Source organism: Oncorhynchus masou, chromosome 21 (assembly GCF_036934945.1).
Source record: "Oncorhynchus masou masou isolate Uvic2021 chromosome 21, UVic_Omas_1.1, whole genome shotgun sequence".
Classification (NCBI taxonomy): domain Eukaryota; kingdom Metazoa; phylum Chordata; class Actinopteri; order Salmoniformes; family Salmonidae; genus Oncorhynchus; species Oncorhynchus masou.
Genome location: NC_088232.1, coordinates 8,786,741 through 8,930,919, shown reverse-complemented (window position 1 = coordinate 8,930,919; position 144,179 = coordinate 8,786,741). Strand labels below are relative to the sequence as shown.

The following is a 144,179-nucleotide window of genomic DNA, read 5'->3' as shown; positions in this document are numbered from 1 at the left end:
CTGGACCTACAGGCATTAAGGACTAAAACACACATGATCTGTATTGTCTCTGCAATGGCCATTCAGAGCCTTTTCTCTCTGAGCCTCAAAGCTGCAGTTTGGGATTAGTGCGTTCTTTATTTATTTGAGAGGGGTTACATTTCCCCAGACCCATCTCTCAGTGATATACAAAAACAAGTGGTGGAGCTACCATTTTGCTGTGTTTCGAATTCCAGACTATAACTTATTGAGTGTAGGGGGCTGTAGTTTCGTTTTTGGCAAAAAATGTACCCATTTGAAACTGCCTATTTCTCAGGCCCAGGAATTAGAATATGCATATAATTGTCAGATTAAAGTTTCCAAAACTGTCAAAATATTGTCTGTAAGTTTAACAGAACTGATATTGGAGGCGAAAACCTGAGGAAAATCCAACAAGGAAGTGTTGTTTTTCCTGAAAGCTCTCTGTTCCATTGGATGCCTTGCCTCCATTTTAAGGTATATCAACCAGATTCCTTTTCCTATGGCTTCCTCGAGGTGTGAACAGTCTTTAGACATAGTTTCAGGCTTTTATTTTGGAAAAATGAGCGAGAAAGAACCCATCGCGTCAGTGGATGGCTGGGTGCCAGCAGAGTTTTTCATGCGCAACAGCCATTTTCTCTCTCTCTCTCCTATGGAAGAAGCTACATTCAGGTTGACATATTATTGATTATATATTGTAAAAACAACCTAAGGATTGATTCTAAAAAACATTTGACATTTGACTTTCTACGCACTTTACGGATACTATTTGGAATTTTCGTCTGCAATGTCGTGACCGCTCGAGCATGTGGATTTCTGAACATAACGCGCCAAACAAATGGAGGTATTTTGGTTATAAAAATAATCTTTATGGAACAAAAGGAACATTTATTGTGTAACTGTCTTGTAAGTGCAAACATCCGAAGATCATCAAAGGTAAGCAATTTAATTTATTGCTTTTCTGACTTTCGTGACCAATCTACTTGGATGCTAGCTGTTTGTAATATTTTATCTACTGAGAGAGATGATCTTTCATAAACGCTTGGTATGCTTTCGCCGAAAAGCTTTATTGACATCTGACATACCAGGTGGATTAGCAACAAACTAAATTGTGTTTTGCTATATTGCACTTGTGATTTCATGAAAATGAAATATTTTTAGTAATTTAATTTGAATTTGGCGCTCTGCAATTCAGCGGATGTTGAAGTAAATGATCCCGCTAACGGGATGTGTGCGTCAAGATTAAGGAACACCAAGCCTCTCCATGTCGAGCTACGGGACGGGAGTCGTCGCCTAGAGCCTCTGAGTATCTTCCCATTCCCAGGAGCGATGTGACATCATGGGCCAGATCTGAGGATTAGAACCAGGCAAGGCCCAGGGGCGTTCTCTTCCCTACGCTTCCTAAATAACAGACGATACGCTCCTATTAGATAAGCAAATGTGTGCGGAGATACATAATACATGATCGCCCAGAGGACTACTGTATGTTTGGCTTGTTTTTGTCAAATAAAAGGAGGAGTGAAGTGGAAGAGGAGGAGAAGAGAATATCATGTTCTGTTATGCAACATTTGCTGCAATATGTGAAAGGAAACATGTAGGCAGGTTGAGAATCAACTGGATATGTGGAACTATGTATGGTGCTTAATGGCTCAAAGAATGCACAATCCACTGTATCTCTCTACTCTCACTTCTTAAATCCTGTGATGCAAATTGATGAACACAGAGGAGGTGTCTGTTGTTGACTGTTGTGAGTAGCTCTTCGAGACGGCAGTGCGAAGCTTCGCTTCTGATGCAGAAAATGTGGACTTGGGAGTCTTCTAGACTTTGACATGTGTTTCTGCCTGATATAGAGAGCAAAGCACATTTTCTCAAACAAAATGATCAGTGACCGCAGAGTCGCGGATGAGTAATGTGTATTTGTGAAAAGGAACCGAGCATCCCTTTAATGTGTGTCAGAACAAGATGGAGGCACTTTTTCTACAAACACGAGCGTCTATTACACGGCTTTTCTAATCCAAACATGCAAATCCATGTCCAAAATGTGCATTTTGTGTATAATCCCAACACAATTCCCATGGGATTAGGATTGAAGGGGGAAAATGACTGGTCAAATATATAAAGGATTGTATTATTGGTTAGGCTGTCCAGTACAAATTTGCCTCTAAAATCTGAATTGTAGTATACTGACGAAAAATAAACAAGAAAAAATAGTAGCTGAAGAAAACAGAAATTGAGAGCGTCCAGGTCTCTACTAGCTTCAGAGAGTGACTGCTCCTGGTGAAGGCATTGATTTCTCTGGCAGCCGAGTGGTAGGGATGATGGTGATAATGGAGTTGGTTTGCTGGAGTTGTCCTCTCCTCAGATGTTGTTCTCGTAAATCCTCAACTCCCTCTATACAGTGTAGAGAACAAGTATTTGATACACTGCCGATTTTGCAGGTTTTCCTACTTACAAAGCATGTAGAGGTCTGTAATTTTTATCATAGGTACACTTCAACTGTGAGAGACGGAAAATCACACGGTATGATTTTTAAGTAATTAATTTGCATTGAATTGCATAACATAAGTATTTGATCACCTACCAACCAGGAAGAATTCCGTCTCTCACAGACCTGTTAGTTTTTCTTTGAGAAGCCCCCCTGTTCTCCATTCATTACCTGTATTAACTGCACCTGTTTGAACTCCTGTATAAAAGACACCTGTCCACACATTCAATCAAACAGACTCCAACCTCTCCACAATGGCCAAGACTAGACAGCTGTGTAAGGACATCAGGGATAAATTGTAGACCTGCACAAAGCTGGGATGGGCTACAGGACATTTTTTTTTTCCCACCTTTATTTAACCAGGTAGGCTAGTTGAGAACAAGTTCTCATTTGCAACTGCGACCTGGCCAAGATAAAGCATAGCAGTGTGAACAGACAACACAGAGTTACACATGGAGTAAACAATAAATAAGTCAATAACACAGTAGAAAAAAAGAGTCTATATACATTGTGTGCAAAAGGCATGAGGAGGTAGGCAAATAATTACAATTTTGCAGATTAACACTGGAGTGATAAATGATCAGATGGTCATGTACAGGTAGAGATATTGGTGTGCAAAAGAGCAGAAAAGTAAACCGGTTCCGGGTTGGAGCGAGCGGTCGCATCTACACTTCGGTCCGCAGGTAGTATAACTTTTCATTACATTTCATTATAGTACAACGGTTTGATTTGTCTAATCTTAGCAATTTCTTCTTAGCTAGCTACATAGCCGTCTTTGTATCAAAGATAATTGCGTAATTATCGTATTTCGTCGTCCTAACGTAGTCTACACTGCTTTCTGCCCAGCAGCTAGCTAACGTCCACTAGCACAGCAGCTAGCTAACGTCCACTAGCACTGTAGAAACTATTACACTCAACGACTCGATTAGTGTAGTGTTAGCTAGCTACATAGTTGTCTTTGCTGTCTTCGTATCCAAGGTATTGTGTAGTTTAGAGTGTGTAGACTTAGAGTGATTATCTTAATTTACCGAGGTTAGCTAGCCAGCTATTTGTCGTCCTTCACGTAGGAGTCACTGCTATAGCTAGCTAGCCAACAGCTAGCCAACGTCTTCCGAATTGAACTTCAACAACCCGGTCAACATTCCGCCTCGCTCCACAGGTAGTATCACATTTTCATTTCACTTCACTACAGTACAACGGTTTGATTTGTTTGATCGTAGCTAGCTAGCTACATAGCCGTCTTTGTATCTAAGACAATTGTGTAGTCTGGAGCGATTTTCTAGGTTAGCTAGCCAGCTATTGTCGTTCTTCTAACGTAACGTTACGTAATCAACACTATTACACTATTACACTCGACGGAACGACTTGATTAGTGTAGTGTCAACAACGTAGCCACTGCCAGCTAGCCTACTCCAGCAGTACTGTATCATTTCAATCATTTTAGTCAATAAGATTCTTGCTACGTAAGCTTAACGTTCTGAACATTCGATAAGTGTAGTCCACTTGTCATTCCAATCTCCTTTGCATTAGCGTAGCCTCTTCTGTAGCCTGTCAACTATGTGTCTATCTATCCCTGTTCTCTCCTCTCTGCACAGACCATACAAACGCTCCACACCGCGTGGCCGCGGCCACCCTAGTCTGGTGGTCCCAGCGCGCACGACCCACGTGGAGTTCCAGGTCTCCGGTAGCCTCTGGAACTGCCGATCTGCGCCCAACAAGGCAGAGTTCATCTCAGCCTATGCCTCCCTCCAGTCCCTCGACTTCTTGGCACTGACGGAAACATGGATCACCACAGACAACACTGCTACTCCTACTGCTCTCTCTTCGTCCGCCCACGTGTTCTCGCACACCCCGAGAGCTTCTGGTCAGCGGGGTGGTGGCACCGGGATCCTCATCTCTCCCAAGTGGTCATTTCTCTCTCTCCCCTTACCCATCTGTCTATCGCCTCCTTTGAATTCCATGCTGTCACAGTTACCAGCCCTTTCAAGCTTAACATCCTTATCATTTATCGCCCTCCAGGTTCCCTCGGAGAGTTCATCAATGAGCTTGATGCCTTGATAAGCTCCTTTCCTGAGGATGGCTCACCTCTCACAGTCCTGGGCGACTTTAACCTCCCCACGTCTACCTTTGACTCATTCCTCTCTGCCTCCTTCTTTCCACTCCTCTCCTCTTTTGACCTCACCCTCTCACCTTCCCCCCTACTCACAAGGCAGGCAATACGCTCGACCTCATCTTTACTAGATGCTGTTCTTCCACTAACCTCATTGCAACTCCCCTCCAAGTCTCCGACCACTACCTTGTATCCTTTTCCCTCTCGCTCTCATCCAACACTTCCCACACTGCCCCTACTCGGATGGTATCGCGCCGTCCCAACCTTCGCTCTCTCTCCCCCGCTACTCTCTCCTCTTCCATCTCTTCCCTCTGCTCATACCTTCTCCAACCTATCTCCTGATTCTGCCTCCTCAACCCTCCTCTCTTCCCTTTCTGCATCCTTTGACTCTCTATGTCCCCTATCCTCCAGGCCGGCTCGGTCCTCCCCTCCCGCTCCGTGGCTCGACGACTCATTGCGAGCTCACAGAACAGTGCTCCGGGCAGCCGAGCGGAAATGGAGGAAAACTCGCCTCCCTGCGGACCTGGCATCCTTTCACTCCCTCCTCTCTACATTTTCCTCCTCTGTCTCTGCTGCTAAAGCCACTTTCTTCCACTCTGAATTCCAAGCATCTGCCTCTAACCCTAGGAAGCTCTTTGCCACCTTTTCCTCCCTCCTGAATCCTCCTCCCCCTCCCCCCCTCCTCCCTCTCTGCAGATGACTTCGTCAACCATTTTGAAAAGAAGGTCGACGACATCCGATCCTCGTTTGCTAAGTCAAACGACACCGCTGGTTCTGCTCACACTGCCCTACCCTGTGCTCTGACCTCTTTCTCCCCTCTCTCTCCAGATGAAATCTCGCTTCTTGTGACGGCCGGCCGCCCAACAACCTGCCCGCTTGACCCTATCCCCTCCTCTCTTCTCCAGACCATTTCCGGAGACCTTCTCCCTTACCTCACCTCGCTCATCAACTCATCCCTGACCGCTGGCTACGTCCCTTCTGTCTTCAAGAGAGCGAGAGTTGCACCCCTTCTGAAAAAACCTACACTCGATCCCTCCGATGTCAACAACTACAGACCAGTATCCCTTCTTTCTTTTCTCTCCAAAACTCTTGAACGTGCCGTCCTTGGCCAGCTCTCCCGCTATCTCTCTCAGAATGACCTTCTTGATCCTAATCAGTCAGGTTTCAAGACTAGTCATTCAACTGAGACTGCTCTTCTCTGTATCACGGAGGCGCTCCGCACTGCTAAAGCTAACTCTCTCTCCTCTGCTCTCATCCTTCTAGACCTATCGGCTGCCTTCGACACTGTGAACCATCAGATCCTCCTCTCCACCCTCTCCGAGTTGGGCATCTCCGGTGCGGCCCACGCTTGGATTGCGTCCTACCTGACAGGTTGCTCCTACCAGGTGGCGTGGCGAGAATCTGTCTCCTCGCCACGCGCTCTCACCATTGGTGTCCCCCAGGGCTCTGTTCTAGGCCCTCTCCTATTCTCGCTATACACCAAGTCACTTGGCTCTGTCATAACCTCACATGGTCTCTCCTATCATTGCTATGCAGACGACACACAATTAATCTTCTCCTTTCCCCCTTCTGATGACCAGGTGGCGAATCGCATCTCTGCATGTCTGGCAGACATATCAGTGTGGATGACGGATCACCACCTCAAGCTGAACCTCGGCAAGACGGAGCTGCTCTTCCTCCCGGGGAAGGACTGCCCGTTCCATGATCTCGCCATCACGGTTGACAACTCCATTGTTTCCTCCTCCCAGAGCGCTAAGAACCTTGGCGTGATCCTGGACAACACCCTGTCGTTCTCAACTAACATCAAGGCGGTGGCCCGTTCCTGTAGGTTCATGCTCTACAACATCCGCAGAGTACGCCCCTGCCTCACACAGGAAGCGGCGCAGGTCCTAATCCAGGCACTTGTCATCTCCCGTCTGGATTACTGCAACTCGCTGTTGGCTGGGCTCCCTGCCTGTGCCATTAAACCCCTACAACTCATCCAGAACGCCGCAGCCCGTCTGGTGTTCAACCTTCCCAAGTTCTCTCACGTCACCCCGCTCCTCCGCTCTCTCCACTGGCTTCCAGTTGAAGCTCGCATCCGCTACAAGACCATGGTGCTTGCCTACGGAGCTGTGAGGGGAACGGCACCGCAGTACCTCCAGGCTCTGATCAGGCCCTACACCCAAACAAGGGCACTGCGTTCATCCACCTCTGGCCTGCTCGCCTCCCTACCACTGAGGAAGTACAGTTCCCGCTCAGCCCAGTCAAAACTGTTCGCTGCTCTGGCCCCCCAATGGTGGAACAAACTCCCTCACGACGCCAGGACAGCGGAGTCAATCACCACCTTCCGGAGACACCTGAAACCCCACCTCTTCAAGGAATACCTAGGATAGGATAAAGCTATCCTTCTCACCCCCCCCCCCCCCCTTAAATGATTTAGATGCACTATTGTAAAGTGGCTGCTCCACTGATGTCAGAAGGTGAATTCACCAATTTGTAAGTCGCTCTGGATAAGAGCGTCTGCTAAATGACTTAAATGTAATGTAAATGTAATAAAAACAGTATGGGGATGAGGTATGTAAAATTGGGTGGGCTATTTACCGATAGACTATGTACAGCTGCAGCGATCGGTTAGCTGCTCAAATAGCAGATGTTTGAAGTTGGTGAGGGAGATAAAAGTCTCCAACTTCAGTGATTTTTGCAATTCGTTCCAGTCACAGGCAGCAGAGAACTGGAACGAAAGGTGGCCAAATGAGGTGTTGGCTTTAGGGATGATCAGTGAGATACACCTGCTGGAGCGCGTGCTACGGGTGGGTGTTGCCATTGTGACCAGTGAACTGAGATAAGGCGGAGCCTTAACGAGCATGGACTTGTAGATGACCTGGAACCAGTGGGTCTGGCGACGAATATGTAGCGAGGGCCAGCCGACTAGAGCATACAGGTCGCAGTGGTGGGTGATATAAGGTGCTTTAGTGACAAAACGGATGGCACTGTGATAAACTGCATCCAGTTTGCTGAGTAGAGTGTTGGAAGCTATTTTGGAGATGACGTCGCCGAAGTCGAGGATTGGTAGGATAGTCAGTTTTACTAGGGTAAGTTTGGCGGTGTGAATGAAGGAGGCTTTGTTGCGGAATAGAAAGCCGACTCTAGATTTGATTTTCGATTGGAGATGTTTGATATGAGTTTGGAAGGAGAGTTTACAGTCTAGCCAGACACCTAGGTACTTATAGATGTCCACATATTCAAGGTCGGAACCATCCAGGGTGGTGATACTAGTCAGGCGTGCGGGTGCAGGCAGCGAACGGTTGAAAAGCATGCATTTGGTTTTACTAGCGTTTAAGAGCAGTTGGAGGCCACGGAAGGACTGTTGTATGGCATTGAAGCTCGTTGGGAGGTTAGATAGCACAGTGTCCAAGGACGGGCCGGAAGTATATAGAATGGTGTCGTCTGCGTAGAGGTGGATCAGGGAATCGCCCGCAGCAAGAGCAACATCATTGATATATACAGAGAAAAGAGTCGGCCCGAGAATTGAACCCTGTGGCACCCCCATAGAGACTGCCAGAGGACCGGACAGCATGCCCTCCGATTTGACACACTGAACTCTGTCTGCAAAGTAGTTGGTGAACCAGGCAAGGCAGTCATCCGAAAAACCGAGGCTACTGAGTCTGCCGATAAGTATATGGTGATGGACAGAGTCGAAAGCCTTGGCAAGGTCGATGAAGACGGCTGCACAGTACTGTCTTTTATCGATGGCCATTATGATATTGTTTAGTACCTTAAGCGTGGCTGAGGTGCACCCGTGACCAGCTCGGAAACCAGATTGCACAGCGGAGAAGGTACGGTGTGATTCGAGATGGTCAGTGACCTGTTTGTTGACTTGGCTTTCGAAGACCTTAGATAGGCAGGGCAGGATGGATATAGGTCTATAACAGTTTGGGTCCAGGGTGTCTCCCCCTTTGAAGAGGGGGATGACTGCGGCAGCTTTCCAATCCTTGGGGATCTCAGACGATATGAAAGAGAGGTTGAACAGGCTGGTAATAGGGGTTGCGACAATGGCGGCGGATAGTTTCAGAAATAGAGGGTCCAGATTGTCAAGCCCAGCTGATTTGTATGGGTCCAGGTTTTGCAGCTCTTTCAGAACATCTGCTATCTGGATTTGGGTAAAGGAGAACCTGGAGAGGCTTGGGCGAGTAGCTGCGGGGGGGGGCTGTTGGCCGAGGTTGGAGTAGCCAGGTGGAAGGCATGGCCAGCCATTGAGAAATGCTTGTTGAAGTTTTCGATAATCATGGATTTATCGGTGGTGACCGTGTTACCTAGCCTCAGTGCAGTGGGCAGCTGGGAGGAGGTGTTCTTGTTCTCCATGGACTTCACAGTGTCCCAGAACTTTTTGGAGTTTTTGGAGTTGGAGCTACAGGATGCAAGGATGCAAACAATAGGCAAGCAGCTTGGTGAGAAGGCGCAATTATTAGAAAATGGAAGAAGTTCAAGATGGCGGTCAATCAGGGTCCTGTGTGGCTCAGTCGGTAGAGCATGGCGCTTGCAACGCCAAGCGTCGTGGGTTCGATTCCCGCTGGGGCCACCCATATGTAAAAGTAGTGGCCCCAGCCGACTTGTAAGTCGCTTTGGACAAAAGCGTCTGCTAAATGGGATATATAATCACCCTCGGTCTGGGGCTCCATGCAAGATCTCACCTCGTGGGGCATCAATGATCATGAGGAAGGTGAGGGATCAGCCCAGAACTACAAGACAGAACCTGGTCAATGACCAGAAGAGAGCTGGGACCACAGTCTCAAAGCAAACCATTAGTAACACAGTACACCGTCATGGATTAAAATCCTGCAGCACACGCAAGGTCCCCCTGCTCAAGCCTGCGCATGTCCAGGCCAGTCTGAAGTTTGCCCATGACCATCTGGATGATCCAGAGGAGGAATGGGAGAAGGTCATGTGGTCTGATGAGACAAAAATAGAGCTTTTTGGTCTAAACTCCACTCGCCGTGTTTGGAGGAAGAAGAAGGATGAGTACAACCCCAAGAACACCATCCCAACTGTGAAGCATGGAGGTGGAAACATCATTCTTTGGGGATGCTTTTCCGCAAGGGGGACAGGATGACTACACCGTATTGAGGGGAGGATGGATGGGGTCATGTATCGCGAGATCTTGGCCAACAACCTCCTTCCCCCAGTAAGAGAATTGAAGATGGGTCGTGGCTGGGTATTCCAGCATGACAACGACCCGAAACACACAGCCAGGACAACTAAGGAGTGGCCAGGACAACTAAGCATCTCAAGGTCCTAGAGTGGCTTAGCCAGTCTCCAGACCTGAACCCAATAGAAAATCTTTGGAGAGAGCTGATAGTCCGTATTGCCCAGCGACAGCTCCGAAAACCTGAAGGATCTGGAGAAGGTCTGTATGGAGGAGTGGGCCAAAATCCCTGCTGCATTGTGTGCAAACCTGGTCAAGAACTACAGGAGACGTATGATCTCTGTAATTGCAAACAAAGGTTTCTGTACCAAATATTAAGTTCTGCTTTTCTGATGTATCAAATACTTATGTCATGCAATAAAATGCAAATTAATTACTTAAAAATCATACAATGTGATTTTCTGGATTTTTGTTTTAGATTCCGTCTCTCACAGTTGAAGTGTACCTATGCTAAAAATTACAGACCTCTACATGCTTTGTAAGTAGGGAAACCTTTTGTTTGATTGCTAACAGTCAGCTCGTTAGCCAAGCGAGCCAAACAAATCAACTAAGTACGTACAATATTTACAGGAGCTCTCAGCCTATGCTGCCATTGCTGGGTCCTGTACTTTTTAACAATATCGACTTGTCTGCACTTGTATGCCGATGATACTGTTGTGTATGCTATTTCCCCACGGTTGACCAGGCTTTATCTGAACTACAGTCTGCCTTCAGTGCATTACAGAAACACTTTATTGACCTGAAATATTAATATTGAATGCAGGTAAAACTAAGTATATCTTGTTCTCTAGAGTGCAAAAAAAGTACTCTGAATATTAAGCATATGTACTTTGGATGGTGTCTATATTGATTGTGTCCCTGCTTACAAATATCTGTGCATCTCAATAGATGGAAAAGTTGTCTTTTAAAAATCATATCAATGAGTTAGTTATGAAGCTGATAATAAAAATGGTCTTCGATAGAAATAGGTCCTGCCTCTCGCTAAATAGTAGAAAGCAGATTAGTCAGTCGACGTTCCTATCGGTCCTAGACTATGGCGACATCGTCTGTATGAACGCAACTGACATTTTATTAAAGCCGTTAGATGCAGTTTATCATAGCGCAATTTTAGTACCAATCACTGCCTTCTTCCCAGAAAGTTGGTTGGCTCTCGTTTGATGTCACGTAGGTTGATACATCACTATGTTTTCATTTTTAAATCCCTTTTTTCTACTAGTCCCACTGTACCTAACATCATTACTAAACTTCAGACATACGATTTACCACACCTGGTCTCAGGGATGGTTAACTCTGGCAATTCCTTTGGTCTCTACTGGAATTTTCCAAGCTTGAAGACAGCTTTGCATACTCTTGGCATTATTTTAACCAGCTTCATGAGGGAGTCACCTGGAATGCATTTCAATTAACAAGTGTGCCTCGTTAATTTGTGGAAATTCTGTCCTTAATGCATTTGAGCCAATCAGTTGTGTTGTGACAAGGTAGGAGTGTGTCACGCCCTGACCATAGAGAGCCTTTTTATTCTCTATTTTGGTTAGGTCGGGGTGTGACTAGGGTGGGTAATCTAGGTTGTTTATTTCTATGGCCTGGTATGGTTCCCAATCAGAGGCAGCTGTTTAGCATTGTCTCTGATTGGGGATCATATTTAGGCAGCCATTTCCCCACTGTTTTTTTGTGGGATCTTGTTTATGTGTAGTTGCCTGTGAGCACTCCATAGCTTCACGTGTCGTTTGCTCTTTATTGTTTTTTGCGTTTCACAAATAAAAAGATGTGGAACCATATCACACTGCGCCTTGGTCCGAATGTTATTTCGACGATTTCGTCAGTCCAGAGCTTCCGACGACGGTCCCCAGTCCGGAGCTTCCGGTGATGGTCCCCAGTCCGGAGCTTCCGGCGACGGTCCGGAACCTCAGACAAGGCGTCCAATCCAGCTCCAGGGCAGGAGCCTTCCTCTGCGCCGGTGTCCAGTCCAGGCGTCCAGTCCCGCTCCAGGGCAGGAGCCCTCCTCTGCACCGGTGCCCAGTCTAGGCACGGCATCCAGTTCAGCTCCAATGCCAAAGTCTTCTTCTGTACCGATGCCCAGTCCAGGCACGGTGTCCAGTCCTGCTCTTTGGCCGGAGCCGCCTTCTGCGCCTGGGCCCAGTCCAGGCATGGCGTCCAGTCTCGCTCCATGGCTGGAGCCTTCCTCTGCATCGGTGCCCAGTCCAGGCACAGCGGCCAACTCGACTCCATGGCCGGGGCCTTCCTCGGCGCCGGTGCCCAGTCCGAGTGCGGCGTCCAACCCAGCTCCATGGTCGGGGCCCTCCTCTGTGCCGAGGCCCAGTGGAACAGGGTATGGCTGAACCCGTGGTCTGGGGCGGTGGCACCAAGGCTCGCACCAGAGCCCCCACCGAGGCTGGATCCGAGGGATGAGCGTGTTCTTCGTCCCGCACGAGAGCCGCCACTGACGCTAGATGCCCACCCAGACCCTCCCCTATAGAGTCAGGTTGTGCTGCCGGAGTCCACACCTTTGGGGGGGGGGGGTACTGTCATGCCCTGACCATATATACATTTTACGTTTGTTATCTTGTTATTAGTCCCACCCTTCAGCTCCATTCAACCTCTCCCGTCTATCTCATAACGCCATATATTTTTTAACTGTGCTGTAAGGCTTCACGAAAGTTCGGAAAATTTCTATTCTCATAGTTTTTACAGATTGTAAGAAACATTTTTGCTAAAATAATTATTATATTATTGATCGATTGACTATGACTTTTCAAATCACCCAGTATTGTGATCTGCAGCGTTAGCTCTAGGTAAATGTTACAAATCTTCAGACCAAAAACGAGCTACATATGGACAGTACCAAAATAAATGATCTTATGACTTATGACTCAGCCTCCTCGCAGCAAATCCTGCAGAGCTGGGAAGGTTTTATCTCCCACATACAGTTGAAGTCGGAAGTTTACATACACTTAGGTTGGAGTCATTAAAACTCGTTTTTCAACCACTCCACAAATTTCTTGTTAACAAACTATAGTTTTGGCAAGTCGGTTAGGGCATCTACTTTGTGCATGACACAAGTAGTTTTTCCAACAATTGTTTACAGACAGATTATTTCACTTATAATTCACTGTATCACAATTTCAGTGGGTCAGAAGTTTGCATACACTAAGTTGACTGTGCCTTTAAACAGCTTGGAAAATTCCAGAAAATTATTTCATGGCTTTAGAAGCTTCTGATAGGCTATTTGACATCATTTGAATCAATTAGAGGTGTACCTGTGGGTGGATTCCAAGGTCTATATTCAAACTTAGTGCCTCTTTGCTTGACATCATGGGAAAATCAAAAGAAATCTGCCAAGACATCAGAAAACAAATTGTAGACATCCACAAGTCTGGTTCATCCTTGGGAGCAATTTCCAAACGCCTGAAGGTACTACGTTCATCTGGACAAACAACAGTATGCAAGTATAAACACCATGGGACCACGCAGCCATTATACCGCCCAGGAAGGAGACGCGTTCCTAGACGCCTAGAGATGAGCGTACTTTGGTGCGAAAAGTGCAAATCAATCCCAGAACAACAGCAAAGGACCTCGTGAAGATGCTGGAGAAAACAGGTACAAAAGTATCTATATCCACAGTAAAACAAGTCCTTAATCAACATATCCTAAAAGGCCGCTTAGCATGGAAGAAGCCACTGCTCCAAAACCACCATAAAAAAGCCAGACTATGGTTTGCAACTGCACATGGGGACAAAGATTGTACTTTTTGGAGAAATGTCCTCTGGTCTGATGAAAAAAAAATATAACTGTTTGGCCATAATGACCATCGTTATGTTTGGAGGAAAATTGAGGGAGGCTTGCAAGCTGAAGAACACCATCCCAACCGTGAAGCATGGGGGTGGCAGCATCATGATGTAGGGGTGCTTTGCTGCAGGATGGACTGGTGCACTTCACAAACTAGATGGCATCATGAGGTGGGAAAATTATGTGGATATATTGAAGCAACAGCTCAAGACATCAGTAAGGATGTTAAAGCTTGGTCGATCTTCCAAATAGACAATGACTCCAAGCATACTTCCAAAGTTGTGGCAAAATGGTTTAAGGACATCAAAGTCAAGGTATTGGAGTGGCCATCACAAAGCCCTGACCTCAATCCCATAGAAAATGTGTGGGCAGAACTGAAGAAGCACGTGCGAGCAAGGACGCCTACAAACCTGACTGAGTTCCACTGAGTTCCACCAGCTCTGTCAGGAGGAATGGGCCAAAATCACCCAACGTTTTGTGGGAAGTTTGTGGAAGGCTACCCAAAACATTTGACCCAAGTTAAACATTTTAATGGCAATGCTACCAAATACTAATTGAGTGTATGTAAACTTCTGAACCCCTGCGAATGTGATGAAACAAATAAAAGCTGAAATAAATCATTCTCTACTATTATTCTGACATTTCACATTGTTAACATAAAGTGTTGATCCTAACTGACCTTAAACAGGGAATTTTTACTCGGATTAAATGTCAGGAATTGTGAAAAACGCGTTTAAATGTATTTGGCTAAGGTTTATGTAAACTTCCGACTTCAACTGTACAGTATATAACATTCTATTGTTTGCAAGAATTTTGTATAATAATTTAAATTGAAAAATGTGAAGTTTTGAATGCGGCGTCGTTTGCGTGTCAATTCATAAAACCATGTGCCATGGAATTGTTACATCCAAAATCTCTTCCCAACTATTTTTCAATTTATATGGCACAGCTGTCAATTTGTTTGTCCTCATCTACCCAATATTGAAAGCAGGGTTGATAATGGTTGCAATGGTGCAGTGGGATAGAGAGGTGCTAGCAATTCCAGGGTTGTGGGTTTGATTCTGGCATGGGCCACATACTGTATATTAAATATGTGTCATATAAACTGAAAGTCACTTTGGATGCTAAAGGACAATACATCATGTTATGTAGTGAGCTAGTTCCTATCCTATGCTCCCATCACTCTCATATTTAAATACATGTACCTGCAGTAGATCCAATGAATTCCATTGACACTCTATTATAATAGCGTCGTTATATCTACCTCCCTCATCCCATTACCTTTCACACCACACCCCTCTCTTTGTCTTTCTGATTCTTTGAGTATTTATAATTAATTGGGCTTACTCTCTCTCTCTCTCTCTCTCTCTCTCTCGCTCTCTCTCTCTATCCTTCTGCGTGGTTAACTCTTCCTGCCCTCACGCTTGATGGCTCACCTCCACTGACCTCGTTTCTTTCTGCAGAGCCGATGACAATGCACCTCAGAGAATGCCTCAAAAGACTAGGCACCACGCGGCTAAAGATGAACCATTGATTTGCTAATTAGGATCTATATTGTGGTTTAGAAGGCTGGACTCATTTGGTTTGCAGGTGGATAGTCTGAAAAGTTGAGGGTCTGATGGGTCCTGTCAAGTTTGCCAGAGGGGTATGTCACAAAACAAATTTTCAGAGTTTAATGAGGCTGTGCCGGCTTGTTTATGAAGCTAATGGATCCATTCCAATGTTCCATTGTGATCCACCTGGGACAACCAGACTGAACACTGCATTAACCATTGTTTCACAGCATTCAGTCTGGTTCAACCAGGATAAATGTTTCTGGCTAGTAGTTGGTCCACTGAATAGCAGTGATCTTCAACATACAACAACTTCTGAGTCAAAGGTATTCTAAGATCAGATTTCATTGTATGTTCAATTATTTCTCAGAGCCAACTGAACAGCAATGGCCTTCATCAAACAACAACTTCTGTTCTGAGTCAAACGGGCAGATCTAAAGGTTATGAGCTATACATTTATTTTCAGAGAGCATGTGTGGATATTTATAAGGGGACAGACATAGAAGAAGTCTGGTGGAAAGAAGTGCATTATTCCAGACACTGCCATGTCAAACACATATGTGTTTGCTTAAAGGCCCAATGCAGTCAAAATGTGGTTTCCCTGTGTTTTATATCATATTGTACAACGGTTTATGAAATCAACACTTTAAAAGTGTGCAAAAATTAGATCAGTGTTATTTCCTGATTGTTGCTGGTTGAAAATACTATCTATTCAGGACCTTCTAATCAGCAGGTTTGCATGGGCGGCAGTTTCGGCTTTTCATGGTGACATCACCATGCGGTAAATTTGTTAATAGACCAATAACAAAGAGAGTTCCAAACCTCTCTGCCTATAATAGCTAGTTTTCCCCTTCCCACTCAGACCACTCCCAGACAGTCTTAGCAAAATGTTTGCTTGAGAAATATTTTTTTGCAAAAAAACCCACAAAAAAAATCCCATTTTAATGGAAATGTATTACAGTAGGGTACTTAATGGATTTATTTGATATTGATATAAAAACGTCTGTATTGGGCCTTTAAAGCAAGCAAGCTGCAATCCCCATACAAAATGACCCTATGGACAGTGTTGTGTCTGACGCAAATATAAAATAATGCATAATGGATACCCTGACTGTCAATTCTCATAGCAGTTTGTTTAAAATGTTGAGAACGCGGTTCTGTACTATCATTTTTGGTGGGTAATTACAAGTAGAGCTCCAACCATGAAGATTTGTTACGAAAGTCTTCTTGCCCCACTCAAGGGAGGAGAGGGAATTTGTATTTGGCGCACAGCAGTCGTTCACACTAGCTGCAGGAGGAAAAACTTTGCACTTTTATTATTCCCCATAAACGCTTATGAAATTGCCTGAAATCCCCACCAAGTACAACTAGTTTAACACTAACACATTTGCATTGTGATGGGGGTGCAAAATGCACAGTGTGACATTGTGAGAATGTTTGGAATAGTTTGTGATTCAAAAACAAGATATCAGCCTTGGGGTAAGCATTGCTGGGACAATGGGGGCAATTTGTTATACTTTTAGCGAATACAACTTAATCACCCCTCCTACTGGTATTGAACCTTTGGGTTCAGATTCCATTGTTTTATAGGATTCAAGGTCTGTATCCCAATGGTACTTTTGATCAGAAGTAGAGCACTTTGTATGGAATAGGGTTGCATTTAGGACATAGTTGGGGAAAAAGCTTCTGGATATCAGAACAGCGATTACTCACCTCGAACTGAACAAAAAAAGTATCTTTAATGAGTCTGACGCGATGGATATAATGCTGCTCCCAGACAAGGCCCAAATCCCTGTCATTAGCATGAAGAAAAGAAGGAAATACAGGGGGCGGAGATCAGGGTAACTTGTGAGAATTGGTTGGCGAGTGAGTAACCCGCCTCTACCATCTGTTCTATTGGCCAAAACTCAATCACTGGAGAATAAACTGGAAGAGCTCCGTTCAAGACTAGCATACCAATGGGACATTAAAAACAGTTATATCTTATGCTTCACAGAGTTGTGGCTGAACGACAACACGGATAATGTACAGTTGTCTGGGTTTTCCGTGCATCAGCAGGACAGAACAGCTATGTCCGGTAAGACGAGGGGTGGGGTTTTGTCTATTTGTCAATAACAGCTGGTGCATGATGTCTAATATTAAGGTAGGCTCGAGGTATTGCTCGCCTGAGATGGTGTGGTCTACCAATTATCATAAGGTTCTCTATCTACCAATGTATATTTTTCATAGCCATCTATTTACCACCACAAACCAACGCTGGCACTCAGACCACACTCAACAAGCTGTATAAGGCCATAAGCAAACAAGAAAATGCTCAACCAGAAGTGGCGCTCCTAGTGACGGGGACTTTAATGCAGGCAAACTTAAATTCATTTTACCTCATTTCTACCAGCATGTCACGTTCAACCAGAGGGAAAAAACTCTAGACCACCTTTACTCCACACACAGAGATGCATACAAAAGCTTCTGACCATAATTATATCATCCTGATTTCTGCTTACAAGCAAAACCTAAAGCAGGATGTACCAGTGACTCACTCAATACGGAAGTGGTCAGATGACGTGAATGCTACGCTACAGGACTGTTTTGCTAGCACAGACGGGATTCATCCAATGACATTGAAGAGTTTACCAGCTCAGTCACCGGCTTCATCAATAAGTGCATCGACGACGTCGTCCTCACAGTGACCGTATGTACATATTCCAACCAGCCATGGATAACAGGCAACATCTGCACCGAGCTAAAGGCTAGAGCTGCCGCTTTCAAGGAGTGGGACACTAATTCGGATGCTTATAAGAAGACCCGCTATGCTGTCAGACAAACCATCAAACAGGCAAAGCGTCTATACAGGACGGAGATTGAATCCTACTACACCGGCTCTGATGCTTGTCGGATGTGTAGGGATTTAGTGTTACGGATTTAGTGTTGTACCTGGTAGGTTCCTTGATAATTTGTTTGAGGGCATCTAGCTTAGATTGTAGGACGGCCAGGATGTTAACTTCTTGAAACTCCCCATCCCGGATCCGGGATCGTGACTAAGCCTCAGGCTCATTAGCATAACGCAACGTTAACGATTTCTGAAAATCGCAAATAAAATTAAAATAATGCGTTTGCTCTCAAGCTTAGCCTTTTCTTAACAACACTGTCATCTCAGATTTTCAAAATATGCTTTTGAACCATAGAAATGGACTAATTTGTGTAAGAGTATGCAAAGCTAGCATAGCATTTTGTGTAGCATGTAGCACGCAACATTTTCACAAAAGCCAGATAACCAAATAAATAAAATCATTTACCTTTGAAGAGCTTCTGATGTTTTCAATGAGGAGACTCCCAGCCACATACCAGATGCGCAGTGTTTCCTGAAAGCGTCTGTGTGTAGGAGAAATCGTTCCGTTTTCTACATTGCGCCTGGCTACCGAAACGAACCGAAAATGCAGTCACCTACAACGTGAAACTTTTTCCGGATTAACCTCTTGAAACTCCCCATCCCGGATCCGGGATTGTGACTAAGCCTCAGGCTCATTAGCATAACGCAACGTTAACGATTTCTGAAAATCGCAAATAAAATTAAAATAATGCGTTTGCTCTCAAGCTTAGCCTTTTCTTAACAACACTGTCATCTCAGATTTTCAAAATATGCTTTTGAACCATAGAAATTGACTAATTTGTGTAAGAGTATGCAAAGCTAGCATAGCATTTTGTGTAGCATGTAGCACGCAACATTTTCACAAAAGCCAGATAACCAAATAAATAAAATCATTTACCTTTGAAGAGCTTCTGATGTTTTCAATGAGGAGACTCCCAGCCACATACCAAATGCGCAGTGTTTCCTGAAAGCGTCTGTGTGTAGGAGAAATCGTTCCATTTTCTACATTGCGCCTGGCTACCGAAACGAACCGAAAATGCAGTCACCTACAACGTGAAACTTTTTCCGGATTAACTACATAATATCGACCGAAACATGGCAAACGTTGTTTGGAATCAATCCTCAAGGTGTTTTTTCACATATCTCTTCATTGACATGCAGTTCGTGGAAGCTTGCTTCTCTCTCTGTGCCCCATGGAAAAATACTGGCAGGTGACTTTTGCGCACCAATTTTGGCGCAGGACACCGGGCGGACACGTGGTAAATGTGGTCTCTTATGGTCAATCTTCCAATGATCTGCCTACAAATATGTCACAATGCTGCAGACACCTTGGGGAAACGACAGAAAGGGCAGACTCATTCCTCTTGCGTTCACAGCCATATAAGGAGATCATGAAAGACAGAGCCTCAAAAATCCTTGTCATTTCCTGGATGCCAAGTCATCTTGGTTTTGCCTGAAGCTCACGTTAAAGGGCACGCACAGAGAAGATATTTGTATTTCTGGACACGTCAGAGTGTTTTCTTTCGAACAGTAGCAATTATATGCATAGTCGAGCATCTTTTTGTGACAAAATATCTTGTTTAAAACGGGAACGTTTTTCTTCCAAAAATGAAATAGCGCCACCATAAGTGTAAGAGGTTAACTACATAATATCGACCGAAACATGGCAAACGTTGTTTGGAATCAATCCTCAAGGTGTTTTTTCACATATCTCTTCATTGACATGCAGTTCGTGGAAGCTTGCTTCCTTCTCTGTGTCCCATGGAAAAATACTGGCAGGTGACTTTTGCGCACCAATTTCGGCGCAGGACACCGGGCGGACACGTGGTAAATGTGGTCTCTTATGGTCAATCTTCCAATGATCTGCCTACAAATACGTCACAATGCTGCAGACACCTTGGGGAAACGACAGAAAGGGTTGATTCATTCCTCTTGCGTTCACAGCCATATAAGGAGATCATGAAAGACAGAGCCTCAAAAATCCTTGTCATTTCCTGGATGCCATCTCATCTTGGTTTTGCCTGAAGCTCACGTTAAAGGGCACGCACAGAGAAGATATTTGTATTTCTGGACACGTCAGAGTGTTTTCTTTCGAACAGTAGCAATTATATGCATAGTCGAGCATCTTTTTGTGACAAAATATCTTGTTTAAAACGGGAACGTTTTTCATCCAAAAATGAAATAGCGCCACCATAGATGTAAGAGGTTAAGCAGGTCCCAGTTTAGGTCACCTAACAGTACGAACACTGAATTATGGATGGAGGGCGATGAATTCACATATGGTGTCCAGGGCACAGCTGGGGGCTGAAGGGGGTCTATAACAAGGGGCAACGGTGAGAGACTTGTTTCTGGAAAGGTGGATTTTTGGAAGTAGAAGCTCGAATTGTTTGGGCACAGACCTGGATAGTATGACAGAACTTTACAGGCTATCTCTGCTATCTCTGCATTAGATTGCATTAGTAGAATAGGAGTGTGGCAAAAGGCTAAAAGAACTGGTCATCTTGTGCGTTCGGAACAGAAAGTAAAAGGAGCAGGTTTCTGGGTGCGGAATAATAGATTCAAGGCTTAATGTACAGACAAGGGTATGGTAGCATGTGAGTACAGTGGGGATAAGCCAAGGCACTGAGTGACGATGAGAGAGGTTTTGTCTCTAGGGGTACCATTTAAGCCAGGTGCGGTCACCGCAAGTGTGGGGGGTGGTAAAAAAGGGCTAGCTTATCTATATTGAGCAGGGCTGGAGGCTCTACAGTGAAATAACTCAAAAGTTACTAACCAAAACAACAACAGACAAGACATATTGACATTAGGGAGAGGCATGTGTAGCCGAGTGATCATAGGGTCCAGTGAGTAGCTAGGCGAGTTGGAGGCACAGCGATTGAGACAGCTATCAGGCCAGGGTTAGCAGGCTAGCAGATGGGCCTCAGGGGGACGTCGCAACGGTAGAGCCGGTTGAAACCCCCTCGGATGGTTATGTCGGCAGACCAGTCGTAATGGATCGTCGAGGCTCCGTGTTGGCAGCAAAGGGTCCAGGCCAATTGGCTAAAGAGGTATTGAAGCCCAGGAATTATCTGATGGATCTCTTCGGCTAGCCGGGAGACGGGGCTAGCTCGTGGCTAGCTCCAGGCTAACTGGTGCCTGCTTCGGGACAGTTAGCTGGCTAGCTCCTGAAGGGTGTTCCGGTTCTAAAGTATAAAAAAATAGAAGATCCATACCACATTGGGTGAGGCAGGTTGCAGGAGAGTATGTGGAAATAGATGGAAATTGATGGATATCCTTAGATGGAAATTGAGATTAACAATATAAAAAATATATTTGAAATGTATACGAAGAAAAACGATATACAGAAGGGATGGGACAAGAAAATCAAAACAGACATCCCACTGCTATGCCATCTTGGAAGTCTATCATGGTTCAAACACACCAAGAAAGTCATGAAGAGGGCACGGCAATGCCTTTTCCCCCTCAGGAGATTGAAAAGATTTGTCAGATCTTCAAAACCTTCTACAGCTGTACCATCGAGAGCATCCTTGGGGCGGCAGGGTAGCCTAGTGGTTAGACCAGTAACCAAAAGGTTGCAAGTTCACATCCCCGAGCTGACATGGTACAAATCTGTCGTTCTGCCCCTGAACAGGCAGTTAACCCACTGTTCCTAAGCCGTCATTGAAAATAAGAATTTGTTCTCAACTGAGCTGCCTGGTATGACAACTGCTCAGCTTCTGACCGTAAGGCACTACAGAGGTTAGTCTGGAGAGCCCAGTACATCACTGGGGCCAAGCTTCCTGCCATCCAGGACCTATGTATACAGTGTCAGAGGAAGGCCCAAAATATTGTCAAAGACTCCAGAGGAAGGCCCAAAATATTGTCAAAGACTCCAGTCACCCAAGTCATATACTGTTCTGTCTGCTACCGCACGGCAAGTGGTACCGGAGCGCCAAGTCTAATTCCAAAAGGCTCCATAACAGCTTCTACCCCCAAACCATAATAGGACTGCTGAACAATTAATCAAATGGCTTCCCAGATTATTGGGTGGCCATTTGTTTTTACACTGCTGCTACTCGCTGTTTATTATCTATGCATAGTCACTTTACCCCTACCAACATGTACACATTACATCGACTAACCTGTACCCCAAGACATTGACTCAGCACCGGCACCCCCTGTTGTTATCATTGTTATTTTATTCTGTGTATTTAGTAAATATTTTCTTAACTATTTTCCTGAGAAAAAAAGAAGAGACCCACACACTGCTCTTGATGGTATCACTGCTCTTATATAAGCTTTACATATCGGCCTCAAGGCAAAAAGCTCTGATGAAGGCCTTGAGCCCGATACATAAAGCTGATTATTAATGAGCAGTGTGCGGGTTTCTCATTTTATTCAACTGTTACCTTACACCTGGAAAAAAGATAGCTCAGATGTGCGAGTGCCTTTTGAATTTTTAACTCTATTTTCCTAAAACTGCATTGTTGGTTAGGGGCTTGTAAGTAGGCATTTCACAGTATGGTCTACATCTGTGGCATTCGGTGCATTTGACAAATAAAATTTGAAAGTATTTTTTAAAATGTTTAGCTAGGAGACACAAATCACAGGGAAGAAGTGCATTGCTGAAGGCATAGTAAGAGCTATCTGGTCATTGTCATGGCCGTCGAAAGAAGTGGACCAAAGTGCAGCGTGGTGAGCGTACGTTCTCCCTTTCATTTAAAAATGTTGCCAACAAAACAACAAACGAAGAACCAACCGTGAAGCTTACAGGGCTATAGTGCCACTAACAAAAGTCACTACCCACTCTGAAAGGAGGGAAAAGGGGCCAAAATACCAAAATAGAGACATATTAGAGACATAAAAAGCTCTCTAAGGTCAGGGCGTGACAGTCATGGTCCGTGTCGAGTGCCAAGCTAGAAGGTAGGTACTACAACTTAAAGCATAAGTTAAAGTGGGATTTGAGCACCCTAACCACAACTCTTATCGAGTCCTTGTTTTAATCCCTGTGATATGTCTGCCAATAGCCAACTGTCAATCATCCTTTTCACAAAAGAATGTTGACAAAGAATGTAGGCTGAAACCCCAATGGAGATAACAAACATTACCTCCTCAAGCTGATCTTCACTCATCCATTTAATAGTCATGATTGGGATTGGGATTGGGATTGGGATTGGGATTGGGATTGGGATTGGGATTGGGATTGGGATTGGGAGAGAGAGAGAGAGAGAGAGGAGAGAGAGAGAGAGAGAGAGAGAGAGAGAGAGAGAGAGAGAGAGAGAGAGAGAGAGAGAGAGAGAGAGAGAGAGAGAGAGAGAGAGAGAGAGAGAGAGAGAGAGAGAGAGAGAGAGAGAGAGAGAGAGAGAGAGAGAGAGAGAGAGAGAGAGAGAGAGAGAGAGAGAGAGAGAGAGAGAGAGAGAGAGAGAGAGAGAGAGAGAGAGAGAGAGAGAGAGAGAGAGAGAGAGAGAGAGAGAGAGAGAGAGAGAGAGAGAGAGAGAGAGAGAGAGAGAGAGAGAGAGAGAGAGAGAGAGAGAGAGAGAGAGAGAGAGAGAGAGAGAGAGAGAGAGAGAGAGAGAGAGAGAGAGAGAGAGAGAGAGAGAGAGAGAGAGAGAGAGAGAGAGAATACCACCAATATTATCTTCCCCTGCTATTCATACTACAACTATTTTCACATTGCTAAAACACTGTACATAGCTGATAATACAGGGCGAACACTTGAGATATTTACTGTTAAATTATAATATTTTTTTGATTCATGTTGTATAATGAGGTATTGGTGAATGGACATAGGACAGGGATCAGCATGCACCAGATGACTGGTTCGCATCACACTTAAACGTGCACTTGAGGGTGTGTTAGTTTGTGGCCGACCTGCACACGGCATGGGGTTAACTTCTGGTATGTGGCTGTGACTGCACTGTGGAATAGTAGTCTGTGTTTGTGTTTTCCACTTTCATGCATGTTGACCTTATATATAAAGGGTATATAACATATTTTCCATATATTGCATCTTACAGTCATTTCATGAGTTCATGCAGACATTTGCAGCCTAATGTACCCATATAGCCTTAGTTTATGTTCAACAGGGAAAGTAATTGTTATGATCCTGAAACAAAGCAATTGAGCATTACCAACGAGTGAATCCTTTTAGGTATTTTATTCTTTCAGACTCCTAGTCGCTTTGCTTTCTAGTTGAACTTGTATGGGAATCAGCAAGGAAAGCAACGAAGGCGTGTGAGCCTCGTTACGTCACTGCTTCCTAAAACCGAGGCATCCCGGTAGAAACAGTGGGCTACACTGCTGTTAAACCGAGGTTGCAGCCGAAGTGCACGCAGATGAACGATTGTGGACTCCAAAGTGCCATACACGCTTGATGAAAATGTCGCTTTTACGGATTTCGGAGGAGTTGAAAAAGTAAATAATGTGGAATAACCGGTGTCGGATTGGTTCCTGTGTGTCACTTTATCGTTTTCTGCGACATGCTCGCAAACAAAATTTGTCCACATTTTCTGGGATTTATTTGAACACAACTTTGGAGAGGTAGCGTCATCCAGCTCGTCTGGTAAGTAATCTAGGAAATAGCATTGCTTTACACTGATAGAGTAACGATAATGTATTGCATAAAAAAAATGAAAATAGCAAGAGTCTTTCATAATGATCATCATCAACATTATTGACATGATAAACTTCCGAGGAGGCTTTAATAGTACATTTTACTGGTAGCCTATGCTTCACAATCTCCAAGATTCCACTCTCACTACACACACACACACATGCGCGCACACACACACACACACACACGCCCCCCCCCCCCCACACACACACGCGCGCGCGCACACTATAAAGTTATGGGTGAGCAGCAGCGTGTGCCGTCCAGAGCGCAGTGCTTTGGAGAGAAATAGCCTGAACAATAGTGAGAGAGCGCCATCAATCGCATATCGGTCACACTCCCATGCGCACGATTTCGGGAATAAGATATTATTGCACATTTATTACTACGAATATTCCAACGTGAAGATACTTTATACTTTTTGAATACCATGCGTGTAAATGTGCACTGCCTCTCGTTGCACACGTCGAAATTAAATTTGAGGTTTTAAATAGGAAAACACTTTTCCCCCAAAATAGCCCCATAATAAAACGTTGTAGGATATTTGAACCTCACTACTGTATAGGCCATTGTTTAGATTAATAGGGATACCTTTCACACAAACGGTATTTAGAAAAAAATCAAACTATTTCAATTTGCTTGGATTACCTCAAACATTATTGGCACCGTGCGTAAATGTGCCAAAACATTGTAAGCCTACATTGGAGGAATAAATTGTAATGTTCACTTTATGGATGCATGTAATATGCAATCATATAGGATAATAGTGCATAGGTATTGGCATGATTTTTCCCTATGAAATCATATTTTAAATGATTTGCCTATTAATATATCCAGCCTGCATCACATCCGGCAGTGATTGGGAGTCCCATAGGGTGGCGCACAATTGGCCCGGCGTCGTCCGGGTTTGACAAGGGTAGGCCGTCACTGTAAATAATAAATTGTACTTAAACTGACTTGCCTAATTAAATAAAGGTGACATAAAAATACATAATAATAGTAATTATAGCCTAGGAAGGAATAAATCATTGAAATTAGATTAGGAAATAGAGCCGATCAAAATTAACCGTTATCTCGGTTCTTAAAGCGGGGGAGCGAGCTGGTTGTTTTATCTTCATGCCAGCAAAGTAGATCCGGGAGTGCGCAACGCGGAGAGATACTGGGCGAATTCAGTATTGAAGAAAGGGAGCAACGAGAAGAAGTGGAAAGAGTCGCGGAGAGGGAAGTCCACGTAGTTACCATGCAGACATTCGTACCTTACAAACTACATGAAAAACCGCCAAATCCACGCCGTTAATGAGGCAATAGGTATGTAATGTGATGTGTTTGTTATAGCGCTTTCCCTGTGAATGAGCAAGTTGTTTTTGTGGTTTGTGAATCGGAGTTAATAAAAGTTGAGATAGTCCGACCGGACTAGTTCTCTGTCAGTGGCGCTCGAGCAGTGGACAGAAATCACAGAACCCTTTCCTTCCTCCAGTGAAGTTTAACGTTTTAAAGTGTTTAAGAAAGATATTAAATCGGCTACTATCGAAATGAGAGGCTTTTGAAGTTGGTCACTGTTTTACGCCTTTTGTTTATGTGTGGGAATTGTTTTACACATTGTGTTGTATTGGCGGTTCGGGCATTGTTGCCATTTCTTTAAACAATCCATACATCTGGCTCCCGCACGGCTGCGGTGTCTACGTGAAATGAATTGGAATGGGGACCGCTGGTGGATGTGTTGGACAATTAAACAACAGACGGCAAGCAATGATTTTCACGAAGCTGTTTAGTTTTTGTCTTTTGTCATCCTCCAAGAACATGAATTCAGCAAAAAAAGTTCATTATTCTATATAACATGGGAAAACATGTAAATATATATCTATTTTCTGTAATTCTTTGATTTGCCAGGAATAGCCTAGTTCAGCAGTCGAAAAATCCTGGATGTGTATACAGACTTAATAAAAACAACAACATTGTACATGTATTTATTTTACTTACGATTGCTTACTAACCTGATATTACCGTGCCATAAAGCCCTACACTCAAGACATGAATAGTTATCCTAATCCTCAGGGGGGGAAAATATATCCTCAATGCATACTTTTTTTGTTGTTGAAAGTTCTCATGCATGCATTATTCTACTAGCCCCATAAAATGTATAGATGTAGTCTATTGCCCACATACATTCAGCATGATCTAAGGCAGCTGGACAGCAGTGTCCGTCATTAGGCTGGGATGTGCTTTTCCGGATGGCAACCCTCTAAAAGCCCAAAGAGCAGCGCTGTGTTTATTATAGCACAGCCTACTAGACAGAAAGTAGAAAAGCTCAGGAACTAAGGCCCCAGAGTCAGTGTAGAAACAGCTTTTCGGGCTAGAATTCAGTTGTTTTGATCAAACACTATTTCCAGGCAGAATAATGTACTTGTAATATACATGTGAAATCCAATATGAGCACAAACCTGTATGCCTGAATGTCACTTCCTTTCGTGTTAGACCGTCTATTTTGAGTCAGTTTGCATATCTGGTTATGCGAGGACAGTACCACTTTTCCACCATTTCCAAACCTTTCTTCGTGTAATGTATCTGCTTGAGCTCTTTTTTTGTAATGACATGTAGATCAAAGCATTTCAAAGATGTGCAATTAAAGGCTGGTAGAAGGAATAGTGAAATCTGCTTATCATAGCTTTGAAGTCCGTTTTCGCTTGACCTGTAATGGAATAAGTGAGACTCGAATGCCTTACAGCTATTTGGTCATTACCAATGACCCCCGTCATCATTTCTACATAGAGGGTTGAATTAAATTAGTATATGTTCTAAAGTGAAGAGACTGGGCTTTGAAACAGTAAAACATATTTACGTAGTGTGTCTTTTCTATTAAACCTGTTGCTGAAATATTAAGAGGAATGCCGGCTAAGATAAATAAGTTATTTGGCCTATATCTTTTCTCCCTCTTCCCCTCTAACATAACACCCATTCATCAGCCTGACCATCATTTGTCATGCCATTTAAAGGAGTCCATTGAGGCTCACAGTAAAGAGAGGGATAAGGTTAGAGACCATTGTCGAGCAGATATTAACAGCAGCCGTTCACCGTGCCACTGTAAAACCACAGTTCTCTTAGGAAGGGTCAACATATAGCCCTTTTGCTTGTTAGCATAAAGACACATTTTATTATGCTCTTAAATTAAAGCACTCATCCAGCCCTATTGAGATTTTCTGAAAAATTAATTAAATGTTTAATTTAATGTTTATTTATTTTTAGCTTGATTCTAACCTTCTGTTTTGTGTGTCTCCAGGTGGTTTGGTAGAGAACACGGTACGAAAATGGGGAAATACTTGACTTCACTGCTCATGCTGCTCCTGCAGCTCCTCTGCGGCTGCACAGGGAACCAAAGGACGGAGAAGGCATTGGTCCTGCAGTTCACTCACTCTGTTTACAATGCCACCATATACGAGAACTCTGCTGCTAAGACCTACTTAGAGAGTCATGCGAAGATGGGCATCTACATCACAGACCCCACCTGGGAGATACGGTACAAAATAGTGTCAGGAGACAATGAGAACCTTTTCAAAGCAGAGGACTACGTCCTGGGAGACTTTAGTTTCCTGAGGATAAGGACCAAAGGAGGCAGCACTGCCATTCTGAACCGGGAGGTCAAAGACCACTACTTGCTCACTGTCAAAGCCGTGGAGAGGGGCACCAACGTGGAGGCTCGCACCCGAGTCAAGGTCCAGGTCCAGGACACCAACGATCTGAGGCCTCTGTTCTCTCCCACCTCCTACAGCGTCTCGCTGCTCGAGAACACGGCCATACGGACCAGTGTGGCCAAGGTCACAGCCACGGACGCCGACATTGGGACGAACGGGGAGTACTACTACAGCTTCCGGGAGTGGACAGATATGTTCGCCGTCCACCCCACTAGTGGGGTGGTGACGCTGACGGGCAAGCTGGATCACGCTGAAACCAAGCTGTATGACCTGGAGATCCTGGCTGTGGACCGAGGCATGAAGCTGTACGGCAGCAGCGGCTTCAGTAGCATGGCCAAGCTGACGGTGAGGGTGGAGCAGGCCAATGAGCACGCGCCTGTCATCACCGCCGTCACCCTGGCGCCGTCAGGCACTGACCGCGACCCTACCTATGCCATAGTGACCGTTGAGGACAACGACCAGGGACCAAATGGGGAGATTGCGTCATTGAGCGTGGTGGCGGGCGACCCCCTCCAGCAGTTTAAGGCCCTGAGAACTAGTCCCGGGAGCAAGGAGTACAAAATCAAAGCGGTCAAGGATGTAGACTGGGACACCCAGACTTTCGGATACAACCTCACGTTACAGGCCAAGGACAAAGGAAGCCCCCCACAGTTTTCTTCAGCGAAAGTGGTACATGTAACATCCCCACAGTTTAAAGTGGGCCCCCCTAAATTCGAACGTGCTGTTTATAGGGTCAATCTCAGTGAGTTTGCCCCTCTCCATACACCTGTTGCCATGGTAACTGCCTTGCCAAAGTATCCACAGTTGAAGTATGCTTTCAGATATAAGGCAGAGAAGAATCGTTTTGCTATTAATCCAGACACTGGCTTAATCACCACAACTGGACCCATCTATGCGGATTATGCCACACAATTTGAACTACAAGTTATTACCAGTGACAAAAAGGCAGTGACTAAGGTTATCATTGACATTATAGATGTTAACAATAATGCCCCTGAGTTCCAACGGACCTCGTACAAGGCCACTGTGGATGAGAATGTACCTGTAGGGACCAACGTGTTAGCAGTGAAAGCCACTGATCTGGACAGTGGCGAGAACGGATATGTGACCTACAGCATTGCCAACGTGAGCCCGCAGCCGTTTGTCATCGACTACTTCTCTGGTGTCATCAGCACCTCAGAGGAGCTGGATTATGAGCTGATGCCAAGGATTTACAATCTCAAAATTAGGGCTTCAGACTGGGGTACCCCTTTCCGACGGGAGGTGGAGACATCAGTTACTGTCACACTGAATAACCTGAATGACAATAAGCCTCTATTTGAAAACGTCGACTGTGAAGTCACGGTGCCTAGAGACCATGGCGTGGGAGAGCAGATAACGACGGTGTCTGCTATTGACGCAGACGAATTGCAGCTCGTGCGGTATGACATAAAAGCTGGGAATGATCTTGATCTCTTTGAGTTGAACTCCAACTCGGGTGTGCTTTCTTTGAAACGAAAACTGAGCGAGGGGGAGGCAGCTAAAGTGTCCTTCCATAGCTTACACATCAGAGCCAGTGATGGAGAGCATGAGACTGAACCAATGACTATGAACATCACTGTCATCACCGCTCGCAAGCCTGTCCAGCTGAAGTGCGTCGACACTGGGGTTGCTACCATGTTGGCAGAAAAGCTGCTTCATGGCACTAAGATCCAAGCCCCAACTGAGCCCGACGATAACTTCATGGACATCCATTCGGTTAATCGCTACTCCCCTCAGTTTGCAGAGTCCTTCCCCAGTGTCATTGAGGTCAAAGAGGACCTTCCGATTGGGGCTAGGGTAGTCCATCTAAGCGCCTCAGACACAGACAGTGGTTTTAATGGAAAACTGGTGTACGTTATTTCAGGAGGAGATACAGAGAGTCGTTTCATTGTAGATATGAACACCGGTTGGCTTTTGGTTCACACTCCACTGGACAGGGAAACGACGGACCACTACACACTGAACGTCACAGTCTACGATCTAGGAATACCCCAGAAGTCCTCCTCCCGTCTTTTAGACGTTAAGATCTTGGATGCTAACGATAACAGTCCGCAGTTCTTGCAAGACTCATATTGGTTGGAGATAAGTGAAAACACACCAGTGGGGACTGAAATCGTCCAGGTGGATTCCACCGATAAGGACCAGGGAGATAACGGAGTAATCAGGTATTCAATTGTGGCCAACACTGACCAGTTTGCCATTGACGAGCTGACTGGAGTAGTGACGGTGAAAAAGACGCTGGATCGTGAGGTGCACCCGGTTTACATTCTGAAGATTGCTGCACGTGACCAAGCCGTTAATGAACCTCAACTTGTGTCTACAGTGTTGCTAAAGGTCATTCTCGAGGACGTCAATGACAATCCTCCCAAATTCATCCCGTCAAATTACGGCGTGAAGGTGAGGGAGGACCTCCCGATCGGCACTGTGATTATGTGGCTGGAGGCTCACGACCCGGATGTCGGGCTGTTCAGTCAGGTACGGTACAGCCTCATCGATAACGGGGATGGCAACTTCGATGTGGACAAAGTCAGCGGCGCGGTGCGCATCCTGCAGAATCTGGATTACGAGAAAAAGCAGGTGTACAACCTCACGGCGAAAGCCAAGGACAAAGGGAAGCCCATTTCCTTATCGTCAACATGCTTTATTGAGGTGGATGTAGTGGACGTAAATGAGAATCTGTATCGCCCGTGGTTCCCCTCGTTTGTGGATAAGGGATTTATAAAAGAGGACGTCCTCATTGGGACATCAGTAATGAAAGTAACGGCTCAGGACGAAGACAAAGGAAGAGACGGAGAAATACACTATTCCATACGGGACGGTTCTGGCCTAGGGATATTCACCATTGATGAAGAGACTGGTGAGTTTCTCACTTTCTTTTCTTCTGTCATTAGCATATTGCCCCTATGTGGAGGCCCATTTTGTTTATAATTGATTATTTAAGGCACCAAATGGGCATGCATGAATTGTAAATGACTGGGATGCAAAATGGGGTACAATCCCCTGTATCTGTGCAGACTGTGCTCTTCTGCCCATGCCCCCCCCTGAAATATCAGCGGTGGGTGTAAATGGTGAATAGAGGTGAGGTTCGCTTCCTGGAGAACTGCTAAGCTTCCTGATTCCTTTCATTTTTCTGTCTGAGCAAAGAGAATTGATGTCAGGAACAGCTGGAGCAGCTGTCTCCTAGACCTGTTGTAGACATTCCAAACTAGTTGCCGTGGAATTAAGAGGGTTGCTTAGTGATTTTACCCACTGACTCCCACTTTCCCACACGAGCACTGTTGTGCTGAACACTGCATTTTGCTTCAATGTTGAAAACGAGTCATATGCAAATGTAATAATGCTTCATGCTGGCTCATCCCACATGAGATGGAAATTGTTTGCACAATGAAAGAGTTATTTTTCTGTGATTGTCATATCTGCTTTAGTATTGCAAATCTAAATGGTTGTGTTGCTGGCGATATGCACTTGCTGGCCTCTTTGTGGTCTTAAAAGGAAAGTAGTAATACTTTTTTTCAGCTGCTCACGGACATTAAAACACCTGTGCCAACGGTTTAAAAATAAACAGTCTGGAATTCAAACGGTTTTGCCACAAAAAGCTACTGGTCACCTCCGTTTTGGGTGCGTCAGACCTGACTTGCTGCCCTTCGTTTTAAACATAGGTACCATTCTCTGGGTGGCTTAGTGCCAGTTTAGGAATATACATATTTAATGTACAAATGAAACTTGATGCATAAAACATTAGGTTTTTAGCATATATGTAGTCTATCCCCTAAGTCTGGAAGTTCAATGCAAAGTCTCTGGAAATGTAATTTACAGATTTTAAAGTAGCTAAATGAGAAATTGACGAGAGAATGTTAATTTAGATTCAGGTGGAGGCATACACTTTATTAAGTGGAGTAAATTAGTTGGGCCTTCCATGAACCTGTGGGGAAATCACACTTTCTTTGCTGGTAAATTTAGCATGACGGGATGAGCTGGCATGAAGCATTGCTCCTTAAGGACCATCTGTCGGCTATTGTGCCTGTCCAGTCTTAGTGTGATTGTTCTCTCTGGGGTAGTTGTCAGATTGTTGCTTGTAGATATTTCTACCTCTTTTGTTCAAAGATACAGAGGGAAAATGTAAATAGAGAGAACTGGAGCGAGCCTTTGAATCTTGAAATGCAATTTGAAACTCATCTGAGATTGGTTTAAAAATGGCTTCGGTCCCACTCATCAAAGTTTTAGAAACTTTCTCACACACAATGCACTCTTTAGGGAATTGACATTAGAAACAAAGTTTTTATATTTAGGCAACAGAGATTTCTGCTCTGTGGTTTGTTAGTTGAGACTCGGCCCTTGGCTTGGGGCTGTGGATCTTGGGACGAATCTCTGAAGTGTTCTTGTTTCCGTAAGGGACACCCACTTCTTGTTTGATATCCCACTCCTGAATGTATTGGATGCAGTTCACCGGGAGCTCCTGACCTGCTCTTCCTCCCCTGCCCTCGACCTCCATGGCCTTCAGGGTGATTTATCAGGAGTGGCAATGATAGGATTGCCCTGCTATTCAGTCCCGTTGTTAGGGATCACAGCCAGTGCTGGTAGCAAACCAAATATGCCCAAGGCAACGGTGTGCCTCCTGAGAATTCATGCATTGACTGAAGGTGGTTTGTGGGGTTGGTCTGGTTCTGAGCAGGGGAAAGGGGGTGCAAGGTTACCACATGAGGATTATGCTCTACAAGAAATCGATGTCAAACACACCTAGCATCACTTTCAACGAGTCATGCAGCCACAGCTAGTGGTCTCCGACAAGTAGAAAAACAAAGGTTGAGAAGAGAAGAAAACAAATGGAAAAGTGATAAAACGAAAGGGTACATGCCAGAAACCACACACACACCTTAAGCTCTGGAAAGGTTTTTCTGAGGGGGCTAGTATGGGAAGGCTGGCTAACATCTGTGGCTGGTTAAGTTAAATGCCGTTTGGAATCTCATGTTCTCCGTATATGCATGCTTTATTCATCCCCTGTATCCTCTTGAAACCCCGGGTTTGAGAATGGAGGGGTAGTGATGAGGAATGTGCAAATGACAAGGTCTTCAGTGCCAATTTGACTCCCATACCTCTCGTCTTACCGCCAAGAAGATACCATTTTGGCTCTCAGTTTATCCCCTTAAGCCTAAATCTTGAACTTTATAGTTAGTTACCAGCTTAATTTAGTTCAGTGAACAGAGGCGGAAATTGATTTATGTAACTTCAGCTTTCAATATATATTTTTTAACCCATTTCAGGGTATTGTCTTTGCTAACAGCAGAAATTCAGCCATTTTTAGGCCAAGATAAGATTAGCAAAACCCAGAAAGTTTTTACTTCTAAGATAGGAATCAACATGTTTCCCCCTATCCAGTTCTTATTGTCCGACTGTAGATACCTATATCTGCCAAACGTCTGGCCCGGGCCCATCTGGATCTCTGGCCCTTGTATTTACGTCTGCACATCACACAAACATGTTTAGAGCTGGGGGCTATGTGGAGCCCTGGTGAGATGTTGTGTGCAGTCCAAGCTAATTCTGGCCTCGTGTGCTCAGACACTGCTGTTGGGGTTATCGAGCTAACGGGGGCCTGACACACTTAAGGCCAGCTAGGTATGCCGCTCTCCTGATTGATGTTTCCAGGGACAGGCATGGAATCTAGTTCCTTGATTTAATGAACATTCAGTTAGAAAAAGGAACAAACAGCTGGAGCTTGAGGTCATGATACAGAGATAAGAACAACAAGATGGACTCCTCTCACAAAGTAGGCTAGTTCAGGCTTCAAGTGAGAGGGTGGCTGTTGTGGTTGGGCGTAGAATTTAAGGGCTGGGAATTGCCAGGGACCTCAAAATAAGATATTATCACAATACTTAGGTGCCAATAAAGTGTTTATTGTATTTCTCATGATTCTACTGTATATATATTGTGAATCTATACTGTGATTATATTGCGATTCGATGTTCCAAACATATTGCTCACAATATGTCTGCTGCAGAGGGGCAAGAGAGAAAGCCATGAAGAAACAAGTTTTGATCAGTTATAGTGCTAAAAGTGCTAAAAACAAAATGGCTCCCTATTTAAAAAGATGGAGAACAAGCTATGAAGGAAAAATAATGGTGCAGGTATTTTGGTGCAGGTACAGCCACCTAGCTATATTGCGATATCGTTGATTATTTATATATATATATATAAAGATAATACACACCCCCTCATCACGGGTAGAAGTTGTTGTTGTGGGGTTGCCGAGGTGGTGAGTGGCATTCATTTTGGGACAAAGCCACTGGACATTCCCTTCTCTCTGTGCATCTAAATTGAGATCGACTCTTAATGGTCTTCACTCTGCAGTGCACTATAAATGCTTTCACCGACGTTCCTATTAATTTTTTTTTTAAAGACAGTAATGCAGCTGTTGTTGCTGAGGGAAGGGTGGATGATGTTTGTCGTGGGCTGTGAGGTGAGGTAAGCTATGGACCTAGACCCTATATGTCCCCTACTGGTACGTTGTTGTCGACGCAGACAGTTCTCCAAGTAGATCAATTAGACTTGGTGCTTGCCACCAAAGGATTGACTGCCGTTTTATGAGGTCAGGGTCGGGGTCCTCTGTGATCAATTAAGCGCGTCTTTCTGTTAGAACTCCTAATACCTTGTATTTCAGCCTTTGACGTAAAGAGCTCGTTCGACCAGACTCTCTCTCGTTGTGTTTCTTCTCCAGGGGTTGCTTGTTTTGATTCTGTTTTGACAAGCACTATCGAAGGCATGTCTTTTTTAGTTCGTTAGCCTACTTTGTGAACTGTGGTGAAAATTGTATTTGCACTGATTCACTTAACTGGAGGAAGAAGAGCATTGGAAAAAAAGAGGTGAAAATGCATATTGATAAGTCTCCAGGCTTAAAATGTACTAGTAGCAAAGGTGAACAAATGTGTAGGCCTTCATGCGGTGTGTTTGCATTTATGTAGGAAAAAGGGAAGGAGTCTCAAACAGCCCCAGTGAATCACCTCTTCCGTCCAGATGCTCGTTGGACAATGTATGCATTGCCCTTTGCTCATTGGATAATGTATGCGTTGCCCTTTCGCTTCAAGTTGGAGGCAGCCGGTGTGCTGAAAGAGCTCTTTGTGGAGGCAAATTAAATAGTTTGATGTTTAATGGCAAATCTCTGTGAGCTTGTGTTTTCCCCTCTTCAAATCGGGCCTTCTTCTCCAAATTGCCCCCCCATTGCCCTTTCTGTCGAGAGTAAGGTAGGGCCGACCCTCAGTGATGCCAGATAAGGGAAGTATGTGCCGAATGGTTTTGTCTTTTCATGTTTGGCTGCCTTCACTATCCCAGGGTGAGTGGGGTGGGGCGATAGTGGGAGGCGATAGCCATGTCTGCACAACCAACGCTTCATGGGAGATTGATTGAACCCAAGCACCCGTGCCCGGTCCCTTCTATTTTTTGTTGATTCTATACGCAGAAGCTCAACCAGAAGTGTGACTTCTTCAGCACACTGAAAAGAGCCACATGACTTGTAATGGTTTTTGCTTGAGCGCCCGTTGCTGGGGGGACGGGACCAGGAATGTGCAGCGGGCCGAAGTTGATTGTAGGATGCTAAATGAAAAGCACACTTTCCCCAGTTAAAGTTGGTTGCTTCTCTCATCCCGTTAAGTATTTGTTTTGGTTGAAAACCTGTAAAGGTGCCGCGTGCAGATGGCGTGCTCGATTGCGAATGAACTCTTGTCATGCTAATCTAGTCAAGAGACCAACGGCTAAAAAGGGTTGGTGACATTTTTCTTTTCTTTTTACGTAAACTACTGTACATTTTAAAGTAATGGTTGCACAGACATTCTGCAGACACATACAAGACTGCAGTAACTCCATGTTTTGTCACAAATTCAATTTTGGTGAAGTTTACTGGGATAATTAGAATGCTGAAACTTGGGCCAAGAAACCATTTTTGATGTTCAGTTCTCTATCTTGGCGTTGTGTTCCCATGTTACTTTGAAAAGACCTGCAGTTCCCTGTGGCGTGTTCAGCTGAATGTGAAGTCGTTGTTTTCCGATCATTGCCCCAATCAAAATGGAGTTTACCGCAGTGAAAGGGGGGTAACCGACAGAGGCTTAGCTGGCTGTTTATTTTCTCCAGATTATGCATTGGCTATCAATGCGTAACTGACTGAATGTCAAAGTGAAATGGTACTTGGCGTACCGAGTCTTGAGGTTTCATTTGTTGAAAGACAGCCACTTAAAATCAAACAGCGAGAGATGATGCTCCTTTCGAAATCCCCCCCGTCCATCATGTTTGCTATTAAGCTGCCAATGTAGAGACCAAAGACAGGAAACATCAGAATTACGGTAGCATGACCAGAGACAGCAGCTTAATGGCACCGGGTTCAAGTCCTGTGTTATACAGATGGAGACAGTGACGTATTTGGGCCTCGGTGCCATGTTTGCCTCTTAGGTTTGGAAAGCTTGGGATAGAAAATGCTGCCCAAACATGCATTTAAACTCCAATACTGTCCCAACATTCCTGTCATACCTCTCAACAACTGTAATGCCTCTTTATTTACTTATTTATTTATTTATATATATATATATATATGAGGTCGACCGATTTATGATTTTTCAATACCGATTATTGGAGGACCAAAAAAGCCGATTTTGGAAGAAAAACAATATATATATTGTATTTGGAATGATCACAATTACAACAATACTGAATTAACACTTATTTTAACGTAATATAATACATCAATAAAATATTATTTGTGTAGACGAAATAGCTCCGTTTTGTTCATCACATTTGGCTAAGAAAAAGACCGGAAAATGCAGTCACTTACAACGCCAAACTTTTTTTCCAGATTAGCTCCATAATATCGACAGAAACATGGCAAACGTTGTTTAGAATCAATCCTCAAGGTGTTTTTCACATATCTATTTGATAATCTATCAGTGGTGGCAGTTGGCTTCTCATCAGAAGCAAACGGAAAAATACTGCAGCTGGAGGTTACACAATAATTGCGATGGAGGACACCAAGCGACCACCTGGTAGATGTATTGTCTTATGGTCAATCTTCCAATGATATGCCTACAAATACGTCACAATGCTGTCGACACCTTGGGGAAGCGACAGAAAGCCTAAGCTCATTCGGGGCCCATTCACAGCCATATAAGGAGTCCTTGGCATGAGGCGGTTTCAAACAATTTGGCACTTCCTGATTGGATTTTTATCTGGGTTTTTTCTTTAACATCAGTTCTGTGGCACTCACAGACAATATCTTTGCAGTTTTGGAAACGTCAGAGTGTTTTCTTTCCAAAGCTGTCAATTATATGCATAGTCGAGCATCTTTTCGTGACAAAATATCTTGTTTAAAACGGGAACGTTTTTCATCCAAAATTAAATTAATTAAAATAGCGCCCCCTATATCCAAGAAGTTAACCTTTGACTATTGGATGTTCTTATAGGCACTTTAGTATTGCCAGTGTAACAGTATAGCTTCCGTCCCTCTCCTCGCTCCTCCCTGGGCTCGAACCAGCAACACAACGACAACAGCCACCACATCGAAGCAGCATTACCAATGCAGAGTAAGGGAAACAACCACCCCAAGGCCCAGAGCGAGTGAAGTTTGAAACGCTATTAGCGCGCGCTAACTAGCCAGCCATTTTACTTCGGTCACACCAGCCTCATCTCGGTAGTTGATAGGTTTGAAGTCATAAACAGGGCAATGCTTGATGCACAACGAAGAGCTGCTGGCAAAACGCACGAAAGTGATGTTTGAATGAATGTTTACGCACCTGCTTCTGCCTACCACCGCTCAGTCAGATACTTAGATACTTGCTTGTATGCTCAGTCAGATTATATGCAACACAGGACACGCTAGATAATATCTAGTAATATCATCAACCATGTGTAGTTAACTAGTGATTATGATTGATTGTTTTTTATAAGATAAGTTTAATGCTAGCTAGCAACTTACCTTGGCTTACTGCATTTGCTTAACAGGCAGTCTCCTTGTGGAGTGCAATGAGAGAGAGGCAGGTCGTTATTGCGTTGGACTAATTGTAAGGTTGCAAGATTGGATCCCCCGAGCTGACAAAGTGAAAGTCTTTCTGCCCCTGAACCGTTCCTAGGCCGTCATTGAAAATAATCTGTTCTTAACTGACTTGCCTAGTTAACAGGGCAGAACAACATATTTTTACCTTGTCAGCTCGGGGATTTGATCTAGCAACCTTTCGGTTACTGGCCCAACGCTCTTACCACGAGGCTACCTGTCGCCCCAAATAGGCAGTATATAGGGGGCGGCAGGTAGCCTAGTGGTTAGAGTGTTGGGTCAGTAATCGAAAGGTTGCAAGATCAAATACCACTCTAATCTCCAAAGACAATAATAATTGAATGAAAAAAAAAAATCAACCTTTGTAAATGTCAGGATGGCAGCCTCTTGGAAAATGAGAGCTGGCCTATATTTCAAAGCGCCTTATCTGTCTTCAAAAAAGACCTTTCCACAGGAACCATTTACTGCAGCGCATTGAGTACAGTCGGTGTCAGGGGGGCTTCATAAACATTTTGCAATAAGGGGAAGACAGACGGTGCATCGCGCCCGCTATTGTCAGAGGAACGAGGCTTGGCACCGGAGGGCCGGGAGGTAACAGGCCTTAAATTTATAACGTGATATTAAACCAGGTGCCCAGCTCACAGGCCCGCTCTGAGGCTTTCACAATAACATTGCACTCTGTGACAATGGAAACTGCCTGGGCATGTCCCAATAGGCTTCCTCAACTGGAATTAATGGGCTAAATTCTGCCTGGAAAAAAATAGAAAAATCCCATCAGGCATGTTCTCATTGCATCACTCCCCTTTTTGTTCATTAAAGACTCTCTCTCTTTCACTGTCTATCTTGCTACGTTCTCCCCTATCCCCCTCACTCCAGATGAATGCAGCCATTCTTTCATTTTTTCCCTTGGGCCAGATAATCTAGAATAGGGTTCTTATTTTATTACACAGTGTCATGAAGCTATAGTTTTGAATATCCATGCCACTGTAAAACATGAATGTGCCACTGGTCTGTTAGTGCAGTTTTAGTAAATGGTAGTTGTTTAGTGCTTTTGGTTAGTACCCTCTCCTTTTAAGACTATACGATTAGGTCAGTATGTAGAGTGAAGCACACTGCTCCACATTGTTACGTTGTCTGAAATGATTCGGTCTGTCTAAAGTTTTAAGGTAGCGTTTCCCTTAAGCCCAGCTGTTGATAGGGCTGGTTTTTGCCTCTGGTGGCAATAATCTTTTTTTTTTTTTGTAACACAATAAAATAACAATAATGAGGCTTTACACAAGGAGTACCGGTACCGAGTCAGTGTGCTGGGGTATGAAGTAGTTCAGGTGACTGAGGTAATAGGGACATGTAGGTAGGGGTGAAAGTGACTAGGCAATCAGGTTAGATAATAAGCAGAGGAGCAGCAGTGTGTGTTGGTGTGAAAGTGTGGCGTCAATATGCAGATGTGGTGTTTTGTGTTTGTAAGTGTGTGTGTGTGTCGGTGTCGTATGCATGAGTGTGTGTGTAGTCCAGTGAGTGTGCATAGAGTCAGTGCAAAAAAATGTAAAGGTCGGCGCTAATATTGCGGGTAGCCATTTGATTAATAACTATTCAGCAGTCTTATGGTTTGGTGGTAGAAGCTGTTGGTTTGGTGCTCCGGCACCTCTTGCCGTGCGGTAATCACACGGCAAGCAGAGAGACATGCGCTTTTTGTGTTGAGAGACTCCGTGTGAACTCCATCATGCATCTGTTTGGATGATTTGTTTTCCCGGATCTACACCGATGTACTGAATACCCCCTGAATGCTGGTCACTCTTCAAAGCGCCACCATATTTGGTCAATGACCCCGATATGGTCTTTGACACTTCAGTAGCCTGCTAAGTCCTCCTTTGCATGGTGATTCTAAGCCTTTAGCCGATGTGTTACCTTGTGTAACTCAAGCTGTCTGCAGTATTCAGAAATATCCACCATTCTATAAGGTAATAAAGACGATGAGTGCGACCGCGAGCCCTGTAGGCTATGTGGTCATCCCATGAGGTGGAGTTTTTTCCTCCTTTGGCTGCACTTCATAGCCTTATGAATTTTTCAAAAGTTTCAGGAATTAATACTTACAGTATGGGCTGAAAAATGTTGGAAGTGCAGGGCTTAGCTTCTGAGAACTCTTGGAACCAAAGAGATGATTTGATTTAAGTTGCAGGGGCATGGGAAGCTTAGCTCAGGACTCTTTTTCTAATACACCCAGGGCTCTACGTGCTGGAGGAATTTGAAGCATTTCGCCAGGGCCGGTGGAAAGAGGGGAGGGGGGGGACTGAGAAAGTTTATGTAGACATGTGAGGTAGGAGTCCTAAGAAGGCTGAGGAATGCGAGGGGAAAGGAGAGCAGAATTACCAAGAGGTAGTTCAAAGCAGACGTCTGACTTTTTCAAGTGCAGACCAAGGGAGTGCTGGCGTAAGCCGAACGAGCTGATCTCTCGGTCTTGAGAAGACACGTTTTTGTTCTCTCGTGGTCTCCGAAGCGCGTAAATTATTCCTGTACGGCCTCTTGTTGTGAAGGTCACCGGAAGACCATCTCGTCTCCTTTGTCGACAATAGCAAAACTGCGAAACTAGTTTTTCTCTGGGCTGTGTAAAGTTGACTGCAGCCTAATTCCTCATTACACGGTTTTCAATGCCAGAAAAATGTGATATTGACTCAGTTTCTGAAGTAGACATCGTGTTACCATATGAAAATAAGCACGGGGGATAAACAGGGTTTTGCAAATCCTAATCCTTTTTTGACACTGGTAATCTTTTTGGTGCTCTAATTTGTTTCAATTGCCAGCTTTTGATATCCATGACATGTGCAATCCCTCCATTTGTGGCGGCGCCATTGTAGTTACAAGGCCTTCTGGGGAAAAGAGTTTGTCTCTCCCCAATTTAGCCCCCCACCCACTAATTACCCCCTTTCATGACAGGGACCTTGGTCCTATACATGCCAGAAATACTGAGTATACCTCATCCTCTGAACTAAATAGGGAGCATCATAGTATAGTTCTGCAGTTACTACCCCCACTGTGTGGTACATTTTTGTTTTTTCCCCTGGATCAGCTGGCTTTATCCAATCTACTGACATTTTTTTCTGTCCTCAGACCTACAGACCTCCTCTGCCATTTTCCTCGGCGCCTCGAAGTGCAACCATGTTATCTCACCATTTTGTCAAAAACAACACTCAGCGGCTATGTGTTGTGCAGAGGACTTCTTTCAGCCTCCCTGCTGTAACTAGCTATTGAGTAAATGTCACGGTGGACCTGTTCCGGTAGACTGATTTTTTTAAATGAACACACTTTGCAGTTCTCACGCCTATATGAGATGGCAGAATTGTTGGAACAGCGTTAGCCGTTAGGCTACACAATAAAAAGAGCTAACTGCTAGGTGACTGTGGAAAGTGTTGCCGTAGGGTATGCAAGGAAGAGGGAAGGAAAGGAGAGAGAGAGTAAGTCTGTCTGGGTAGGTAGGTTGCCTAGGTTTTGTCAACTGTTTTTATTGCCTCAAGGGCATATTTTGCAACTTCCTCATTTGACTAGCCTAGAGTTATAGGTGCGATGGCTAAACACCTCAGATTCATCATTTATACGGTCCACTATGGTTTCAATAGATGCTTTGTCTTCTAGTAGGTTTATTTAAAGCCAGTCACACATTCATGTTTGAATAAAAAGTAGATGTCAACTGAAATGGTCATTGTTTTCAGCAATAGCTTAATTGAAATAGTTTTCTCTTTGAATTGAACTTCATATTCTTGGTGTCAGAGCCTCATCAAACTATAAAAAAAGATACAAGCCAGTCAACCAGTACACTGCTATTGTATGTGTTGGAATTACCTACCACAGTTTTTAAGGGTCAAGGCCCTCTCTGACTATGTATTCTTGTTGTTAGTCACAACTAGAATGAATGAATGACATTTTCTTTTCCTGTCAAATCATTTGGCAACCCATCCTTTCCGGGATTAATTGAAACCTAAACAAACATTACAATGATTCACTGTGATAACTCTTTCGGTGTTCTGTGCTTTACAATAATTCAGTGATAATTGCTGTAGCAGTGCAGAACTTCAGTAATATAAAGTCATCTTCTCTTGGCTGATGGCTTAAGGTAGTGGGCTGCTAAAAGCCTGACGCTCATGAGCGAATGGAATAAAATGGTATGGGTGTCATGGCTAAATCCTTCTGATTCATAATTTGTACACTGTAATTGTCCAGCCAACTATTGATTTGACATGTTTCGATAGACGCTTTGTCTCCTGGTAGGTTCATTTAAAGCCAGTCGCGCTTTCATTTTTGAATAAAAAGTAAATGTCGACTGAAATTGTCATTGTGTTCAGTTAGAGGTTCATCGAAATGGGTTCTCTTTAAATTGAACTATTCTAGGCGTCAGAGCCTCATCAAACTACATTTTTTTGTTGGACTTTCTTACTTCTGCCGGTCGACCATTACAATGCTATTGTACAAATTGTCCTTATCTACCACAGTTTGTTTATATTTCCTGTGAGGGGTGAGTTTGGGTCAAGGTCCTCTGTGACCATGTAGTCTTGTTAGCCACCTGTTGCAGTGCAGAACTGCACTAATATAAAGTATTCTTCTCCATGCCAATGGCTTTAGGGTTGGCAGCGGGCTGCTTAAAAGCCCGACACTCCTGAGCGAGTGGAATGGTTCTGTTATGCAGTGTCTCCCAGTCAAACGGATGAGCACTCAAGCATGGGCATCGTCTTGGCACGGGCACAACAAATGTCTCATCCCTCTCGCTCTCCCTGTTCTCTTTCACCTTCTATCACACATTCTCATCCTTACACGGAAAAGTACAACACACACACACACACACACACCCCTCTATCTTAGTCTCTCACTCCATTTTCTTTCACCCATTCAACCGCTCTCTCCATCTCATCCTCACTCCTTCTTTTCCCAGTCTCCACCCTCACTCTCTCTACCCGCCTCTCACACACTCTCTCATACTCTTTCCCGGTGCTCTCGCAGGACGCTAGCAGTCAGATTAGCACTCACGTTTCTTATTCGTGCTTCACATTTGCAAATCCCTGCACATCTGTTCTTCCCAGAAGCTATCTCAACGAGTGCAGTGAGTAGTCGACAGTGCTTCCGTGAGAAAAAAACCCACTTGCACATTTTGACTACTTTTCTGTTTGGCAATATATATATTTTTGTAATCTGTTTACTTCGTTATATAATCACTTTTTTTTCTCTTCTTGATTTCCACCTCACGATCGCCCTTTTGGGTGCATTTCACATTCGGTGCCAGCCGGCAAGCCTTGACAACCCTGTATGCCCATATGACATGGACCATATTACACCCTGCATGCCTTCAGAAAGTATTCATACCCCCTTTACTTAATCCTTTACTTAATTCATACCCCTTTTACTTAATTAATTGTTTTACAGCCTGAATTCAAAATGGATTAAAAATATTTTTTTCTCACCCATCTACACACAATACCCCATAATGACAAAGTGGAAACAGGTGTTTAGAAATGTTTGCAAATGTAGTAAAATAAAGAACAGACATATCTAATTTAAGTCCTCTGAGTCAATACTTTGTAGGAAGCACCTTTTGGCAGCGATTACAGCTGTGACTCTTTCTGGGTAAGTCTCTAACAGCTTTTGAACACGTGGATTGCGCAACATTTGTCCATTTATTCTTTAAACAATTCTTCAAGCTCTGTCAAGTTGGTTGTTGATCATTGCTAGACAACCATTTTCAGGTCTTCCCATAAATGTTTAAGTAGATTCAAGTCAAAACTGTAACTTGTCCACTCAGGGACATTCACTGTCTTCTTGGTAAGCAACTCCAGGTTATTGTCCTGTTGAAAGGGGGTATTTGTCTCCTATTGTCTGGTTGAACGCAGAATGAACCAGGTTTCCCTCAAGGATTTTGTCTGTGCTTAGCTCCACTCTGCACATTTTTTATTTTGTGAAAACGGTTACAAGCATATCCATTACGTTTGGGCGGTATCCATATTACTGGCTTCGTACACAAGGGGCGCCAAAAAACAGAAAAAATCCCATTAGGCATCTTTTACCAGAATGCTAACAAAGTTATCCAGCTAATAAAGTTATAGATATGTAGGTAAGACCTACCGAATGTAATTTTTGGTGAGTTTGGACATTTACAAGCGAATGTGAACGAGAGATATTATGCAAATGAATAAATGTTTGACGCATGCTTGTCTTGAATGCAGAGTCTGGGAGTCGCTAGGGCAACGGGCCTGCCTGCTCTGCTTGGATAAGATGGGGCAGGAGCAGATGGTCGAGAACGGAGAGAAGAAAAAATGCAAGGAAATCAAGCTGCAGTGGTAGCTGTACAGATAACTCATTCAAAGGATTTTGGCTTCTCAAACACGGCAGAAAGCTAACACAATATGATGCCCCGTGACCTTATTAATTCAGCCACTTACTTAGATAACTAGCAAGTTAAACTTAGAGATCGACCTGTTTCAGAATTGTTTTGTTTTGTAAATGCAGATCTAAAATGCTTCTTATTGTAATTTTTGCTCAGCATCAAACAAATATGCTTCAGTTGCACTTTTCCACTAGGAAGAGAATTCACGAATGAGCATTCTATCAAACGTCATCGCTCTGACTGACGTAACTACTTTTCTCTGATACTTTTCTCAGTGTAGCCAGCCTACTTTTCTCCGGTAAAATGCAATATTTAAGCAAAACATTAGGAAATGTAGCTGGTTACATTTTTTTCTATAATAGACATTAGAAATATGATGGCCATGCATTGTTTTTTTTGTTTGCAAAAAAAGACTGCTTTTTCATTGTTAGCTCATTTACTTGTTGCACTTTTGTTGTCATCTGATGACAATTAAGCTTTTTTTCTGCTGTGTTGCACTAATGTATTTTCTGTGAAGGAAAACTATAGCTGCACGTCGGTGATAACTCTTTTGAAGCAAAAAAAAAGTTACTTTCAATATAAAACGCGATCCCTGTCAATACACATCTGGTCTCAGCTGCTCCCACTTTCTCCCGTTGTGCTATTTACAAACAAACACGCGACTGGTTCAACTGCTCTGGGGAACAACGGTAAACACGATCTGCTTTATCTCCTAACCTATTGCACAAGTTGACTGCAGGTACTTACTTAAAAAGTAACTACAAATAATAAAATGTACGGTATACCGTCCAAGCCTAATACCATAACATGATGCAGCTACCACTGTTCTTGAAAATATGGATAGTGCAGTATTACTTTAGTGCCTTCTTGCAAACAGGATGCATGTTTTTCCTTATTTTCCCCTTGACAATTATGTTAGTATATTGGAGTAACCGCATTTTAGTATTTTGGTCATTTTGCAGATGCTCTTATCCAGAGTGACTTACTGTAGTGATTCCATTAATGTTTCTACAACTTTGTAACTACAGTTTTGTAACTACAATGTTGATCCATCCTCAGGTTTCTCCTATCACAGCCATTCAACTCTGTAACTGTTAAAGTCACCATTGGCCTCATGGTGAAATCCATGAGCGGTTTCCTTCCTCTCCGGCAACTGAGTTAGGAAGGATGTCTGTATATTTGTAGTGATTGGGAGTATTGTTACACCATCCAAAGTGTAATTAATAACTTCACAATGTTCAAAGGGATATTCAGCAATTGTCTTTTTTTTCTTTACCCATCTACCAATAGGTGCCTTCTTTTCGAAGGAATTGTAAAACTTACTTACTAACTCACTACATTTCAGCCTTAAATTTTGTAGAAATGTCAAAATACATAATTCCATTTTGACATGATGTGGTATTGTGTGTAGGTGACAAAAAAATTGAAATGTAATCCATTTTAAATTCAGGCTGTACCACAACAAAATGTGGAATAAGTTGAGGCGTGTGAGTATTTTCTGGGTCCGGTTATACCCCCACATGGCTGTAGGAAGTGTTATGGAGTGTTACAGTGCTATCCATTTCCCTCTTTGCCGCACTGCCTCCCTGCCTTATTACACGCCTCAAGCTAACCGCTATCCCTGGCTAGCAGTAATGATGAGTAATGACAAAAACCACCTCAGACTCAGACATAAGATACAGTAAATCTGAGGTGAATAAAAACTCTGAAATCCCTGAAAAGTGAAATGTCAGTGACAGGTGTTTTGGAGTTCTCTCTTTTTTCCCCCGGAATCTTTCTATTCCCCCCTGAGGCGAAATGTAGGCCTCTCTCTCGGTTACAGTCCTGCAGTGCAAGTGATTGAGTTACAGGGAGCAACAAAGGTTTTTGAAAGACAGGCCGTAGGAAAAGTAGGAGAGATGCCATGGAGCAGTGTCTTATCATTCTTCGGTATATGGCACACTAGGACAGTGTTATAGACTCTCTGCCATATCTAGTGCACAGCAGTGTGCGATTACCGCTTGCCTATACACGGGAACCAGGCCCACGCCCTGGCTTTATTATAACTTATTATCGTCGGCGGTGGGCCGGTCCAATGATCTCACTTTTTTTATTGCTTTCGATAGCAGGTCATTGTGACCATTTTTTTATGTTAATGTTTACTTAAATTGTGTGGAAAGAGATTTTCTAGAGATTGTCTGCTTAACAACTGAGTCATTTCCTATTGCTTTAGCCTTGACATGACACAACACAAGCCTGCCTCGTGATCAGATATATTTTTAAAGCCCCAAATAAAATGTGCATGAGAAACCACATTATAAACGTTGGGTAATCCTCGAGGGAAACGATTGTGCACCCATCCAGAGAAGGATTGCTGACTAGCCTGCTTTCTAGTGTGCCGTTTTGATGGTTCCATCACTGATCTCCTTTCAGTCATCGGGGGTGGGGGGGTATTGTTGTGAAATGTTAGTCCTAACAGGTCTTTTGAAAGCTCCTCTGTTTGCTCAGCTGAAAGCTATAGGCCCCTCATGGCATATGGCCTGCTGTAAAACACCAGGCCTGTCATGTAGAAACAGACATCAGGGGCTGATGTCAATACCAACCTTCAACCCTAACATATTCCCCACAATGCTGTGCACCGACACCTACCTATGATTAAAATAGGGAGAAAGAGAAACTCATTCAGTGCCATCTTTCCTTTCTCTTTTTTTCTTTGTTCTCTTTCAAGTGCTATCTACATACTGAAAAATACATTTTTCCTAAGCGTTTGTGTTTGATCCCCATAGCAGAGTGCGGAATGCTCTTTGAACTACATTTTGATTGCTGGCCTTATTGTTTTTATATGTATGGACTAAGACAATTTCCATCTAAAAAGCTGGGAGTGAAATGGTGGCTGACTAAATACTTTTTGACCCACAACTGCACTGTCCGATTTACAGTAGCTATTACTGCAAAAAAAATGCCATGCTATTGTTTGAGGAGAGCTCCTAACAAAAAACACTTTTTTCAACGCGATAGGTTTGATAAATTCACCTCTGAAGGTGAAATGTGTACTTACATTTTGAAATCATGCTCTGATTTATCATCCAAAGGGTCCCAGAGATAACATGAAGTGCCGCTTTGTTAAATCAAATCCTTTTTCAATACCCTAAAAAGGTCCATATAGCACGCAATCAATTTTGTATTTCCACTCGTTCAATTTGCAAAGAAAGGAATCAGTGAAAATCTCACCCTAAATGTTGTTTGAACAAATCAAGTCACATTAGTATCTATTCCTCGGAGGTCCTAGAAGGTAACAAGACTTCACTATTTCATTAGGGGTGTAGTATATCCTATAGGACACCATATTTGGTCAGAGAGCTACGCCTTCATGGCACGCCGACGACTCAGGCGGCCATCACTTGAATGGCTGTATCTTTCTCAAATAAGCACCAATCGGGGTCAATCAAAGCTAGCTAGATAGCCAATGAGCTGTGCTTTACGGGAGTATCCGGAAACCATGTATATGTCATGGTTTTGCAAATGTTTAACCTATAATATGGCTACTAATACTTGGAAAGCTGAATCAAAGTCCAAGTATACAGATTTGATGATATTCCTGCAGAAAAATGGAATATGAATGTGAATGTTTCCTTCACGATTTGCCCAAATGACTCTGGGGACTTCACACTAAAAGTCTTGTAGGTCAGTCATTCTTCAAGTTATCCATCTGAAATTTTGCACATACACCGCTGCCATCTTGTGGACACTATCGGAATTATAACCAGAGTGACAGCTATAACAGTGACCTTTCTCTTGCATTTCAAAGATGGTGGTAAAAAAACACTAGTTGGTTTTCTCTTTGTATTTTATTCTACCAGATCTATTGTGTTATATTCTCCTACATTCAATTCACATTTCCACAAACTTCAAAGTGTTTATTTTCAAATGGTACCAAGAATATGCATATCCTTGCTTCAGGGCCTGAGCTACAGGCAGTTCGATTTGGGTATGTCATTTAGGCGAAAATTGAAAAAAAGGAGGCTATCCCTTTGGTTTTCCATATAAAAAAATATATATATTTATGTATCTTTCATAATAAAAGAGCCCTAAGAACTAATGATTCTCTCGTTCTTTCTCCCAGGGGTCATCAGAACCCAGGAACTCCTGGACCACGAGACCACCCCGCACTACTGGCTGACTGTGTACGCCACGGACGGCGGCGTGGTGCCCCTCTCGGCCTTCGTGGAGGTCTACGTGGAGGTCCAGGACGTCAACGACAATGCGCCGCAGACATCTGAGCCCGTCTACTACCCATCGGTTGCGGAAAACTCACCCAAGGACGTGTCCATCATCCAGATCGAGGCGGTGGACCCGGACGCCCGGGCCGGCGACAAGCTCTCCTACAAGATCACCAGTGGCAACCCCCAGGGATTTTTCGCCATCAACTCCAAGATGGGTAAGACGAAGGCAAAGGCCGCCACTTTGCTGAATTGAACTTTATTGATTCCCAAGGTGGAATTGAATTCTCGCAGGCAAACGTGTAGTGCTACTATGCTTTAAATGAAGTGTATTGACAGCCAGTTAAGTTCATGCGTGTTATTAGTGTTATCCATTTGTGGTACAATGAAATGTATTGGAAATGGCCTTGTCTTTTGCTTCACATTTGCTTTGTCTATTCCAATGTGGAATAGACAAAGTGTGCTCTGTAATATGAACACGAAGCATGTACAACGCCTTGGATTTATCCTCCCACGTATAATGTGTGGCCAGCAATCAATTAACCATTGCCTAACAGATTGTAGGCAATAGGCTACATACCAACTGAGAGTCGAGTGTATGTAATGTCATGTCCAATTTAATCACTTGAAAGAATCCAACTCCTCTCACAAGGTCGTGAATATCGCTTCTCCATATAGAATAAATGCAGAAAGAATAGATGTTCAATTGCCCTTTGAGACTTTGATGGTACATGGGGCCAGTTGTAGGTTATCTAGGTGATATCAATATTTATGTTCTTGTTTTATAAGAAGCCTTCAGTATCTCCAGTATGCCCACGTAATTTTAGCATGGTCGATAAGAGTGCTGTCTACAGGGGTTTTCCCCACTAACCACAGAGCACAGTGTGTTCACATATGGTGTTCTAAAAATGGACGAATGTTGAATATTTCATCGTTATTCTTGAGGGGGTAAAGCCCACTGGTGCAGACAGTGATTTGACTTCAACATGAGGGGAAATAGTAGTAAAAGGAGTACACGTTGCAAACTGAAGCTTTTGAAATGGAAGCTGAAGTATTTGAATATGGATGTTGTAGTTTTTCTTTCTTCAGAGGACTTATTTTTGGTGGGGTTTTGAGGAATTATTCACACTTTATATTCAGTTGGACAGATACCATGTTATTATATATATATATATATATATATATGTGATTTATTAGTATAATATCATAGAGCTTGACTTTGTTCAGTTGGCTTTCATTACAATTCAGTCTGGACTTCAAATGCCTTATCTGCAGGTCCCATGCCCAGTTATGGAATTACAGTAGTTACCAAAGCAGCGGCTCAATATGAAAAGTCTGCTAGACTGAATCAAGTCAATCAGCAAAATTAGATTTGTATGTCCCCTTTTAATAATTAACACAGCATTGTTATTACAAACACGCTTGTTTACTTTGATTGCATTGTTCAACCTTGTATGTCTTTCAGTAGCTGCTAATTAACAAACTCCATTTAAATCCTTCCTCTGAGTTTTGCGTACTTGTCTCTTGTTGCTTTAAATGCAAGTACTCATTTAAACTGACATGAGGAATGGGCGGTAGAGCAGTCGTCTCTCCAATTTCCCCCATTGACTTGTGTGGTCCCATAATCCAAAAGGCGGTCCTCCCATCAACAAACTGTGGTTATTTTTGTTATAGCAGGGGCCAATGTAAATGTTCTTGACCAAATAAGGGTTCGTCATATAGCATGCTCTCTCTGGCTTTCCCGACTGATGGCAACTCTCCAAGGAGAGACAGATAATAAAGGGGAGAAAGAAAAATAACGTTTTTTCCTCCGTTTTTTTTCTTCTTTCTAATACATATTTGGCTGCATTTAGATCATTTAGGCATAGGTTTGATCATGAAGGTGGCAGTTGTGTGGGAGGTGGAAGGTTTGTGTGGGTGTGTGGGTGTGTGTGTGGGTTGACTGTAAGATTCCACTTAGACAGATAAGACATCCTGAACACAGTGGGCAAAGTGTATTTATCTTGCAACGGAGCAGGCATTCTTGAAGTGGAGCAGTGGAGCAGGCATTCTTGAAGTGATTTACAGTATAGACTAGTCGAGATGAGTTCGCCAGACTCATGCTGTCGAGATAATAGCCGTTGTTGGATTTTAGGACTTGGCCTTGATTTGAGTTTCTCCTATCTGTAGAATAGTATAGTATATAGGGCAGACCAGCCTAGACATGGATGCACACCGGTGATTAATCACATAAGATCTGATCAGCCAAAGAGGTTTAATTTCACCCAACGTTTTAACAGGATTGTCTGATTCTATTATACTGTGTTCCCTTAAGAGCTCCATTGGTCCATTGATCAATGGACAGATCCATATTTGACCCCGGCCATTGATTTGGACTGACATCCAATGATTTTCTTTTGACCTCTTGAGATAGAAAGCACGTCTCCGCTCAACTGTTGAAAACCCAAAGGTGTGTCTGAGAAAGTGAATTTGACGTGTCGGTTTGTCTATTTTCCGGTTAGCTGCTCAAGATCGGCCCCATAGTCGCTTCCACCGTAGTGTATTGTAGTTGGGTGTTTTTGCCTCCCATTCAAAGTCTGGATTGAAACTCCACGTTCTTTCTTCCTAATGCATCCGATATGAGTCACGGTCTTTCGACGCATTGTTCTTGGAAGTTCCAAAACTACCCTATTTAGCTACCACAGAGCAGATTTCAACTTGCTCTTTGAACCGAATGCTTCTACTTAGCCTACATATTACCAGCAAATATGTCCCCCCTTCCGGATTACGGGGTATTTATGAAACTCAAAGCTTTACGGGGCTACTGAGTCTACCTGTTTATGTTCCAAACACGCACCGCTGCTCCGGTTGCTTTGTCGGTCTTCTCAAATGGTTCACACGAAGGACGGTGGTGAGCGAGGGATGAAACCCATTCATGCATATCAAAGTTTTATACTTATTTATTTTTTTATCAGTGGAACACCAGGGCTCCTAGCGTCAGGTTCGACAAAGAGGTGGCTTGTACAAAGAGAAACTTTAACTAAATCGCTGCCCCCGTGTATGTGTTTGTGTAATTTCTCTGGAGGAGAAAGTGAGAGTGTGTGGGAGGGGGGGGGGGTTGAGTGCATCTCAACTGTCGCTGAATACATTAACTGTAATATTCAGAAGTGAATGGGACACATTTGTTCAAAGAAACTTAACTGAATCACTTCTACATGGAGAGAGAGAGAGCGAGAGAGAGCATCTCAGCTGTTGCTGAAACATCGTCACTGGATGTTCAGAAGCGAATGGGACACATTATCTTTTAATTTTCCATATCACTACCATTAAGATGGATGAACATTGGCTTCGTACCCGGTCGACATTATCAACTCAATATGGCATTCTCCCCACATATTACAGGAGAGCACGCTCTGTAGTTATATGTTCAAAAACAGCAATGGGAGCAAGGCCCTGTTTTGGCATATCTACAAAGCTCTAGAAAGGGGTGGGGGAAAAAATAAAGGAAAACAATTGTGTGTGTTGTATGTGTGGGTTTTGGCAAACGTTGCATACACACGCGTAGCTAGCTATCTTATTAGCTTTGAAGCTAACATTTCTTCCCTTCAGCCGTCTGCTTTAAAGTCTGACAGCTTCAAATGCAGAGAGATGAAGGCTTCTTCTCATGCCACTTTTGGGTCACCCTTTTCCCTATTTTGGTGAGCATTGCAGACACGTGTAGCTTAGCTAACTAGCTAGCTATCATTAAAGCTAGCATTTTCCTCCTGTAGCTTATTGCCCTACAGTCTGAGGGCTTCAAACGCAGATGAAGGCTTCATCTCCTGGCTGCTTTTGTGTCACCTTGCCCTCGTCCCTGTGCAGTCCCCGTATCGGCTGGCTAAATCCCTGGACGAAAGGCTTACTTTATTTCTGCAGAGTAAACAAGTCCGGCTGTTCCCTGTAACTCTAGGGGTTTCATTTAAGTGCAAGGCCAGCTCTCTCCTTCTCTCTTGCAAGACACCATGGCATTCCCATTCGGAGAAAGCTGACAATGGGAATTCATGGGTTTTGGTGTTTCGCTTGGTCTGGAATAAAAAGAGTTCCTCCCCGCTGTTTGAATGTTTTCTTTCCCCCAGTCTTTCGAAGACGCCAAGGAGAATTGGGTCACTTGAATAGTGTCTGCTTTGTGAGATTGACTCCTTGACCATCAATGTATGTATGCAGTCTGTGTTTGTAGCGTTGTATGTGCCTCCTCACATAACTCAGTGGTGTGTATCCAGAGCTGGTGTGAACGACTCTCCCCCTTTCTCCTTCACCTGATCTAGTGCTAACCCACCCTCTCGCTGTGTTGAAGCGGATCAGGTTTATCATGATACACATACCACAGGATTCCCTCCCTGCCTCCTCTCTCATTCATCCCTCCCCCTCTCTCTCTCTGTGGGTTCAGCGTCCTTTTCAAACACAGCTCCGGCCGGAAAACACATTTCTGTTTTTCCCCACCCTCGCTCGGCTTGACCCCCAGCGAGCTCTTATAGAAGTAGAGTTATCGAGTTACCCACCTTCTGCTCTGTACAAGCCTCCACTCTCACGTGCACTCTCCACTTTTTAAATCGCGACAAAGCTTTGGCCTCTCGTTAAAAAGCGACCTGGGGGGTAGTTCTCGGGCGGTCGTCAGGGAGAGGTGGACGTGAGCTGCCTACCTGCATAGAGGGAGACTAGGAAGATTGTTACTGTCAATGATACCTGGCGAAAGTGGGATTTAAATGACGAAGGCAGCCTGCTGCGACGGTTTGGACTGGGCTTTAAACAATGTCAGGAACTGGAGGTTGTGCTCAAACAGCCGTGACTTCTCGTCGGATATACACTTTGCACTCAGGAAACAGGGAGTGAGTGGGAGAGGTCAGCCAAAGGTCACAAGAATATCGCAGAGTCTGCGATAGCCTAATTCTAACCGGCTGGCAATCCTATGTAGTCCAAAGGTGATAGATCACGTGCTGATGATTATGATAAAGGTGATGATCATTGTGATCTGTAAAGAGCAAGAGCACCAATAGTCTCTGGTTCAGTATTTCAGTGTTTAACTACGATCCCTCTAGGACTCTCTTTTAGGATGATAGGTTCAAGGTTCCCTAGGATCAAACACTGTCCTTGCCCAAGAGACTATTGTATAGTCTGTTGTATGAAAGTTAGCCTTGGAGCGCAAACACACAAAACCTCCCCTTTCACAATGAGGCACTCAATGTTCTTCACTTGACAACAGTACAGCATAGCCCATTCACTTAGTTCTGCCTCCTCTTTTAGTCCTGACAATGGCATGTCCTGTGTGGGACAGAGTTGTGTGTGGACCACATTGTTTCCCCCGCATTTGGCGGCAGCAGGTGACCCAACGTATTGAAATGAATGGGAAAGATAAACCCAGGTGATTATTATTATTATGATTATTTAAAAAAAATGTTTTGGCCACCATTGAAAATGAGTGCTTAACGCCTCCTCCTAGCGAGTCCGGATCAGAGAGCCAGTCATTGTAGTAAATTGAAAAGGAATATCTCGGTATTGCGTTGGCAAGCATGGTTTCCTCTGACAGCTTTTATATGCATTTCTAATGCCGGTAGTTGTATGAAAAGCCGTTGGAACAGGAAAAACCCCCAAAAATAGCCGGTGGGGTCCGGGCTTCAAATCATCCACTCCGCGATATACTCATATCAGCTTTCAGCGGCGCCTTCTCTATTAGAAAAGGGGAGAGAAAAAACATCTGACAATGTGCACCCGCGTTTTATCAAAGCGCCCAGGCTGAGCGCGAGGGGAAGCCAGATAGGAAATGGATAATACCACCAACAACTTCCCGCCGTTTCCTGCTATTCGGGGTCCGAACAACGAGCACGAGACACCAAATGTTGTTAAAGGAGCGAGAAAGGAAAGGGATGGAGTATACTTTTCTCAGGGAAAACTAATCCACAGCTTCACACCTGAACCTTTTGTAGGGTGTTTTTCTGTCTCTCTGTGTGTGTGTGTGTGTGTGTGTGTGTGTGTCCGTCTGTCTCTCTGTTTGAGTGTGTGAGGGAGGCCTATAGCACTAGGCTTCGAGGTTCATTAAGTATGGACTTAGGACACCTGTTCCTCCCGGCTCGCCCCTTCCTAAGCTCCTAAGCACCTCCCTCACCTCTCTCTGGGAACAGCTGAATCTACATCCTGGCACACCGGCCAGACTGTCTGTCTTCAGCGCGTGACTGAGAACGGGAATGTACACAGGAGCCCATGTAAAAAAAAAAAAACATTAAAAAAAACATGGCTGTCGTCTGCCTGGGATTGGTGTTTTCTCACTCACACACAAGGTGTTTCCAGTCTTTCACTGTCTATTTAGCTCTACCTTTCTCTTCTTACCTCCCTCTCTCTGTTTCTCCCTCCCTCCTTCTAAATTGAAGCCAGACACATTACATTCAGGCATAATATAAGCAGTATAGCCAGTATGTAGACCCCAGCTGGTAATCAGCTCCACAGTATCCAATTACTCATCCTCGTCACCAACCCATACATCAATCACACACTCAAGCAGGCATCTGGAGAGAACACCCCCCCCCCAATAAAAAAACAGATAGGTGCTGCATTCCTATTGGGACACCGTTAGCACAATGTTTTGCAACGGGAGATGAAAATGTGTGCCGCTCCTTGGAGAAGTCCCTCACTGTTTTAGCCAGTTGTCTTTCGTTTGGTGTCCTGTGAATGCGACCCCCCCCCCCCGTCATATTTAACAATGGTAATCAGAATCAGTAACACCCAGGTGGCTCTGACACGCTTTCAATGTACCACGACCACAGATGACATTGACCTTATAAAAATTGGTCCCCGAAATTGCTTTCCTTCAGTGTCAATATTTATTTCTGTTCGTGGTCGTAAGCAACTGTACTTCCTTGTGCTTCTGCTTATCGTCAGTCCTGCACATCCTGTCGGGGGAAAATTCCCAAGCTTCCAATAGTCCTCAGCTTCCATCATATGAATATTAGTTTTGGAGATTATATATTTTCCCAGATCTCCTGTATCTGTCCTATTCGAGAACTGTCTACAGAGAGACGGTGAGCTCATAGTAGGGGTCCCTCTTTTTGTGTCCCTAATGGGAACCCATTCCCTACTTACTGCATTACTTTTGACCAGGGCCCACTGTCAAAAGAAGTGCACTATGTAGCGAATAGGTTTCCATTAGGGACGCATGCATTGTTTGCTTATATGCCCTCTTATGAATATCCATTAGATGAGTCCTATTAGCTACCTGGTAGGAGGGTAATGAGGTAGGGAGCATGGTCCTCTGAAGCATCCCTATCCTTCCTTGGGGTGTGTGTGTGTGTGTGTGTGTGTGTGTGTGTGTGTGTGTGTGTGTGTGTGTGTGTGTGTGTGTTTGTGTGTGTGCGCGTTTAAGGGAGCGAGGCAGGCATTTTAGTTTTGGAGTGATATAGCTGTCTCTCTCTCCTTCGCTAAATGCTAGCCATTTTCACAAAGACCCCCTCTTAGCAGCAGGTGTGGGAGGGTCATGGGAGGGTATTGTCTGAGTCCACTTACACTGTGTCTGTGTGTGTGCCTGTCAGTACGTCCCTGTCCGAGTGTGTGGCGGTTTCTATCTTGTTGTGTGAATCTGTGTCCTTGTCTGCATCCCTGTTTGTACGTGTGAAGTGGGCTCTTACGGGATGCAAGGGCCTTTTTGTAAGCTGTGTGAAGTGCGGCATTTCTCCCCTAGCTAAATGATACATCTGCGGAGGCCCATCAATGGTCCCCAGTCAATGGCTCTGTGTGGCAGCTCACCTTTTTAAAGGAACACCCAAACAACCCCTTCCCTTCTCTACTCTTAACTGTAAATCCTGCCTTATCTTAGAACCCCTCACACAAGTCGGCCATGCTTTGGGCTACTTCTTTTGGGATACTTTGCCGTGCGACACACACTTTGGGATAATGACGGCTTTCTTGGGCTGTGTGACAGAGAAACAAGTGCAGGAAACAAATTGCTGTTTTTTACCTCAATTTTGGGTTCTGGTTGTGTCTCCCCGGAGACTAGCTTGGAGCTAGTTGGTAGATTCTACAATGAAACACGAAGATGTTGAAATTATTGTCTTCGGCACTCGAAGCTAGGAGAGGTTAAATGTTTTCTCCTTATGAGAAAAACGAGTCGCCCTGGGCCGTTATATATATTTTTTTACCCTCAACACAACAGAAAAACAGCAATCCCGACCGAGATCAAATAATGAAATCTCTGGGAGATTTTTGCTATTTTTTCAACAATTACGGTAAATATCTCAAGGCGCTCATATAGCTTGTTCATAACCGGGGAGGGTTTAAACCACCCACTGCAGACACCAACAAGATTCCTACACGTCTGCAGTCGACAGCTAAATATATGTCACCCTGTTAGACTGCTAATCACTGAAGTAATACTTGGGTTGTGTCGTCCCAGCCCGGCATCGTCCCGGCCAGCTCCCCCGGCCTCCATTTTGGAGACGCGGTTGTGCTGAAGGACATGCTGAGGAGCGACCTCTCTTCTGCAACTGTTGTTTTTCCCCTCTTCTCAAAACAGCCTGGCTGTAATTACTGTCGGCCCCGGCTCAGCCCACTCCTGAGGAGGCTTGTGTGTGTGTTGGACCGCTATATTGTGGATTAGAACGGCAACCTTCTCTCTGCTGTCTAGTGTGTGTGAGTGTGTGTGTGTGTGTGTTTTGAGAACTGGTTTTTGGGTTTGGAACGGCAAGCTTCTCCCTGATGGCAGGCCTATATGTAGCCTGTTGGCAGGCCTATATGTAGCCTGATTGCAGGCCTATATGTAGCCTGCCAACAGCTGTACAGCTCCTCTAATCTTAACACAATTTAGTCATGTTGACTTCTGTCTGTACTCTGTATCTAGGACTAGTCCCTATAGCTATACACCGACTGTAAAAAAACTTTCCATGACATAGACTGACCATGTGAATCCAGGTGAAAGTTATGATCCCTTATTGAAGTCACCTGTTAAATCCACTTCAATCAGTGTAGATAGATTAACAAATGATTTTTAAACCCTGAGACAATTGAGACATGGATTGGGCAAGACAAAAGATGTAAGTGCCTTTGAACAAGGTATGGTAGTAGGTCGCAAGGCACACCAGTTTGTGTCAAGAACTGCTGGGGTTTTTCATGCTCAACATTTTCCTGTAGGTATCAAGAATGGTCCACCCCCCCAAAGGACATCCAGACAACTTGACACAACTGTGGGAAGCATTGGAGTCAACATGGGTTGGGCATTCCCTGTGGAAACGCTTTCTTATAGAGTCCACGCCCGACGATTTGAGGCTGTTCTGAGAAGAGAAGGGGGAGGGGGGGGGGGGTGCAACTCAATATTAGGAAGGTGTTCTTAATGTTTGGTAAACTGTGTATAGTACTTACTGGCGGCAGTGTATTTCCAATCCATAGGCAGAATTGATCTTCAGAGGCTGGAAGTCTGGAGCCGTGGCTCAGATAAAGATTGGAACGTACGCTAAGCTAAGAGTACCACTTCATAGTTGTTGACGCTTCTAACCCCACATCAAAGGACCGTTCCTGAGAGCTAGGAGACAGCTAAGATACTTTAAGAAAAAAATAAAGATGGCTCCAGCCATCCGGATCAATTTAGAGCAACCTTTCCTAAGAGTTGTACCTCAGTTAAATTTAGCTTCTCGCTAGGATGGATGTGCAGAGGAGTCAACCCCCGTCCCTTCAATTAAAGCTGTGGAGGATTTTCAGCCTGGCACACATGGCAGCTTGACAAAGGGGAACGTGTGTTTGTGTGTGTGAGAGCGCAACCCCCTCTCTTTGCCAGTCTTTGGGAAATGTGTGTGTGTGTGTGTGTATATGTGTGTATATATATATGTATATATATATATATATATATATATATATATATATATATATATATATATATATGTGTGTATCTATTTGTGTGTGAGAGCCACTCTCTCTTTCATTCTTTGGAAAATGGGGGTAATATGATCACTTTGTTTATGTCCATTGAGATGCCCTGCAAATTGTCCCGGTTTTCAGGACAGCCCCACCGATATGCCTTACCTTCTTTTACAAAGAGCCTTGTTCGCCAGTAAGCTGCAAGTCTCAACCCATAACACTACCCATGACCAAACTACCCAGCATTATTACAACAGTACAGTGTAGCCCATTGACTTAGCTCTTGCATTTGTCCTGACAGTGGCATGTTGTCAAGCGTCCTTCCTTTCTTAATCGCTCCCAATTTCCCGGACAAGCTTTTCCAACTTGTAACGCCTTCATTAGCTTTGTTCAATGTATTGCAAACAAAACAAAAACTAGCTTAGCACACAAGGGAAACATTGTCTTTCTCTAATGCTGATAGCACTTTGTTTTTTTTATTTATTTTAAATTCCAAATGAACATTGTTACTTTTTAGGGGAAGGTATGACACCCGGGGGAGCTCTGGCTCAGTTGAGTCCTTCATTTGCTGTGCAGGCCTATTTTGAGAGGTGCTGTAAGTTGTGGGCTTGCTATTCTGGTTTGCACCATATGTGCCATTGATGGGCTCGGGTTTCGGAAATCCTTTTTTTTTTTTTGCTATGATAATCAGGTCGACCAGCCGGCTCTGGTGCGGTCTGCTCTGGCACGTCTACTCTGCACTCATGTCTACTGCAAGGTTACAATTACGCCGGGAGTGAGAATACGCTGCTTATTATTTGAGGAGAAGAGACTGTTCGTATAATGTAGCCATATATTTAAAACAAAATTATCTCTCTTCTCCCTGTCCTTTGGTTGAATCTGATTCAAATCTCGAAAATCCTTCAAACCAAACCATGGGGATCTCATTCGAAACCCCTACACAGACGAGATGAGACTCTGGCGCTCGGGCTTGGGGCTGCAGTTGACTGTGTCTGCCTCTTGACTGCCCGCCTCTGTATTTGTTCAGCTTGCACTATAAGCCTCAGTTAGAGTTTTAGAGGCCACCGCTTGTTTCAGAGCCCGTCAGCGGACCTCCGCGATATTTCACTTGTGGCGGACGGGCGGACGGACGGACGGGGGCTGACAGTGGACCTGTCTGGGGTGCGTAAGTGACCGGGGGGGGGGGGGGGGCTTTCTAAGGGTCAGTATCTCAGCCCCTTCCTCCTCTCGCAGGTCATTTAGAAGAAGTGTTGGATGACATAACCAAGGGAACAAAGAATGGAGGGCTTGATTTTCCCCCACAAAAAAAACGTAAATCCGCTATTTACCCTGGCACTTTCATGCTTTGGTGTTTGTTTAGCTTTAGGAAGCACGTCATGCGTCTTGTAATGAAGTTTGTCTGCCATTACAAATATGCCTTTTTTTCTAAGTAGTAGCTGCCTTTTTCTCTGTGGTTTTGTGATTTCATTTTGATGAGGCATCAAAGTCAAGATTGCATCAAGTCAAGAAAATGGAATATCACATTGTCCTGTAGTAAGAAGATATAACATTGATGCAACATTGATACTTTGATCGGGGACATAGTACTAACAAACCTCTCTTTTCTCTCAACAGGTCTTGTTACAACTACCTCGAGGAAGCTGGATCGAGAACAGCAGGATGAGCACATTCTTGAGGTAAGCACCTTGTTTTGTCTGGTCTACCACTAACACAAAGGGGGAGGGAGAAAGAAGAGGGGGAATGAAAAAAACGGTCTACTTCCTTGTCTGTCCGTCTGTTTGAGCCCTCATGTTTGTTTGGAGAAGCATTAGCAACATTGCTAATCATCAGAAAGGCCCTCAAGGACGACCTCTTCAGCCGAAACGGCCTTTAGGCTTGGCTGTCTTCAACCTCCAACCAACGTGCTTTGGCCGAGCGCCAAGTGTTGCCAACCAAAACAAGCTGGGCCACAGAGACGCAGCGCATAGTTCCACACTAACCGGCGGAAGGGGGTTTGGGTTTTGGATCATGATTCCGCCGTTTGAGATTTCCAGGGGGGAATCAGGGTGACTGTGCCTTTGTTCTTCTCCAGTGTACCGTCACGGGTTCGAGGGGGGCAAGCCGGGGCAGGAAGCAAACCTTCAACGCCGGGTTGATGTTTAAACTTGTGGATGCTCACTTTTTCTCTCTCTATCGCTAGGTCTCTCTCTTTCTGTGTCTCCCTCTCTTTCTTCTCTAACCCCACCCTCCTTCCACCCCCCACTTCATTCCATTCCCTCTGCCCAACCTAACCGAACGTTTAACGCCAGCACATTTAATTTTGTGCCAAGATCGATTAACCAGATTGGGCGCTGCTTAATTATCGTTATAGGAGTTAATGCAATTTGCGGTTCATTGGATGCCAATTAATGCCGATGTGTGCCCGCATGCCAGCCACTCCCTGTGTTTTCATACTCAATTTACACAGTGGGACGCACTCATTTTATTCTGGGACTGGAGAGTAAAGATAGTGAGGGAGAGGAGGGGGAGAGATCTGTTCTCCCGAGGGAGACATTTTACTGCCTCCCACTTCTCCTTCTCTTCCTCCTCTCTCTTTCTGTCTCTCTCTTTCCCTCCCCCCTCTCTCTCTCATTCTCTCCAACCACATCTATGATGAATGAAATGGCCTGCTCTTAGATTTGAGTGCCGAGTTGCAGAGGCCTCAAGAGAGAGGAAAGCTTTCGACACCAAAAGCCATTTTTTAATTTGTTAAAGTGACCAGGCCAGGAGCCCTCTGTGCGAACGACTGAGCAGATTCCCAGGGCAGTCAGAGTCCAAAGCCACCCTTGAGGGTTAATCTCAGGGGCATTGGTTGGTGTGTGACAGTAGAATTAGAGATGAAGAGAGCTGATAGCCGCTGTGTTTTTCCAACAGGCTCCTGTTTTTACGAATACATAGCCAGAGCCCGTTTGTTATTACTACGCTGTTCATTTGTCCCGTTTGAAGAAATGCTCCAGCAGACGTTAAATAACCACATTAAATGTTAACAAGCTCAAAGCCCTCCTCCAGTTCTTTCATGTTGGGGCCAAATTAAAATGCACAGTGACATTCGTACACTTCTTTATACATACGTACGTACGTACATACATACATACATACATACATACATACATACATACATACATACATACATACATACATACATACATACATACATACATATATACATACATACATACATAATCAGTCAAAAGTTTGGACACACCTACTCATTCAAGGGTTTTTCTTTATTTAAAAAAAATATTTTCTACATTGTAGAATAATAGTGAAGACATCAAAACTATGAAATGACACATATGGAATCATGTAGTAACTTAAAGTGTTAAACAAAGCTAAATATATTTTAGTTTCTTCAATGTAGCCACCCTTTGCTTTGATGAAAGCTTTGCACTCTTGGAATTCTCTCAACCAGCTTCACCTGGAATGCTTTTTCAATAGTCCTGAAGGAGTTCCCACATATGCTGAGCACTTGCTGGCTGCTTTTCCTTCACTCTGCGTTACAACTCATCCCAGACCTACGGCTCCCGAGTGGCTCAGTGGTCTGAGACACTGCCTCTCAGTGCAAGAGGCGTCACTGCAGTACCTTGTTCGAATCCAGGCTGCATCACATCCGGTCGTAGTTGGGAGTCCCATAGGGCTACGCACAAGTTTTCCAAGTTTGGCTGGGGTAGGCTGTCATTGTAAATAAGAATTTGTACTTAACTGACTTGCCTAGTTATATTAAAAAAACATGTCAATTAAGTTGAGGTCAGGTGATTGTGGAGACCAGGTCATCTGATGCAGCACCCCATCACTCTCCTTCTTGATCAAATAGCTCTTACACAGCCTGGAGGTGTATTGGGTCATTATGCTGTTGAAAAATAAATGATAGACACACTAAGTGCAAACCAGATGGGATGGAGTATCACTGCAGCATGCTGTGGTATCCATGCTGGTGAAGTGTGCCTTGACTTCTAAATAAAGCACAGGAAAACACCACAGCAGCACCTCCTTCATGCTTCACGGTTGGAACTACACATGCAGAGCTCATATGTTCACCTACTCTGCGTCTCACAAAGACACGGCGGTTGGAAACAAACATCTCCAATTTGGTCTCATCAGACCAAAGGACAGATTTCCACTGGTTTAATGTCCATTGCTCGTGTATCTTGGCCCAAGCAATGCTTTTCTTCTTATTGGCGTCCTTTAGTAGTGGTTTATTTGCAGCAATTCAACCATGAAGGCCTGATTCACGCAGTCTCCTCTGAACAGTTGATGTTGAGATGTGTCTGTTACTTGAACTCTGAAGCATTTATTTGGGTTGCAATTTCTGAGACTGGTAACTCTAATGGGTCTTCCTTTCCTGTAGCGGTCCTCATGAGAACCAGTTTCATTATAGCGCTTGATGGGTTTTTGCGACTGCATTCGAAGAAACTTTCGAAGTTCTTGACATTTTCCAGATTGACTGACCTTCATGTCTGGACTGTAATTTTTCTTTGCTTATTTGAGCTGTTCTTGCCATAATATGGACTTTGTATTTTACCAAATAGGGCTATCTTCTGTATACCACCCCTACCTTGTCACAACACAACTGATTGGCTCAAACGCATTAAGACGGAAAGAAATTCCACAAATTAACTTTTAACAAGGCAAACCTATTAATTGAAATGCATTCCAGGTGACTACCTCATGAGCTCATTGGGAGGATGCCAAGAGTTTATAAAGCTGTCATCAAGGCAAAGGGTGGCTACTTTGAAGTATCTCAAATATAAAATATATTTAGATTTGTTTAACACTTTTTTGGTAACTACATGTTTCCATCTGTGTTATTTCATATGTTTGATGTCTTCACTGTAAAATGTAGAAAATAGTACAAATAAACACCCTTGAATGAGTTGGTGTGTCCAAACTTTTGACTGTGTGTGTGTGTGTGTGTGTGTGTGTATGTATATATACACACACACACTCACATACATACAGTGCCTTGCGAAAGTATTCGGCCCCCTTGAACTTTGCGACCTTTTGCCACATTTCCAGCTTCAAACATAAAGATATAAAACTGTATTTTTTTGTGAAGAATCAACAACAAGTGGGACACAATCATGAAGTGGAACGACATTTATTGGATATTTCAAACGTTTTTAACAAATCAAAAACTGAAAAATTAGGCGTGCAAAATTATTCAGCCCCTTTACTTTCAGTGCAGCAAACTCTCTCCAGAAGTTCAGTGAGGATCTCTGAATGATCCAATGTTGACCTAAATGACTAATGATGATAAATACAATCCACCTGTGTGTAATCAAGTCTCCGTATAAATGCACCTGCACTGTGATAGTCTCAGAGGTCCGTTAAAAGCGCAGAGAGCATCATGAAGAACAAGGTACACACCAGGCAGGTCCGAGATACTGTTGTGAAGAAGTTTAAAGCCGGATTTGGATACAAAAAGATTTCCCAAGCTTTAAACATCCCAAGGAGCACTGTGCAAGCGATAATATTGAAATGGAAGGAGTATCAGACCACTGCAAATCTACCAAGACCTGGCCGTCCCTCTAAACTTTCAGCTCATACAAGGAGAAGACTGATCAGAGATGCAGCCAAGAGGCCCATGATCACTCTGGATGAACTGCAGAGATCTACAGCTGAGGTGAGAGACTCTGTCCATAGGACAACAATCAGTCGTATATTGCACAAATCTGGCCTTTATGGAAGAGTGGCAAGAAGAAAGGCATTTCTTAAAGATATCCATAAAAAGTGTTTAAAGTTTGCCACAAGCAAACACACCAAACATGTGGAAGAAGGTGCTCTGGTCAGATGAAACCAAAATTGAACTTTTTGGCAACAATGCAAAACGTTATGTTTGGTGTAAAAGCAACACAGCTCATCACCCTGAACATACCATAACCACTGTCAAACATGGTGGTGGCAGCATCATGGTTTGGGCCTGCTTTTCTTCAGCGGGGACAGGGAAGATGGTTAAAATTGATGGGAAGATGGATGGAGCCAAATACAGGACCATTCTGGAAGAAAACCTGATGGAGTCTGCAAAAGACCTGAGACTGGGACGGAGATTTGTCTTCCAACAAGACAATGATCCAAAACATAAAGCAAAATCTACAATGGAATGGTTCAGAAATAAATATATCCAGGTGTTAGAATGGCCAAGTCAAAGTCCAGACCTGAATCCAATCGAGAATCTGTGGAAAGAACTGAAAACTGCTGTTCACAAATGCTCTCCATCCAACCTCACTGAGCTCGAGCTGTTTTGCAAGGAGGAATGGGAAAAAATTTCAGTCTCTCGATGTGCAAAACTGATAGAGACATACCCCAAGTGACTTACAGCTGTAATCGCAGCAAAAGGTGGCACTACAAAGTATTAACTTAAGGGGGCTGAATAATTTTGCACGCCCAATTTTTCAGTTTTTGATTTGTTAAAAAAGTTTGAAATATCCAATAAATGTCGTTCCACTTCATGATTGTGTCCCACTTGTTGTTGATTCTTCACAAAATAATACAGTTTAAATCTTTATGTTTGAAGCCTGAAATGTGGCAAAAGGTCGCAAAGTTCAAGGGGGCCGAATACTTTCGCAAGGCACTGTATATGTATGTGTGTGTGTGTCTATGTGTGTGTGTGTAATATATACATGTGTGTTATGTATGTATGTATGTATGTATGTATGTATGTGTATATATATATATATATTCAGGTGGTTGTGGAGAAAGGGGTTCAGACCAGGGTTTGAGGTCTTCGCACCTTCCCTCCGCCACCTTTGTCTTATAAGCTGATCTTAGGTCAGTTTTGCAAATGCCAGGCTCACCAAGATTAGCCTGGCATTTGCTCACTCAGAGACCTCCCCCACTGCCAGTGGCACTCACACGCATACACGCTGGCATGTGCACACATGCACAGATGCAAGCATGTACACACACCACCACCTACCAACCCCTCCCCATCATAAACTCCATCCCTTTCCCCATCCACCCAGTCCCCCCCCCCTCCCGGCTGACCCAAATTTAAGGAAAACTTTGACTGTACAGACGCAGTGAGCATAGCCTTGCTATTGTTACAACACTGTATATAGACATAATATGACATTTGCAATGTCTTTATTCTTTTGGAATGTCTCTGAGTGTAATCTTTTGTTTATTATCTACTTCACTTGCTTTGGCAATGTTAACATATGTTTCCCATGCCAATAAAGCCCTTGAATTGAGAGAGAGGGAGAGAGAGGGAGGGAGAGAGAGGAAACCACAAGGGAGACATGTTAGGACATGCTCGCCCAGCCTTGAAAGAGAGGCAAGTTTAATGTTCTGCTCATAGGCATATCTCTACACCAACTTCCCAAGTGTCTATAGTCTCAGCCACCTTCTTGATTAATGCCCTCTGAAGTGTCTAGGCACTAATGTTTCACGACGGCAGACTTGACAGTTGGCCGCCGTTTGACCAGGGGTTTGTTGCAGACGCGCAACAATACGCACCAAGTGTAAACATTTAATTCCAAAAAGCCTGAGAACCACTGTGACACGGCCTTCACGTTGTTGTGACTGTCTGTCGGACATGGTGAGAGACTGGCCTCTGGTAAAGGCTTTGTTTTGAAAGAGTAGGATGTGCTGATGAGCAACTGTCTAGCACAGCTCGGAAGCGCACTCATGTACACACTCACTCACTCACTCTGTCTGACTCTGTAAAAATCTGCCGTTCTGCCCCTGAGAAAGGCAGTTAACCCACTTGTTCCCCGTACAGTATTACAGAGTTCAGTTAGTTTTTGTAATTGATGCTCCTATCTTGTCTCTTCGGTCGCTCTGCAATAATTACCATTTAATTGCATCCCAAATGGCACCCTATTCCCTATTTAATGCACTACTTTTGACCAGAGGCCTGTGGGCCCTGGTCGAAAGAAGTGCACTATATCGTGAATCGGATATAATTTGGGATGCACACACACACACACACAGCCGAGTTCAGCTGTTCACATTAGCCCGGGTTCTCATCTTCAGCTTTTTTCAATCCACTGCTTTGATTTCACAGACGGAACTGTGGACAAAGTGTGTGTACCAATGACACTCTACTCCCTATATAGTGCACTGCTTTTGAACAGGACACCTAGGGCTCTGGTCAAAAGTAGTGCACCATGTCGATGTAGGGTGCCATTTGGGATGCATGAATATAATCTGAAAACGGGGCCAAATGAACTCATCTGCCCGTAATGGCAATGTTCATTACAGAATATGAGAATACGGGCCAACGCACCAGCAACACTGCTCCCGAGAGGCGCACGCCGCCCCAAACTCGAATGGTCCTTGTCGTCCCATTTAATTAATTTTGTTCGGGCAAATAACTCGGGCGGCCTTGGACCGACTAGGCGCAGGAAAACAAAAACACATTATGCCGCTAATTGTCGCTGCTAGTGCCAAATGGCGTGTGACCACAACCCCAAAGTGTTTTTGCTAAAGCGCTGAGCAGATGGTTTTAAATGACTATTGTTCAGCTCTTTATTTTTTATTTCTGACGCTTTAAGCTCAGAATTGCTCACATCTCTCCCGGCTGTGAGATAGACGATCCCCAGTTCAGTTTCCCAGTTACTCATGAGATTTAAGTGTTGTGTTTGTTTGGGTCATCTAAGCTTATTGCTGGCTGCGTACATTAAGCTGGCCGTGCATTTCATTTCAAAGACACCATTCAGCCATTAAGCCAGGCCTAATTAACAAAGTGTTAAAGCAGCTGAGTGTTCAAACTACCAAGTGTTAAAACTAATGTTAAAACCAACTTAAGTCTCTCAAGCAAACTATGGGCTGTAGGGTTTCATCATTATTTTTGAACTATTTTTAATCAAACCTCTCCAAATGGGTTAACACATCGTGCCATTGGTGTTTTTATTTTTTTAAACCCTGGTCCCAGATCAGTTTGTGCTATGTGTCAATGACCATGGGAATTGGCAAGACCGCACAAACTGATCTTGAAAATAAGAATTTGCTCTTAACTGACTTGCCTAGTCAAATAAAGGTAAACCCATTTAATGGAATATATTGTTTTTGGAGCACTAAGAAGACATTGGGGAAGGGGATACCTCTGAATAAGAGAGGTGCTGGGGGGCTGCCTTCATTGACATCCACGTCTTGGGCGCCCCGGGGAACAGTGGGTTAACTGCCTTGCTCAGGGGCACATTGCTCACCAAAGAAACGGGACCTGCTACATCCCCAAAATAACGACGAGTCTCATTCGTCTGTGGCAGGAAAGCAAAGCAGCAAAGCGAGTGCGGTCTTTGGACCGTCTTGTTGCGCTCGTCTCAGAAAAAAATGCCAAACTATGACTTGCCTCTCACATTCATTGAATCCATTCACCATAAAAAATGAATGAGTGAAAGGGAAAGAAAGAAAGAAGGAAAGGGAACAATTCAACTTCAATAAGCGAGCGAGTGAATAACAAGCCTGTTCCCTTCGCATATTGGTTCCCGGAAGCACAGCGTGGGTCTTTGAGTAAAATGACTTGACAGCTCGCTAATCTCGGGAAGGAATTGCTTCAATTTTGGCAGCCAATTGACTAACTGAGAAACATTTGTGAGCACAGCAATGACATGGAGAGAGGGAGGAAGAGGTAGGGGGAGAGAGTGAAAGGGGGAGAAAGCGAGGGAAAGGGGAGAGAAGAAAGTGAGTTTGCTTTTTTACCTCCGCTCACTTTGGTTAGTTCAAGGGCTTCGAATAAGGAACGTCCTCACACGTCGGAGCTCCGGTTATTACATATTTATGAGATGCAGAGTTTACTGCTTACACATATGTGCTCCATTATTGCCTGCCCCCCCCCCCTCTCCTCGGCAGTATATGCATTGTTTCGCTAAACTGGTTTTAAACGTGTCTTTAATTGGAAATGTTTACGTGACAACACTCTTTCCAAGGTCGCATGGAAATATGGAACACAATGTCCGTTCAAAATGTGAAATGTGATGACAGTTAATTCACATATAGATCCTTTGAAGCGTTTCATTCAACGTTTCCCTCTATTCCTTCTCACAGTCTCAAACATAGGATTCCAATTGTAATTCCATGTTTTCCTCAAATTCTCTCACGGAATTCCCATTCTAATTCCATATTTCCTGCTCTTTTATGTTGTTGTTCAGAATAGTCACAGGCATCATAATGTCCTTACTCCCATTTTAATTCCACGTTTTTCCAAACTTTTCCCAAATAGATCACCGTCACCGACCACGGGGTTCCCGCCAAATCCACCACGGTCCGTGTCATCGTCAAAGTCCTGGACGAGAACGACAATCGGCCACAGTTCCTGGAGAAGATCTACAAGATCAAGCTTCCAGAACGGGAAAAAACGGAAAAGGACCGGGCTCTGAAGCGGGATCCCGTGTACCGGGTGATCGCCTCGGACCGCGATGTGGGAGCCAACTCGGAGATCTCTTATTCCATCGAGGAGGGAGATGAGCATGGGAAGTTCTTCATCGAGCCAAAGACGGGTCTGGTGTCATCCAAGAAGTTCTCATCCGCCGGGGAGTATGACATCCTCACCGTGAGTAGCCTAGCGCATTTTGATTAATTGTTTTTGTACTCTGGATTTTTCGCTAGGAAATTCCTCCCCATCTTATACTTGTAAGGGGTTTCCTGTGGTGAAGTAGAGGAGGACCAAAACGCAGCGTGGTTATATTGATTCATGTTTAATAAAAACAGATAAACATGAACACTACAAAACAATAAACGTGGAAAACCAAAAACAGCCCTATCTGGTGCAAAACACAGAGACAGCAACAATCACCCACAAACACACAGTGAAACCCAAGCTACCTAAGTATGATTCTCAATCAGAGACAACTAATGACACCTGCCTCTGATTGAGAACCATACTAGGCCGAAACATAGAAATACCCCAAAACATAGAAAAACAAACAGACTGCCCACCCAACTCACGCCCTGACCATACTAAATAAATACAAAACAGAGGAAATAAAGGTCAGAACGTGACAGTACCCCCCCCAAAGGTGCGGACTCCGGCCGCAAAACCTTGACCTATAGGGGAGGGTCTAGGTGGGCGTCTGTCCGCGGTGGCGGCTCTGGCGCGGGACGCGGACCCCACTTCACCATTGTCTTAGTCCACCTTATAGTCCGCCTCCGTGGCTTCCTAACCATGGCAACTCTTCTCAATGGACAGTGGGGCAGCTCGGGACAGAGGGGCGGGGGCTCGGGACAGAGGGGCAGGGGCTCTGGCGCCTCTGGGCTGAGGGGCTCTGGCGCCTCTGGGCTGAGGGGCTCTGGCGCCTCTGGGCTGAGGGGCTCTGGCGCCTCTGGGCTGAGGGGCTCTGGCGCCTCTGGGCTGAGGGGCTCTGGCGCCTCTGGGCTGAGCGGCTCCGGCAGCAGCGGCGGGCAGGCGGGAGGCTCCGGCAGCAGCGGCGGGCAGGCGGGAGGCTCCGGCAGCAGCGGCGGGAGGCTCCGGCAGCAGCGCCGGGCAGGCGGGAGGCTCCGGCAGCAGCGCCGGGCAGGCGGGACCACCTGTAGGGAGGAGACAGAGAGACAGCCTGGTGCGTGGGGCTGCCACAGGAACCACCAGGCTGGGGAGACCTTCAGGAGGCTTGGTGTTAGGAGGAGGCACCTGAAGGACCGGGCTGTGGGGGAGCTCTGGTGCGCAACCTTGGCACCACTTTCCCAGGCTGGACAACCACTCTAGCCCGGACCCTCCAGAGTGCAGGCACAGGTTGAACCGGGCTGTGGGTAAGCACGGGAGATCTCGTGCTTACTACGCGCACCTCTCCCTTTGGCTCCACTCCCACATTTGCCCGGCACGAGCGGAGTGCAGGCAGAGGACGCACTGCACCCTCCCAGCGCCCCGGAGACACAGCACTCAGAGCCGGCGCAGGATACCCTGGACCAAAACTGAGTACCGGCAACCAGACCCGCTGAGCAGGCACCATACGCCTGGCTTCCTGTGCGTGTCCTCGGCCCAGTACCACCAGTGCCAGCACCACGCATCAGGCCTACAGTGCGCCTCGCCTCTCCAGCGCTGCCGGAGCCTTCCTCCTCTCCTGTGCTGCTGGAGCCTCCCGCCTGTTTAGCGCTGCCAGAGCCTTCCGCCTCTACAGCGTTGCCGGAGTCTCCTGCCCATTTAGCGCAGCCAGAGCTGCCAGTCTGCATGGAGCAGCCAGAGCTGCCAGTCTGCATGGAGCTGCCAGTCTGCATGGAGCAGCCAGAGCTGTATGTCTGCTTGGAGCAGCCAGAGCTGCCAGTCTGCAAGGAGCTGCCAGTCTGCAAGGAGCTGCCAGTCTGCAAGGAGCTGCCAGTCTGCAAGGAGCTGTCAGTCTGCAAGGAGCTGTCAGTCTGCAAGGAGCTGCCAGAGCTGTTAGTCTGCAAGAAGCCGCCAGAGCTGTCAATCTGCATGGAGCAGCCAGAGCCGCCAGTCAGCATGGAGCAGCCAGAGCCGCCAGTCAGCATGGAGCAGCCAGAGCCGCCAGTCAGCATGAAGCAGCCAGAGCCGCCAGTCAGCGTGGAGCAGCCAGAGCCGCCAGTCAGCGTGGAGCAGCCAGAGCCTTGTGTCTGCCAGGATCCGCCAGTCAGCCAGACTCTTCCAGATCTGCCAGTCAGCCAGACTCTTCTAGTCAGCCAGACTCTTCCAGATCTGCCAGTCAGCCAGACTCTTCCAGATCTGCCAGTCAGCCAGACTCTTCCAGATCTGCTAGTCAACCAGACTCTTCCAGATCCGCCAGTCAGCCAGGAACTGCCAGCCAGCCAGGATCTGCCGGATTCAACTCACTGGCTGGGCTTCCTCTCAGTGCTGGGTTTCCTCTCAGTGCTGGGCTTTCTCTCAGTGCTGGGCTTCCTCTCAGTGCTGGGCTTCCTCTCAGTGCTGGGCTTCCTCTGTCCCGAGCTGCCCCTCTGTCCCGAGCTGCCCCTCTGTCCCGAGCTGCCCCTCAGTCCAGTGGGGTTCTGGGTGAGGACTACTATGCCATGGTCGGTGGCTAGGGTGGACAATCCTAGGACGCAAGGAGTGGGGACTAAGACATTCATAGAGTGGGTTCCACGTCCCGAGCCGGAGCCGCCACCATGGTTTTCGACGTTTGTTGTTTTGTATTGTTCGTGTTTTTTCATCATTAAAGATGTATCGAACGAACCACGCTGCATTTTGGTCCGATCCTTATTCCACCTCTTCGTCAGAGAAGGAGGTAGAAGAAACCCGTTACAATACTAACAAAAATATAAATGCAACATGCAGCAATTAGATAAAAAAAACTGAGTTAAAGTTCATATAAGGAAATCAGTCAATTGAAATGCATTCACTACGACCTAATCTATGGATTTCACATGACTGGGCAGGGGCGCAGCCATGGGGGCGGGGGGTCTGGGAGGGCATAAGCCCACCCACTTGGGAGCCAGGCCCAGCCAATCAGAATGAGTTTTTCCCCACAAAACGGCTTCATTACAGACAGTTTCATCAGCTGTCCGTGTGGCTGTTCTCAGATGATCCAGCAGGTGAAGAAGCCAGATCTGGAGGTCCTGGGCTGGTCTGTGCTTGTGAGGCCGATTTGGACGTACTGCTAAACTCTCTAAAACAACTTTGGAGGCAGCTTATGGTAGAGAAATTAACATTACATGATCTGGTAGTAGCTCTGGTGGACATTCCTGCAGTCAGCATGCCAATTGCACGTTCCCTCAAATGTAGAGATCTGTGGCAAAACTGGACATTCAAGTGGCCTTTTATTGTCCCCAGCACAAGGTGTACCTGTGTAATGATCATGCTGTTTAATCAGTTTCTTCATATGCCACACCTGTCAGGTGGATGGATTATCTTGGCAAAGGAGAAATGCTCACTAACAGGGATGTAAACAAATTTGTGCACAACATTTGAGAGAAAAAGTTTTTTGTGAGTATGGAACATTTCTGGGATCTTTTCTTTCAGCTCATGAAACATGGGACCAACACTTGACAGGTTGCGTTTATATTTTTGTACATATCGGACTGGGGGCTTTGATTTATTCACGTTGATTTACTTTTACATTTCCAATGTACATGCCATATTGCATTTGTTGATAGCATTTTGAGGTTTAGGATAGTCACATTACTTTTATGTCATAGTACTTTTGGGCCAGTGTTGCCTGTGATAGATTTATCTCACTTGACGGAATTAGACACTTAACACAGTAATCTCCCCGGACATCTGTTTAACGGGGGACGCCATGGTAACAGGTGTTCTGCTCGGTGGTTGTTTTTTTCCATGTGGGCTGGCTGGCCGTTCTTTGACCCCTTGGCCTATTTGTCTCATCTCTCACTCTATTTTTCTCTCTCTCTCTCTCTTGCTCTCTCTCTCTTTCCTCTCCCCCGTCTCTCTCCCTGTGTTTTAATTCAAGTATTTTAATTCATGCTTTTTAAGTGCTATCCGCTGGGAATGTTTTGCTGTATAATTTAGTTACCCAAATCAATTCAAATCAATTCATTCCCTCTCTCTTTCAGATCAAAGCGGTGGACAACGGGCGCCCCCAGAAGTCGTCCACCTGCCGGCTACACATCGAGTGGATCCCCAAGCCGGAGGTGGCGGCCAGCGCCCCCCCCCTGGCCTTTGAGGAGCCCCCCTTCTTCTTCTCAGTGATGGAGAGCGACCCCGTGGCGCACATGGTGGGGGTCATCACCACGGAGACGTCGGACACGCCAGTCTGGTTCGAGATCACAGGTGAAACCTTGACGAGTGGCTGCAGGGTTCCGTTTCAGGTTGCGTGTGGGTCTGTGCATACGCGCATGCGTGTGTATGTGGGTCAGTTGAATGCGCTCTAGAAGCAGATGAATCTAGTTGTATAGACAAGGGAAGACATCCCCGGCATAGATTCTTGTAGCATTCTTCTTAGCACTAACCCAAGCAAGCGAATATGAGTGTGAACCCAACAAACCCAAAAACAAAACCAACGTACAACCCATTTTCTCCTTGCTCCCTGTAATAATTGAATCTCTAATAGTCTCTAATAGTGACTTTGCATGGTGAATGTTAACATCTCTACTGCATAAATTTCCTGAAAATACTTCTCCCTCCTCCCTTCTCCTAACCAACGTTTGACTGACGCCTTGCCTCTCTCTTTTTTCTCTTATGTTTTCTTCTTCTCTGCTTCTCTTCTGCTTTGGGAATGTCTCTCTTGTACTGGATTTGGTTTGTCCAGAAGGAGACACGGGGGAAGTGTTTTACGTCGTTCAGATGGCTTGCGACCTCAACTGTACAGCGGAAGGTAGATCTGCTGTAATGGGATCTCTCTGCCGCCCTTGGCTGTATTAAGTGATCTCTCTAGTACCGTTAGAGATTGTTGACTGTGATGTCTGTCATGCAGATCTGGGTTCAAAAACGATTTGAAATCATTTCAACTGCTCTAGGTGTGCTTGACTGAGCCTGCCTGGCTTCATAGACCAATAGGAGTGCAAACCCCGCCCATGCTACACTTCATGCAGGCTCAAAGTGTTTGAAAGAGTTCAAATGGCGTTTGAACCCAGCCGTGCTGTCACGTGGCTGAGCTTGTGCATTTGTTTCTGTTGTTCTTGTGATCGTGTGATAACAGATTTACGTCAACACATATACCACACGTGAACATGAACGTATGGCTCCATTTTGTCTATGTACCGTATGTGTATTTCATTCACGGTGTCTCGTTGAATCTATTGACACATGCAACTAACTGTACGTGATTGATGTATACACATCATACCACTTTCACATATGGTTCCATAATGAGCCTGGAAAGTTAACATAAGTACAGGGAAATGTTTTTTTTTTACATCGGGGATACACAGTGCAGTACATATGTGCTTCTGTATGTATCAACAACAGGGATAATGTTGCTTATCATATTGATGTAGGCAACAGTATGGATAATATACATTTATTATTATACATGGATTACATACAATTTATGTATAAGTTCCTCTTGCCTAATGCCACGGCCAAACAGAACCGTATGTCACTGTTAGCTTACCTAGCTCCAGTACTGCGTTATAATTTAAACAGGTGATGATGGCCCCACTCATTTCCTGTCCATTTTAATTTGTGTGCCCGCCTAACCCTTCCTTCCGTCGTTTCCACCAGGTGGGAACTACGACAGCCGCTTTGACGTGGGCAAGGCCAGCGGGACCCTGATTGTGGCGAGGCCCCTCGACGCAGAGCAGAAATCCAATTACAACCTGACAGTGGCGGCAACGGACGGGACGCGATTTGTCAGCACCCAGGTAATTGGAACGTTAATGTTTGTTGACGGCGGTAGAGTTTGTCACGGATCCTATGAGGTAGGATGAACCATGAACCATGGTTTGCACGAGAGTCCTCATTCTGTGTCCATCCATTTTCAATGCTTTTAGTTGTGATTTTCGGCACTCTTGCCAAATTTAAATGAACCTGTGACTCCCTTTGTCTGACAGACAGACAGACGAGGGGTTAAGCAAGGAGGTGGATCTAGAGTGAGGTCAGAAATTCCGTGCGCCCATCCATTGCCTGTTTTTGATTAGACTCGTGCGTGGGTCAACACCACACCGGGCATACTCCAGGCGCTTGCTTTTCCAAACTCAACCCCTAACGTCATGTGCTTGGCGGACATTCCTTCTTCTCTCTGTCCACATCTACCGGCAGCAGAAGAGGTCTACATCCCAAATGGAACCCTGTTCACTCTATCTTGCACTTTATAGGGAACAAGGTGCCATTTGGGATACAGGCAAGGAGCGTTCAGAACCGCTTTCTTGGCAGACCAGCTCCGGGATTCTTCCATTGTCTCATTTCTGATGGGTCTAGGAGCGAGGGAGGAAGAAGGAGAGGAGGGCGGAAGAACGGTGCCTGTCTAGCCAGGTGCTTTTTAAAAAGTGTGCATTCCACAGCCGTGTCTGCAGCGATGCCCCTCCTTCCCCCTCACTGAACCTGCATGTCTTTTCTTCTCCTTTTTGTTTCTCTCTCTCTTTCTCTCTCTCTTTCTCTTATTTATTTATTTATTTATTTATTTTTTTATATATATATATATATATATATATATATATATATATATATATATATATATATATATATATATATATATATATATATATATATATGAAAGTGCATTGAGGACTCCCGAAAAGTGCAGGTCCACTCCACATTCTTTAATCCCGAGATGAACAATCTCTTGAGGTTTAGAGGCGTGCAGAGCTGTAAGGGTTTTATGAAAATCCACAACTAGTCACCTCCAACTCATGGCAGATGCATAATGATATGCCATTATGTGAAATTGTTAACTTATTGGCTTTTCCGTTTCCAATCCACAGTCCAGACCGGCGTTCAAATAGCATTTGTTTCATTGTGCATGTCTAGTGACAGGTTTGCTCTTTTAGAACTATCCTATCATTCCATTGTGCCAGGCAAGCTCAATCAAAGTATTTGAAATAAAACACACACTATTTCAACGAGAGATTGACCGATTTTATTCGGCATGGCCAATTAATTAGGGCCGATTTTCAAGTTTTCATAATTATCGGTAATCAGCATTTTTGGACGCCGATTATGGCTGATTGCAGGCCAAGGTAAGTTGCTAGCTAGCATTAAACTTATAAAAAACAACCAATCTTCACATAATCACTAGTTACCTACACATGGTTGACGATATTACTAGGCAAACTAGCTTGTCCTGCGTTGCATATAATCAATGCGGTGCCTGTTAATTTATCATCGAATCACAGCCTACTTCGCCAAACGTGTGATGATTCAACAAAAGCGCATTTGTGAAAAAAGCACAATCTTTGCACGAATGTACCTAATCATAAACATCAATGCCTTTCTTAAAATCAGTACACAGAAGCATATTGTTTTAAACCTGCATATTTAGTTAAAAGAAATTCATGTTAGCAGGCAATATTTACATTTACATTTAAGTCATTTAGCAGACGCTCTTATCCAGAGCGACTTACAAATTGGTGAATTCACCTTCTGACATCCAGTGGAACAGCCACTTACAATAGTGCATCTAAATCATTTAAGGGGGGGGGTGAGAAGGATTACTTATCCTATCCTAGGTATTCCTTGAAGAGGTGGGGTTTCAGGTGTCTCCGGAAGGTGGTGATTGACTCTGCTGTCCTGGCGTCGTGAGGGAGTTTGTTCCACCATTGGGGGCCAGAGCAGCGAACAGTTTTGACTGGGCTGAGCGGGAACTGTACTTCCTCAGTGGTAGGGAGACGAGCAGGCCAGAGGTGGATGAACGCAGTGCCCTTGTTTGGGTGTAGGGCCTGATCAGAGCCTGGAGGTACTGCGGTGCCGTTCCCCTCACAGCTCCGTAGGCAAGCACCGTGGTCTTGTAGCGGATGCGAGCTTCAACTGGAAGCCAGTGGAGAGAGCGGAGGAGCGGGGTGACGTGAGAGAACTTGGGAAGGTTGAACACCAGACGGGCTGCGGCGTTCTGGATGAGTTGTAGGGGTTTAATGGCACAGGCAGGGAGCCCAGCCAACAGCGAGTTGCAGTAATCCAGACGGGAGATGACAAGTGCCTGGATTAGGACCTGCGCCGCTTCCTGTGTGAGGCAGGGTCGTACTCTGCGGATGTTGTAGAGCATGAACCTACAGGAACGGGCCACCGCCATGATGTTGGTTGAGAACGACAGGGTGTTGTCCAGGATCACGCCAAGGTTCTTAGCGCTCTGGGAGGAGGACACAATGGAGTTGTCAACCGTGATGGCGAGATCATGGAACGGGCAGTCCTTCCCCGGGAGGAAGAGCAGCTCCATCTTGCCGAGGTTCAGCTTGAGGTGGTGATCCGTCATCCACACTGATATGTCTGCCAGACATGCAGAGATGCGATTCGCCACCTGGTCATCAGAAGGGGGAAAGGAGAAGATTAATTGTGTGTCGTCTGCATAGCAATGATAGGAGAGACCATGTGAGGTTATGACAGAGCCAAGTGACTTGGTGTATAGCGAGAATAGGAGAGGGCCTAGAACAGAGCCCTGGGGGACACCAGTGGTGAGAGCGCGTGGTGAGGAGACAGATTCGCGCCACGCCACCTGGTAGGAGCGACCTGTCAGGTAGGACGCAATCCAAGCGTGGGCCGCGCCGGAGATGCCCAACTCGGAGAGGGTGGAGAGGAGGATCTGATGGTTCACAGTATCGAAGGCAGCCGATAGGTCTAGAAGGATGAGAGGAGAGAGAGTTAGCTTTAGCAGTGCGGAGCGCCTCCGTGATACAGAGAAGAGCAGTCTCAGTTGAATGACTAGTCTTGAAACCTGACTGATTTGGATCAAGAAGGTCATTCTGAGAGAGATAGCGGGAGAGCTGGCCAAGGACGGCACGTTCAAGAGTTTTGGAGAGAAAAGAAAGAAGGGATACTGGTCTGTAGTTGTTGACATCGGAGGGATCGAGTGTAGGTTTTTTGAGAAGGGGTGCAACTCTCGCTCTCTTGAAGACGGAAGGGACGTAGCCAGCGGTCAGGGATGAGTTGATGAGCGAGGTGAGGTAAGGGAGAAGGTCTCCGGAAATGGTCTGGAGAAGAGAGGAGGGGATAGGGTCAAGCGGGCAGGTTGTTGGGCGGCCGGCCGTCACAAGAAGCGAGATTTCATCTGGAGAGAGAGGGAGAAAGAGGTCAGAGCACAGGGTAGGGCAGTGTGAGCAGAACCAGCGGTGTCGTTTGACTAGCAAACGAGGATCGGATGTCGTCGACCTTCTTTTCAAAATGGTTGACGAAGTCATCTGCAGAGAGGGAGGGGGGGAGGGGGAGGAGGATTCAGGAGGGAGGAGAAGGTGGCAAAGAGCTTCCTAGGGTTAGAGGCAGATGCTTGGAATTTAGAGTGGTAGAAAGTGGCTTTAGCAGCAGAGACAGAGGAGGAAAATGTAGAGAGGAGGGAGTGAAAGGATGCCAGGTCCGCAGGGAGGCGAGTTTTCCTCCATTTCCGCTCGGCTGCCCGGAGCTCTGTTCTGTGAGCTCGCAATGAGTCGTCGAGCCACGGAGCGGGAGGGGAGGACCGAGCCGGCCTGGAGGATAGGGGACATAGAGAGTCAAGGATGCAGAAAGGGAAGAGAGGAGGGTTGAGGAGGCAGAATCAGGAGATAGGTTGGAGAAGGTATGAGCAGAGGGAAGAGATGATAGGATGGAAGAGGAGAGAGTAGCGGGGGAGAGAGAGCGAAGGTTGGGACGGCGCGATACCATCCGAGTAGGGGCAGTGTGGGAAGTGTTGGATGAGAGCGAGAGGGAAAAGGATACAAGGTAGTGGTCGGAGACTTGGAGGGGAGTTGCAATGAGGTTAGTGGAAGAACAGCATCTAGTAAAGATGAGGTCGAGCGTATTGCCTGCCTTGTGAGTAGGGGGAAGGTGAGAGGGTGAGGTCAAAAGAGGAGAGGAGTGGAAAGAAGGAGGCAGAGAGGAATGAGTCAAAGGTAGACGTGGGGAGGTTAAAGTCGCCCAGGACTGTGAGAGGTGAGCCGTCCTCGGGAAAGGAGCTTATCAAGGCATCAAGCTCATTGATGAACTCTCCGAGGGAACCTGGAGGGCGATAAATGATAAGGATGTTAAGCTTGAAAGGGCTGGTAACTGTGACAGCATGGAATTCAAAGGAGGCGATATACAGATGGGTAAGGGGAGAAAGAGAGAATGACCACTTGGGAGAGATGAGGATCCCGGTGCCACCACCCTGCTGACCAGAAGCTCTCGGGGTGTGCGAGAACACGTGGGCGGACGAAGAGAGAGCAGTAGGAGTAGCAGTGTTATCTGTGGTGATCCATGTTTCCGTCAGTGCCAAGAAGTCGAGGGACTGGAGGGAGGCATAGGCTGAGATGAACTCTGCCTTGTTGGCCGCAGATCGGCAGTTCCAGAGGCTACCGGAGACCTGGAACTCCACGTGGGTCGTGCGCGCTGGGACCACCAGATTAGGGTGGCCGCGGCCACGCGGTGTGGAGCGTTTGTATGGTCTGTGCAGAGAGGAGAGAACAGGGATAATATTAACTAGGGAAATTGTCACTTCTCTTGCATTCATTGCACGCAGAGTCAGGGTATATGCTACAGTTTGGGCTGCTCTTTCTTCCTCCCTCGCTCCTATGACATAACATTGAAGGTTGTGCAATGTAACAGCAATATTTAGACTTGGGTTTGCTACCCGTTTGATAAAATATAGAACTGTTCCTTATTTCACTGAAAGAATAAGCGTTTTGTTTTTGAAATGAGAGAGTCCAGATTTGACCATATTAATGATCAAAGGCTCGTATTTCTGTGTTTATTATAATTATGATAAATTGGTATCGGCTTTTTTTGTCCTCCAATAATCGGTATCGGCGTTGAAAAATCATAATAGGTTCGACCTCTAATTTCAACCCAGGTTCCTATCCATAGTCACAGTCTCGGGCCTATCGACTCTGGAAATTCCAATGAATTCCAATGAAATTCCAATTCCAATGGTTCTGTGCCTCTTATCAAAAGCATTCAGAGATCTGTTTTTTGGGGGAAAACACTCTACTTGTTGTCTCTGCCTGTAAATAGAGCCTGTTATCATGTGGCCCTGTGCGCCTCCGAGCCCCTCTCAGCCTGCTGGGTTGGGGCGGCGAAGTGTTTTCCACAGCCCGCTGAAGGAAGCGTCGCTAAATGGAGGCTTCAGATCCATCACAGAGCGCCCTATTGTCATGTGGAGAGAGACAGAGACACACAGGCAAAATGCACACACACACACATACATACATGCTTGCATATGTATGCACGCACACACAAATACATACAGTACCAGTCAAACGTTTGGACACACTTACTTATTCCAGGGTTTTTCTTTATTTTTACTACTACTGCTACATTGTAGAATAATAGTGAAGACATCAACACTATGAAATAACACATATGGAATCATGTAGTAATAAAAAAAGTATTAAACAAAATACACTGCTCAACAAAAACAAAGTGAACACTAAAATAACATCTGAATGAATTAAATATTGTTATTAAATACTTTTTTCTTTACATAGTTGAATGTGCTGACAACAAAATCACACAAATTAATCAATGGAAATCAAATTTATCAACCCATGGAGGTCTGGATTTGGAGTCACACAAAATTAAAGTGGAAAACCACATTACAGGCTGATCCAACTTTGATGTAATGTCCTTAAAAGAAGTCAAAATGAGGCTCAGTAGTGTGTATGTGGCCTCCACGTGCCTGTATGACCTCCCTACAACGACTGGGCATGCTCCTGATGAGGTATCGGATGGTCTCCTAAGGGATCTCCTCCCAGACCTGGACTAAAGCATCCGCCAACTCCTGGACAGTCTGTAGTGCAACGTGGTGTTGGTGGATGGAGCGAGACATGATGTCCCAGATGTGCTCAATTGGATTCAGGTCTGGGGAACGGGAAGGGCCAGTCCATAGCATCAATGCCTTCCTCTTGCAGGAACTGCTGACACACTCCAGCCACATGAGGTCTTGCATTGTCTTGCATTAGGAGGAACCCAGGGCCAACCGCACCAGCATATGGTCTCACAAGGGGTCTGAGGATCTCATCTCGGTACCTAATGGCAGTCAGGCTACCTCTGGCGAGAACATGGAGGGCTGTGCGGCCCCCCAAAGAAATGCCACCCCACACCATGACTGACCAAACCGGTCATGCTGGAGAATGTTGCAGGCAGCAGAACGTTCTCCACGGCGTCTCCAGACTGTCACGTCTGTCACATGTGCTCAGTGTGAACCTGCTTTCATCTGTGAAGAGCACAGGGCGCCAGTGGCGAATTTGCCAATCTTGGTGTTCTCTGGCAAATGAAAAACGTCCTGCACGGTGTTGGGCTGTAAGCACAACCCCCACCTGTGGACGTCGGGCTCTCATACCACCCTCATGGAGTCTGTTTCTGACCATTTGAGCAGACACATGCACATTTGTGGCCTGCTGGAGGTCATTTTGCAGGGCTCTGGCAGTGCTCCTCCTGCTCCTCCTTCCACAAAGGCTGAGGGAGGGGTCCTGCTGCTGGGTTGTTGCCCTCCTACGGCCTCCTCCACATCTCCTGATGTACTGGCCTGTCTCCTGGTAGCGCCTCCATGCTCTGGACACTACGCTGACCGACACAGCAAATCTTCTTGCCACAGCTCGCATTGATGTTCCATCCTGGATGAGCTGCACTACCTGAGCCACTTGTGTGGGTTGTAGACTTCGTCTCATGCTACCACTAGAGTGAAAGCCCCGCCAGCATTCAAAAGTGACCAAAACATCAGCCAGGAAGCATAGGAACTGAGAAGTAGTCTGTGGTCCCCACCTGCAGAACCACTCCTTTATTGGGGGTGTCTTGCTAATTGCCTATAATTTTCACCTGTTGTCTATTACATTTGCACAACAGCATGTGAAATTTATTGTCAATCAGTGTTGCTTCCTAAGTGGACAGTTTGATTTCACAGAAGTGTGATTGACTTGGAGTTACATTGTGTTGTTTAAGTGCTCCCTTTATTTTTTTTTTGAGCAGTGTATATTTTAGATTCTTCAAAGTAGCCACCCTTTCCCTTGATGATAGCTTTACACACTCCTGGCATCCTCTCAACCAGCTTTAGCTGGAATTATTTTCCAACAGTCTTGAAGGAGTCCCCACATATCTTGAGCACTTGTTGGCTGCTTTTCTTTCAGTCTGTGGTCCAACTCATCCCAAACCATCTCAATTAGGTTGAAGTCGGTTGATTGTGGAGGCCATGTCATCTGATGTAGCACTCCATCACCCTCCCTCTTGGTCAAATAGCCCTTTCACATTCTGGAGGTGTTTTGGGTCATTGTCCTGTTGAAAAACAAATTATATTCCCACTAAGCGCAAACCAGATGGGACGACGTATCCCTGCAGAATGCTGTGGTAGCCATGCTGGTTAGGTGTGCCTTGAATTCTAAATTCTTCATTAACAGTGTCACCAGCAAAGCACCCCCACACCGTAACACATCCTCCTCCATGCTTAACGGTGGGAACCACACATGAAGAGTTCATCCATTCACCTACTCTGTGTCTCACAAAGACAAGTCGGTACTATAGTTTGGGCTGAGATCCCGCTAACGGGATCGATATGACAACAGCCAGTGAAAGTGCAGGGCACCAAATTCAAAACAGAAATCCCATAATTAAAATTCCTCAAACATACAAGTATTTTACACCATTTTAAAGATACACTTCTTGTTAATCACACCACAGTGTCTGATTTTCAAAAAGGCTTTACAGCGAAAGCAAACCAAACGATTATGTTAGGTCAGAGCCAAGTCACAGAAAAACACAGCCATTTTTCCAGCCAAAGAGAGGAGTCACAAAAAGCAGAAATATAGATAAAATTAATCACTAACCTTTTATGATCTTCATCAAATGACACTCATAGGACTTCATGTTACACAATACATGTATGTTTTGTTCGATAAAGTTCATATTTATATAAAAGAATGTTTACATTGGCGCATTATGTTCAGTAGTTCCAAATCATCCAGTGATTTTGCTGAGAGCCACATCAATTTACAGAAATACTCATAATAATCATTGATAAAAGATACAACTATTATGCATGGAATTATATATACACTTCTCCCTAATGCAACCTCTGTGTTAGATTTCAAAACAACTTTACGGAAAAAGCACACCATGCTATAATCTGAGTACGGCACTCAGAAACCAAAACAACCCAACCAGATATCCGCCATGTTGTGTAGTCAACAGAAGTCAGAAATAGCATTATAAATATTCACTTACCTTTGATCTCCATCAGAATGCACTCCCAGGAATCCCAGTTCCACAATAAATGTTTGTTTTGTTCGATTATGTCCATCATTTATGTCCAAATACCTCCTCTTTGTTAGCGCGTTCAGTTCACATATCCAAATTCATGCCGCGCGATAACTAGGCGCAGACAAAGTCAAAAGCATCCGTTACAGTCAATAGAAACATGTCAAACAATGTATAGAATCAATCTTCAGGATGTTTTTAACATAAATCTTCAATAATGTTCCAACCAGTGAATTCCTTGGTCTGTAGAAATGCAATGGAACAGACTCTGACTCATTCCCCTCTCGCCCCCATTTCACAGTAGAAGAATCAAACAAGGTTCTAAAGACTGTTGACATCTAGTGGAAGCCTTAGGAAGTGCAATATGACCAATATCCCACTGTATCTTTTTATGTTACCTTTATTTTACTAGGCAAGTCGGTTAAGAACAAATTCTTATTTTCAATGACGGCCTAGGAACAGTGGGTAAACTGCCTGTTCAGGGGCAGAACGACAGATTTTGTACCTTGTCAGCTCGGGGATTTGAACTTGCAACCTTTCGGTTACTAGTCCAATGCTCTTACCACTAGGCTACACTGCCACCTATCTTTGATAGGCAATGAGTTGAAAACCTACAGGTTTTTGCCTGCCATATGAGTTCTGTTATACTCACAGATATCATTCAAACAGTTTTAGAAACTTCAGAGTGTTTTCTATCCAAATATACTCATATTATGCATATCTTAGCTTCTGGGATTGAGTAGCAGGCAGTTTACTCTGGGCACCTTATTCATCCAAGCTACTCAATACTGCCCCCTAGCCATAAGAAGTTAACAAGAAATTTGTGGAGTGGTTGAAAATGAGTTTTAATGACTCAAACCTAAGTGTATGTGAACTTCCGACTTCAATTGTATCTTTCGGTCTTCCTTTCCTGTGGTGGTCAACATGAGAGCCACTTTCATCATGGCACTTGATGGTTTTTGCAACTGCACTTGACATTTTCCAGATTGACTGACCTTCATGTGTTAATGTAATGATGGACTATCATTTCTCTTTGCTTATTTGAGCTGTTCTTGCCATAATAGGGACTTTGTCTTTTACCAAATAGGTCCATCTTCTGTTTTCCACTCCTACCTTGTCACAACACAACTGATTGGCACAAATGCATTAAGAAGGAAAGAAATTCCTCAAATTAACTTTTAACAAGGCACACCTGTTAATTGAAATGCATACCATGTGACTTCCTCGTGAAGCTGGTTAAGAGAATACCAAGAGTGTGCAAAGGTGTCAAGGCAAAGGGTGGCTACTTTGAAGAATTTCAAATATAAAATATATTTCGATTTGTTTAACACTTTTTTTGATTACTACACTATTCTATATGTTATTTCATATGTTTGATGTCTTCACTAGTATTTTACAATGTAAAAAATAAAGGAAACTCCTTAAATGAGTAGGCGTTTCCAAACAGTTGACTGGTACTGTACACGATTGCATATGCACACACACACACACACACACACACACACACACACACACACACACACACACACACACACACACACACACACACACACACACACACACACACACACACACACACACACACACACGATCTCTGAGGACAATTCACTTCAGCTGACCCCTCCTTCATTCTCTTCTATCCCAGTCGATACATTGACTTATTAGTCAGATTTGGCCAAGTTCAGAATACATAAATATCGGGTATCGCTGATTTCCCTGATCAGTTCTTTCCTCGGACAGTCGAGGGCGTTGTCCATAAGGCTCTGGTCAAAATGAGTGTATTTTATAGGAAATACGGTTCCAGTTGGGACGCATTCATGTTTTGACCAGTGGGGTGGCGTGACAGAGGGGAGAAGTTACATAACACAATTAGTCATGGCGCTGACAGTGGTCAAAAGGCTCGGCACCCCGTTTTTCAAGTCGCCTCTTGTTACCGTGAGGGGTGTGTGAAGGCCTTTGTGGAGCCGAACCCTCTTAGTTAGACATCAGAGAAAATCAGTCGCAGGCCGCAGATTAGCACACATACAGGGAATTTGGGTCGTGTTGGGGAGTGGGGTGGGGGTGGTCTGGCCCGTTTTAGGGGTGTCTGTGTGTCGGGGGGGAGGGAAAGAGCGAGAGAGACTACAAAATGTGTCAGTTTGACGATCTGTTGATTTAAATTATGTAAAATATTCAGTGAACAAAAAGGGTAACAATCTTTTTTCGAAGAGATTTTAAAATGCTTCAATATATATATATATTGTCCCCCTGGATTTGTCTGCTTTAATAAAGTTCAATATTCTGTTTCAGCTTTTTGAGGTTTGGAGTTGAGTCAATGGAGATAACAGAGTAATTGACTTTGTGGATGACACCCAAGTAAGACCTATTTTTGTGACGTTGCGTGTAAACCAAGGGGAAGATAAAAAAAACAAAAAAAACAGAACATGCTGATTCCCCTGATCAGTTCTTTCCTCGGACAGTCGAGGGCGTTGTCCATAAGGCTCTGTTCAAAATGAGTGTATTTTATAGGAAATACGGTTCCAACGGATTCAAGATACAAAGGGATGTTTTGGGTACTTTGTTTTCTGTGACGGAGTTGTGCCGTGTACCCTGTGGCCGGGAGTATGCCATTCGTTTAGTCGACACGGAACACACACACAGTTTCGCGTACCTTCTCCTTCAATTCAAAGTCATGTGGTGTTTGCCTCTGCCAGACTTGCTGGCCTATTTTCTTTCGTTTTTTTCTCTCTCCTCCCTTCTTCCTCTCTCCAAGGAATGCGTTTGGTTGTTTTCTTGTTTTCTCCCTCTCTCTTTATTTCTCTCTTTCTGTTTCTATCAGTCTCTCGCGCCGTTTCTATCGGTCTCCATCTCTCTCTCTTTCCCTCTTTCAATTCCCTTTCTCTCTTTCTCTCCCTCCCTCTCTGTTCACTTCCAAATTTGAGGTTCTCCCTCCCTTCCTCTCAGTCCCACCATGCAGAGATAATTATTTTTCTTTATTCTGTTAAGGGAGAATAAGGCCTAAACAAGAAACACTGGACCTCTGTTGGTCGTGTTCTATTTCAATCCTATTTCGAGAAGCATGTAGCTACAGGTTGGACCGTGCCAACATCCCGGACCCAAAAATCTGCCACTTGGCGGGGGCGGGGAAGGGGCATCATTGCCCGCCTTACCAGGACATGGCGCCCGCTCAGGGAGGTGGCGTTTTTCTGCCTCACGTGTACCATGTTGGACGCCGCGCACGGGTCTGCTTTGGAGGTCTGTGTGGGGGAGGTGTGAACTCTCTCTCTCTCGCTCTGGCTTCATTTTCCCTTCCTGTCCCTCTCGGAAGTTGCTGGCTGGCTCTCGCTCGCGCTGTTGTTTGTTGTTCGGTTGTGGTTGGACCTAGGCTTATATGCCTGTTCCAGCTGCCTTGCTGACCTGTTCCTAGCTCTCTGACTGGCTAAGTGACACCATAGTGAAGTAAAATGTTTCTGTGTGGTGTTCTGTTATGTGGGAGTCTGTCTGTCTTTCTGTCCATCTTTCTCACTCTCTCTCTCTTTCCTGTCTTTCTGCCTGCCTATACCTACCTACCAAACGAACAGTCTGTCTCTCTGTTTGTCTGCCTCTTGCTCCAAAGCGGCGCCTCTCTCTCTCTCTCTCTGTGTGTGTGTGTGTGTGTGGGTCAGCTGATCCGAAGCAGGGGCGGAGAGAAACATTCCATCCTGGGCACCTCATCGGCAGGCCGTCCATTCCTTTCCCCTGCCTCCTTGCTAGCCCTCCATACCATCCTCCTGCTCTGCAGTCGTTCTTCAGGCTGTTGTGTCCACAATCTGCCTCAGCTCCCATTTATCGGTTTTCTTTTTCCATCTTTCTCTCTCTTTCACTTTCCATATTTGTCTTGTTCCTCACACTCCTTTTCACGTAGATGCTGTCCGGTTTTCACCTCCTTTATCTAACTGTTTTTATTCTCTTGGAGCCGTCTGTTCCCCTCTTTCTTCATATTGCATGTATTATGTCTTTATCTTTTCTCTCTTTCTTTCTCTCCCTCACTGTCTCCTCTCTGAATTTCACCTTCTATTTCTCTTTTCTTTCTGTCTCTCCCGCTCTTTTTCTCTTACTCATTGTGAATCGGGCTCTCCTCTCAGCCGTTTTCTCCCTTTCAGTATCTCTCTCACCTTTAAAAAAAAAGATCTTTCTCTTCATCCTTTAATCTCTTCATATGTCATATGTTTCCGTTCGCTGTCTCAGTCCCAATCGTGTTGCGTTGACCCGAGTCCCTCAGGAAGGTATCGAGAGTGAGGAACTTCTCTCCTTTGCCGTCTTTTCAACCGCCAGTCACACTGCATCATTCAGATTCGGGGGTAATGCCCCTTTGAAAGTGTCTTGAAGAGGCTATATGCTTTCCTCACCGAACGTGTGTTTTTTTTCCCCCCGAAAAATAGACAGATGGACAGATGATGGTGGACTTTCGTCTTTTTCTCAGTCTCGTCACCCGCTCCTTTCCTTTCTGACAGTATGGAGACTCACTTGGTGGATGGTTGAGCGGATAGGAGCGGACACTCGCCTGGGATTTCTTTTTCGATTTCTTAAAAAAAAAAATCTCTCAGGCCCAGCCGCTTGTGAAGGGCCCTCCTTTTGCTCACAGCGCTATCTGCCACCGTCCAGATTGAAACGCATTGTGTAGGGGCTCAACTCGCGGTGGCGGGTTGAGAGTGTTTGTATGTGTGTGCAAACTGGATCGCAGAGGCCCTGGGGACCTCAGAGAGTGTGACGTCTGGCGGGACATGAAACGAGGTGCCTGGACTAGAGAGAGAGAGACTAGTGGGCTGCCAAGGGGGTCCTATCCATAACACCACAGACACCCCACTGGGGACCCCTTTATGGTCACACTGAATACAGTTTCAAGAAGGATCTAAACAGGACCGTGCACAGACGTTTTGGTGCTCAGAAATAACTCTCAGAGCTCAAAAATCACAACATACCAAATGTCTCTCTAGCCAAAATGTCCAAATGTATAGACCTATTTATTTTCTAAATCAACAGCCAACTTCACACATTGTGAGCAAGCTTAATGCCAGACGACCAGAGGAGATTGGCATTGGGAAAAGAGGGTCTTATCAGCTGATCGGAGCGAATGATGACGTAAATGTGCGAGCTAGTTTGCTATGCTGTTGAAACCAACTTTTTTAACTTGATGTGAGTTTGTTCTGCTGCTGACATCTAAGGCGCAGTCAAGTTGCCCCATTCTATGTCCCCAACAGTGAGAGACACACATATGACAGATACAACTCTAAAGTAGCCTCCTACTAGCATTCAAGTCTCGCAGCTAGTGGCCCCTACATGCAAGTCAGACAAGTGAGCTTCTTCGGGCTGGGCAGGGGGGAGACATTTCTGAGATTCAAGAGCTTATGAAATTTGCTCGTTTGATGAGCACTTTGTTACATTTTAGATGAAAAATGAAAAGAGAATCTAAATTCAAACGAAATGTAATTCATAGGAGGGCAAAAGGGCAGGTGCTCGGGCACAGGTTGAGCCCCATCTGTGGACGTGCCTGCATCGAGATAACAGCCAATTCCCTGCAAAACTGTATGAGATTGAAAGTGAGAGGGATAGATTAGAGATGCAACTGTACAGTTGCAATATACAGTACACGGTATGCTGTATGCAATTCTACTTGGACTGAGAAGAATATCTTCCAGAAGCTTAACTTTCATCCAATCCGCTAGCAGACTGATACAACTCTTGACTGTTAGCATGCCACTAACATTTGAGACTGCCAGCTCTGAAGCCAAAGCACTGCCTAACTAGTATGTAACATAGCCAATAGCTGAACTCCCCGCTGCTTGACATGGGCATCTGTGAACCCAGCCAGCCCTGCCAACCTCACAGCACACGACAGATTTTTAATGTTATCGCACCCGTCAGATTAGGCTATATTTGTCTCGTGCGCTCTGCTGGCAGTGCTATCCATCCTCTCATTTCTGTCAAGATGCACCAACGGACATTTTTTGACAGTAGCAGAGCAGAGGTGTGGGCAGTGAGTGAGCTGCCTATTTCTGTCCTCTTGACTACGATTCCTACCGTAGCCCTGAACGCCGACATTGCTGGTCCTAATATTTCTCCTATTTCTTAATTCCATTCGTTTACTTTTACATTTGTGTGTATTGTTAGATATTACTGCACCGTTGGAGCTAGGAACACAAGCATTTCGCTACACCCGCAATAACGTCTGCTGAATATGTGCATGGGCCCTTTGATTTGATTTGAACCGTGCCGCGCCGGCTCAAATATTTTGTTTTCACGTTGTCTTTTACAGCACGCTTCTAGCAACTATGGTGGATGTGCAACCAGGCCAGCCCAGTATGGCTCAGCTCGGCTTGGCTCAGTTTGGCCCTATATAGTGGGATTCAGGTATACGGGTTCCAGCTGGATGTGTTATTCCCATGTGGGACATTGCCCCCTGGTGGCTGGCATCCAGATGTCCAATCTGTGTTTCCCTTTTGTTTCCCCCATGGAAAAGCCCCGCCGGGCCAGCCACAGCCATTCCATGGGCTCGCCCTAATCCCTCGTCGGAAGTCCAGTAGACGAGTGGCTGACGTTGATTTAAAAACAAGCCTCGCTGGATTTTTAGTTTAGGGACCAGGGATGTGATGCTTTGTATGAAATGGGGGGGGGGGGGACTTCCACATTGCCAACTGTGGTATTGTGACAAAAAGGTCTGTCTCCATGTGGAAAATATATTTTGCAATATATGTGTTTTGTTGCAATATATGTTTTGGAGTGTGATGCTGTGTTATGGAATTACACAATGGCACTTTTTAATCAGAGATCGTGTGCATAAATATATCTGTCAATGTATTATTATACGCTCCTACTAAAGTGTGCCTCGGTGTATGAGCAGATATATATATTTTTCATAATCAATCTTCATCCTTGAACTATGAAACCCACGTTGTCCGCGTGATAAATAGCCGGTGAACCTTTTTGAATCTGCAATATATTTCTATATGCATTTCACGTTTCACAACTGATGGTTTACTTTGATGTCGTTTATCAAGCGATCACCTGTAACTTTATCACCGCCTCTTTAACGCTCCCTCAATGCTCCCTCAATGTGTCTTCACCTGAATGCATTAGGGCTATCCCACATTGATTTCTTGTTTTCCTTGTCGGCAGTGCCAAGTGGCCAACCAATGGAAAATATTTCACAACACTGCTCATCACTTGAAAGATGGATGGAAAGGGATGTAGAGAGGGGAAGAGGGAGTCGGGAAGGGAGAAAGTGGCAGGGAGAGATGGGAAGTAGAGGATGAATAGAGCACTCTCGGGAATGGAGAAAGGGAGAGCGTGAGTGAAGAATGGAGACAGAGAAACAATTACTGAGAGACAGTGAAAAGTCAACAACATCATGCATTATTCTCAGATTGACCCTGACTCAAATATTCACAACATCATGCATTACTCTCAGATTGACCCTGACTCAAATATTCACTACACTGACATCTACCATCCCTCTCCCCTCCTTCCACCAGGTGCTGATCCGTGTCATCGATACCAACAACCACCGGCCCCAGTTCTCCCAGCCACGCTATGAGGTGGTTGTGGCCGAGGACACGCCGCCAGAGACCGAGGTGCTCCGGATCGGTGCCACGGACGAAGACGATAAGAACAAGTTGACCTTTACCCTCTTGAGCAGCACCGACCCCTTCAGTCTGAAGAAGTTCCGTCTGGACCCGGGAACCGGTGCCCTCTACACGGCCGAGCAGCTTGACCACGAGACCATGCGGCGCCACACTCTCACCGTTATGGTACGGATTTCATGGATTTTCTCGAATCTACCTATTTAATAATGTGTGTTATTATTCTGGTATCAGTGCTGAGTGTGCTGGAAAAACGTGCTAGAGCGTTGGTCAAAGTGGTGTGGTGCTCAGACAATTAACACATGCACTCTACACCCTGAACGAACCCACTCAGCACCAGCCAATCGGAATATGACGTTTATATCATCATCATTATTACCATAGAAACGGAACAGATAATATTAGCATATTATGAAAGGTTTGATTCTGAGCCACTTTCTCCATTGAGAGAGTAACATAGGTTTCAGACCACTCTCTCCTATTCAGCCACTGTGTGTGTCTCTCTCAATCAGCCACTCTCCAATTCCAACAGATGGGCAGTCAGCCTGTATTGATTAATTGTTTGTTTGTTTGCTGGTATTCTCCCCCCCCCCATTCATTGTTTACTTGTTTGGATCACTGGGAATTAAGACAAAATTAAGAAAAAGAGTTACTTTGACGTGTTTTTTTTTAAACGATTTGATGAGTTGCCATTTTAATGAAGTTACTGTTGAGGGAAAGAAAAGATGGCTTCAGATTGTATTACAACTCACCCATTCTCTCTTTTTCTGTCATCCCTATCTGTCTCCTCCACTGTCCTATTCCTTTCTCTGCATCTCTCTCTGTCTCTTTTTTTCTTTCTTTCTCGCTCTCTCCCCCTCCCCCCAGGTACGTGACCAGGACATCCCTGTCAAGAGGAACCTGGTGCGCGTCATCGTGGATGTGGCGGACACCAACGACAACGCACCGTGGTTCGCGGGCTCACCCTACTCCGGGCGCGTCTTCGAGTCGGCCGCCTTGGGCTCGGCAGTCCTCCAGGTCACAGCCCTGGACAAAGATAAGGGACAGAATGCAGAGGTCATCTACAGCATCGCGTCAGGTTGGCTAACAGCACCACAGGCGCCCTCGACTACATTCTTAGGAGTAGCATGAGGTTGGCCCTAGATGCGGATCTTGGGTCAGTTTTGCATTTTCCACACTAATGGTTAAGTTTAGGATTTGAGGAGGGGAAGCTGATCCTGGATCGGTACCTAGGGGAAACTTCATCCCGGAGCCGCATTCTTAACATGTCAGCCATACTGGCATTCTCTAGCCTCTGGCCAGTCATGATAGAGGTATGCATAGCAGCCCAGTTAGAGATACCAACGCATGGGCCTGGGGAAAATGTATGCAGGGCATCCAGAAGTCCCTTGCCCACTGACCCTCGGTCGTGAATGGAATACTTCACGCAAAGTAGGAGGGCTTTGTCAGAGGATCTCCAAGCATGTGGGAGTTGGGCCGATGCCCCCTCTGAATTTCACACCATTGTTTTCCCTGTAAAATAAGCTGTGTTTTGGGAGAGGGTCGGGCATGTAGTCATTGGCTGGGTTCTTTGTTTAGGATGTACATTTTTCAGATAGTTGAGATGACTCAAGCTCATTGAAATGTATCTTGCCGGAGAATGAGTCAGGTTTTCAAAGCAGAGGTGGACTGGTGTAGGCAATCTTCACAAATGCCTTTCGAGAGCTATGGCCATTTGGGGGGTGAGGGAATGAAGGGGGTCATGTCAATTTAACTAAATCTAGACATCAAAAGTAGATTTGTTTTTGCATTTTAGCTAACCCCTTTCCTAACCTTAACCTAATTATCCTAACCTGCTGTGTAAGTTCTCCTAGGCTGTATCCCTTTTGGACAAAAGCAGGGAGTATGCTAATCAGAGGGGTTCATCTTGAATTTGCTGTATTGTTTTAAGGAGGTCATACCAAGGATCATTTTGCTGTTAAGAATTTCAAAAGTTAAAAAAAAATATATATATATATTTTCTTACTGCTATTAATCCAAACAAAAACATTGAATAACAGATTCACTACATGGAACAGCAGATACACCCCCCCCCCCCCCAAAAAAATCTGAAGGAAGTTTTTTCTTAAGTGTCTGCTCTATATCTGAAAGATATAGGACATGTATCTAACCCATTTATTTTTTACTCTAACCAGTCTCCATATATACTTCCATTAAAAAACTTATACCGGGAAACCTTCAGACGAGTCTTGTGAGGCCTGTGGGCATCCTAGAGAAAAATATGATGTTCGTGATAGTCTCACCTTCCCACAGAGGGAAGTGGTCAGATCGGCTGTACTGACCTCAGACGTGTCCCAAGACACTTGTGGGGGTCGTGGAGCAAAACACAGAACACAATTGTTTGTGAGAGTCTCATCCTTCCATAGAGGGGTCATAATAGTTTGTAGGCCAAACTGTTTGGACGCTACCGGCGATTTTGTGAGAAGACACATTTTCAGGATGTCTGATGGTCTGACGCTCTAGCTCTGTCACCTGTCACAGCAGATGCAGAATTGCGCCATTGGCGGATGCAGTGGATTGAGATACATCCTCTGCAAAAGAATACACATCTCTAGCTTAAATTGACAGATTTTTATGGGGATTTTTGATTATGCTAATTAGATTTCCTTGAGGGCGCTGGCATTGACTCTAGCCAATTCAATTTACGGTAATGAAGAAGCCTAAAATTGCACCCTGGCTTTAATGTTTAAGAAATGCACACATTTCCGGCTGGAATGAAAATCAATGCTATAGTAACCACGTTAATAAATCTTCTTGTGTTCTTTTTTTTTGGAACAGGAAATGTTGCAAACTCATTTGCCATTGATCCGGTGCTGGGCACTGTTACCGTGGCTAAGGAGCTGGACCGAAGCAGCAATAACCAGTTTGAACTAGCTGTGAAGGCAACCGACAAAGGAACCCCTTCGCTGACTGCAACCGCCACCGTCCACATCGCTGTCACCGTGTCGGACAATGCCACTCCCAGATTTACTGCCAAGGAGTTCTCTGCAGAGGTCAGCGAATTGGCCCTCCCCGGAAGTTTTGTAACCATGATCACAGCAACCAGCCAGTCCTCTGTGTTCTACCAAATCAAAGGTGGAAACACTGATGGCGCATTTGATGTAAACCCAAACTCCGGGGTGGTTGTAACTTCGAGGGCTTTGGACTATGAAATGACCCCTGAGTACAGACTGACCATCCAGGGAACCAACATGGCTGGTCTTGCTAGCAACACCACTCTGCTGATTCACCTAAAAGACGAGAACGATAATTCCCCCATCTTCCTCCAGCCAGAGTTCACAGGCATGATTAGCGAATTGGCTCCCATCAACAGTGTGGTCTTGACCAGAGAAAACACCCCGCTGGTCATCCGCGCCTCAGATGCTGACCGCGATGCCAATGCGATGCTGGTCTATCAGATCGTCGAGCCATTCGCTCACAACTACTTTTCCATCGATTCCAGTACGGGAGCCATTAGAATGACAACCGCTCTGGATTACGAACAAAGGAGTGTATTCCGCTTCACCATTCAGGTCCACGACCTCGGAATTCCGCGTCTGTTCGCCGAGACAGCCGCCAACGTGACCGTCGAAGTCATCGATGTCAACGACTGCTCGCCGCAGTTCAGCCAGGAGCTCTACGAGACATCAGTGATCGTGCCAACTTACAAAGGTGTCGAGGTAATCAAAGTCAACGCATCAGACGCAGACTCCAGACCAAACTCTAAACTCTTCTTCTCCATCTCAGAGGGGAACATCGGGGAGAAATTCAAGATGGATTCCAACACAGGCATTATCACTATCCAGAACGTCACCCAGCTAAGAAGCAGGTACGAGCTCAGGGTGAGGGTCTCGGACGGCAGGTTCGCCAACACAGCATCGATAAAGATAAACATCCGTGAGAACAAGGAGAGCAGCCTGAAGTTCACTAGGGACTCCTACAAGGCTTACGTCAAAGAGAACTCCTCTGAGAAGAAAACATTAGCGGTCATTGCCGCTGTGGGGAACCACATCAACGAACCCCTCTTCTACAACGTCCTGAACCCAGACAAGAGGTTCCAAATCAGCCACACTTCTGGAGTGCTCTCCACCACAGGGATACCTTTCGATCGTGAGGTGCAGGACACGTTCGACCTCGTCGTGGAGGTGACCAGGGAGGATGCTTCCGCAGAAGTGGCCCACGTTCTGGTGACGGTGATCGTAGAAGATGTGAACGACAACCAGCCCATGTTTGTCAACCTGCCCTATCAAGCCTTGGTCCAGGTGGACGCAGAGGAGGGTCAGGCCATCCGTCAGGTGACAGCAGTGGACGGGGACGTGGGTCAAAACGCTGAAATCCATTACCACCTGAAAGAACACCACACGCACTTCCAGATAAGCCCCTCGGGAGAAATCTCCCTCAAACAACAGTTAGACAAAGACTCCCTCAACAGTGAGTTTGTCATCAACGTTGTGGCCAAAGATGCAGGAGAACCAGCCCTCTCGGCAGAAGTGGAAGTGCCCATAACTATAGTAAATAAAGCCATGCCAGTGTTTGAGAAGGCATTCTACAGCATCGAAATCCCTGAAAATATCCAGTTACACACACCTGTAGTTCACGTCCAGGCTACAGACTCCGAAGGCCCCAAGATAGTATACACCATCTCTGAGGGAGATGCCTTCAGTCAGTTTTCCATCAATTTCAACACAGGTGTCGTACATGTAATTCAACCTCTAGATTTCGAGGCCCACCCCGCTTATAAATTGAGTGTCCGAGCCACAGACTCACTGACTGGGGCCCACGCTGATGTCTTTGTCGATATCATTCTGGAAGACGTCAACGATAATCCCCCTGTCTTCCAACTAACGTCCTACAACGCAAATGTTTCTGAAGCTTCCTTCATTGGCACTGCAGTTTTACAAGTTGCTGCCACAGACTCCGACACTGGCAACAACAAAATGCTTTTCTACCAGCTAGTTGAGGACAAGGAAAAGAGCTCAGACTACTTCAGCATTGACCGTGACTTGGGAATCATCTGGACTGCTCGCATGCTCGACCACGAGGAAAAGCAGCAACACAAGCTGACTGTCCGCGCAGTGGACGGAGGGGTGCCTGCCCTCTCCAGTGATGTCACTGTAACCATAGATGTCACTGACCTGAATGACAATGCTCCGGTGTTCACTGAGCGCTCTTACAAAGCCACAGTCAGCGAATTGGCCCCCCGCGATTACTTCGTCACCCATGTCCAGGCGTCCGACGCCGACAGCTCAGACGCCGGCAGGCTTGAGTTCTCCATCCTGTCTGGCAATAAGGACCTGAACTTTGCCATGGATAAAAACACTGGGGCCATCGTCATCTCCAACCACCGCAAACTAAAGATGGAGCCACTGTACAACCTCAACGTGTCCGTGTCAGATGGTGTATTCAGGACCTCGGCCATGGTCAAAGTCACAGTCAACGGTGCCAACTTCCACAACCCCACTTTCCCCCAGCTCGATTACGTAGTTGAACTCACTGAGAACTCGCCTGTCGGAACGTTAGTTGCTGAGGCCAAAGCCACAGATAAAGACGCTGGCACATACGGGAGCCTAACTTACCACATCGTCAACGATTTTGCCAAAGACAAGTTTTCTGTCAATGAAAATGGAGAGATTTTCACCCTGGAGATCCTAGACCGCGAGAACGCCATTGAGAAGGTCATCCCCATATCGCTCATGGCAAAGGACGGTGGCGGCAAAGTAGGCTTCTGCATTATTAATGTGATTTTGACAGATATCAATGACAATGCCCCACAATTCAGGGCAATGGAGTACAAAGCCAATGTAGCATCGGACGTCCCCAGGGGAACCACCGTGGTGAAAATTGCTGCGTCAGACATGGATGAGGGAAGCAACGCCGACATCGCTTACACTATCGAAGCCGACATGGAAAACGTGGAGGAGAACTTCGAAATCCACCCCTTCAGTGGAGTCATTGTCACCAAAGAGAGCCTCATCGGACTCGAAAACAACCTCTACGCTTTCTATGTTAGGGCAAAGGATGCTGGGAGTCCTTCCAAACAATCCGTCGTCCGCGTTTATATCAGGATAGTGGCCCCTGAGGTACCGGTCCCCAAGTTTGCAGAGCCACACTACCGGTTCACCATCGCCGAAGACATGCCCATCGGCACGGATATTGACGTTATCCAGGCAGAGAGTGAACAACCGGTGTTCTACAGCCTAGTGAAAGGCAACACCCCGGAGAGTAACCAGAATGAGGTCTTCGTGGTGGATCGGGACACTGGGGCCCTGAAGCTGGAGAAGAGTATGGACCACGAGACCACGAAGTGGTACCAGCTCACGCTGCAAGCCCAGAGCCAACAGGAGGGCTACGAAACGGTGGCGTTTGTCAACATCAACATCCAGGTCAAAGACCTCAATGACAACAAGCCTGTGTTTGAGTCGGACCCGTATGAGGCGGTGGTGGTGGAGAACCTTCCAGCTGGCACGCCGGTGATCCAGGTCAAAGCCACCGACCAGGACTCTGGCACCAACGGTCAAGTCATCTACAGCCTGGACCCCAAACAAACTTTGGCTGAGATTTCTGAGCTGTTCGCCGTCAACAGTGAGACAGGCTGGGTGACGACATTGAAAGAGCTCGACCGCGAGAAGACCAGCAAGTACTCCATTGCCGTACTGGCCACAGACCGCGGAGACAAGGTGCAGCTGGTGACCAGCGCCACTGTGAAGGTTACCGTGGCCGACGTCAACGATAACCCGCCACGCTTCACTGCCGAGATCTACAAGGGCACGGTGAGCGAAGACGACCGTCCGCCCAGTGGAGTCATTGCTATCCTGAGCACGACGGACGCCGACACGGAGGAGATCAACAAACAAGTCAGCTACTTTATCACAGGTGGGTTTTTATCTCTAACAATACCAGTATTTTCTCTGCTCACAGCTCATGGCTTGATAGCCTTCTCTGTTTGTGTTAATAAACAGCTTTAATAAACACTGCTCAAAAGAGGATTAGACATTTACACCCGCTTACAATGAAGATCAAATCTCCTCTCTGAACATATAATGCACATTCTTTATCTGTAAACACTTTGAATCGACTAATTTGCGAAAGATCAAAGGCAAATATGTAGGTCATCAGTAAGAAAGAAAGAAAAAGATCAGGTTTAATCATTTTGATGACACTTTGAAATTGATGGTGGGAAATGCACTTCCTCTGGTGCTCATTAGAGGATGGAATGACTGTGCCACATTTAATAACCAGAGATTTTAGAAATGAGCTCTCATATTAGCTTGGATACACATTTCCTACTACACAAAAAAACAGCTTCCTTATTATGGTTTCCTGTGTACCAAACATTCTTCATGAACGTTGGTTTGCAAGTTGAAGTGGTTATGATTAATGAATAATAGGACCATTACCTGAGTAGATTTGCTCAGGCACTATAAAAGATCCCGGGGGTTGAACACGACTCTGACCAGCGGACAGCTTTTGAAATAGGAAGCGACAACTGGTAGACATGGATGCAGTTCCTCTTTGCGCTTCGCGACCACTCGCAGGACAAGATCTTCTCTGATTCAAAGACCAACCCGCCATTGATGTACGATTCAGTACAGAACACAAACTCGCAAACCCTTGAGATACACATGCACGCATGCACACACACACACACACACACACACACACACAAAACCACTAGTCCTCTCGAAACCAGAGGCAGGGGCCGAATTTAGACGCGTTGCTCATTAGTTTGAATGCTATTCTCCCTATTGACTCGCTCGCCACTGACCCTCCCCATTGACTCTCTCACCATTTAACTCTCCCCAATGACTCTCTACCCATACAGGAGGCGACGCTCTAGGACAGTTTGCGATCGAGCACCTCCAGAATGAGTGGAAAGTGTCTGTCAGGAAGCCACTGGACCGCGAGGAGCGCGACAGCTACCTCCTAAATATCACCGCCACCGACGGCACCTTTGCTGCCAAGGCCGTGGTCGAGGTCAAAGTCCTGGATGCCAACGACAACAGCCCGGTTTGCGAGAAGGTAAAGAGAGAAGGCAGGCCACTAAAAAATGTCATGTTATCTGCGTGTGGGGGTACATGCTATGCGTGACAAGTATCTGGGGGAAGGGGAAGGAGGGAGCGAGGGAGGAAAATAAGAGGTTTGGAAAGGCTTCTCGTTGAAGAAAGGCAAGCAAAAATTAAGGGGTAATTTTCTAGCATTGAGGGCTATTTTTTTTACCAGCTAATGCATTTCCATTGCTGATTGTATTAAAATCAAATCAAATCAAATTTTATTTGTCACATACACATGGTTAGCAGATGTTAATGCGAGTGTAGCGAAATGCTTGTGCTTCTAGTTCCGACAATGCAGTAATAACCAACAAGTAATCTAACTAACCATTTCTAAACTACTGTCTTATACACAGTGTAAGGGGATAAAGAATATGTACATAAAGATATATGAATGAGTGATGGTACAGAGCAGCATAGGCAAGATACAGTAGATGGTATCGAGTACAGTATATACATATGAGATGAGTATGTAAACAAAGTGGCATAGTTAAAGTGGCTAGTGATACATGTATTACATAAGGATGCAGTCGATGATATAGAGTACAGTATATACGTATGCATATGAGATGAATAATGTAGGGTAAGTAACATTATATAAGGTAGCATTGTTTAAAGTGGCTAGTGATATATTTACATAATTTCCCATCAATTCCCATTATTAAAGTGGCTGGAGTTGAGTTGAGTGTCAGTGTGTTGGCAGCAGCCACTCAATGTTAGTGGTGGCTGTTTAACAGTCTGATGGCCTTGAGATAGAAGCTGTTTTTCAGTCTCTCGGTCCCAGCTTTGATGCACCTGTACTGACCTCGCCTTCTGGATGATAGCGGGGTGAACAGGCAGTGGCTCGGTGGTTGATGTCCTTGATGATCTTTATGGCCTTCCTGTAACATCGGGTGGTGTAGGTGTCCTGGAGGGCAGGTAGTTTGCCCCCGGTGATGCGTTGTGCAGACCTCACTACCCTATGGAGGAGAGCCTTACGGTTGAGGGCGGAGCAGTTGCCGTACCAGGTGGTTGCCGTACCAGGCGGTTTAAGTGCATACTGCTGTCGATTTGTAATGACTTTTCATTCTACCCCTCTATCCATTTCCTCCCTTTTTAATATACCTATTGAATGAATCATATTCTTGCATATTCTACCTTACCTTTACTTCTCTCTGCCCCCCCCCCACCATCAATCTTTATTTTTTCCTACCTTCTGATGTCTTTTCCCCTCTTCCCTCCCACACACTCTCTCATCCTCCCTTTCTCTCTCTCTCCCCTCTCTCCGCTCCCCCAGTCCCTCTACACAGAGAGGGTCCCCGAGGACGTCCCAGCCGGCAGGCTCATCCTGCAGGTCTCGGCCACGGATGCAGACATCCGCTCCAACGCCCACATCTCCTACGAGCTCCAGGGACCGGGAGCCGAGCTCTTCACCATCCACCCCGACACAGGTGTGTCTGTCTGTCTGTTTTCCTGTCTCTCTGTGTTTACACCTCAACACACTCGGTGTTGACTAGTCTGCCCATGCTACCATACAGCTAATCCAAACTCAAAATAACCACAGGTTTCATGTCTGCCGCAATGTAGAGTCGTTTCGAGTCATTTCAAATGGCTGCACTGCGCTCGCATTCATCCAGTTTACATTCACGGCACGTCCAAGGTTATTCGGACTATGATGACTATCAAATGTCCATGGGTGCGTGATGGCAGCATGACGTGTAACACTAACCCACACACACACACACACCAGTTTTACAATGCCATGATTTGATGTTTGAGACTTGCATCCCTACACTCACGGACCCTGTCTTTTGTCTCCCTCTGTACCGTCACAAACAGACACAGTAATAACCTCCCAGTGTGGACACCAGTCATGCACACTGCACACTTTCTGATTGAATCATAATCCATCCACCCCTGTGTGTGTGTGCGTGTGTGTGCGTGTGTGTGTGTGTGTGTGTCTAGAGGCAAGGTGGATTTTGTTTACGTCGCATCCTTTTTGATGATTATTTTTAATGTATTTTGCCCCCCCCCCCCCGAGAGCATTTCCCCCGGAGGATTAGCGAGCGATGGCGCTAAGAACCCGAGTTTCATCGAACATACAAGCGACGTTGTTCTCGCCTGAAGGTTTCGAGTCTCCTCTGCAGAAAGCGGAGGCAAAATGGAATGACACGATCGGGCCTTGGAAAACACAATACCAGTTAGCTCCCGTTAACCCCCACACGAAGAAATAAATGGCACATTGGTTTATTTCTGAAGGGAGAGAGACTTGTGACAGTTGTGAAGAAACAAGGCAGCAGCGGTGTAGAGTAGGCTAGAGACCGAGAAAGCAGCACCACAACAGCCCCTTTTATTGTGGTTCAAGCTCAGACGTACTTTGATACCTCTGTATGAGCCAGCGGCGAGCGAGGAGGGAGAGAAGAAGAGAGGAGAATCCGGCCATTTCAATTTGGTTTGGGCCAAATTTGAAGGAGAAGGATTTAGTCAAGAGTATCGAAAGGGGGTCCTTTTTTCCGTGGCGAGAAGGAGGATCACAAGCATTTCGCCACACCCGCAATAACATCTGCTAAATATGTGTACGTGACCAATAAAATTGGATTTGATTATTGCATGCGAGGAACACTAAGAGGCTTGGTTAGTAACGGCAGTTTGTGTGCTTGTGCGGGCGCACATGTGTGTCCAGCGAGACCCCGGTAATGTTGGCATGCACCATATCCCAGGACACCTCCTAGCTGCTCTTAGCTGCCAACTACTCCTGTCCTCCTGCGTCCCCCTCCCCCCTTCTCCTCCTCCCTGTCAATTATTTATTTATTTCTCTCCATCCTCTTCTGAAAACCATTAGTTGTTTGGATGTGGGTTGGATGCCTGGATCAGGGGAAGGGGGTTGTGGCATACAAGAGGACATGAGGTCTCAGAACACGCACGAATGCAGGCACACGTTGTCTGACTCAGTGATCTGTGAGAAGTGTTACTTCTGAAAGCACCAAAGCGGCTAATGCCAACTTAAAAATAGAGGTGTGTGTGTGTGGAGGTGAGCATGACAAGGTTGTTAGGTTTTCGGGAACTAAATGTTGAAGTGAAGTTTCCCCCCTAGTTACAGATCAGCTTCCCTCAACCTGAAACCTTTTGTTTTGGCGACTGAACACGATGGACAGAGTGAATTATCTTAATGGGACCTTAGAAATGTAGTTCCGTTATCATTTGTACCTGGTAGCGATTTGGTTTCAGTTATTCTTTTTACTCAAACCAGTCAGTAGGCCGCGTTGAATTGGTCGAGGAGCACTCTACACGGAACTAAATGGCGCAGAGACCATTTAGCTTGACCTGCTTTTTACTTTGATGCTTTCTCGGAAGGGGCCTTGGAGGGAGAGGATGCTGTTCTAACACTATCTGTCCTTGTCCAACAATAGATTTTTTTTAAAGAGTGCAACCCGCAAGTGCCGTAGCCTGTAGAAGTGTGTATGGATTGCAAGAACTTTTAACGCGCCTGTGTGTGTGTGTGTGCCGTCGCTTTTAATGAGTGCGCGTGATTGACATGTTTGTGCGTGTTTGGCTGCGGGTTTGTGTTGTGTGTCAGCGCTTTTAACAAGTGTGTGTGTGCCTGCCTGTTGATTGACACGTGCCTTTCTCCGTCTTCCATTTCCCAGGTGAACTGAAGACCCAGCAGCCCCTGGACCGCGAGGAGGAGGAAGAGTACCGCCTCACGGTGCGGGCACTAGACGGCGGCGGGCGCTACTGCGAGGCAGCCGTGCACCTGACCGTGGAGGACGTGAACGACAACGCGCCACAGTTCACCTCGGGCCCTTACGCCATCACCGTCTTCGAGAACACGGAGGTCGGCACCTTCGTGGCACGGCTGCTCGCCACCGACCTCGACACCGGTACGTTTGTTTGTTTGTTTATTTACAAACGAGTTGATCCATTTTGTTTCTTCTTCTTATCTGACCCGTCTTAGACCAGGCAATGCTGAGCTCTCTGGTCTCGTGCTGTACCCCCGGTGCTCTCGACGTTGTGCACAATGCGCAGTATGTTGCCTCTTTCTGTCGACTCTGCCCACGTCCGGTAGCCGCCGCGGAGCTCGACGTCGTCCGTCAGTTGAACTTAGTCGAATGTGAACCGCGCCATCTTTATTTGTGAGCGGGCGAGTCACTTCATAATTCATCTTTCCGCTGAGAAATACAGACGTAGTTGTTTGAGAAGTATGGCTGCTTTGCTTTTCCCCTGCAATGCTGACTCCACAGGATCACAGTAATCCCCACCTCCATTTTACACCAGTCTCTTATGGCGTAAAAAACGATGATAGGGATGAAATTCTCTTCTCCTTCGAGCACTCGATTCTATAAAGGCCTAATGGTCATTTTCTACTTGCCATTTTGCCGGTGGGTAAGTCATAACCCACTCTTCACAGTCTTCTATGACTTTAGTGTTTGTGTCCCTGTGCGGCTCTGTTGGTAGAGAATGGAGCGTACAGCTTCAGGATCACGGGTTCAGTTCCCGCCGCAAATGTCTGCGTGCACTACTGTTAGTGGCTCTGGATGAAATAGTCTGCCACATGGCATATATTTACACCGTCTTTCAGGAAACCCGCCTGACCAGGAGCAGCCGCGTTGAGACGAAACCGATTGGACCCCAGAACTCCCTCAAATGGAGGACAGCTGAAAGCGCTAGTGTGGCGGCCGTATTTAAACTCAAGAGCTCCTGATACTAGCGAGCTCCCTTAAAAATGGGACACGATTTTGGCACTTTTAGCGGCACTACCAATTTGACTAGATAGGTTCTGGTTCTTTTACTGGCATTTGATAATGACTCCTCTGACAGGGCAAGGTGTTCTAGACTAGGGGAGCGTGTCAGCCTGTTCCCTTTAAAAGCCTAAGTATGGACAAAAGAGATTCTCTCTCTCGCTCTCTCTCTCTGTCCTTCAGGTAAACTGACAAGTTTTGACAGATTGAATGGGATGTAAGAACTGGGTCGCTCGTTCGCTCAGGAAGTCAAAACGGGGGCCTGCTTTTTGGACAGCTCTTCCACCCGGGGTTGGCACACTAGCACGGAATTCCTAATGTCCGCCCTTACCTCCGTGCCAACATATAGGATATCTGAACGGAGGAGTGGAGGAATTAGGTTCTCACCCTCCCCCCAATTTTAGCTGTAGGTGCATTTCGGATCATTTGGAGCTGGAGGAAGGGAGGGAGACCAAATCGAGACAGCATGCAGAATTCTGCAAAAATATCCTCTGTGTACAACGTAAAACGCCAAATAATGCATGCAGAGCAGAATTTGGCCGATATCCGCTAATTATCAACAACCAGGAAAGAACCACCTAAAAGGAAGCGATTCCCAAACCTTCTATAACAAAGCCAATCACCTACAGAGAGATGAACCTGGAGAAGAGTCCCCTTAGCAAGCTGGTCCTGCGGCGCTGTTCACAAACACAAACACACCCCACAGAGCCCCAGGACAGCAACACAATTAGACCCAATCAAATCATGAGAAAACAAAAAGATAATTGCTTGACACGGTACAAAAAATCTGAAAGGAAATCCAATTTTGAAAAGCTCCCATATCTACTGGGTGAAATACCACAGTGTGCCATCACAGCAGCAAGATTTGTGACCTGTTGCCACAAGAAAAGGGCAACCAGTGAAGAACAAACACCATTGTAAATACAACCCATATTTATGTTTATTTATTTTGCACTTTAACTATTTGCACATCGTTACAACACTGTATCTAATGACAAAGGTCTTTATTCTTTTGGAACTTTTGTGAGAGTAATGTTTACTGTTATTGTTTTAAATATTGTTTATTTCACTTTTGTTTATGATCTATTTCACTTACATTGGCAATGTAAACATGTGTTTCCCGAGCCAATAAAGCCCTTTGAATGAGATTAATTTACATTCCTTTCACACGTGTTGGTATCACATATATCACACACACTGACCTGTAGAGTTCTAGTTTGGGTCTTTATCGCCAGCCTTGTGAAATGGGTATTGGCTGATGTATGCCCGTATTGCCAGGAGAACCGAAGAGTCCCACGCACAGGGGAATAACAAAGTCAAGGCCCATCTATGACGACTCTGACGAGACAAAATATTTATTTTTTTGCCACAGTCCAGGTCACACTGTCCTCGCTCACTCAGCCAGCAGCCATTGGACTGAGTGTGCGTGTGCACCGGCGTGCGTGTCCGACCTCCATTGTCAGATAGATAGAGGATTCATTCACTATTCGGGCGGAATATCATCGACATTTGAGACTCAGAGTATTTCTTTGCTCCAAATGTTGACACATTTTGAGCACTGCCAGTTCCCGACACCAGTTGTGCTATCTAGACCGGCTCATTTGGGTTGAAGATATTTGGCAGTTTCATACTTACTCGCGTCATTGTCCCTGCTGTGTGTCCACTGCCATGGCGGTGCTTCTCAAAGTGGTTTCTTATCGGTCTGGGGGAAAGAAGCTAAAAAACTATGAAGCTGGTTGGTGACCTTTATTGTCGTTTAAGGGAGAAGTTATGCTGACACAATCCTTTCTCTATTTCTTCTCTCTCTCTCTTTCTCTCTATTTCTTCTCTCTCTCTCTTTCTCTCTATTTTCTCTCTTTCTCTTTCCTCTATCCCCCTATCTCTTTCCTCTCTATCCTCCTATCTCTTTCCTCTCTATCCCCCTATCTCTTTCCTCTCTATCCCCCTCTCTCTTTCCTCTCTATCCCCCTAGTAGTTCTTTCCTCTCTATCCCCCTAGTAGTTCCTTCCTCTCTATCCCCCTAGTTCTTTCCTCTCTATCCCCCTAGTAGTTCTTTCCTCTCTATCCCCCTAGTAGTTCTTTCCTCTCTATCACCCTAGTAGTTCTTTCCTCTCTATCACCCTAGTAGTTCTTTCCTCTCTATCACCCTAGTAGTTCTTTCCTCTCTATCCCCCTAGTATCTCTTTCCTCTCTATCCCCCTAGTATCTCTTTCCTCTCTATCCCCCTAGTATCTCTTTCCTCTCTATCCCCCTAGTATCTCTTTCCTCTCTATCCCCCTAGTATCTCTTTCCTCTCTATCCCCCTAGTATCTCTTTCCTCTCTATCCCCCTAGTATCTCTTTCCTCTCTATCCCCCTAGTATCTCTTTCCTCTCTATCCCCCTAGTATCTCTTTCCTCTCTATCCCCCTAGTATCTCTTTCCTCTCTATCCCCCTAGTATCTCTTTCCTCTCTATCCCCTATCTCTCCCCAGTTATCTTCTGAAGTGTTTTTTTTCTTCTTCTTTCTATTCCTTGTCTGTGCTGTCCCTCTTCTATTGGGTAAACAGCATTCATGTGGCTCATACTAGACGCAAACAAGCTTTCTTGCCACTTTGGGCTGAGGAGGAACGTCTTTGTTACCGCTGTCGATAAAGTTTCACCGAATGCTGTCTTTCGAAGGCACAGTTTAATCAAACCCACGGTGCCGAATTTGGAGATAGTCAGTTAGCATGTAGACATTTTGTCTGCCTGTGGTTAAGTAAAATGGCAGACTGGTTTTGGATACCAGATAGGGATGCAAGATAAAAGTAGGAACATAGTTTTATAAGGTACTGCATAAACATGACAACATCAGGTATGGTTGAATCAGACCCACAGTGTGGGAGGAAACGTCCAGAAGACTGGATATGAAGTATAATCGCCTGGTGTCGGGAGTCGAGATTGCTTAACGATTTGGCGCGATCCACTTAGACGTCATCAAGCAATTTCCGTCGGCCGGGTAATTTGGTCTGATAAAAGCGACGGTGACTGGAACCAACAGGTGGCAATAAGCCGGGCTCCCGCCGACAAGAACTGCATCCCAAATGGCACCCTGTTCCCATTGCAGTGCACTACTTTTGACCAGGGCCCGTTTGGTCAAAAGTAGTGCACTATCGAATAGAGTGCCATTTGGGACACAGACAGAGTCTCTTTAGTCGTAATGAGATGCGCTGAGGAGGGGAATGTGTGTGTGTGTGTGTGTGTGAGAGAGAGATGTGGGCCACCTGCAAAAAGGCATTATGGTTATTGTCCACATCCGTCTCTGTCTCGTTTTTGGACCACCCTGTCGGGAAGCGGCAAGGTGTTATTACAAGGGCGATGTGACTTGCATGTTTGCATGTGAATGCTTTTGGTCGACAAAAAGGGTATATGGTGTTGAACGGCTGATATGACAAGGTATTGTTACTCAGGAGTGTGTGACTGTATTGCTGAGAAAGTACACTGAGATTTATATTGTTTCCCGTTTGGATTGTTCATGGTTTTGCTTTCCAACAAAGGCAAAACGATAATGAACTCTCACTCAGAGTAATGTTAGTCTCTAATGCTCTTATGTCAGAATGTCAGATTCTACACATTTAGTTTTATTTTAGTCCATGTGTTTTTAACACGATCTCCATCTCTCTCTGTCTCCTCCCCAGGCTTGAACGGCGACATCCTCTACTCCCTCGCCGACTCGGCCGACGGCCACTTCTCCGTGGACGAGCGTACCGGCGTCATTGCCTTAAAAAAGCCCCTGGACCGCGAGGCGCGGGCTGTGTATGAGCTCAAAGCGCGCGCCTCTGACCGGGGCTCCCCGCGCCGCCTCTCGTCCCTCTCCCGCGTCACGGTCTCCGTGCTGGACATCAACGACAATCCGCCCGTGTTCGAGCACCGCGAATATGTGGCGGGCGTTTCGGAGGACGTGGCGGTGGGCACGCAGTTGCTGCGGGTGCACGCCGCTAGCCGGGACATTGAAGCCAACGGGGAGATCGCCTATGCCATCGTGAGCGGGAATGAACACGGCATGTTCAGTGTCGACCCTCAGACTGGTATGTATCTCTCTCTGGATGTCTCTCTCTCTGTATCTCTCTCTCTCTCTCTCTCTCTCTGCCCCTCTTGTCTCCACCTCTCCTCTTCCTTTATATGTCTCCCCAGTCGCCAGAGGCACCATATTATGACTACTATCTTTGTGTGTATCTTTGGCAGGTTTAGCTTGTAATGAGTCTTGTTCTGGAGGCAGCCCCTGCAGTGTGGTCACTAGCTGTTTTGAACCCTAACCCTAACCACACTGCTAACCCTAATGCCTGACCTTAAATTAGCCAATTTCGACTTTGCAGCTGGCCTATCTAAGGCGCGATCACTCAGTAAACGTCAAGCTGCATTTCAAAGGGGACGTAGCAGATGACATTTCTGTTGTGTACATTGGGACAGTGGAGGAACCTTCTTCTAATCCATCCGTCCTATCCTCCCTCTCCCTCTTTCGTCTCCCCTCCAGGTGACATCTTCGTCATCGAGCCGCTGGACTTCGAGGCGTCCCACGGGTACTACCTGACGGTGGAGGCCACGGATGGGGGCACGCCGCCGCTCAGCGACATGGCCACGGTCAACATCAACCTGACGGACGTCAACGACAACAGCCCCGCCTTCGGCCAGGCCACCTACGCCGCCGTGGTGGCCGAGGACGCCGAACCCGGCAAGACAGTGGTGGCGGTGAGTTGACCGATGAGTGACCGTTCTGATCATTTGGTCTGGTGTTTCTAGAAAACTAGAACAAAAAAGCATATATTTTTTTTAAATTTTACCTTTATTTAACCAGGCAAGTCAGTTAAGAACACATTCTTATTTTCAATGACGGCCTGGGAACAGTGGGTTAACTGCCTGTTCAGGGGCAGAAAAACAGATTTGTACCTTGTCAGCTCGGGGGTTTGAACTGACAACCTTCCGGTTACTAGTCCAATGCTCTAACCACTAGGCTACCCTGCCACCCCATATAAAATCACTAAAGGAATATATTAGAGTTTGTTTGCATTGTGTTGGAACCTACAACAAGTTTTTGATTTGTGGAGATTCCCCTACCATTGTATAGGCAGTGCGCTTATGTCGCGTCTGTCATTTTTCTTCTGTTTCCCTCCCGCTCATAAACTACCTTTTCAATCACCGCACGCACACCTCATCCCATTATTTCACCCCTTTCTTAACTAGTCTTTCAGTCAGTACCCTCTCTCTCTGTCACGTATCAGTTGCTGTGTTAGATCACCTTCTGGTGGTGCAGAGTTAAACGAGGACCTCCCTCCGCTCTTCATGCTCAGCCTACTGTAACACACACACACACACTAATGAATTAAAGACAGGTGACTCACGTCCCTTTCTCACCCTCTCCCCTTCCCCTTCCCTCTTTTCTATTTGTTTTATTTTTTACCTTTATCTAACTAGGCAAGTCAGTTAAAATAACAAATTCTTATTTTCTTTGACCTTCTAGGAACAGTGGGATAACTGCCTGTTCAGGGGCTGAACGACTTGAACGATTTGTACCCTGTCAGCTCAGGGATTTGAACTTGCAACCTTTCAAGTCCAACGCTTTAACCACTAGGATACCCTGCCGCCCCGATATACATTTTCTAACACCTCTTCCCTTGGCCCCTCACCCTTTGGCCCCTCACCCCTCCTCTCCCTCTTTCTTCCCCTGTGTCCATTTGTCAACTGTGTCTAATCAACCAAAATATAAATGATTCGTTAACTTCTTACGGCTGACATCCCGTTAACGGGATTGATTTGACAACAGCCAGTGAAAGTGTAGGGAGCCAAATTCAAACAACAGAAATCTCATAATTTAAATTCCTCAAACATACAAATATTATACTCCATTTTAAAGATAAACTTGTTGTTAATCCCACCACAGTGTCCGATTTCAAAAAGGCTTTACGGGACAGAATACCATGCGATTATGTTAGGTCAGAGCCAAGCCACAGAAAATCACAGCCATTTTTCCATCCAAAGAGAGTAGTCACAAAAAGCAGAAATTGATCTTTGATGATCTTCATCGGATGACACTCATAGGACTTCATGTTACACAATGCATGTATGTTTTGTTCGATAAAGTTTATATTTATATCCAAAAATCTCGATTTACATTGGCGCGTTATGTTCAGTAATGTTTTGCTTCCAAAACATCCGGTGATTTTGCAGAGAGCCACATCAATTTACAGAAATACTCATCATAGATGTTGATGAAAATAGTGTTATGTGTTATGCATGGAATTAAAGATATACTTCTCCTTAATGCAACTGATGTGTCAGATTTCAAAAAAAGCTTTACGGCGAAAGCACACCATGGAATAATCTGAGTACAGGGCTCAGAGACAAAAACAAGCCATACAAATACCCGCCATGTTGTGGAGTCAACAGAAGTCAGAAATAGCATTATAAATATCCACTTAGTTCTTCATCGGAATGCACTCCCAGGAATCACAAAAAATGTTTGTTTTGTTCGATAAAGTCCATCAAGTATGTTCACAAATCCAAATACACAAGGCGCAGGCACTTAGTTCAGATGACAGTTCCTTTACAGTTCGTAGAAACATGTCAAGGGATATATAGAATCAATCTTTAGGATGTTTTTATCATAAATCTTCAATAATATTTCAACCGGACAATTCCTTTGTCTTTAGAAATGAAAAGGAACAGAGCTCTTGCTCACGGCCGCGGGCCTGACTGGTTCAAACAGCTCTTATTCGCTTCCCCTTCCTAGTAGAAGCCTGAAACAAGGTTCTAAAGACTGTTGACATCTAGTGGAAACCTTAGGAAGTGCAATCAGACCAAATTTTACACTGTATATTGGAAAGGCAAATACATGAAAATCTACAAACCTCAGATTTCCCACTTCCTGGTTGGATTTTTTTTGCAGGTTTTTGCCTGCCATATGAGTTCTGTTATACTCAGACATCATTCAAACAGTTTTAGAAACTTCCGAGTGTTTTCTATCCAAATTGACTAATAATATGCATATATCCGCAACTGGGCCTGAGTAGCAGGCAGTTTACTCTGGGCACCTTATTCATCCAAGCTACTCAATACTGCCCCCCAGCCATAAGAAGTTAAACAGGATTGTTATGTTTGCCCGTGTCACACACGTGTGAATCCTGTCCGTCCCCTGATTTGCCCTTGGATCCGTTTCAATACTGGCCAGGTGTGTGTGAATATATGTGTCCCACGGTCTCGTGTCAGAGCAGGTGTGTGTGTAAGTCTACATCTGTGTGTGTGTCGTCCTCGGCGGCTGGTCGTGACTCTTCCTCTCTCCTGTTCTCCCGGGTCATAGGTGATGGCGGAGGATGCAGACGGGCCAGCCTATAACCACGTGCGTTACTCCATCGTGGCGGGGAACCAGGGCAGTCCCTTCACCATTGACCCAATCAGAGGAGAGGTCAAAGTGGCACGCCAGCTAGACAGAGAGACGGTATGGTGAAACATTCAAACGTTATAATGGATGAGCATTGATGTAAATTCCTTCAAATGTGTGTGTGTGTGTGTGTGTGTGTGTGTGTCTAAATATATGCATTTGTGTGTATGTGTGTGTGGGGATATCTAATTCTGTCTTCGGTGACACCTTAATTGCACTGTAGACTGCAATCAAACTGAAACGCTGAGCCAGTTTACCAGTCAGCTTTGCATAATCGCTTACAAAAGCAGTAGAGAGTGAGAGGTATTAATTCTCTCTTCCTCTCTCCTCCTCTCTCCCTCCTCTCTTTCTATCTCCATTTCTTTCTCGCCACCCCACCCACCCCTCTTCCCTCCCTACCCCATCAGACATCGGGGTACACCCTGACGGTGCTGGCGTCGGACAACGGCGTTCCGGCCCGCTCCAGCAGCGCCACGGTCAACATCGACGTGTCTGACGTCAACGACAACCAGCCCCTCTTCTCCCCTGCCAACTACAGCCTCATCATCCAGGTGAGGAGGAAGGGATGGGGTGGATGGAAGAAGCGAGTGGGAGGGGAGGAGGGTGGGGAAGGTGGGAAAGAGAGGCCAACGGGGAGAGAAGAGTTGGTGAGGGGAGAGGATAGAGAAGAAAGGAGGAATGAGGGGTTGGAAGTGAAGAAAGAAGTGGTGAGATGATTGAAGGTGTAAGGATTCGAAAGATGATACAAAAAAATGCATCTTTCCTCCCTTTTTACTATCAGGAAGGGAGGGAGAGATTGGGCAAATAGGGATGCACCGTCAGGTATCTCTGTCTTTACTTTTGAGGAGCCGACAGTGAAAACCAGAAACGTCATTTCGGAGAAACTCTGAAATCTGATATAGGGATTTGGTGTCTGTGCACAAACGCACACATATATACGCACACTGAAAAGAATGGCTTAGCCTTCGAGGAAGAGAAAGATTGATTCACAAGATTGATTCCCACATCAAATCCCCTCTCCTGCTCTCTCACACAGCAGTCGTTACTGCCCACAGTATCCCCGAATACTAAGTCTAAACCACTTCCTTTTCTCGCAGGAGAATCGTCCAATGGGGACCAGTGTTGTCCAGCTCATGGTGACCGACCGGGACGCCACACACAATGGGCCGCCGTTCGCCTTCGCCATCGTCGACGGCAATGAGGGGGGTGTGTTCGAGGTGAACCAACAGGGGGTGCTGCTGGTGGTGGAAGAGCTGAAGAGGAAGACCAAGGAGAACTACCTGCTGCATGTCCAGGTACTATAGGAGCATATATGGAGTGTTGGTTGGTCACTCTCTCTCCTTCTATTACTGTATTTCCTTCACTTTCTTTCTCTTTCTGTGTGTCTCTCTTTGTCTTTCTGTGTGTCTCTCTCTGTATCTCTCTTTCTCTTTCTGTGTCTCTCTCTTTCTCTTTGTATCTCTTTCTCTCTGTATCTCTTTCTCTTTGTATCTCTCTTTCTCTTTGTATCTCTCTCTCTGTATCTTTCGCTTTGTATCTCTCTCTCTCTCTCTCTGTATCTCTTTCTCTTTGTATCTCTCTCTCTGTATCTCTCTTTCACTTTGTATCTCCCTGTATCTCTCTTTCTGTATCTCTTTCTGTATCTCTCTCTGTGTCTCTCTCTGTGTCTCTCTCTGTATCTCTGTATCTCTATCTCTCTCTTTCTCTTTGTAACACTCTCTCTCTCTGTATCTCTCTTTCTGTATCTCTTTCTCTCTCTTTATCTCTCTCTTTCACTATCTCTCTTTCTGTATCTCTCTTTCTGTATTTCTCTTTCTATCTCTCTCTTTCTCTTTAACTTTCTCTCTCTCCACCCCCTCTACTCCCCCATCATACTTATACCTATGCTTACCTCTCTTTCTCTCCCTTCTCTCTCTTTCTGTGGAAAATAGCCTGCTCTACCGCTGCCCACTGTGATAAACCTCTCTTAGAAACATCAAAATGATAACAAGATATATAGCATCAAATCTAAATAATCACCATGTATAAATAAATAAAAAATCCTGCTGTCCTCTCTCACACCGTGTGAATCAGAGTGCAAGGCGGAACATCTCACATGAGAAGCATTGTGGTGAGCGCCGCAGCCAGCTCGCGTGTTGCCAGTCGGTGAACTACTGTCCTCGCTCTCTCTCTCCTCAGAGAAAAGGAGTAGGCGGATGAGAAAGAAGTGCGATTTCTCGACTCAGACTAACTGAATGTTGCAGATAGAAATATATTGAGCAGAGCCGAGATGGTTTCTCTCTTACCGACAATTCCATCTGTTCTACACTGTGTATTTCTCTCTTAACGTTTGGTAATCCTCCCGGAACTCTCCAGAGGTTGCTGTAGCGTCTCTGGCTGTGTAAATGCCTTCCAAACGCAGGTGGACGTTTTTATTTTGTCTGAGCACGTAGGCCCTTAGTCTTTCTGCAGGTGGTCCATATTGATGAGTGGGGAAGGTTCAGCCTTAGGAGAATGGAAGAGCATAAGCTCCCTCTACAGTGGGGAAGTGGAGCTGCATACAGCAAAATGAATGGCAAAGATGGAGTACTTCCAACACGTGTCTTGTTTGTTTTTCTGCTGTACCATGTATGTCATTTGGTTAGCCTTCTGAGCGCTCTTGGACGATAAGTGATTTGGCGATACTAGAGTATAATAAACAAGCAAACTAACACGCAACTGACGCAGTGATAGTCCATCATAGGTTGAGCACAGTTATGTTATTACCCGTTATTTCCCGTGTAGGGGTGATATGGGGGATCGCTGAGTGATAGTCTGCTTTAACATGGTTGCCTACATGGTGGCAGTTATTTGGGCTTATAAGTTGTCAGGAATAGTACTTTTTGTTGACTTGTTGAATGAAAGCAGTAAAATAAGTGAATCGTGTCAAAGTTTTGGAGACATTTTATAACTAGGCCTAAGTCCTAGTATGAGTTTTTGATAATTAATATGCAAGCTTTAGTTGGGTCATCTCTCTCTCTCTCTCTCTCTCTCACACTCACACACACACACACACACACACACACACACACACACACACACACACACACACACACACACACACACACACACACACACAACATGTGACTTATCCCTCTCCCTTTTCTCCCTCTAGGTGGCTGACAACGGCAAGCCCCAGCTCCTCTCCACGGCCTACATCAGCATCCGGGTCATCGACGAGAGTGTCTACCCGCCCGCCGTCTTCCCGCTGGACATCTACATTTCTGTTGCCGGCGAGGAGTACCCCGGCGGCGTGCTCGGCAAAATCCACGCCACCGACCAGGACATTTACGACACGCTAACTTACAGTCTCGCACCTCCATCATCCCAGGATAACGGCGAAGACGCTCTGTTCACCGTCTCCGCCGCGGACGGGAAAGTCATCGCCCAGCGCCCGCTCGACGTGGGCCACTACCCGCTCAACATCACCGTCACGGACGGGCGCTTTTCGGCGACGGCCGACGTGAACGTGCACGTGCGCCAAGTGACTCGGCAGGCGCTGGACAACTCCATCGCCGTGCGTTTCGCCGGCATCGCGCCCGAGGAGTTTGTCGGGGACTACTGGCGCACGTTCCAGCGGGCGTTGAGGAATGTAGCGGGGGTGAGACGCAGCGAGGCCCAGCTGGTTAGTCTGCAGCCCTCCGAGCAGGGGACAGGAGACTTGGATGTTCTACTGGTTCTGGAGAAGTCCGGGAGTCCCTACCAACCACAGGAGGTAAGAACCATGACCACGGCTCAGAGTAGGAGTGCTGATCTCGGATCAGGTCCTCCCCCTGGCCATATCATCCTATCAATTGTGATCTGAAAGGCAAGACTGATTCTCGATCAGCACTTACTTTGTTTACTTGCCAATGAGGTTATGATACCGATAATAATACCAATAGCATATGTAATAATTTAACGCAATATAATGCTTGTAATAATGATGATAGGGATATTAACTTTAGCATAACATATAATATGGCACACTATGTATGAATAGCTTTTAAAATGCTGGTCTGTCTTCCACTAACATAAAAGTATGAATGGAAGACGGTCAACCATAGAAATTGACCGAATGTATTTACAGTTGTGAAATAGAATCAAAACTCTAGGATTCATCATGAAGAATAGTCAAGTGCCAAATTCGCTGCAATATGTCACATGTCTTCCAGGTTGATCTTTCAGTCTTTTTAACGTCTTCACCGTTGCTCCTCCAGGTGGTCTTCCGCAAGCTCAACTCGTCTGCGGCGGTCATCGAGGAAATGACGGGCGTGCGCCTCGTGCGCGTGGTCAAGAAGCTGTGCGCCGGCCTGGACTGCCCGCTGCGCTTCTGCGACGAGGTCATCAGCCTGGACAGGGCCGCCATGTCCACCTATAGCACAGCCCGTCTCAGCTTCGTCACGCCACGACACCAGCGCACGGCTACCTGTCAATGTGAAGGTACTGACAGGCACACACCGAGACGTACATGGGCCTAAATACGTACATTCCCCCCCACCACACATACACACACCCCTCACCCCCTGACCCCATTCTGGCTTCATCATGCTCTTAACCCGTGTACGTTGTTGTTCCAGGTGGCAAATGCCCCACGGTGAACAAGCTGTGTGATGCCAACCCCTGCCCAGAGGGCATGGAGTGTGTGGCAGACCGGAAGGAGGCCAAGTATAGCTGTGTGTGTCCAGATGGTGCCAAGCAGGGCAAGTGCTCCGGTAAGAGCAGACACACCTCTCATCCTATCTGACTCTCTCTCTCTCCCCCTCTCTGCATATCTCCCTCTCTCTCTCTCTCTCTGCTACCCCTCTCCCACTCGCTCACTGATATGAAGCTGTCAAATGAGTATATATGAACCTACTGTTTGTTTTGTCTCTGTATTCACTGTCTAGTTATCGGTCCCTCCCTCTTCTTATCTCTCCCCCCCATACATATCTTTACCCCCCTCCCCAGACGGCCAGTCCCTGACGTTCAGCGGGACGGGCTATGTCAAGTACCGTCTGATGGAGAATGAGAACAAGGAGGAGATGAAGCTGTCCCTCAGGCTGAGGACCTTCTCCAGCCACGCCACCGTCATGTACGCCAAGGGCACCGACTACAGCATCCTGGAGGTGGGTCAAAGGTCAAACACGGTGTGCGCGTGTCCATGTGAGAAGACGCGGGATTCTAGCTACTAGCCACAGACTATAAGAACATAAATCTCCTTCCCATACCATTTCAAGTCCACCGTAGTATTTTTCCCAGCTTGGGCATGAAATCACAGTAAACAAACCACTTTCTTGTCTGAGCTGTGGGTACTGTCCTATTTATTCTGAGTCTGCTGCTCCAGCTCCCAATCCCCGTATTAGCCCATGTTATCCTGTGTAGGCAACGGCCTGATAATCGCTAGCTGCCAGGACCTCCCCTTGGGGGGGCCACCATGCTGTGTGCTGGTTGTCTTTTATGATCCTCACGTGAAAGGGCTCTGGGAATGCGGTGGTGGGACTGCATGTCGAACAACACACACAGCCGTGCTATTTTCAGGGAATGCTGAGAGGGAAGCGGAAAGCACATTCCTCACCGGTGTACGGTCTGGGTGCCAGAGGATCAGCTATTCACTACGTAGTGCACTACTTTTGAGCAGGGCCCATGGGGCTCTGGTCAAAAGTAGTGCACTATAGAAGAAATAGGGTGCCATTTGGGACACTAGTGCTCCAAGGGATTTAGCTTACTGGTTTGATATCTCAAGACGATGTGATACGGTAAGATACATTATATACACAAAAGTATGTGGACAGCCCTTCAAATTAGTGGATTCGACTAATTTCAATCACACCCATTGCTGGTGTTTAAGGTGTATAAAATCGAGCACACTGCCATGCAATCTCCATAGACAAACACTGGCAGTAGAATGGCCTTACTGAAGAGCTCAGTGACTATCAGCGTGGCACCGTCATAGGATGCCACCATCCCAACAGGTCAGTTCGTCAAATGTCTGCCCTGCTAGAACATTTATTTGTACTGCTCTGGTTACATTTGTAACCAGTTAAGAACAGCCCTTAGCAGTGGTATATTGGCCATATACCACACCCCCGCCCGTTCCTTATTGGTTAATTATGGTAGCCCCGCCTTGGCAAGGTGACCCTTTTGCCATATTGCTGCTACTTATCCAGGCTGGTTAGAGCTGCAGAAGTTCCTATGGTGGATAGGGACTAGCGGTTCTATCTGGACGGGGCCTAACTCCTCTCTCTCACTCTTTCTCCTTCCGTCAGATTGTGAATGGCCGCCTGCAGTACAAGTTTGACTGTGGCAGCGGCCCTGGAATCGTCTCTGTGCACAGCACCCAGGTCAACGACGGCGACTGGCACGCGGTCACCCTCGAGGTGGATGGCAACTACGCCAAGCTGGTCTTGGACCGCGTGCACGCCGCCTCGGGCACAGCGCCGGGTACTCTGCGCACACTCAACCTGGACAACAGCGTCTACTTCGGCGGGCATGTGCGCCAGCACCCCTCTTCCACAGCCGGGCGCCACGGTCGCAGTTTGCCCCTCACCAATGGGCTCCGAGGCTGCGTGGAAGCCATCGTGCTCAACGGCCAAGAGCTGCCGCTCAACACCAAGGCGCGTGGCGCCCACGCCGTGCTGGAGGACGCGGTGGACGTGGCGCCAGGGTGCGTGCTGGCGCCCGCCACAGAGGGCTGCTCCAGCAACCCCTGTACCAACGGGGGCAGCTGCTCCTCACTGGCCAACGGAGGTAAGAAGCTCCCGTTGTGGTTTTTGTCGCCTGGTGTCGTGTCTACTCGAGTTGCGTAGTTATGCTCCTCAACCTAGTCTGCTTATAATGCCCAACGTTTTGTTTATCTGAAGATGATTACTGTGTCATCCGAATGTGCGTTTCTGAACTCAGCTGTAATCCTCATTCCTCAATCCAAACCTGTTTCCCCCACGGCCCTGTGAACACCAAATTACAATGTCCAACCTTTCTCTTATGCTTTCTCTGCTGTTTCACCAGGTTACTTCTGTAAGTGCAAGGCTACGTTCATGGGTACTCATTGTGAGATTGGCATCAGCCCATGTGCCTCCAACCCCTGCCTGTACGGGGGAACCTGCGTGCCACGCGGCGATGACCTCTACTGCCAGTGCAGAGGGCAGTACTCGGGACAACGGTATGAATCTGTCTCTTTCGCTTAAGGGTGAAAATGGAATTATAGATTTGGGAGCTCAGACGAGCCATTTTGAGCCTGACTTTTGCAGACAGATATAATGATTTATTACTTGTTACAAGCACGGTATTAAAAATGATGCCCTCTTACCAATTTCAATGTTTGAATGACATTTAAAAAATGTATATATTCTGTGTTGGCATGTGTTGTATAAATATTTTGGCAGAGGAAACAATCTCATCTTATCTGCGTTTTTGTTGTTGCTCCTATCCAGGGCAATTCTCCATCCATAACATCTGTTAGCACTCCATTCGCTCAATCTGAAATGAAAATCGAGCCTGAGCCTCGTGTTGATAACAAAAAAACGGAAGCGTTGCACTGTAGGAAATGGCATTGAGTGTTTCCTCAGCACTGAATCGCATGCACGCGTCTCGATAATTCTCTGAGCTACTCGGATGCCGCATTGGATCAGTGACTGTCAGGAAGTAATACGGTTATTTCGCATTACTCTTTGGTCTAGTCTGCTGTATTGAATACGTATCTTTTCGCTACAGGTGCCAGGTGGGGCCGTACTGCACAGACAACCCCTGTAAAAACAGTGGGAAGTGCATTGACAGCCTGGATGGTCCTGTGTGTGAGTGTGAACAGGGATTCCAGGGTGACAGGTATGTGTGCACAAAGGGCGGCCGTCTTACTTCTCAAAGCCACTGTTTTTCCCGTAGTCCCTTTACCAAACGACTATCTTTTACTGTCAACATGTTGCTGTCTCTTGATCCTCCCTATCCTTTCGTCGCGGTGCAGGTGCCTCGGTGATGTGGACGAGTGCCTGAAGAACCCGTGCTCCAACGGCGGCCAATGCCAGAACACCTACGGCTCGTACACCTGCAACTGCTCCCTGGGCTACATCGGGTGGCTATGCGAACTCCGCTCCGAGGTCAGCAACGAGTTCATCTCCACCTCCTGGAACATCGGCCTTGAGGAAGTCATCGGTATTGTGGTCTTTGTGGCCGCCATTTTCCTCCTGGTCGTCCTCTTCGTGGTCATCCGCAAGAGGGCGTGCCGAAGAAAGTCCAAGTCTGACGACAACAAGCGCAGCCCGGGAGGCCTAGGAGCGCCGCACTCCTTCCTCCAGGGGCCCTACTTTGACGCAAAGCTCTGTAAGAACATTTACTCTGACATTCCGCCACAGGTGCCTGTTCGGCCCAGCTCGTACACACCCAGCATCCCCAGCGATTCGCGCAACAACCTGGACCGCAACTCGTTTGAGGGCTCGGCCATCCCCGAGCACCCCGAGTTCAGCACGTTCAACCCGGACACGATGCACGGACACCGCAAGACGGTTGCTGTGTGCAGCGTGGCGCCCAACCTGCCTCCGCCGCCGCCCTCCAACTCGGTCTCCGACAGCGACTCCATCCAGAAGCCCAGCTGGGACTACGAGTACGACGGTAAAGCTCCTTTACTTCAGTCCATATCTTTATTGTTGATTCATATTTGTAGATTCCCTATTATAGATTTTTTTTTAGGCTCATTGATGGGAATTACTTTCACATCATTCACGGTGTGTCCAATGGGGTTGGGCCGATTTATATGATTAAATCGACAATCGTGATATTTGATATTGACGATAAGTCGGGAAATGCAAGAGTTATACTCTTTTTGAACTTTACAAATCAAAACTGTGCAGTTTTATCAGTTAGACTGTATGAATATGTCGAAATGAATTAACAAAGCCTTATTTTTTCACCATACTAAGATTGTCATTAAGTAATGTGACAATAATATAATAAATATGGACATCAATTGTACAGTCTGGAATGATCTATCTAGTCATTAAAGGGGCAAATATCTCTCAACCCTCGTGTCCAATACTAAAGCCAAAGTACAAAAACCCCTCGAACTTGATCACAGTAGAAATGTAGCAAATCCCTGCGTGTCGTCTCTTCCCGGACATACTACTTCACCCTCTTCCATCTCTGTGTGTCTGTGCTTCTGTACTCCAGCTAAGGTAGTAGACTTGGATCACTGTTTGACCAAGAAGCCGGTGGAGGACAGTGCCTGTCACTACAACACCAGGGGCAGTATGTCTGAGGTCCAGTCCCTCAGCTCCTTCCAGTCCGAGTCCTGTGACGATAACGGTATGCATCTGAACAGAAATGGTCAACCTCTTTTCATTGATAAATGTCCTAATGTATTGACTAGATTGATTTACACCCAAAGTGAACCAAGTTTGGTCGTCTACAGACCCATATTTGTTCTTAATGTAGATCTAAATATGTTCTTTTACTTTGGTTGTATAATTCTGAATACCCGAAGCAGTACATCAGACTCTTGCATGTTTGCAGTGGAAAGCACACGTGGGGATGCTTGTGGAAAACTCTTCTGGTTCTTGTTTGACTGCGGTTCTTTGTAGAGTGGCCCCTTGGCCGTAGTTGACTTGTGAACATGCTACATGCTAATCATCGCTCTTTGCATGCCGTGATTGGCTGCGGCGGTGGCTCTGTGGGGTCATGTGTTCTTCTCTCTCCCTTTTTGCTGCGGTGCTTCAGTTCCCATTTGGATCAAATCGGTCCACAGACCCAGAACACGGTTTTAACTAGGGGTCAGCTTGTAAGTCCTCAATCACCTCGGTACAGAAGGAAGCGATCAAAGAGAAAAAAAAAACATTTTGCAAGATTCTCCAGGAATAAAAAGGCCTTTCTGTTGTCGGTCTCTTTCTTTCTTTTCTCTCTCGCCCTCTACTCAGCCCGAGCCGCAAAACAGGCGTGCTTGTACAGGCTTCCCCACTGAAGTGGCAAGAGGGGAAATTAGCATTAGCCAAGGAAGTTAGCAAATTAGCATCATAACTTGATTTTAAGTAATTTTCTCTTATTTTACTTGTATGTCCCTTTTTTTTGTCTCTCTCTTCGCATGTGTTTCTTTTTAAAACAAAATCTAGCCACAGATGGATGTTTGAAGAAGACAGCGAGGAGAATTAAGCAAGGGTATAAAGTACATATGATGGTTCTTCTCCCATATCTGCCCTCATTTCACATTGGGTTGTGGGGAATGTGTTTGCCATCAATCACCACAACCTTCATCTGTACTTATCCTTATAACCCGACCGTGAAAACCTGCTGGATTTCTGATACATCGATCTAATGTATTTATCATAGATATCTTTACAGTATATCTATATAGAAAATATTTCTACTTCTTTGTTAAGTATTATTTTGTTGGTTTTTTTTGACTGTATTTGGACAAAAATATAGTCTTAGCTATTTTAGGGCTGGAAAGGTGTTTTTTTATCCTTGAGAATTTCTCTGATCCTTCCTTCCATACTATCAATGGCACCCCTAGCATCTCTGTATGTTGTTGCTGTGTGTTCTCTTGCACAAAGACCAAACTCCCCTCTCCACCGTGTCCCGTTCCACCTGTGTGTTGTGACCAACCATTGAAACCCAAACATCCAATGTAGACATCCTTCAACATCATGCAGTCAGTCTTACCCTCCCGTCTTCGTCCTACCCCCCTACCCCCCAACAACCAAAAACGACATGCGTTTCAGAGCAACACAGGGGGGGAAATGTTTTTGTAGGGGAAACGTCTCTCAAATGTCGGTTTCGACGTTTCCCGACGCAAACGTGCTCTTCCATTTTTGTTTGATTTCTTTTTCCAAATCATTTGTACTAATGTAAAAATATTCCTCATCTGCTCCTTTCCCTTACCTTTCACAAGCCTCCATAGTGACGGTTATCCACCTTGTCAACTCTGTTATTGACTCGGTGGAAGGAGAAGGTACTTTTTTGCTACTATCACCTCAATACTTGTTTAGTCGTCTGTGGTGTTTCTGTGTGGTTGCGTTCCGTAGTTTCCAGACCTGGGTTCAAATACTATTTGAAATCTTTCAAGTACTTTGAGTGTTTGCTTCCACCTGCCTGGAGTAGCAGGTGGGCGGAGTTTGCACTTTAAAAACACATTTCTATTGGTTCCATTGCAACAGGCAAGCACAGTTTTAAAATGATTTTGAATACTATTTTAACCCAGGTCTGGTAGTTTCATGCTCCGTCCTCAGTGTCAGGATGATGAGTTAGGCCTCGGAGATGCCATTTCCTTATCCAATGATATGCCCCATCTCATTGACATCCCAATTATTGTAATTTGAATCGCGCTGCCTAATTTGAGTCTCAAAATTGAAATGTCTCACACGATTGGCCAATTAACAGAGCAGCAAAAATGTCATTTGGAAGGGGCTCGGTTAATTTCCCTCGCCCCTCAATTGACCGTTTAAGAAAATGGCACTACTGTTGTTTGTATTGTAAGCGTGTATTTTTACTCAAGAGCAGTAGGTGTTTTTTTCATGTTTCATTCTTGTTCTGGGCTTCTCTCTCTCTCGGGTTCTTAACTTGACTTGTTTTCCCTCTCTCCCGTCTCGCCTCGTCTAAAGAGTCTTTTTTGGCTCATGATCTCAAGAACCCAAGAGGTGACTGTTTTGTCATTTTTTTTGCCTGAAGCCCAGTGGTGTCCCCCCCCCCCCCTTACTGTCAACCAACAAAACAATCCTTTGCATGACGTAGATGCTGTGAGGAAATAAGACTGGAAATGTGTAAGCATTATTTGGTCGAAACAATATCATATCGATAGTTATAAACTAAACATGGAAACTAATTTTGTCACAGTACTTCAATTCAAATCCCTCACATAGACCCTAAAATGTGTTTTGTGTGCCTACTTTCCCCCAGTAACTATAACAGTCCCACGTTGAATGAAGTTAGATTCCTTTGATGTCTAACACTAAAAAAAATAGAGCCAATTTTAAAGCAAATGTTTGAAACGTTGCTTTGAAAATCACTAATTGTATTCACCCCCATTTGGAAATTATCTCAGCATAAACCACTCCATAAAAGCAGTAAATGTAGTAAAAGTGTCTGTTTCAAGTGTATTACATCTTAATCAGTATTTGTTTATACTACGTGTGTGTACGTGTATTTGCAAAGAATGCGTGTGCATTTTAAACTGTTTTGTGATTTTTGTGTTTATTTTTTAACACATCCAACTGAATGTGTTGGTGTGTCATGAAAATTGCATGGTGTGGGTTTTTAACACTAACATGCTGCTTGTGTGTATGTATGTGCTTTGAGGCGTAAGGTGGTGGGACCTGTGGTGTCTAATTCTTTGCATCCTGTCCAACAGGCTATCACTGGGACACCTCTGATTGGATGCCAAGTGTTCAACTTCCTGGAATCCAGGAGTTCCCGCAGTATGAGGTCGTGGAGTCCCCGGCCCCCCTGTACAGTGACCCGAACGCCATCGATACAGACTACTACCCCGGCGGCTACGACATAGAGAGCGACTTCCCGCTGCCGCTAGAGGACTTCCCTGCCCACGAGGACCTGCCCCTGCCGCCGCTGCCCGAGTATGGCGACCGCTACGCCACCCTGGAACCACCCCGGAGGGACCTGGCGCCTCCTGGCAGCCCAGGTTCAAGTTCGGCCTCGGGGGTGCGCCACCGCCCACCACTGCCCCAGCTCTATAGCCTTAACCAGTACCTACCGCACCACCACTACCCCAGCGACGCTGAGGGCAGCCTGGGCCGGGGCAGCTCCATGGCCGCCACCAACTCCACCACGACGTCCACCATGGGCGGCGCCAGCAGCTACCAGGGCGGCTACCCCATGGGGTACGGACGGGGGGACTTTGAGGCGCCGGCGCTGGACAACATGTCCATGTCCCTGTACACATCCACGGCCTCCTGCTCGGACATGTCGGCGTGCTGCGAGGAGTCAGAGGTCATGATGAGCGACTATGAGAGCGGTGACGAGGGACACTTTGAGCGGCTGGCCATCCCCGCACTGGACTCCCAACAGCACACTGAAGTCTGACACTGGATCCAAACAAAAGTGCCTGAACCCCCATCCCCCCACCCCTCCATCTCTACCTTATGTTAACCCCCTCTAACGTGTATGTACACACTACAACTGCACACAACACAAAGAGACACTACACTGACACAGACACACTTATACATACAGTGCCTTGCAAAAGTATTCACCCCCCCATTGGCGTGTTTTCCTATTTTGTTGCATTACAACCTGAAATTTAAATAGATTTTTATTTGTATTTCATGTGATGGACATACACAAAATAGTCCAAATTGGTGAAGTGAAATGAAAAAAATGATTTGTTTCAAAAAATTAAAAAAAATGACAACAGGAAAAGTGGTGCGTGCATATGTATTCACCCCCTAAATAAGATCTGGTGCAACCAATTACCTTCAGAAGTCACATAATTAATTAAATAAAGTCAACCTGTGTGAAAGGTGTCACGTGATCTGTCACATGATCTCAGTATATATATACACACCTGTTCTGAAAGGCCCCAGAGTCTGCAACACCACTAAGCAATGGGGAACCACCAAGCAAGCAGCACCATGAAGACCAAAGAGCTCTCCAAACAGGTCAGGGAGTGGAGAAGTACAGATCAGGGTTGGGTTATAAAAAAATATCCAACACCTTGTACATCTTATAGAGCACCATTTAAAACCATTATTAAAACATTGAAAGAATATGGCACCACAACAAACCTGCCAAGAGAGGGTTGCCCACCAAAACTCACGGAGCAGGCAAGGAGGGCATTAATCAGAGAGGCAACAAAGAGAACAAAGATAACCCTGAAGGAGCTGCAATCAAATGATACAAACCACCAACATCTATTTTAATTCCAGGTTGTAAGGCAACAAAATAGGAAAAATGCGAAGTGGGGGTGAATACTTTCGTAAGACACTGTACACACAGAGAGCAATGAATTCATTCACCTAAACAGGAGTAATCGGGACTGGTCTTACTCTGAAGGCTGCTTGGCTGGGCGGCAGTGTCTTCAAGGAGATATCATTTAGCACTGGACCCCGTAGCCTCCTCTATCTACTCAGTCCAAATCCTGCAGTACTGGAAAAATACCCGTGTTTGAGTTGGCTGTGCCATTGCTTTAAGTAACTGTCAATTATGCACAAGAAATGTCTGATGGAAAAGTACATTGATGTACAACTACAAAGAAAAAAAGAAAACCATTGACACCATTAACAATTATGATAAATAAAACACCGAATGATATCTGTATTTGTAGAGGTAAAACAGTGCAAATGGATTTTTGATACAAATCCTCCATTCATTTTCAATGTAAATTTAAATGTACAGTTTTGATTTCAAAGTTTACTAGGTTTTGTAGATATTTCATGCTTTTGTCCCCCCCCCCAAAAAAAAAAAAACACAAGTTAAATGGTGTTACATTATCAGCCTTACTGTTCCTTCATTCACAAGAAGAAAAAAACGAAACTTGTTTAACAAAAGAGAAGAGCTCTGCTTTTCCAGAACACAATGTATCCGTTGAAAGTTGATCGTCTCCTGCTCATTTCAGAAAGGGTCTTCGATGAGCGACTGCATATTCTTGTGTTGTTCTATTTTTTATTTGTTTGTTTGTACATGGTGACTTTGGAACCTCTTTATTTTTCCACCACGAAAATGGGACCCAATATATTTATAGTGCAAAGTTATCCATAGACACTTGACTTTTTCAGATGTCTATGTGGGTGTGAGCAGTGCTATGGTCTTGTTAAGGTTTTTATTGAATACTGCCATGAGCTCACGCTTTCCTACTGGCAATAAATTATTCATAAAAAAAAAACATTTGGGTGCCTTGTGTCTTTTATTTGTTGCTGGTGTTTCAAGTATTTAATTCAATTCGATACATCTTTATTCATCCAACTTTATTTAGGGGCAATTAAGTAAAGCAAGTCAGGGTAAAAATCAATGTCAACTGTAGAAATATCATGTATGACGTAGCTGAAGTCGGAAGTTTACATACACTTTAGGTTTGAGTCATTAAAACTCGTTTTTCAACCACTCTACACATTTCTTGTTGACAAACTATAGTTTTGGTAAGTCGGTGAGGACATCTACGTTGTGCATGACACAAGTCATTTTTTCCAACAATTGTTTACAGACAGATTATTTCACTTATAATTCACTGTGTCACAATTCCAGTGGGTCTGAAGTTTACATACGCTAAGTTGACTGTGCCTTTAAAGATGATGATACAAAAATAAATAGAAAAAACGTATGTTTTTTTCCATAGTTTTATCTAAACCAGATCTATTGTGTGTTATTCTCCTACATTCAATTCACATTTACACAAACTTCAGAGTGTTTTCTTTCAAATGGTACCAAGAATATGCATATACTTGGTTCTGTGCCTGAGCTACAGGCTGTTAGATTTGGGTTTGTCTTCAGGCGGAAATTGCACAAAGTAGGGGGGTAGTTTTAAGAGGTAAACAGCTTGGAAAATTCCAGAAAATGATATCATGGCTTTTGAAGCTTCTGATAGGCTAATTGACATAATTTGAGTCAATTGGAGGTGTACCTGTGGATGTTTTCAAGGCCTACCTTCAAACTCAGTGCCTCTTTGCTTGACATCATGGGAAAATCAAAAGAAATCAGCCAAGACCTCAGAAGGCAAATAGTCGACCTCCACAAGTCTGGTTCATCCTTGGGAGCAATTTCCAAACGCCAGAAGGTACCACGTTCATCTGTACAAACAATAGTATGCAAGTATAAACACCATGGGACCACGCAGCCGTCATACCGCTCAGGAAGGAGACGTGTTCTGTCTCCTAGAGATGAAAGTACTTTGGTGTGAAAAGTGCAAATCAATCCCAGAACAACAGCAAATGGCCTTGTGAAGATGCTGGAGGAAACAGGTACAAATGTATCTATATCCACAGTAAAACGAGTCCTAAATAGACAACTTAAAAGGCCGCTCAGCAAGGAAGAAGCCACTGCTCCAAAACCACCATAAAAAAGCCAGACTACGGTTTGCAACTGCACATGGGGACAAAGATTGTACCTTTTGGAGAAATATCCTTTAGTCTGATAAAAATAGAAAATAGAACTGTTTGGCCATAATGACCATCATTATGTTTGGAGGAAAAGGGGGAGGCTTGCAAGCAAAAGTACACCATCCCAACCGTGAAGCACGGGGGTGGCAGCATCATGTTGTGGGGGTCCTTTGTTGCAGGAGGGACTGGTGCACTTCACAAAATAGATGGCTTCATGATGGGTCTTCAAAATGGACAATGACCCCAAGCATACTTCCAAAGTTGTGGCAAAATGGCTTAAGGACAAAAAAGTCCTTCTGCGGTTAATGTCGCTCCATCTAATTCATACCTTCATACCAGCAATCAACAACCTCATGTGTTTTCACAGCTCGAGGTCTCATTATGACTGTATTCCTTGGCTTCACTGTGCATGTATGTGTTCATTTTGAATCCTGCTTAATCCAGAAATGATATCACATTTCGATTTCAGATCTGTCTAATAAGGTCGATGTGTATCACAAAGGTATTTGGCTGATTTGTGCTGAACTGGAAGGTGATATATAATAAAAATATGATAAATTCTCATCAAATCTCTCCAGACAATAACAACGATCCTGTCTCGATTACGCTCCGTGCCACCTATTGTTCTGGAATGGTCTCGAGTGACATAATCAGGAAATTGTCTAGCCTGCATAGGTGTAGTCAGACAGCGTGTTAGGCCGTTACAGTAACGCATATTCCCTGTTATCATGTTAACATCGAAACTGAGTCGCATTACATCTTGGTTACCAGCCACAAACGTGGTTAATTAATCAAAACTCACCCTGTTTGAGTTATTGAGATCCCTCGTTAATCAGATTATTGCAGTTTAGCTTGAACCTGGCATCATGCTACATTGCTGCTTCAGGTCATGGACTTCAAACATTGGTCTTAACAGACTTAACTGTTTATTTCATATACAGATCATCTGGGGCATTCACACTCACCACATGCACCACTATATAAAAACAGTGAAACTACAACTCTAATAGGTATTACATTTAAGATCCAATTGAAATTCAAGTGTATTGTAAAAGTTGAATGCACATACTTCAACATGACTGCATACTGATAAATGTATTCTTGCAATGTTCAGTTATTCATCAACTTCAACATTATGAACACGTTAATCATAGATATAGCTTATTTAGTACAGTTGATTACTATTGCATTTTATTTTCGAAAATTAGGTCAGAATTATTCATGAAACAAGAGGTGCCAAATAAAAACAGGTGATTTGTAATTAGACTCAAGACTCACTCAGAATGATTAGGCTTTATGCAGGTGTGGTTTGACATCAATATTAAATGACAATGCCAGTGAGAGGAACATCTCTGATAAACATTCAGAGTGAAGCCATAGTATGTTTTCTGCTTTATCTCTGATTGAGGCTCTGAACAGTGGGAGGTCTTTGTCTGAAATGAATCCAATCAGACTGTTCTGGGTTCAATAATATTTTAAATAATTTCTCTTCAGATGTGCTTGATTGAGCTTGTCTGTTGCAATGGAACCAACAGAAAAGTCCCTAAAGTGCAAACCTGGCACTCCACGTAGGCTAAATCAAACACTCAGAAAGATTTCAAGTATTATGGTTTGAGTGGGTTTGATTGAATTGAGCCCTTATAAATGAGTAAATGGTGTTACTCAGTTATCTGGGTATTTCCTTTTGCAGTGATAGGGAAGGTTAAATTTAAAGAGGGGCTGAATTTACCGATTCCACCTGGGTTCTTTTGGTTCTCATTAACAAAGCGAGATTTGGGTCTTGGGGGTGTGTTTCAATGTGGGTAGGCTGGTTCGACATTGCAGCCGACAGTGCAGGTGACTGCCGACTGACTGATCTACAAATCACCTTGCACCATAAATAACTACTCATTATTATTTGTAGATCAGTCAGTCACCTTTTGCCCACAATGCATCATGTATTTGATGCTTTCGAACAGGGCCAGTGTCTTACGTTCACTATATCAATGCCACATAGGTTGTTTTCAACCAGAGAAGTTGTTTTTTGCATTAAGTTTCTCTTTAACCAACAGTCAACCAAATAATTAAAACATACTATTTGCTGGAATGAGGAAAACCGTGCGTTACTACACTGTAGGAAAAACTGTTTGTTTTGGGTGTATTATGAACGGGGTTATTAGTGAGCTATTTGTCTGAGAAGTACATTGTCATGCAAGAAAAAGCACCTGACCTCTTGCATTGTATTTTGTGTTTCATATAAAATGGAATGCAAGATGTTCTAAGAGAAGGCGGAATTTTTTGTTGTTGCAATCACCCTACAGATTAAGAGGCACATATGAGTATAAGACTGAGGGATAGATTGGGGTTTTTAATGTTCATTTGTGTCTGGATCTGTAGGTCTGGTTAGGTGTAATGCAACTTTTGATAAGATCAAATAGCATTGGCTCTGGCAGTTACTTCATACACTCGCACGTGCACACGCACACACAGGTGAAGATGGCGCCCGAGAAGAAGGCAGATATTTTACATGCCCCCAGCTAATTGTATTTTTTTGTTAGTTTATTTGTGTTGTTCGTAACTTATTTTATACATAATGTTGCCGCTACTGTCTCTTATGACCGAAAAGAACTTCTAGACATCAGGACTGCGATTACTCACCACGGACTAGCCAAATTAATGTTTTTGACACAGATGAGCCAGACGCCAAGGATATACGTGATCTGCATGAAGAGGAGGCGGAGAAAGAGGGGCTGAAGGTCGGGCTGCCTTCTGAAAGTTTGTAGGATATCGAATAAACCCCAACTTCCCTCCATTCAGCTAGAAAACGTGCAATCTTTGGAGAATAAAATCAACAAGTTACGCAGATGACTAAACAACCAACAGGACATTAAAAACTGTAACATCTTATGCTTCACGGAGTCGTGGCTGAACGATGACAATATCAACATACAGCTGGCTGGTTATACGATGTACCGGCAGGATAGAACAAGGGGAGGCGGTCTACAGTGGGGTAAAAAATATTTAGTCAGCCACCAATTGTGCAAGTTCTCCCACTTAAAAAGATGAGAGAGGCCTGTCATTTTCATCATAGGTACACTTCAACTATGACAGACAAAATGAGAAAAACAATATCCAGAAAATCACATTGTAGGAGTTTTAATGAATTTATTTGCAAATTATGGTGGACAATAAGTATTTGGTCACCTACAAACAAGCAAGATTTCTGGCTCTCACAGACCTGTAACTTCTTCTTTAAGAGGCTCCTCTGTCCTCCACTCATTACCTGTATTAATGGCACCTGTTTGAACTTGTTATCAGTATAAAAGACACCTGTCCACAACCTCAAACAGTCACACTCCAAACTCCACTATGGCCAAGACCAAAGAGCTGTCAAAGGACACCAGAAACAAAATTGTAGACCTGCACCAGGCTAGGAAGACTGAATCTGCAATAGGTAAGCAGCTTGGTTTGAAGAAATCAACTGTGGGTGCAATTATTAGGAAATGGAAGACATACAAGACCACTGATAATCTCCCTCGATCTGGGGCTCCAAGTGGGGTCAAAATGATCACAAGAACGGTGAGCAAAAATCCCAGAACCACACGGGGTGACCTAGTGAATGACCTGCAGAGAGCTGGGACCAAAGTAACAAAGCCTACCATCAGTAACACACTACGCCGCCAGGGACTCAAATCCTGCAGTGCCAGACGTGTCCCCCTGCTTAAGCCAGTACAAGTCCAGGCCCGTCTGAAGTTTGCTAGAGAGCATTTGGATGATCCAGAAGAAGATTGGGAAAATGTCATATGGTCAGATGAAAACAAAATATAACTTTCTGGTAAAAACTCAACTTGTCGTGTTTGGAGGACAAAGATGCTGAGTTGCATCCAAAGAACACCATACCTACTGTGAAGCATGGGGGTAGAAACATCATGCTTTGGGGCTGTTTTTCTGCAAAGGGACCAGGAAGACTGATCCGTCTAATGGAAAGAATGAATGGGACAATGTATCATGAGATTTTGAGTGAAAACCTCCTTCCATCAGCAGGGGCATTGAAGATGAAACATGGCTGGGTCTTTCAGCATGACAATGATTCCAAACACACCGCCCGGGCAACGAAGGAATGGCTTTGTAAGAAGCATTTCAAGGTCCTAGAGTGGCCTAGCCAGTCTCCAGATCTCAACCCCATAGAAAATCTTTGGAGGGAGTTGAAAGTCCGTGTTGCCCAGCAACAGCCCCAAAACATCACTGCTCTAGAGGAGATCTGCATGGAGGAATGGGCCAAAATACCAGCAACAGTGTGTGAAAACCTCTTGAAGACTTACAGAAAACGTTTGACCTCTGTCATTGCCAACAAAGTGTATATAACAAAGTATTGAGATAAACTTTTGTTATTGACCAAATACTTATTTTCCACCATAATTTGCAAATAAATTCATTAACAAATCCTACAATGTGATTTTCTGGATTTGTTTTCTATTTTTTCTGTCATAGGCCTCTCTCATTACAGGCCTCCCTCATCTTTTTAAGTGGGAGAACTTGCACAATTGGTGGCTGACTAAATACTTTTTTGCCCCACTGTATGTATTTTTGTAAACAACTGCTGGTGCAGTCTCGAGCTATTGCTTGCCTGAGGTAGAGTATCTCATGATAAGCTGTAGACCACACTACCTACTGAGAGTGTTTTCATCTGTATTCTTTCTAGCTGTTTTATATACCACCACTGTCAGAGGCTGGCACTAAGACAGCCTTGAGTGAGCTGTATTCCGCCATGAGCAAACAAGAAAACGCTCACCCAGAGGTGACACTCCTAGTAGCAGAAGACTTTAATGCAGGGAAACTTAAATCCGTTTTTCCAAATTTCTATCAGCATCTTAAATGTTCAACCAGAGGAAAAAGAACTCTGGATCACCTATACTCCACACACAGAGACACATACAAAGCTCTCCCTCTGTCACGACTTCCGCCGAGGTTGGCTCTCCTGCCCATTCGGGCGGTGCTCGGCGGTCGTCGTCACCGTCCTATTAGCCACTACAGATCCCTTTTTCGTGTTTCTGTTGGTTTTGTCTAATTGGTTTCACGTGTGTGTTGTTTAGTTAATTAGTGTCTGTATTTAATGTAGGTTGTCCCGCCCTTGTTTTGTGTGGGATTGTTTATTTTGTCATTTCGTTTTGTCTGTCGGTGTTTGCTGTTTGTTTTTTCTCCGGTTAGTCTTTATCCTGTTTTGGATATTTTCACCCTGTCTTTATTTTGGGTTGACTGTTGTTTGTTTTTTGTTCACCGGAGAATAAACGTTATTATCGCATTCTGCTCTCTGCGCCTGATTCCACCCACCTTGACTAGACGTGACACCCTCGCCCTCCATTTGGCAAATCTGACCATAATTCTATCCTCCAGATTCCAGCTTACAAGCTAAAATTAAAGCAGGAAGCACCAGTGACTAGATCAATAAAAATGTGGTCAGAGGAAGCAGACACTAAGCTACAGGACTGTTTTGCTAGCACAGACTGGAATATGTCCCGGGATTCCTCCCACAGCATTGAGGAGTACACCACATCAGTCATTGGCTTCATCAATAAGTGCATCGATGACGTCATCCCCACAGCGACCGTACATATGTCCCAGGCAGCATCCGTACTGAGCTAAAGGCTAGAGCATCCGCATTCAAGTAGCGAGACTCCAGCCCGGAAGCTTATAAGAAATCCTTATAAGAAATGCCCTCTGACATACCATCAAACAGGCAAAGTGTCAATACAGGACGAATATTGAGTCATACTACACCGGCTCTGACACTCGTTGGATGTGGCAGGGCTTGCTAACCATTACATACTACAAACGGAAGCACAGCCAAGAGCTGCACAGTGACACGAGCCTACCAGATGAACTAAACTACTTCTATGCTCGCTTCAAGGCAAATAAATGTGAAACATCAAATCAAATCAAATTTTATTTGTCACATACACATGGTTAGCAGATGTTAATGCGAGAGTAGCGAAATGCTTGTGCTTCTAGTTCCGACAATGCAGTAATAACCAACAAGTAATCTAACTAACAATTCCTAATCTACTGTCTTATACACAGTGTAAGGGGATAAAGCATATGTACATAAGGATATATGAATGAGTGATGGTACAGAGCAGCATAGGCAAGATACAGTAGATGGTATCGAGTACAGTATATACATGTGAGATGGCCTTGAGATAGAAGCTGTTTTTCAGTCTCTCGGTCCCAGCTTTGATGCACCTGTACTGACCTCGCCTTGTGGATGATAGCGGGGTGAACAGGCAGTGGCTCGGGTGGTAGATGTCCTTGATGATATTTATGGCCTTCCTGTAACATCGGGTGGTGTAGGTGTCCTGGAGGGCAGGTAGTTTGCCCCCGATGATGCGTTGTGCAGACCTCACTACCCTCTGGAGAGCCTTTCGGTTGAGGGCGGAGCAGTTGCCGTACCAGGCGGTGATACAGCCCGCCAGGATGCTCTCGGTTGTGCCTCTGTAGAAGTTTGTGAGTGCTTTTGGTGACAAGCCGAATTTCTTCAGCCTCCTGAGGTTGAAGAGGCGCTGCTGCGCCTTCTTCACGATGCTGTCTGTGTGAGTGGACCAATTCAGTTTGTCTGTGATGTGTATGCCGAGGAACTTAAAACTTGCTACTCTCTCCACTACTGTTCCATCGATGTGGATAGGGGGGTGTTCCCTCTGCTGTTTCCTGAAGTCCACAATCATCTCCTTAGTTTTGTTGACGTTGAGTGTGAGGTTATTTTCCTGACACCACACTCCGAGGGCCCTCACCTCCTCCCTGTAGGCCGTCTCGTCGTTGTTGGTAATCAAGCCTACCACTGTTGTGTCGTCCGCAAACTTGATGATTGAGTTGGAGGCGTGTGTGGCCACGCAGTCGTGGGTGAACAGGGAGTACAGGAGAGGGCTCAGAACGCACCCTTGTGGGGCCCCAGTGTTGAGGATCAGCGGGGAGGAGATGTTGTTACCTACCCTCACCACCTGGGGCGGCCCGTCAGGAAGTCCAGTACCCAGTTGCACAGGGCGGGGTCGAGACCCAGGGTCTCGAGCTTGATGACGAGCTTGGAGGGTACTGTGGTGTTGAATGCCGAGCTGTAGTCGATGAACAGCATTCTCACGTAGGTATTCCTCTTGTCCAGATGGGTTAGGGCAGTGTGCAGTGTGGTTGAGATTGCATCGTCTGTGGACCTATTTGAGCGGTAAGCAAATTGGAGTGGGTCTAGGGAGTCAGGTAGGGTGGAGGTGATATGGTCCTTAACTAGTCTCTCAAAGCACTTCATGATGACGGAAGTGAGTGCTACGGGGCGGTAGTCGTTTAGCTCAGTTACCTTAGCTTTCTTGGGAACAGGAACGATGGTGGCCCTCTTGAAGCATGTGGGAACAGCAGACTGGTATAGGGATTGATTGAATATGTCCGTAAGCACACCAGCCAGCTGGTCTGTGCATGCTCTGAGGGCGCGGCTGGGGATGCCGTCTGGGCCTGCAGCCTTGCGAGGGTTAACACGTTTAAATGTTTTACTCACCTCGGCTGCAGTGAAGGAGAGACCACATTTTTCCGTTGCAGGCAGTGTCAGTGGCACTGTATTGTCCTCAAAGCGGGCAAAAAAGTTATTTAGTCTGCCTGGGAGCAAGACATCCTGGTCCGTGACTGGGCTGGATTTCTTCCTGTAGTCCGTGATTGACTGTAGACCCTGCCACATGCCTCTTGTGTCTGAGCCGTTGAATTGGGATTCTACTTTGTCTCTGTACTGACGCTTAGCTTGTTTGATAGCCTTACGGAGGGAATAGCTGCATTGTTTGTATTCAGTCATGTTACCAGACACCTTGCCCTGATTGAAAGCAGTGGTTCGTGCTTTCAGTTTCACACGAATGCTGCCATCAATCCAAGGTTTCTGGTTAGGGAATGTTTTAATCGTTGCTATGGGAACGACGTCTTCAACGCACGTTCTAATGAACTCGCACACCGAATCAGCGTATTCGTCAATGTTGTTATTTGACGCAATACGAAACATGTCCCAGTCCACGTGATGGAAGCAGTCTTGGAGTGTGGAGTCAGCTTGGTCGGACCAGCGTTGGACAGACCTCAGCGTGGAGCTTCTTTTTTTAGCTTTTGTCTGTAGGCAGGTATCAGCAAAATGGAGTTGTGGTCAGCTTTTCCGAAAGGGGGGCGGGGCAGGGCCTTATATGCGTCGCGGAAGTTAGAGTAACAGTGATCCAAGGTTTTTCCGCCCCTGGTTGCGCAACCGATATGCTGATAAAATTTAGGGAGTCTTGTTTTCAGATTAGCCTTGTTAAAATCCCCAACAACGATGAATGCAGCCTCCGGGTAAATGGTTTCCAGTTTGCAAAGAGTTAAATAAAGTTCGTTCAGAGCCATCGATGTGTCTGCTTGCGGGGGATATATACGGCTGTGATTATAATCGAAGAGAATTCTCTTGGTAGGTAATGCGGTCTACATTTGATTGTGAGGAATTCTAAGTCAGGTGAACAGAAGGATTTGAGTTCCTGTATGTTTCTTTCATCGCACCATGCCTCGTTAGCCATAAGGCATACACCCCCACCCCTCTTCTTACCAGAAAGGTGTTTGTTTCTGTCGGCGCGATGCGTGGAGAAACCCGTTGGCTGTACCGCATCGGATAGCGTCTCTCCAGTGAGCCATGTTTCCGTGAAGCACAGAACGTTACAGTCTCTGATGTCCCTCTGGAATGCTGCCCTTGCTCGGATTTCATCAACCTTGTTGTCAAGAGACTGGACATTGGCAAGAAGAATGCTAGGAAGTGGGGCACGATGTGCCCGTCTCCGTAGTCTGACCAGAAGACCGCTATGTTTCCCTCTTTTTCGGAGTCGTTTTTTGGGGTCGCTGCATGCAATCCATTCCGTTGTCTTGTTTGTAAGGCAGAACACAGGATCCGCGTCGCGAAAAACATATTCTTGGTCGTACTGATGGTGAGTTGACGCTGATCTTATATACAGTAGTTCTTCTCGGCTGTATGTAATGAAACCTAAGATGACCTGAGGTACTAATGTAAGAAATAACACGTAAAAAAACAAAAAACTGCATAGTTTCCTAGGAACGCGAAGCAAGGCGAAGCGAGGCGGCCATCGAAGCGAGGCGGCCCTAATTGCATGGAGCACCAGCTGTTCCAGAAGACTGTGTGATCACGCTCTCCGGCAGCCGATGTGAGTAGGACCTTTAAACAGGTCAGTCAGATTACCAGGACGTATACTGCGAGCGTGCGCTGACCAACTGCCAAATGTCTTCCCTGACATTTTCAACCTCTCCCTGTCTGAGTCTGTAACACCAACATGTTTAAGCAGACCACCATAGTCCCTGTGTCCAAAAACACTAAGGCAACCTGCCTAAATGGCTACCGACCCGTAGCACTCATGTCGGTAGCCATGAAGTGCTTTGAAAGGCTGGTCATGGCTCACATCAACAACATCATCCCAGAAACCCTAGACCCAATTCAATTTGCATATCGCCCCAACAGATCCACAGATGATGCAATCTCTATTGCACTCCATACTGCCCTTTCCCACCTGGACAAAAAGGAACAGCTTTGTGAGAATGCTATTCATTGACTACAGCTCAGCATTCAACACTATAGTGCCCTCAAAGCTCATCAATAAGCTAAGGAGCCTGGGACTAAACACCTCCCTTTGCAACTGGATCCTGGACTTCCTGACGGGCCGCCCCAGGTGGTAACGGTAGGTAACAACACGTCCGCCACACTGATCCTCAACACAGGGGCCCCTCAGGGGTGCATGCTCAGTCCCCTCCTGTACCCTCTGTTCACTCATGACTGCACCGACAGGCACGACTCCAACACCATCATTAAAGTTGCAGATGACACAACAGTGATAGGCCTGATCACTGACAATGACGAGACAGCCTATAGGAAGGAGGTCAGTGACCTAGCAATGTGGTAACAGAACAACAACCTTTCTCTCAACGTGATCAAGACAAAGGAGAGGCTTATGGACTACAGGAAAAAGAGGACCGAGCGCTACCCTATTCTCATTGACTGGGCAGCAGTGGAGCAGGTTGAGAGCTTCAAGTTCCTTGGTGTCCACATCACCAACAAACTAACATGGTCCAAGCACACCAAGACCGTCCTGAAGAGGGCACGACAAAACCTATTCCCCCTCAGGACACTGAAAAGATTTGGCATGGATCCTCAGATCCTCAAAAGGTTCTACAGTTGCAACATCGAGAGCAACCTGACGGGTTGCCTCACTGCCTAGAATGGTAACTACTCGGCCTCCGACCACAAGGCACTACAGAGGGTAGTGCGAACGGCCCAGTACATCACTGGGGCCAACCTTCCTGCCATCCAGGACCTGTATACCAGGCGGTGTCAGAGGAAGGCCCTAAAAATTGTCAAAAACTCCAGCCACCCTAGTTGTAGACTGTTCTTTCTGCTACCACACGTCAAGCGCTAACGGAGCACCAAGTCTAGGTCCAAGAGGCTTCTAATCAGTTTCTACCCCCAAACCATAAGACTCCTGAACAGCTAGTCAAATGGCTACCTTGACTATTTGAAGTGCCCCCCTTCCCACTCATTCATCCCCTCTTTACACCACTGCTACTCTCTATTGTCATCTATGCATAGTCACTGTAATAACTCTCCATGTACATACTACCTCAACTAACTGGTGCTCCCTCACATTGACTCTGTACCCCCCTGTATAATGTCTCGCTGTTGTTATTTTTCTGCTGCTCTTTAATTACTTGTTGCTGTTATCTCTTATTCCTATCTGTATTTTTTCGGAAACTGCATTGTTGTTTCGGGGCTCGTAAGTAAGCATTTCACCTGTTGTATTCGGGCGCATGTGACTAATACAGTTTGATTTGATTTGACACACACGTACACTGGAAACACTCCCCCAGTCTTATAGAATATGTTCACTTTACATGAGCTCTCATTAGTGGTCCAGTCTTTTAAAGAAATCAGGAAAACATACACATTCTTCAAAAATACATTTTGTTTACACCTGATTGATGTCTCAGCCCTTATAGGGAGTTTCTATGACACATCACATGCATTAACAACAGGTCATACACATCAATAACACATTTTCATTGAAAGCCCCTCACTTAGCTAGCTAGCTCTCAAAGAGCTGATGAGTTCATGGCTACATCCCAAATTGAAACCTATTCCCTATATAGTGCGCTACTTTAGACCAGAGCCCTATGGACCATGGTAAAAAATAAGTGCGCCATATAGGGAAAATGATGCCATTTAGGATGGAACACGTCTATTCAGTTCACTTAAAAGTCACCTCTTATTGCACAGGAAGAGTCTTACACAGGTCCCTGAAAAGGCTTTGAAAAAAAAGATGTTGAATATTGTGTTTCCAGTATATTTAACCCTTTATTGGGCCAAACCGGCCTTTGTGTCAGTAGTACTGTACTACAGATGTATTTATGAAGGGATGAATTAATTAGTCAATTAATTACATACATTTGTATTTGTTACCCATCCTTTAAATGTACAGTGAAAAATTGTTAATAGGTTACTTTTATGAATAAAATAATTATGTAACTGCTTGATGTTATCAGTTAGAGCAGGGTTTCCCACAAGATCCCACAACTGAAGGTGGGAAACAGGGCTACTTAAGTATGATCCCCAATCAGAGACAACGATAAACAGCTGCCTCTGATTGGGAACCATACTAGGCCAACAAAGAAATATAAAATTAGATTTGCCCACCCAAGTCACAGCCTGACCTAACCATGACAGGGGTGCACGTTTAGATGTTTACACTAGCACTACACAGCTAGCTAATTCAAATAATCAACTAATCATGTAGCTTTGATTATTTGAATCAGCTGTGTAGTGCTAGGGGAAAAAAACAAATGAGCACCCCTTGGGGACCCCAGGACCGATTTTGGGAAATGCTGAGTTAGAGTTACAATTGGCCTGATTATATCAATTAGAGTTGGAATTGGCCTTATTCAGGGTGTGAAATGGAATGTTTGGGAGCTTTTTCTTCTCAAAACCCTTTGTGGCGTGTCTGCTGCCTATTCGGACCTGTTCTTTTGTAAGTAAGGCATTCTAGGGGCAAACTCAGTCCGCCCATATGTCAACAAAATCAATATAACATTTGTTTTCCCTCTGTGACAGAATTAGAATTGTTAAACAATCCGTAAACTTTGACATGGTGTATTATCGCCTGTCAGACAGAGACATTTTAATGGTCGTACCTGAAAAATGACAAAATAAATAAATGGGGAAAAGTTGTGCCCATTTAATTCACTTTTTGCACATCATGGTCCCCTGTGGGCCTTCATTTCCTGCTTGAGCAGACTCCTCCAGAACTTCTAGAATGTCTGCCCCTCCATCCAAATGAGTTATTTGAGTTTGAATCACGCCATTTATCAACAGAAATGTGTGGGGAAAACAGTTTTAAAACTCTCAGGAGCACAGTCTGGCCAATTTCTTATGGAAGATGTAACTCAATACCATTTTTAAAAAATATATTAGTGGAGGCTGGAACAGGGAGAAATGGAGAGGACTGGCTCATTGAATTTCCTGGAATGGAAAAAATGGAACGGTATCAAACAAATGCAAATTAATGTTGTGTGTTTATAAATACTTTTTGTTATAGTCGTTCTCAGGTGAGTGGACTTTGTAGATATTTCAAACCAAGGGCTCTGTTTAATCAAATGTCTAACCAGCTTTCCATGTTGTGTAAAAAAATAATAATAGACATTTCTGCACAATACAAATAATTGTTGCAATGATTTGGTCCAACTTGACAAAAATATGTTGAAGTTTTTTTTTTTGGTTTACATTTCTTCGTGATTTAACATAGAAGAAGCATATGACAGAATGGCTGTTACATATATGGTGCAACACCACCTTTTGTGTGTCTTTTGGGGTTCTGCTTTTTCTCGATTGAGACCCATTCGGAACCATTTTCCTATCCTGATCTGCCTCAACTGTTGCGTGGGGTGACACATAGGGTGAGAATATACAGTTTAGGTAGATGTTCCCTTAAACACAGATCTAGAATCAGATTACTAACCTGAATCCTAACCCAAATCATTAGGGGGATCAAAAAATGATCTATGCATGGAACAGAGTTTGGGGACCGTTTATAGTCTAGCTATTTCACAATCATTCATGCCTTCCCTTAATCCTAAACTCTACAGATCCAATTTAATTCCCGAATGGCATGTGGGGCGCTTTCTATTAAACAAATTCGCGGCTATAATTGCTTAAAATGTTTAACCTTCTAGATTCAATTGACGAACCGGTGCTTCAATCTAAATTACATAACAAACCGTTTTTTTGTTGCATTTTATGTGTCTCAATCCACCAGTGTCACACTTTCGCATCTGCGGTGAAATGTGACAAAGCTGTGTTTGTCAGACCATGAGACATCCCGAAAATCGGTTTTCGCATGAAAACGTCTGTAGTAACCTAACGGGTTGACCTACAAACTAATGGGACCCCACTGTGGAAAGGGGAGATTCCTTCTCGCTCTACAACCCCCGCAAGTGTCACGGGACTCGTCTGAAGGTAACCGGTACCATTTTTTTTTTAAAGAATGAAAGTATGAAGGTAGTTTTGTTCAGGTATGAAGTATGAAAGTAGTTTTTTTGCACAGTAAATATGTGTAAAAAAAGGAACAAAAGTGATTTTATATCTCCTAGATTTAGGACAGACACTTCAAAACCTTGTTTATTTTGATGAATTATTTTACTGTTCTTTTTGTCAATCTGTTATTCAATGCGTTTCTATGGGCTTTAGTCGTAAAGGCCAAAAAACAATATTGTATCAAACATTTTTGTTTTATATATTTGTTTTATATCTAAATGGTTAATTATCTAAAACTTTAAATAATTAATGAGGAACATAGCATAATGTATAGGATCAGGAATTACCGAGTGAAGTTTGGAGTAGGCTGCCGTTTCTGCCTCGAGTCCAGTGGTTTGTCTCTGGATCACCTTGATGTTATAGTAGCACTGAAACTCCACCAGATGGCGCTGAGTAACAAATACTATTGACAGCATACAATCAATTGTTTAAGTCATATTGATAGGGCCTTAAGACGTTATGGGGGAGTTGTCCTCTAAAATATATATTCTAAATGATGATGTATGCAGGCATCTGGTTAGTATTCACTGGGTGTTACTGGGTGCTTTAGTAGAGGTTATACGTGTCTTTTACTTCCAACCCTCAAAGTAAGACCAGACAAGGCCAGATCAGGAAAAGCTCATGTTTTCGGGTTGAGTAAATATAATATTGATAATCTGCCGCTGCGTGGTCTGCTGCTCTGTGTGTGTGTGTGTGTGTGTGTGTGTGTGTGTGTGTGTGTGTGTGTGTGTGTGTGTGTGTGTGTGTGTGTGTGTGTGTGTGTGTGTGTGTGTGCATGCTGAGTTGATGATAAATCCGTTTTGAATCACCACATGTCAGCGTCACATAAGAATCAAGTGTGTATTATTTCAAGACTGTGCCCGTGTCAGATTTTGTTAGGCGTTTTCTGCACTAGAGGGCAGTCACCACTAAGCCTGCAGTAGTCACATATTCACAGGTGGTGAATATGTGTCTGTAGTTATGCTCCGCTAACTGAGTAATGATACAGCAGCCCACTAACGCTCTACAGATGGAAGAAATTCATATCTACGTGTTCCTGAATCGCTGCCTCAAGCTGAAACAAAACAGTGAGGTTGGGACCTCACATTCACAGGTTTAGAGATTAGAATAACATTGTTATCCCAAAACTCTCATCCGGAGTTTTAAACTTCACATCATCACTAGTCTTTCAGACCCACTATCTCTAAACAAAATGTTGTCAGTGAATGATGCAGGTTAAAAATGTAGGGGAGAGTTGTTTTTTTTACATTCGGTATCACTACATCAAGGTGATGGTGTTGGTAGGTCAAACTTTTATTCATGGAATGCGGGTGTTGTATATTGTATGTCTTAAATGTATGCCTACATTCAGATATATCTCTGTTCAATATCACTTACCCTTCCAGGACATGGATCTTGTTTCGATGTGCTAATTCGTAGGCAAGTTTTCTGCATTTGAGGCCACTATGCCCATAAAACTGGTCCCTGAGATTCTTGATATGCAAGCTCAGACTCCATTGTCATTAGAAAATACCCTGTGGCTCTTCTACTGGCTTCTTCCCTTCTCTCACTTCCTTATCTGCTCTGCAACATTAAAATACACTATCTTGATTTCATATGCATGACAACTTGCAAAAATACTATGCATATTATGCATACAGTGGACAACATGTAAATATCATTTGTATGGGGTATGGTGGTCATTGGCTCAACGTGTTGACTATATTTACCCACAGAGCTACAAGGATGCACTTTCATGCTAGGTTTAAGACCTCATATTGTAGCTTATAGAGGCCCCAACTGAAGTGTAGAACAATATTAAAAGGACCTACTTTGTTTTAGACACAAGCATCATGAAACCTAAAACACATTTATTTGACTTTGTGAACATTTCTAGGCCTAACTTGCTTACTGCTTTTTTCCATGTGGTTTCTTCCTTCACATACTCCATGGAATGATGACCTCTGCCTAAATATTTGGTCACATGAGTAATTTTGTGGATGGATTGTGTGTGGCTCAACTAAATATTTGGTTCAACTTACCACACTACCCCCTACAGGCAAAAAATACTTTGTAAAAATGTGTATATATGCCATATTCAACTGTCCTTGTTTCTTGCCTTGCTTCACCGCCTCCCAAAACACTGGTGTATATTAGCCGCGTCAAGCCTGTTCCAAATGACAAGTTAACTAGGGGTTAATGGGTGTTGTCCACCTTACACTCCTTAACAGTGTCATGACTCTCCTGACACTGGATCAAAGGACCCATCAGCTAGGCAAATGTTTGAAGGTAGCCAGACCCCCTCTCTCCCACAGAAGAGGGGAAGGGGGGCTGTGCCGGTCTCGACACCTTAACACGAGGTCGTAAATTTAAGCAGGAGGGAACTTTCCCTCTCTTCCTTTCAGTATCCACCAAAGAAAGGCCTTTGTCTACAGAATACCATTGCCTTCTAAATTAGAAAATTGTTTTTCATATAAACTTGTGCCCAGTCAGTAACCAGGCCCAAGTGACATTGTGTCGGTGTGATGGAACGCCCCCTTTTAACTTGAGGATAAAAGCCTTGGTAAAGAAATGTACAATAGACCAAAACATGTCGGGTTGCTGCTGGCGTGTAAAGTGGTCAGGATCCAGAACCTAAATAATTAACCTTGAGACCAAGCAGATGGACGGTGTAAGCCAGATGTCACAAATGGTTAAAACTATAAGACCAGACAGCGTGGAGCGGCGGCTCCACATTACAAAATGGTTAGAAACTCTGAAACTCTCAACACGAGTGAAGAAGATAAAGACCAGAACATTCACAGTCTGCAGCTGTGCATGTAAAAGTGGTCCTAGCGTTCAGTAAAAGACACAAGGTGGGAAGGAAGAATCCTTCCCAGACAACCTTTGGTACATCTGAAGTATCTATTCTCACAAACACTCCGAGACTAGCCGAGTCTCACACCGAAGTAGGATAGGACACTCAAACCCTTTTTGAGAAAGTGGTTCAACAGAGAGACGACGATCAAGGACAGCTAAACGTAAATATATATATATATTGCATTTCTTCTCCGAATGATCAGTGGTTCATGTGGAAAGTATTACTATTCCTTTGAGTGTAAGTTCCAAATGTATTCAAGTGTTCTCTCTTTCTCTACCCCTCAACTCTACATATGTGTAGCAAGCCGTCATATTTTGACAGTCCAATAGGGACCTTTGTCTCATGTAAGTGTGTATGTGTATTCTGTGTTATTATTTAGTTAGTTAGTAAATAAATGATTAAATCAATTTGTGTAGTACTGAATATTCAGAAGGGCTAGGGTTCAGAATGAGACTGATGAGGTAATGATTAATAAGTGACTGTTATTGATGTAAGAGATATCTATCTATATATATATATATATATATATATATATATATATATATCTTATATCTTATATCTTTATATATATCTTTAGAGTTTAAGTCG

The 144,179-nt window shown here is 45.1% G+C and overlaps 1 protein-coding gene across 6 annotated transcripts; it reads left to right on the top strand.

Annotated features, from left to right (window-relative positions):
* The first annotated feature begins 24,285 nt into the window (after positions 1-24,285).
* Positions 24,286-125,945, top strand: LOC135507774 (protocadherin Fat 1-like). Of its 6 annotated transcripts, none has more exons than XR_010450709.1 (31): positions 25,705-25,879; positions 27,849-31,138; positions 48,772-49,086; positions 60,332-60,393; positions 68,898-69,227; positions 73,151-73,367; positions 73,846-73,911; positions 74,760-74,899; positions 90,869-91,144; positions 91,844-92,054; positions 93,794-97,867; positions 98,817-99,013; positions 100,319-100,472; positions 102,669-102,902; positions 107,418-107,807; positions 108,254-108,468; positions 111,074-111,211; positions 111,562-111,705; positions 112,252-112,449; positions 114,288-114,887; positions 115,372-115,594; positions 115,732-115,866; positions 116,102-116,259; positions 117,400-117,880; positions 118,139-118,292; positions 118,844-118,954; positions 119,091-119,734; positions 120,290-120,424; positions 120,836-120,896; positions 122,004-122,063; positions 122,713-122,743. XR_010450709.1 is itself a non-coding variant. In XM_064927414.1 (31 exons), exons 2-31 carry the CDS (start codon positions 27,877-27,879, stop codon positions 124,145-124,147), a joined length of 14,049 nt encoding a protein of 4,682 aa, XP_064783486.1. In that variant the 5' UTR covers positions 25,707-25,879; positions 27,849-27,876; the 3' UTR covers positions 124,148-125,945. The 6 variants fall into 6 exon arrangements, 5 of the variants coding, with proteins under 5 accessions (XP_064783482.1, XP_064783485.1, XP_064783486.1 ...); XM_064927414.1 differs by lacking the exon at positions 120,836-120,896 and adding an exon at positions 123,459-125,945 and having other exon boundaries at positions 25,707-25,879; positions 122,713-122,748; XM_064927410.1 differs by lacking the exons at positions 25,705-25,879; positions 120,836-120,896; positions 122,004-122,063; positions 122,713-122,743 and adding exons at positions 24,286-24,523; positions 123,459-125,945.
* Positions 125,946-144,179: the final 18,234 nt, after the last annotated feature.

Coding starts and splice junctions, on each gene's coding strand:
- LOC135507774 (XM_064927414.1), top strand. CDS start 27,877: ATGGGGAAATACTTGACTTCACTGCTCATGCTGCTCCTGCAGCTCCTC. Junction 49,087..60,331: donor CGCCATCAACTCCAAGATGG/GTAAGACGAAGG, acceptor TTCTCTCAACAG/GTCTTGTTACAACTACCTCG. Junction 74,900..90,868: donor CGCGATTTGTCAGCACCCAG/GTAATTGGAACG, acceptor TCCTTCCACCAG/GTGCTGATCCGTGTCATCGA.